Source organism: Anoplophora glabripennis, unplaced genomic scaffold (assembly GCF_000390285.2).
Source record: "Anoplophora glabripennis isolate ALB-LARVAE unplaced genomic scaffold, Agla_2.0 scaffold785, whole genome shotgun sequence".
NCBI lineage: Eukaryota > Metazoa > Arthropoda > Insecta > Coleoptera > Cerambycidae > Anoplophora > Anoplophora glabripennis.
In genome coordinates, this window is record NW_019416862.1 from 9,041 (window position 1) to 153,219 (window position 144,179).

Sequence of the window (144,179 nt, forward strand, 5' to 3'; positions counted from 1 at the left end):
AGTCAATATGTATAATGATGTGTAGGTTTATTTATTGTAATTATTTTAGTGTCCTGAAGAAGGCTTAAATATAGCCGAAACGTCGACTAACCAATAAACTGGTTTTCATTAAAAACTGACCCCATTCCCAAACAAATTACCTTCAATTTAATCACTGGGTCATGAAAATACTCTAAAACTGATAAGGTCGACACAGGTCTATATCTGGTGACTCTCCTGATGCATGATCTTAGCTATTTACTAGATAGATATTGGGGGAATAATTAAATACCAGTCCGTGAAGCCGTGAAGTACTTAGTTGTTTCCCAAAATATCATTATTTAAAACATTTAAAGACGACATGGTTATTAATTTTGTTGCCAATTTTGTTCATGTAAAATCGTACTATACTAATATATTTTACGACGTCAAACGTTTTTTCTAATATCCCATTTTTTATTATGAGTGGTGATTTTATATCTTTCTTTTTTTTTGTATGATATCAAATGTGAATTCAGCTGTCTTGGATCCAATTTAAGGAATGTACGAAAAATAACACACGTATAAATTATATTTGTCTTTTATTTCAAACAATACATTAATATATCACTTTATGCTTCTTCACATGTATCCACCAAGCAACGTGTTGCGATCACCTTCTTGAAGAATTCAACGGAACTCTTAGGTACTCTAGTACGATTTTGACTTTCGAAATCGACGTAGTATAGGCCAAACTTTTCTCTGAAAATGAATATGAACGCAGATATATGAGATATATGAAATTGATCTTATTAAGGAATTAAAATAAAATAATTTGGTATATATCCCAGTTGCAATACGTCAAACTGAAGCAGACGGTAGAGAATTTTACCTTAAAAAAAGTTTCGGTAGACAAAAATTCGGAGAAACTTAAGAAAAAGTTACAAGGCTTTCAAATTGATATTTCAATAGGGATTTTGGAGAAAAGAAAAATGATTTAAAATACAGACATACAGTACAGAAGTGAAAAGAGCTACAAAAATTAGTTCGTTTCTTCTTATCCTCAGTGGCGTGCGAAGTGATATATTCCTTTTTTTAATGTATTCTCCGGCATTATATTTTGATACTTTGTTGTTCGATTTTTGAAAGTAAAAGTTTTTTTGGAACTATATATGAATTTTAGGAAGAAAAATCTGTTATGAAGCTTTGGAATTAACAGGAAAACGTTGTTTTTAGATTTTTTACAGTTGCCAAACATTTTTGCCATTGAGTGAAGTTTAATAAAATTGATATTAAATTTTAAATGTTTGTCGTATGAAGCAAAGAATATTACAAATACGTATGTGTATACTCACGTATATCCACGCATCCATTCAAAGTTGTCCATCAAACTCCACGCTGTGTAGCCAATTACTTTGACACCATCATCCATGGCATCTCTGACATTGCTCAAATAATCCTATAGAAATATATGACAATATACAAACTAAGATACGAAAAAAATATTCAAAATACTGAATAAGTCATGCATAGATTAATCTGAGCATCAAATTTTCTCTTTGACAAAGAAAATTCATATGAAGCAAATTGGCCTTTTTGGTCATTCATTTAAATTTTATTACTCTGTTTAGTAACAACCAATATGTAATTTAGTAGAAATAAACAAAAGAAGTTTATATTACCCTATAATAGTTAATCCTTATTTCGTCCTCCAACGATGAACCGTCTTCTGAGACGCCATTTTCAGTAATGAAAATTTCTGGATCATTGTAAGTGGTTTTCACCCAGTTTAGTAATTTTCTCATTCCCCATGGTGTTACCTATGAAAACAAAATATGAATTCCTAAATATGTATAATCAGATATCGTACAGCTGGATCAGAATCATCGCAATTTATTCATATATTTAAATATATTCTTGTAAATAAAACTTCCACTAAATAACGACGAAATTTTTTTGCACAGAGGGTACTGTCCGTATGATATTTACTGAAATAGGATTCCAAGGAGACCCCTGCATTACATTCTTGGAATTAAACGCATTCAACACCCGAGGTAGAAAGACATTGGTGTAAAATTTCAGGGCACGCCCCTGTCGCAGTAAATTGCTATAGTAGTTCTTGGAATTTCTATCTCAACAAATACTGTACGGACTATACCTGCCCTACTCTACTAAGATCTTTTGTCTTTGTCACTCCTACTGACTTGATTTCACTTGAAATTAATATGTTTTAAGTACTTGAAAAATAGAACAGCTTTTCAGCGATTGTTTTTACAAAAGGAAACTGAATTTTTATCATAGTGAAATTTATTAAATGCCAACTCAAGATTGTTAGATTAAAAATAGCAAGAAAAATAAAAATTGTATTAAAGTATTGAACATTTTTCGATAGATTATTAGAGAAATAATATCAAAATTCGAAATTTTTGAGTGCTTGACATCAAATTGAATCGTCTCAAGTCAAGTAATAATGGTAAAAAAAAACTAATCAAGCAAAGAATTTTTAGAAAAACTTAACTATAAGTTAGTGAAGTAATTTCTAAAATCACCAAGCTCCTTGACTTGATAATATACCTATACCATAAAACAATTTCTTTTATTTAATTTCAGTTATATTCATCCTTACCTTCAACCAAGAAGAAGCAGAACCAGGCCAATCGTCTGGTACGTATTCTCCTACTCCGATATCTGAGTAGTAGCTTGGAGTTCCTATTTCTGGTTCTGGAATTGCTTTGATTATGGACGAAGTATACACATTGAGACCCAGGTAATCGTGAGTACCGAGAATGTATGATAGTTCTTCATCGGTGAACTTAGGCAGACGAGATTCACTAAGACCTTCAGCCGCACTTCTGTTTGCTATACGGGTCCTCATGACTTCTGGATAGTCACCGTTAAATATGGCGTTTGCGTACCAACCGAACTGTAATTAATAACGATATTTTAATTTTCCAATTAAATAAACAATATTATTCATCTTGCATTATGATTAGGGCATATGTAAGTGATATTTTGTGTTAATGAAATAAATAATATTTTTAATACGAATTATTTTATAATATTTTAATATTTATTTATTTTTAGATATTTAAGTTTTACTGGATATATTATGTTTTTTAAGCAGAAATCTTTATTTGTTCTGTTCTATTTTTCTGTATCTGAGTATTGTAATAAGTATATATCATTAAAATATTTTCTTATTCATTAAATATTTAGTACTTACAGTAAATTGACGTTTTGTTTCAGCAGCAGCTTCATTTTCAGCAGAATCATCATCAGGTTCAAACCAGTTAGTATCGATGGTGATAGAGATCCTTCCTATAAGAAAACCTTTTACTTTCCTAGTTTCTAATTAATTTCAACATTATTACCATTCTGTGTGGATCTAAATTCTTGGTCATAAATATGCCATGCCTTAGCATGGGACCGGATGACATTGTGGGTGCATTTGTAGTCCATCACACCAGACTCCTTTATTGCTGGTGCCATGGAACCGTCTCCGTAACCCTGCAGACATGTCTGTTTGGGTTCGTTGAAGGTCAGCCAATATTTGACGTCATCTCCGAAAAGTTCAAAGCAAACTCTTGCGTAGTCAGCAAAAGCTTCTACAATGAAGTCATCAGTCCATCCTCCTTGTTCTTGTAGGACCTGGGGTAGATCCCAATGATAGATTGTTACCAAAGGTATTATGTCATTATTTTTCAGTTCTTGAATGAGATTTTTGTAATAATTTACGCCGGCAACGTTAAGTTTGTCGGGAGTACCTAAAAAATATTGCTTTAGCTATAATATCAGCACCATTTTATATAGGCTGGTAGGTAGTCAAAGATCCCTACACTGGCTTTATGAAAACGTGTGCTCGATCAAATTGACTGAAATTGTGGTAAGTTGTTGGTTTTACGTTAATGACCAAAAGTCTCCACAGCACTTGGGTCCAAAAATCAGTTATTTCCTACTTATAGCGGTCTGAGTCACTTCTGTTGATGATGACGCAATAATTAATCTTATGGTTGTAAAATTGATTGTTCTCTCCCTCCTCCTTTCCCCATCGTTTGAGTGATGGGGCCTCGGGCTTGGTACCGGTTCAGCCGTCAGTTTGGTATTTGGTAATGTCAAAAATATTAATTAGCAACTTTTCGAAGTCATCCGAAAAATTTTTTCTATAAACATTTCACAAAAGCTACTGTCTTTATTGCAATATTTTACTCATACTACTTTGCAGCGATCATCAGCAAAACTAACTCAGATCACTATAAGTAGGGAAGTATTGATTTTGGGACATACTGTGGAGACTTTTGCTCAGTAGCACAAAACTAACAACTTACCACAATTTCAACCAATTTAACCAAGTCCACATTTTCATAAAACCAGTGCGGAGTCCTTTACAATTTTAGAATAAAAATTATAAATAGCTGTTAAGAAGTTGGAATTATTTGTTATTAGTGGTACAGCAAGTTCGCTAATAAAAAAATCAGTCCATTGTTACCTTCATCGTTTCTGAAATACGATGTCGATTAGCAATATAATGTGATCTATTTGTTTTCTGTCACCCTATATAATTTTAACCGACATTAAATTAACAGTTAATAAGTAGGTACTGTGTATTCTTATTTTAGATACAAAATTGTTATTACTTGGTGAATCCAGTGGCGTGCATAGATGTCTTCCAAAATTGCCAATATAAATTATTAAAATTTTGCCTCTCAAAACTGGCTGTAGCAGGCCTTGGATTTTGTATGAACGAGACGTTTTTTGTTCAAAAAATGCAGTTCATCAAGCTGTACACTTTAAAAAATTTAGTGAAAAAAATTAATCAAAAACTGAGTTTTACAGGGTGTCTCGAGAACAAATGAGTCACACTGTATATAGCTCTATCACACTTTAGGGCAATCATTACGAGTTTGACGGATTTTTTTTATTTTACATTAAACTTGCAACATACAGGGTGTCCCAAAAAAGACCCAAGTCATATCACTAAAAGGTTCAGATAAAAGATATCAAGAATCCAATGTGTTGGTGGTCTTGGATATAACCTTGACCTTAAATTTCAAGGTCAAACCAAAGTCAATTTGAAAGTATTAAATGAAACGTTCCATTGTTATGTCAGCAATCAATAGAGCGCCAAATTTTACATTCGAATCCTGTATATCTTTGCATCATTTAGAGGTGAAAATATGTTTTCTATGAATGTCGCAAGGAATTTTTTACTAAAATTATTTTAAATGTTTCCTTTTTTACTCTTCTATTCTAAGCCCTGTTTAACAAAATATCCTAAATTAGTATCATCCACATGAAGCAATTCTTTAAAGTTACTGTAAATAGAAGAAGTAAAAATAAAATATAATATATGTATATAACAATTATTTACCGTTAGGAAGAATTCTTGACCAGGATAACGAGAATCGATAATGATTGGCACCCAAGTCTTTGAGTAAGGCTACATCCTCCTTGTACTTGTGATAAGAGTCGCAAGCGATATCACCATTAGCCTTCCCATCAACTAAATCTGGCTGAGTGTGGGTAAGGTGGTCCCAGATGTTCTCCCCTTTGCCGTCTTCATTCCACGCACCTGTAAATAACGTCGAGAATACACAAATATGTAAATAAAATAATACCTACTTTATAATACTATTATTTTATTGCCTAATAATATATTTTGTTTTCTTTTATTTATCAAAATAGTATGTCAGTCTCTGCGAAATATTTCGGGTACAAAGAACAATTAAAAATCAAATTGTAAAACTAATTATCATAATATTATTTACGTTACTAATGTCAGTATATAAGGCCATATTAGCATGAGTTACTTCTTTTGAATCGAAATATAAATAGATATAAAGTATCGTCTGCATAAACCATGAAGTACTCCACATGAAACAACACCCCGAGATGACTCCCCTTTATTAGTTTCTACAAACTGAATTTTGTTATTGTGGTAACCATGCATAAGTTCAACTGCAGCCTCCGAAAATCCAATGAAATATAAAATGGACAGTAACAGCTTTATGATTAATTTTATCAAATGTATTAGAATAATCCAAAAGCGCAAGAGCAATGGTTTTCCCCTCATATGTAGCCCTAATAATGTCATCAACTATGTTAAGTAATGCAGTTGTACAACTATATCCAGGTACCTATGACAATGAATTCAGATTGCTGTTGTGGAAGAATATTATAGGTACTTATTTAAATGTATTTACAATGTTGGTATAAAGGCAAGTTCTCGAACAACTTAAAAGGATCATATTTAAATTAATGTGGTCAGGTCTGGTAGCAAATGATTTAATTTCAAAATATTTTTGCTTAACAATTTCTTCCGAAACTTTGCTAAACTCAAATAAAGAATTAAAATTAGTTTTAAAATTTTGGTTATAGTATTGTAAAAGATTATTATCTACAGACTTTACCTGAAAACTGTAGAAAAAATTGTTTATATCATTTGGCTCATTTAATAATCTGTCAGACTTTTAGCTGTTGCTTTCGAATAAATATTAAATTCATTTAAGTATCTATTTCCATATCATTCTATTATTGGGATTATTCACAGCCCCACAAAAAAAAGGATCGGATCTGGTATTCAGACCCATGCATTTCCATGTATTTTTTCCGCTGAATCCGAATCTGCCTTCAGATTTGGCTCAACGCAACGGGTCTGAGTTTTCGGGAAATTCACAGAAAAAGTCATTTACGATCAGCGAAAGTTATAAAAAATCAAATTACTCTACCAGCTCACTAGACGTATGATTTTTCACTCGTTTAATTCCAATTTAGCATCATAGAGTCAGGCAAGCTGGTCCAATTTCATTCAAAAACAGAAAATATATTAAAAAAACACCATTTTCATGGCATAATTCGTGTTGCAATTCTGGATCCATCTTTTTATCCACCCATCCATTTATGAATTCATACATCTTTCTATCCAGTAGTTCATGCATGAATACGCATATTTATTCATCCACCTGTACCACCTATAAAACCCACCCATCCACTCATCTATCCATCTACTTTTTGTACTGAGAGATGAGATAACAGCCTAGAAGATTGAGAATGCAATAAAACTTGCATAATAATCTACTTTCTAAATAAAAGACAACGATATCTACAAATCATTATTATTTTTGTTGCTATAAGGTGTTGTCTTTTCTTCAAAGGATCAATGCAAAAGGTTACGCTTTCGTTTAAACCCTCTATTTTTCGTTTCTCTTTTCAACAACCAACAAAAATCGGCCATCATGTTTTCATCCCGTCTTCCTGGATATCGCTGTTCTATAACCTTCATATCCTGATGAAATCGTTCGCCTTGTTCTTCGTAATAATAGTGATCAATGACTAATCTCATGTACTGTAACTTTAATTGCTGATACTAAAATTGATAAAACTGATGATGAGACTTGTAGCTACCCATTGTCAAAGAAAGTTTTCCGTAGTAACGCATGGAGAAGAATTGATAAAAGCGATATGCGAGGATTGGTAACCGAACATGCAAACATCGAGATGGATATATTTATTAGCGACTTACCTATTCTATGTTGTGTTTATTGTATTTTTATTCAAAATTTAAATAAACAATACTTTTTTGTATCAATATTTACTTATTACGTTCATTTGAATGTCGGTAATATGCAACATATTTTAAATTATCATTATCATTACCTATCAGTTTTGAAAAATAAATTGAATTTTACATTACCTACTATAATAGAAAGTAGTTCTAAATTGGTCATAAAAATAAAGAAGAAACAGCAGTGTCCAACAATACCCATTTTAACTTATTTGTTAAGAAAGAGAGAAATTTATCAAAAGACTTACCCTCAACTTGATAAGAAGCAGTGGCTGTTCCGAAAAGGAAATCGCCCGGAAAAGCTTTATTGTTTACCTCATCATCAGAAAAGCTGCAAAAAAATGTTCATTTATCTTTTAATTACAAAGGAATAATCCCTCAACCGTTATTGTTTTAAAATTTTTCATCGATTTAATTTCTTTTTCCATATATTTATTGCATTTCATACCTATACATAGTTTAATTTTTATTGTAATAGAATTTATTAACAAATATACAGGGTGTCCCTGAAAAGGATGGACAACGCTTGACCGCAGGTTCCTTAGATGAAAATAAGACTATTTAGCCTAACTTACCTATAACAAAAATGCACGCCTACTGAGATATAGCCTTCTAAATATAGAAGAGATAATCTAGTTTTTTTCAAATAATATGAAAAATATTTTTCTTAGAAACTTCAAATTTGGTACACTTATTTTTTTATGTAAGGGCAAGGTAAATATAGAATTTGGTGAGAATACATACACACGATGTTCTCTTTGTAGGGCCTGTGCGCCACTGGCTATCCCGTAACTTTTTTGTGTGTTCGCCAATGACGACAGAATTTATATTTTTAAAAATAAGCATTAATTTAGAAGATTTTTTTGCTCTTACAAAATTTTGATATCGTTTATGGAATTCGAGTAAAATTAGCATTTTTATACATTAAATATAGGCAAAAATTCCGATTTGTAAAAAATAATTTATAACTGCAGCCTCAAAGCAGGGAATAATAATGAAAAAATGTCACATTAAAAAAAATAACTACACATTTTTAGTATTAGTATCTATTATCAATCAATAAAATAAAAATCAACACTAATATTTTAAATAAACAATATCAACTAATAATGTAAGAAAGTCAACATCAGCATTTTAAATATACCCAAAATTGATACCTTTTAATTATTGCTATGAATTTGTTTCTTTGTTATATGCCACCTCGTACATTATTTCTCTTAAACTAATTTTATATTATTTAATGTGTAAAAAATTACAAATTTTTTTCGAAATCCATAACGGATATCAAAATTTTTTAAAAGGCAAAAAATCCTCTAAAGTGCTTATTTTTAAAAATATAAATTCTGTCGTCATTGACGTACATACAAAAAAGTTACGGGATAGCCAGTGGCGCACAGGCACTAGAAAGAGAACATCCTGTACATATATTATCACCAAATTCTATATTTACATTGCCCTTATATAAAAAAATATGTATACCAAATTTGAAGTTTCTAAGAAAAACAGTTTTCAAATTATTTGAAAAAAAAACTAGGTTATCTGTTCTATATTTAGAAGGCTATATCTCAGTAGGCGTGCATTTTTGTGTATAGGCAAGTTAGGCTAAATAATCTTATTTTCATCCAAGGAACCTGTGGTCAAACGTTATCCATCCTTTTCAGGGACACCCTGTATAAACAGAACGTAATAAATTTTATATTCAGCATCTATTCTTTTATAAAACACTTTTAGCAATTTATTTATTAAAATTTTGTACTCATTTCAATCAGAATATTTTCTCCAAAAAACCAAAACCAAATTTGGAAAAAGTGAAGCTCGGTTTTTATGTTCTATGCAACAATAAAATTTGCTATTCTAGCCACTCAAACATAAACCTCTAACGTTAATTTCTTATAAAACCTTATCAACTTACAGGAAATACTAACTATAACTATACTTATATACGGGTACACATCAATCAACTCACCCAGTTGCAAGTAAGCAACACAAGACCACAACTTTCAGACTCATGTTGACCAAGATTGAACAGTATATTTTGGGATTTTTATGTATATATATATAGATACAGATAAAATATATTGATTAGTGGTTTGTCTGTTTGAAGCACATACTATTAAATTATCTGTAAGTTAATCTCATTATTAATAAAAAAATTGGTTTCAAAATGTTTTTTTCTAAATTATACAAATAAAGTACCTACTGCACGTATTTTTAAAAGTATCTCTTATCTAATATTTCATAAATTAATATTAATCTCAAAAATCTGTTAGATTACGAAATCCTTCAGATAAATTTAATACTCCACGATTAAGGCATTGATTATGTAACTTGATATTTTGGAAAATTTTGTACGGATTATAATTAAGAGGTAACATAATTGATATATTTCTAATTTATTTTAAAGATATTAAACTATTTCAAATAAATCAAATTTTCTCTGTAAAATATTTTATCATTTCAGATGAAATAATGTTCTTCGAGACAAAATATCTAGTGATGCAAAATATAACCAACGTCATAGACAGCAGATAGATATCTGGGTAGCAGTTTGAAGAAAACGGAAAATAGGCTCAATTTCTTCCGAGAAGTAATAAACGGGATACCCTAACATTTTAGACCAGAAACTATAAGATAATTTCAAAAATTTTACGATTATAAATTGATTACTAGGAGTTTCTGACTTGCTCGAAGTTGTGATTCTTTATCAATTTGGTCATATCAAAAACAAGAGATTGAAAAATCCCCTTCACGTACTTGAAGAGCTACAAACAGCAATTGAAGATAAAATAAACATTATAATACCAAGTGAACAATTTTGAACAATTATTTTAAATTTCATTAATATAATAAATTTTTTATTAGCTGACTGTGAGTAAAAAACTTTGTGTTTATATTAGCATTATATTGTAAATTAATTAGCTTATAATTTATATTTAAATACTCAAAAAAAAACTGAAACATTTTGTATTTTATTAATAAAACTATTATCTCTAAATGAAAGTGGATTACAAAATAGCCTACATTTTGAAAAGGACAACCGTCAATCAAAAAATACTTTCTCATTATAGAATAGGATAAAAATTCAACATATTTTAGAGTATGATTATTTCGTAAGTAAATATGTAAAAAATTTTGCAGATTAAAGTTCAATGTTTATACCTACTCTACTGGCTATCCCCAATCTTTAGGAAATTATGTGTTAATCATTGCCTCTCCTATAAGTTTGATTGCCTAACAGACGCGGTCACATAGGACTCGGGCATTTATGAAGGTATTGTACCTATATTTAGTATTATATTGTATGAAATTTCCTTTTAGCACAATGAATAAATAACAGTTTATCTAATATGACTGACAGTTTGTAAACAATGTAACCTATTTCTTCAACCTGTTTTTTGTTCTTATTATTAAAACGCACTGTAATATAAAATTCAACTGAATATCAAAATCAAGTTGTTCAGTTATCCACCACGGGATTCTGTAACGGTACGTTTTAAATATCTTTCTATTTCAGTCAATCTGTTTATTGAAAACGATGTGTTTGCAAAACTTTGTGATTAGACTTGTTCAACATAAGTGTACCCACCAAGTCTTTGATAAAATTGGAGATACCGGTAAACACCCTGTTGATGCGTGTGCCAAAATTTGAGTTGGTATGGATTAGATTAGATATCAGTTATTGACTTAATATTTGAGATGTGCATTTGAAAACATTTGTGCAACAGAAATTAGGACTGTGGAACAAAAAAGAATAATTTTTGGTAAAGCCAAGGTGGATCGTCCAGTTGCTCCGGATGTCATAATGTTAAGATACAGTTTTTTTAATTACATCCCTCGGTTCATAATACTTCATAAGTAGAATTTGTTATTTACACTATAAAATTATCAAATGATTTCCCCAATTTTTTTCTATAAATAACATGGATATCAATTTAATAAGTATATAATAATAATGTTATAAAATAAATGACATCAATAATTACATATCTGCAACTAATTTTATCCTAAATGATAAACGAATCCATTTTTTAATCAGAGTGACTCAAAATTGACCCCTATGCTGACAATATGTTCGCTGTAAACTGGTTCTCCCAAATATCCCCAAAAAAAGGCATCAAATTCACATATAGTGATATAAGTGGAAATGATTCACCTCTCAACGTATCTTTTAGTAAGAAAATTTCTCTTATAATATTCTCGTTAGTAGTAGTGGTAGTGGTAGTGGTAGTGGTAGTGGTAGTGGTAGGCGTAGCCGTAGCAGTAGCAGTAGCAGTAGTAGTAGTAGTACTAGTAGTGTGCTGAAGAAAAGTTCCCTGAGAAATGGTGTGGAAGAGAGACTCAACCACGGTCTCCTAAATTTCTAGATCTGAATCCTTCTTTTTCTAAGTCTATTGGAAGAACCAGTTTAAAGCGTTGACAATCAAGAAGATGTCATAGAACGTATTCGCGCTGTTGTAACGTTAATGGGTGGAAATATGCTAAGATGATTTTCCATGATGTGTCCTGTTAATGTTTGCCTTGAAGAAAGATGATTTAAACACATTTTGTGACATGGGCATAATATCTTGTTGCCTTTGCTCCGATCGCATTATTTTAAATCTTCTATTTCAGAGAGATCATCCAATTCTGAAAGACATCAGAGTGCTCTCGAATGAGTACTGTATGTAACGACATACCATATTGTTGAAATGGAATATTCAAAAGACATTCATTCAGCTTAAAGGTACTGCCAAGTACCAAATAGTCAGCTCAATTTGCACATTTATCGTAATAATTATTGTTATTAATTCATATTTCGAAATGTTTTTACGACACTATAATTGATTAAATTTAAAAGCTCGAATTTTGAAGAAAGAAATTACTATTAAAAATATCAAGAGCTCAAAAACAGTTGAACATAAAATTTAACAAATTTCCCAAGTAAAATCTCCAAAAACAAAAATTGAGATACACTGGCATTTTTCGTAAAAAATATTCGTTTCTGTACTAACCAAATTTGGACAGGACATACCTAATTAATACAATGCGAAACATCACCTAACTTTTAAAAATGTTGTCACCACCGTTTCTGGTGGTGAAAATTCGAAATATATGGAATTATTCAATTTTCGTGGCTGAAAACATATGTATTGAATTTTCGCAACCGAGAGCAATGCATTAACCAAATTTGGACACGACATAGCTAGAACAATGCGTAACGTCACCTTACTATTCAAAATACTGTCACTGCCGTTACTGATGGTGAAAACTCTCTAGATTTGGAATTTTTAAAATGTGAAAAGTGTATTTTGCAAAAGTAGGTAACTACAAAAAGCCTTTTACAATTCATAAATTACACTTTTTACGAGCAAAACGTTTAAATTTTGCTAATGTGGTTATTTCCTCTCATGTAATATTATGTATTAGAAATTAGAGAGTACATTTAGGATCTATAGAGGAATCACGGAAGATTTTACCTTCTGCTGTATTTTTGGAGGGCTATAAATAGATAATATTATAAAAATGTGGTCCATATTAATGTTATAAAAATAAAACAAATAATAATATTTATTAGAAATTGTAAAAAATAAAATGTTTAAAGAGTCTTAGCTTCCCTGACCCCTCTGAAAAATCGCCACTGTCAAAAAGAAACTCACATGAATCAGTTCAAGTATTGTTTTTTAAATTTTTAATCTACGAGGATTACCTATATAATTAACCATGATTTAAAGAGAGAGACAGTGTACCTTTGACGTTTATAAATAAAGGAAGATAAGACACCTCAGTTGATGCCACATTTGACTGATATTATCAGATCATGCTACTATTGTTTCCCCTTTAATCGACGATAAGTATTGATCTAACTTTTAAGTGTAGGGTTCTTTAGATTTGTAAAAATATTATTATATAAAAAATAACTTCTAGTTAATCCTCTTCTATAAAGGTTTGTTAATCTATTTATCTAATATCCACGATATTTTTTTATACTCAAATTTCAATTTAAGTACTTCACTTCTAGGCATAATTTCTTATGTTATTTCTACTAAATAGTAACGAAATTAACCTTCCTGGCGTTGCATATTACAAAAATTTAATTAAACAACTAAAAAACAACATCAAACCCCTAATAACTCCATATCACTGGGATCTACCTCAACCGTTACAAGATATCGGTGGATGGCCTAGTGACTTCATAATAGATGCTTACGCGGACTATGCAAGGCTATGCTTCGAGCTATTCGGTGACGTATTAGTTGACTTTTAACGACGCCATGCAGTCTTGTTTAGCCAGGTATGGCACAGGTGGATATGTATGCTTATACCCGGCATTACTTTACGCCCATAATGCTCATGCCAAAGCCCGGCATATTAATAATGAAGAATTTAGATCCACCCAGCAAGGTATTGTATACAATACGTTTTAAAGTCCACATCAAGGATCTAAAAACGTTGGTTTTCGAGGTACGTCATGTTGAAGTTGCAAAATATCGCATCTCTGAAGATATTTAATACCTATACGTTGGAAGATGAAATTTGTGTTGGTAACTCAGACACACGAAAGAAGGTAACCTGTTCCGAGGATGAGACATATACCAACCTATATATTTTGACCCCCAAAAGTCAAAGCTGGAATGTGTTCAAACTTCTAGTTTTTTTAATTGCCAAAAATCACTCCTAAGAAACAACCAAAACTCTACATACAATAGGTGTCTCTTTCTGCTCAGTCCTGGAAGCGTCATATTCCCGGAACTCATTGCATATTTTGGATAGTCAAGGACTCTTACAACTTCAGGTTTTCGTAGGGGATACAGTTGTACTACTTGCTTAACATAACAGATGATATTTTTAGAGATATAGATATAGGTAAAACCACAATTCTTAAATTATTTTTAGATTACTCTAAGGCCTTTGATACAATTAGTCATGTGATTTTATTGTCTATATAACATTTTATTCGGTTTCAGCACAATGGAATACAGTTATTAAGTAGTTATTTAAATAGTAATAGGTCGCAGTATGTAGAAACATCAGGCGGTACGTCTGATATATTTTATATAACTTGCGGTGTGCCACAGAACTCTATACTCTACTTCTTTTTAGTATATACACTTGCCATATAATTTGTTGTTTACAACGTGTTAAATTTCATTCATATACTTATGATACTCAAATATACATTTCCTTCTTTACCTCTGAGTTTAATGATTATACTATGGCAATAGATAGTGAATTGGAAAAACTTATTCAATTATCTGGAAAACATAATCTAATTCAAGCAAGTCAACAGTTGTAGTGTTTGGCAAAAATCGTTGTTTTGTAGAAAAAAACATTAATATAAATATAGTTGCCATGAAATTATCATGTTCTAAAGTTGCAAAAAATCTTGGAGTTTTACATTGATACAAATTTACGTTTTAAAAATCGCAATTCAAAATGTTTGCAGAAGGCTTATTTAAATTTAAAGTTGTTGTACCCTCATCGAAACTTGTAATCTACTTCTCTTAAGTCAATATTAATTATTTTTCATAGTATTATTACTACTAAATGTCCTCTTTATCTATATAATAAAATAAAGTTTCGTACTGATATTCACACCTTAAATCTCAGATTCAAAGCAATAATTTCACCTCCAGCGCATAGGACAAGTATATTTCGTAGATCATTTTCGTACAATATACAGGGTGGCCAAATGAAAACGAAACAGAACTATTTTCAGGAACTGCATCAAGATTGTAGAAAAACGTTCAGACTCGTCGATTTTAGATTAAAGGGGGGCATTATTTGCTGGTATTTTTGACTCCGCCACTTGCACACCCAAGCAAGGGTAAGCATCACCCCAAAATATTTAAATGGCATTGGGTGTTGAGTAATATTTCTTTTGAAAGCTCTTACAATTCGCTTTACAACATACTTTAAATTTTATAATTCCGTCCAATGCTTATTAAGAATTTTGATTTTAAAGTTGAAACTTATGTACAAACAATTAGTAACGGAAAAAATGTCAGTCATTCGAGTTAAGTAGGCCAATGGTATAAATTTAGTATTTCTTGCGTTACATTGGTTTTTGATTTGTTATCACTTTCGTAAAAAAAACACAATTGTAAACAACAGAAATGAATGCTATACACACACAATGAACGTAANATTGGCAGTTTATTTAATTGTGTTTTTGAAAATTAAACACTATGGTTTATTCCATTGCGGAAAGGGTAGATATCATTTCGCTTTACTTTATGAACAATAAATGTGCGAATAGAACAGCTCAGCCATTTAATGAACATCAAGATCGACATGTCAGGAGTAAGTATGTTCTACAGTTAGTAAAAAAAATTTCAAGAGACAGGGAACGTAGCCAATAAAAAACGATAAATCGAAAAACCTATAGTTAATGAAGCTAGTGAAGTTGCAGTTTTGGGACAAGTTCATCTTGATCCTACATTAAGTATGAGGCAGCTGGCATCTGTGTCTGGGATTAATCGAACTAGCATACAAACCATTTTGAAGAAAAATAAATTCCATCCATACAAAATACATTTAGTCCAGAAACTTAATGAGAATGATTATGACCGCCGTTTTCAATTTCGCGAAATAATGAGTGAGCGAGCAGGGAACGATCCACTGTTCCTTTTTAACATCTGTTTTTCTGATGAATGCAGTTTTTTCTTGAACGGGACGGTAAATCGTCACAATTGCTATTGGTCCAATTCAAACCCAAGAGTTTTTCACGAGGTGCATACACAGCAACGGGAAAAATTAAAATGTATGGGCTGGAATTTTCGGTGACCGGCTGGTGGGTCCTTTTTTTACCTAGTAAATCATTCATTTTTCAACAGGACGGTGCTCCTCCGCATTATGCGTTAATTGTCCGTCATATTTGGACCAACGTTTTCTACGGAATTGGATTGGGAGAAGAGGCAACATTGAGTGGCCTCCATGATCACCGGATTTATCACCCCTTGATTTCTTTTTCCGGGAATACCTAAAATGTAAAATATATAAAACACAGCCAGCGTCGCTGGAAGATTTGCGTCAAAGAATCGGCGACGAATGCCGTCGAATCACTACGGAAATGCTTCGGAATGTGCGCGAACGTTTCGAACAAAATCTATATTCTTGTATGGAAGCGGGCGGTCATCAGTCTGAACATTTAATCAACTAAGTAGTAAGTAAGCAACTAAGCATAATTTAAATTTAGTATTGGGCGGAATTATAAAATTTAAAGTCTGTTGTAAAGAGAATTGTAAGAGCTTTCCAAAGAAATATTACTCTACCCCCAATGCCATTTAAATAATTTGGGGTGATGCTTACCCTTGCTTGGGGATGAAAGTGGCGGAGTCAAAAATACCAGCAAAGAATCCCTTTAATCTAAAATCGACGGGTCAAAGGATTTTCTACAATATTGACGCAGTTCCTGAAAATGGATCTGTTTCGTTTTCATTTGGCCACCCTGTATATTACCTTTATAACAGTTTGACTGCTGGTATTAAATCATTGCCAATTTCTCAATTTAAAGATAAAGTAAACAAAAGTTCTTTTATATTCTCCTATACTCTAACATAACTACTCTATACTCTCATATTTTCCTTATCTCTGATGCGGAGGAATGCTTAATATTAAGTTAATTGAAAATTTGTTTAATTTTTCTTTTTTTTTGTGTTTCTCTATTGAATTAGTTTTATTCTTAGTTAATAGTGATGTATGTAAGGCTGACAATTGTTCAGCAGGTAACTCTTCTGAAAATGTAGTTTTTCAGTCTTTTTTGCAGATTGTGAATTATTATAGATTTATATTAATACTTTCAAAATAATAATAATAAACTGAACGGTATGTATAATTTTCTATACAAAACTAATCAAGTGTTGATTAACACCTCTAGCATCTATTTAAATTTTATAAATTACGTGTTAGAACAAGCATTATTCTACATCACTTTGCTAAACTTGCTCTCTATTTATTGTCCTTACTCTATAATTCACTCGTTAGCCTATAGTTTTTTGATAATCAATTCAATTCGATCGATTTCAATACTTATAAAATATGTCATTTTGTACATAATTCAGACACTCCATATTTTTACGCTTTTAAGAATAATTTATCATTTCATGGATAAAAGCTACTTGAAACTAAAAGCACTTGTAAAATTGTATTTGTAACAAATTAATGTGAACACATATATATAAGCCACATTCTAAAACATTTAATAGCATCAGTCATGTCTCTCAGGGGTTTTATATTTTGCTGTTTGATTGCAATTAGGTGAGTTTAGAACAGTCTCCTTCTGAGGCACTACTGCTTGTTCGGTAAACAAACCACAACCGTCTGAATCCTAGAAGTTCAAAAATATAGCTGCTATATTTAAAATTCTCACATTGAAATATCATTTGCTTGGATAATTAAATGGAATAGTAATGAATATTCAAATATTTAAAGGTTGAATATTTTTAAAGTAGAATAATAATGTTGAGAATACGTTGCACGTATGTTTCATCCTGAAACTTTAGAGATAGCCAATAAAAATCGTCAGAAACTATTTCTAGAAGATATAGTTTAAAATGTTCTGGGAGCTCAAGTCATCGATAAATTTCATATTAATTTTTTAGCATAGCACAGGATGAGACTAATAATAAGTTTTTTCCTGAAGACTTCCTGTTTGGTGCAGCCACAGCTTCCTATCAAGTAGAGGGTAAGTTTTATTATTATAAGATTAGTTGGCTATGAGAAAAGAAATATGAAATAAATATTTTTAGATTTATATATCCTGTAACTACCGTCTGATAATTTTTATTTATGGTTATTACAAGCATTTAAATTTTGAGCTGATTTGATACTTATTAGTCACTAAGAAACTGCTTCTGGAAGTTAAGAAAAAAACATTGAGGCGATCAAATCTTTTTATTTTATCTATTTTTGAATATGAGACAAATGTGTACACACAAATTCATTTCATTTTAGAATGTTTGTATAATAGTCAAACGAAATAATTAAAATAGGATATGGACACTGAAACCTTACGAAAAGTGAAATAGAAGATTATATGAATATTTCCAAGTTTTTCTAGTTAAAAAACAAATCTCTTATTTTAGGTGCATGGGATGAAGATGGCAAAGGTGAAAATATTTGGGATCGCTTTACGCACTCTTATCCTGAATTAATTGCTAATAATGACACAGGTGATGTAGCTTGTGATTCTTATCACAAGTACAAAGAAGACGTGGCTATGTTGAAAGAATTAGGTGTTGATTTTTATCGATTTTCTCTATCCTGGTCAAGGATACTTCCTACAGGTATTTTATTTATTTTAACAGTTACGTTTATTTTTATTCATCGCCGTGCATAGATCAAATGAAAACTATCTTCATTTACTTTTCTATATTTTGTGTGGCTTTTGCGTTTATGTTTAATTAGGTAAGTATATACAGCGTGTTTCAGAAAGACCTCCCGTAAATTCGGGGGATGATAGTACGACAAAAAATAAGAATTTTTTGTCTTATGAACTATATGCCTATCTCCTCTTGTTTTCGAGATACAGAGCGACAAAATAAATTTTTTTATGAAATTTTATATTCCGGGGTTTTTAAGAACGCCAAATACGCTGGACTAATTATTTTTGTATTTTATAGAGGGCGCTAGTTATGCTACATTCGTATTACATTTTAATTTCTAATTTTTTTTGAGGTTAGGTTTTTCATTCAGTCTCCAATTTCTAATGTACAATTTTATTTTCTAAAAATAATGTTCTCTTGTTAAAACTTCCTAATGTGGACGGTTTTCGAGAAAAAAGGCTTTTAATTGAACTCTTACAATATTACGATGTATAAAATAAATACCTTTTCTCAAAGTAGGCTTATGTCAGAACTTATTGATGGAAGTCTCATAAACAACGCATACATTCCTAGTAATATTTTAAACTAATTAACCTTATATCAAAATTTTAGTGACTGTAATTAGTCATTACTAACTACAGTCACTAACAATCACTAAAATTTTGATAAGTTAATTAGAGTTTAAAATATTACTGAGAATGTATGCGTTGTTTATGAGACATCCATCAATAAGTTTTGACATAAGCCTACTTTGAGAAAAGTCACTTATTTTTATACACCTACTTTTTGTAAGAGTTCAATTAAAAGCCATTTTTCTCGAAAACCGTCCACATTAGGAAGTTCTAGCTAGAGTACATTATTTTTAGAAAATAAAATTGTACATTAGAAATTGGCGCCCGAATGGTAAAAAACCTAACCTTAAAAAAATTAGGACCTAAAATGTAAAAGATGTTTGACGTAGATGATGAAACTTGATTATGTACAAAAATCTACTGAATTAGTTTAGGTACAAACATGCCAATCAGTGAGGAAGATAGTGGAAACCCTAGGGTTTCGACACCATTGGCTATTTTGCTGCTAACAAAGGATATGTTCCATTTTTGATTTGAGTAATTATTTTTAAAATTTAGAATAAGTCTATGATAATCTCGCTATTCGGGTAGGAATTATTTAAATACTGATAGATCTAGCTTTAAGAGTAAGAAAGGTACACAGTGGAAAATAATAGTGTTTTAATGTTATTTATGAGTAAAATTGCTTTGGTGTTAAATTTTTATTGAATTTAAGATTTTGACAAATAAATGACCTTATTAACACAATTTTTAATTAAAAGAACTAAAATATGTGAAAATGAGAACATACTGTGTAAAAATCACTCCATTCCTTGTTAATATTACGCTTTCTAAGTAGGGGGCACAAAATTATGTACGAACAGATGCCGACTCGCAGTTTGGACCCTGTTGTCAAACAACGAAACTTAGTTGTAACCAAGAATGATTTACTATTAAGTATCTACAGGTATACCAATTTAGCAACACACAGTTTAGCAAGATAACTGAAAAGTTATTCAGTGTTACCAAATAGTTGACTGAACGTTACTCGACAAATAGTGTAATTTTTTCAACATAATTGGGCATTTTAACAACGGAATTCAATTCTAGATTCTGAGTGAAAATTTACTAATTTCTTTTTATTGTGTATGGCAAAATACACTTTCATTAATAGCACATTTTAATTATATTGTTTTTATTGTAAGAAAGATCCATCAACCTTTACACTATGAACATATTGAAAAACTATTCGAAATATTTGGACATAATATTGACATTCATAAATTAGATAAATCTAAGGTACACCGTTTAAGACTGCAAAAATTAATTCATTTTGTTAAAGATTATACATGGTTCTTGTTATTGAGAATTCAAATAAAAACTAATTAAATTGGGTTTATTAAAAGCTTCTTACCCAAATCAGGCATGTGCAAATTTTTATATTTAGGTTTCATATAGATAACCGGAAGTTTCACGATATGTTACAAAATATTCTAAATATATGTAAAGGCTTGAATAATTTTTATATCCATAAAAAACACGTTATAAGAAGCAATCTTCTTCATGCGAGTCACATTGTAACATGTTGTAAACATATTACACATACAAGATGCGTTTCAAAGTACAGAAATTTTTAAAAGTAGAACAAGAAATTTTTTTGACAAAACTGGTTTATTTTACTCAAAATAGTCCCCTTCCGACTCAATACAGCAATTTGCAAAATTATGTCGAAAGCGCATTCTAGATCGTCGTCCGAGATGTCCTTCAGGATGTCGCATGTCGATACAATCTTTTAGATGGCTTCTATACAAAACGCATTCCGACAAACGTATTTTTCCGAAAAGTGAAAGTCACACGGTGCCAAATCAGGCGAATACGGGGAGCGGATGACAGCTAAAATGCTATTTTTTGTCAAAAATTCGGTCACAAGTGTTGATCAATGAGATGGCGCATTATCGTGTAACAAACGCCAATTTCTGCGTAATATTCTCCGCTCGTCTGGCGTCTTCCACTCGGCACTTTGGCGCTTGGTTTCCTTCTCAATTTGAAAACACCACGTTTCATTACCAGTCACAATTTTTTGTCCTTTTGGGCCTCCTTGATGATGTCCTCCGAATGTTGAATTCTGAGAAAATTTTTGGTCCTCAGTCAACTTGTGCACACACATTTCGGTAGCAAAATGTGATAAATTGATGTTTTCGAGACGCTCAATTGCAGTTTCATGAATTTCAGTGAAGATTATTTTGGCTGATCTTTGATGAATTCGCGCACAGTTTTGAAGGAATATGCGGTGATCACGGATTTCGGTTGACTAACATGTTGCTCATCATTTATGTCCTCCCCATTGTTATCAAACATGACATATGCCATGGTCTCTGTCAAGGGAAAAACAATCACCACCGTAAACTTGGTTCATCAATTGAATCGTTTCGCTAAATGTTTTACCAAGTTTAAAATAAAACCTAATATTAGCTCTTTGTTTGATTCTCGTTTTTGTATCGATGACATATTGTCACATGAGACACAATAGGCTTTTTTTCGCGACTGAATATTGGTGAATATCTGACTTTTAGTTACTATTTCTATCTCTTTTGATCTTAATTGTCATATGGTAGTTTAAATCTCTTCTTTCACTTATACTACACATACGACTTCACTCGCGAAAAAAAGCCCAATAACTCCCATTTCTATTCGTCCAAATGTCATGAAATTTTGACAGTACATCAGTGAAGAATCTACCTTTCTGATGCATGTAGCTGCCAATAAATGGCCTCACTAGAAATACCCATTTTGGAAAAGACCTGTTTACTTTATAGAATTTAAGGGATTTATCTTTTTCATAACAGTATCTACTTCCTTTATGTTTTTATCATATCCTTTTAATATGCTGGACACATAATCCTAAAAAAATTCTCCTCATTTTCACACAACAAAATTTACAAAAAAATTTAAAATTTTTCCTTTTTTCTAGAGATAAAGAAAATTGGCTTATATACCATTTCACAAATTATAGGTTCTAATTTTTAATAACTTGCGAGAAGTACAAACTGTATTTTTATTAAAGCTTGCTCAACAAATATTATTACAACTTTCATTTCAATGACTTTATTAGAGATGTACCTAGTTACATTTGGTAGAGTTATCTTATTCTCATTAATGCTTGTTTGGATCAAATATACAAATAGTGTTGTAATTTCTAGGGTTTGTAAACAAAATTAATCTTCCCGGAGTGACGTACTACAAGAACCTAATCAAAGAACTAAAAGACAACGGCATCGAGCCCCTGATCACCATATACCACTGGGATCTGCCGCAACCCTTGCAGGACTTAGGAGGATGGACAAGCGAGGTCATGGTAGAAGCTTTCGCTGAATACGCTAGACTAAATTTCGAACTCTTTGGAGACAACGTAAAATACTGGTTGACATTTAACGAACCCATACAAACTTGCCTAGTAGGTTATGGTCAAGGGTATTTTCCCCCACGAATTGCATCGCCAGGAATAGGAGAATATATATGTACTCATCATGTACTCAAGGCTCATGCTAGAACTTGGCATATATATGACCAAGAATTCAGAGCTACACAGAATGGTACATATTATTTAATTGCATTGAGAAAGGACATCTAGTTTATTAGTTTTTTTCTCTCTAAGAAATAGTCGCTTCAAAAGTTATATGTAGATGAGTAATCATTAAGCAGGTAGTTTTTAAAATTCGAATTAACAAAACAAATATTATTTGAATTAACTGAAAAAACATAATACCATAGTAATGTAGACAAATAATAGAAGACAAACCAACCGTAATTATAAAACTATATATTTTGATGAGTACTTAAAATATTTAAATGGAATTCCATTATTCAATAGAAACGATGGGGAATTCTTATTTTATCTTCACTAAAATAAGTTTTAGTTTACCCTATCGTTTGTAATTACACTTTATTATTTCTTTTTTGTTATTAATTTTGGTATTTTTAAAATATCAGGGCAAGTATCAATCACTATTCCTGTTGGTTGGGAGGAACCCGCATCTGACAGTGAAGAAGATATAGCTGCTGCTGAAAGAGCATTACAATTCATTGTAAGTTCAAGCAATTATATGGCTATAGAAACAACAAATATAATATTTGTTTTTTTGGAGATAACCTTATCGTAAAGTCATATGATTCAAAAAAGCAAAAAGAAAAATAGCTTTGAAGAAATACTAACCATATTTACAAAAAAAAAGTAGAAACATAATGGCTACTGCTGCACATATTCCTTCTACCTTCACCTTATACCACATCCGTACCATCGCAATTATTAATTTTTATTAAGGGAAATTTTTAGCAATGACTTTCATCAAGACTTATCTTTCGTTAAAAATATATTTCTCAGTTTTTCCATATAAAGAAATTCAAAAGAATTTTATAAAAACTGTTAAAAATACGTTTCAAAATTTAGTTAATTTTCCGAAAATGGTCCATTTATTTGTAACTTATCCCGTGTTTCATAAGATTTATAAACAATTTATTTATGGCCAGCCACAAATCAAGTCACCAATGCAAAATGTAAGCCACGTAATTTTAAAGCAACTAGTCCTTAGAAGGACCAATTATTGGTAGATTATACCTCAGTTTTGAAGTAACTGGTTCATTTAAGCCAGTTCATCTGACCCTTTGAAAAGGTTTAAGAATTCGTTATTTTAAACAGTAATGTGTGCTTTACCAAGGAGGGGAAAAGGAGTAATTTCAACTGCAACAGTTGGAATGCAGTTGGTTGTCTATTTTCCTATAAGAAATGTATGTTTAGAATGGATTAAAAAAAATGAATACTAAGGAAGTAATTTTAGCCACATCGATTTATTCAAGGTATTGAGTATTAATGAACTCAAACATTTATAAAAAATGGAAGAATTTTTTTATTCATATTTGTTTTAATCTGTTTACAAAGGACTGTACTAATATTAATACTTTAGGGGTACTTGTGGAATGGGTCAAGTCCGCTTATTTAAGTAGTTGATAAAGATCGAATTGGACTTGATTTTCAACTAAAGCTTGTTCAAATGTTCACACGCAGTCAGCTTGCTAATTCACTTTTATCAAATTAAACATTTTAAATATCTGCAATATACATTAATTGATCAAATATCTTTTTAGTATGGATGGTACGCAAATGCTATTTACAACAGCGACTACCCAGAAATAATGAAGACCCGCATTGCAGAACGTAGTTTAGCTGAAGGCTTCAACCAGTCCCGTCTTCCAGCATTCACCGACGAAGAAATCGCCTACATTAGCGGCACTTTCGATTTCATGGGTATCAATATGTATACTTCGTCCATAGCAGAAGCTATGGACGAAGTACCAATCGGAGAACCAAATTACAATTACGATTTAGGTGTTAAAAACTACCAATCAGATGATTGGGAGTCATGCTCCGCTTCTTGGTTGAAGGTATTTTTTTTAATAATGGATTACAAAAATTAAACAATAAACCAATTACTTTTATACATGAGATAGGTAGATATAGTTAACAACCAATTCACTTTCTTATTACCATGCAGTATAAAAAAAGTAGATTTATCAATTAGAACTAAACGTAAATGTTAAACTCTTAATCATTGATAAATTCAAGAACAAACATTTTACTTTAAAAGTGCTCGAATCATCCACATCGTTAACCTTTGACAAAGGCTTGTACCAAAAGTTATCACAGCCATAAAATGCAATTTGTATGTAATATTATCAAACTTTAAACCATGTATGATGTAAATGCATACGATATTATTATTTATTAAAACTTTTATTAATATTTTTGTAATTCTAATAAGATACTTTTATTTATAAATCTAGGTTACCCCATGGGGAATGAGAAAAATTTTAAACTGGTTTAAGAAGACATACAACAATCCAAAAATTATAATCACAGAAAATGGTATCGCAGATGACGGTTCCACCTTAGAAGATGATCAGAGAGTCCGTTACTACAGGGTAATATATTTATTGTGTATGTCTTGCCTTTACTTAATAATACTAAATCGTTGAAAGTCGATATTTTGCCAAACTCTTCTTCTCTAAAATGTACTAAACAAAATATTTCTTTTTTTCTTTCTTTCTTTTCTTTTGAATTTATTTAATCGACACTGATCAATTGTAGGATTATCTCAGCAATGTAAGAAGTGCTATGGAAGATGGAGTGAATGTAATTGGCTACACTGCATGGAGTCTTATGGATAACTTCGAATGGCTTGGGGGTTATACGTAAGTTGCTTAAAACATGATAATGATGATGATAATGAACATGAACATGATAATGATAATGAACATGAAATACTTCAAAACCACACACTGTCTATAGTATATGAATATTACAGTTATAATAATAATTAAAAATGTTTTAAATCTACCTATTTCCGATTATTTCTGTCAGTGCACCCAAAACTATATTACATTTCTCAATATATTAAATTTAAATAATAAAATGCCATTTATTTTATAAAACATCTTTATAAAATTTAAATCCAATCATTTTTATTCTAATTTCCTAAATCAACAATGTGTAAATAATATTTTACCTAATATAACTCATTCTTTTTTTCAGGCAAAAATTCGGCCTCTTCCTTGTAGACTTCGACAACATTAATAGGACTAGAACGCCTAAATCATCTGCGGCTTACTACAAGAAAGTTGTTGAGACCCATTGTTTAGTAGACACCTGTGAGGCATAAGCAAATGTTTAAATATCTTGTTTTATAGTTATTTTCTAATGAAACGAAAGAAAATCACAATATTTTTTTAATTACAAAAATCCATCAGTTGTAAAATTTTAGAAAAATTATGAAAGTAGAATATAATACACAAAATTCCTGCAATTATTTTATTTATTTATTTACTTTACAGTTTAGGGATACTACAATATTATGAAAGCATTATAATAGATATACCTTTAAATGTGCTTAGCAACCTTTAACATATGAAGTCAAAGTAAAATTTCAAATTTAATTAATTTGATTAATATGTGCAAAAAATTTATAAATATTCAAAGTATCAATTTGACCTGGAAAGTATGTTTCTATTATAATATGCATAATAATTTTCACTAATAATATCACTAAATTGTATTCGGAAATTTTTTCGGGGACAAGAATATTTTAAAAATTAATCCAAATCGAAGAATCCTATATTCGAATGGCTACAAAATAGAGTTGAAAAATATGGGGATATTTTTTTCTGTCATGGTAATATTTTAAAATCATTTGATTGGCTACAAGTGTAAAATTTTCATAATACGTTTTGATTCTATTTTAAAGGAATTACGCTAATTCAAACAAATTCTAAAATTATTTGTCTTCATTTGATAAGATTTATTAAAAAAATAATTAAAATTGTTTAAATTAGCTACATAGCCACAAAATGGATTTTACTCCATTTTGTGGGCTGATAGTTACAGAAAGAAGTGTAGTATACAGGGCAGAATATTATAAAAACGAAAAATAAAATTTCCAATGATTACTTATATTTTTTGCAAATGAATTTGATAGTTAAAAAAATGTAATGTGCACGTGACAATAATTTAATATCAGAACCAAAGAGCAGAGATAAAAGTAAAGATTTTCGTTTCAAAATAAAATATCAGATTTATGTACAAAGATGATCCTTAGTATCATTGCAAGGAATCTGTCACCATGAAAAATGCCTACTATGTGAAACTGTTAAAAAAAAGTTACTGTTCTGAGCCGGACAATATTTAAAAAATTATTATTTCTAACTAAACTACACAGAATTTGAAAAAAAGTAGGGGCATTTTACTTAAAAAAAGTCTAATTCATTAAAAAGTAATATTATTTGCTTGATAGTTCAAAGGAATAAAAATAATTCGATAAATTTGTGTTAAGAATATTTAGAAAAGTATCCTTATTTATAACTGATTTTGATAAAATTTATGATAGTTAAAGACTCTTATGATATGATTATTACCTACAATTTTCCTTCCAGTATCTTAATCAGAAAGAAACTTATTTTAAAAAATATCCAGATGATAAGACTCCTTTGGAGGGCCATATCTCAGTAACGGAGCAACTTTTTTTATTATCTTTGGCTCTACTTTCACCTCCTTAAATTTTGTATAAACTTTTCCAAACACCTTGCCTTATGTATTTATTGTATTCTCTCTTCTTATAAATTATTTGCTTTTTAACTATAAATTAGGTATATCCATTTCCTTTAAACGTTTTTTTAATTGTCATTTATTTNTTATAAATACTCAAAGTATCAATTTGACCTGGAAAGTATGTTTCTATTATAATATGCCTAATAATTTTCACTAATAATATCACTAAATTGTATTCGGAAATTTTTTCGGGGACAAGAATATTTTAAAAATTAATCCAAATCGAAGAATCCTATATTCGAACGGCTACAAAATACAGTTGAAAATTTGCAGTGTAATTTTTGTCTAGGATAACCAACAACAGAAAAATATGGGGATATTTTTTTCTTTGTCATGGTAATATTTTAAATCATTTGATTGGCTACAAGTGTAAAATTTTCATAATACTTTTTGATTCTATTTTAAAGGAACTGCGCTAATTCAAACAAATTCTAAAATTATTTGGCTTCATTTGATAAGATTTATTAAAAATAGGATTAAAATTATTTAAATTAGCTACATGGCCACAAAATGGATTTTACTTCATTTTGTGGGCTAATAGTTACAGAAAGAAGTTTAGTATACAGGGCAGAATATTATAAAAACGAAAAATAAAATTTCTAAAGATTATTTATATTTTTGCAAATGAATTTGATAGTTAAAAAAATGTAATGTGCACGTGACAATAATTTAATATCAGAACCAAAGAGCAGAGATAAAAGATTTTCGTTTCAAAATAAAATATCAGATTTATGTACAAATATGGCAATTGAGAAACGTAAGAATTTAAAAGATAGCACGTGAAAGTGACAATCCTTAGTATCATTGCAAGGAAACTGTCACCATGAAAAATGCCTACTATGTGAAACTGTTAAAAAAAAGTTACTGTTCTGAGACATACATTATTTAAAAAATAATTATTTCCGACTAAACTACGCAGAATTCGAAAAAATAAAGTAGGGAAATTTTTGTTTCAAAAAAGTCAAATTCATTAAAAAATAATATTATTTGCTTGATAGTTCAAAGGAATAAAAATAATTCGAAAAATTTCTGTTAAGAATATTTAGGAAAGTATCCTTATTTATAACTGATTTTGATGAAATTTATGATAGTTAAAGACCCTTATGATATGATTATTACCTACAATTTTCCTTCCAGTATCTTAATCAGAAAGAAACTTATTTTAAAAAATATCCAGATGATAAGACTCCTTTGGAGGGCCATATCTCAGTAACGGAGCAACTTTTTTTATTATTTTTGGCTCTACTTTCACCTCCTTAAATTTTGTATAAACTTTTCCAAACACCTTGCCTTATGTATTTATTGTATTCTCTCTTCTTATAAATTATTTGCTTTTTAACTATAAATTAGGTATATCCATTTCCTTTAAACGTTTTTTTAATTGTCATTTATTTTTTCTTCTCCCGTCAAAAACCACCTATTTTTCTTTTTCCGTTTTCCGTAAAAAGATTTCTCCACTGCTTTAATTTGTACCTTATTTACTTATTATTACATAACAAAAATTGTAAAATCCTTTTACTTTAATAAAATTAACTATTTATTTAAAATTCATTATTTATTTTAATATCCATCATTCTATAGGTGTCATTATTTATAATCATACATTTACTCGTTTATTAAAAGTTTTTCTATTTGCCTACTAATTTTTGTATCCCTTTACATGATAAATTTCTATTTTATGCTTGTACTATTTCCATTCATTTCAATATACCTACAGGGAGAGTCGTTAATAATGACTAGGGAGCGCTAGTTATACTGACCTGTCAATGTAAAAATATGTCTAACTTTTTATATTTTACAATTTTGAATTTTTTAACTAGAAATTATTGAACTACGTTCAATTCTAAATAAAAAAAAGTATACTTGTTACAAATCGATAAATTCAACCGTTTTCGACTTACAGACATTTTAAGATTTTGAGATTCGGCGGGAATAGTTCAATAATTTCTAGTAAAAAAAATCCAAATTGTAAAATACAAAAAGTTAGACATATTTTTACACTGATAGGACAGTATAACTAGCGCCCCCTAGACGTAACCTCAACACTATTTACATATTCGTATTTACCACCCCAAAAAACGCAGAACTACAAATTTTCAAAACAATCGGTCCATACATACTTAAAATATATCAAAAAATCGAAAATATTTTTTCAACTTTAACACCCTGTAGAACGAACAGGAGCAACAATTGATTAAGACATGTTTGGCTCAATCGGTATATTTTGACGTTAACAATCTGCCATTAAGCATTATTAATGACTGAACCTGTATATAATATTTATACAGTGTGTCTCATAATTAGTGTCCAATAATTTACCACTTGATTCTATTGCCAAAAATAAGAATATTATTTCATATAAATATTGGTCGAGAAATGCTTCCTTAAGGGAGCTACGCTCCAATAATTGGGACCCCAAAAAATTATTTTTTTTTAATATTTCCGAAATAGATCATCATAAAATTTTTCAAAAATTTTGACCAGAGGCGTTTCAGTTGGGGGGGTCGTCGGTTAAAATTTGCACCAATTTTTAATTAGGTTTTCAATACTATTCTACAAGAAAAACAATTATAACCAACATTTCAATACTTAAAATCAGTGTTAATAGTACCACGACTTTCTACTGTACTTTTGCAGGTCCATAACGAAATATTTTTATTCATATCGAAAACGCTTTTTCCTGCATATTTGCACAAAACAGTTGCAAAACTTTTAGTGTAGATAGAATTTAAAATGTATTATTTCTACATCACTGCAGAATAGGGCATTTAAAGCTTTTTTCTCAGACGGAAAATAATTATTATAAGTTTTATATAATAAACTTTCATTAACAATTTTAGAATCAGATTAACTAAATAAATAACATTATAGGACATCTAATTTTAACATTTGGATCTATACTTTTTTAATTTTGTGTTAAAATTACACTAAGAAGTCATGATATTAGTAAAGACCGAAAATACAAAAAAAATACCTTCTACTGTTCTCATTGCCAAAACAGACAAAAAGAGAGAGTATGAATAAAAAATCAATTTGTCATTGATTCATATACTTTCAACATGTTATTTGAAATAGTAAATTATAAAAAAATGTGAAATATATAAGTTGCACGATTATGAATTTTTCAATAATGATAGTAGAAAAACAAATGAAGTCCAAACAAAATAGCCGCGGATGGTAACTTCGTTAAGTTAAATGGAACACTCTGTATATTTATACATATTTGGATAGCACGTTCCCTGTCGAGCATAGCCATATAGGGTTTGTTGGGTCCAATTGTAACAATAAGCAAGAAACTTTAAAAAAACGGAAAGAATATTTTTTATTAAGAAAATAATACATCTTGTAATTGTTAGACCTCTTTCAGACATTTCTGCCTCTTTTACAATTACGTAAGGATTTACAGATTTAGTTATAATATATTTTGATATATCGCACATTGATACGGTCCAAAATGCGTATACGTAATGTAACGAAATCTCACTAATTAGGCCGTGAGAGGTCTAATTACTCATGGACATTATATGGTAGGTCGTGACAGTGACAGGTAATAATGTCTTGACAACATTGTTATTGATTGATATTATGTATTATTATTTAATTAAAATAAGTTACACAGAAGTAGAAAATTATTTAGAATTAAAATAGAGTATGGAGAAGACCTTTGCTCTATTTTAATTCCTATAATATTTCTATTTTCTACTTCTGTGTAACCCATTTTAATTAAATAATAATACAAACTGTCAAACAATAACAATGTTGTCATGACATTACCTGTCATTGTCACGGCCTATTGTCCATGAGTAATTAGGCATCTCACGGCCCATTTAGTGAGATTTAGTTAAAATACCTATACGCATTTTGGACCATATCAATGTCTGATCTGTCAAAATATGATAATCCTTACGTAATTGGAAAAAGGCAGAAATGCCTGAAAAAGGTTTAACAAGATGTCTTATTTTCTTAATAAAAAACCTTCTTTTCGTTTTTTAATAGTATCTCGCTTATTGTTAGCGATGGACCCAACAAACCCTACATGACTATGCTCGACAGGGAACGTTCTATCCAAATATGTAAAAATATACAGGGCGCTCCATTTAAGTTAACAAAGTTAACATCCGTGCCCATTTTGTTTGGACTTCATTTGTTTTTTTATTATCATTTTCGAAAAATTCATAAAAACTCGTGCAACTTTTATATTTCACATTTTTTTATAACTCTCAAAACAAAAAAGTGCATAAATAAAACGAAACGAGAATTAATAGTTTAAATAAAATAATTAATCGTATTGTCAAAACTCCATCGAAATAAAAATTATTTAAACCCGCTGTTTCGTTTAACGAAAATTAAAAAGTTACCTATAGAGGAATCACAGAGGAGCATAGCCTCCGCCATAGACAACATTGATTTATTAATGAAGCATAGTCCATGTTGTTGATAGAAAAATAAAATACTTGGGTTTAAAAATTGAAAATAAAAAATAAGAACCATTTTTTAAAATGTTTTGAAGAGGCTTAGCTTCCTTGTCTCCCCTGAAAAACCGCCACTGGCAGAAAGAAGTCATATAAATCAGCTAATAAAGTTTTGTTTTTAAATTTTTAATCTATGAGGATTATCCTTTAAAATTAATCACGATCAAAATAAAGAGACCGTGTACCTTTCACGTTTATAAATAAACGAAGACAAAAGACATCAGCTGATCCACATACTGATTTATATTATCAGATCAAGCTACTATTGTTTCCCCTTTAACGGCGATAAGTATTAATCTAACTCTTAAGTGCAGGCTTCTTTAGATTTGTAAAATTCCTATTGAATAAAAAAAACATCTTCTAGTTGGTCCTTTTTATGAGGGTTTATTAACATTTTTGATATCAACATTTTTCAATACTAAAATTGCAGTTTACATCACTTCAGGCAGAAAATGTGGTCATTTCTTTTGTAATTTTTAATAATAATTAGTAACGAAACTACTGTTTCTAGGGTTCACAAACAAAGTTAATCTTCCTGGCGTTGCTTATTACAAAAACTTAATTAAAGAACTAAAAGACAACAATATCGAACCCCTAAGAACTATATATCACTGGGATCTACCTCAGCTGTTACAAGATATCGGCGATTAGCCTAATGACTTCATAATAGATGCTTACGCGGACTATGCAAGGCTATGCTTCGAGCTATTCGGTGACGTATTAGTTGACTTTTAACGAGCCCAAGCAGTATTGTTTAGCCGGGTATGGCACAGGTGGATCTGTACTGTGGATCTGGAATACCATAATATTCTTAAAGCTCATGCCNCCTTCTACTGTTCTCATTGCCAAAACAGACAAAAAGAGAGAGTATGAATAAAAAATCAATTTGTCAATGATTCATATACTTTCAACATGTTATTTGAAATAGTAAAGATAACTTTTCAAATGCAGAAAGTGAAAATTAATGTGTTCGTTAAAGCCTGGCCTTTTAATTTTGCAATGTGTAGAAAATTACAGTAAAACGGCGTGCTATTATTAATAAAAAATTGGAAAACAAAAAATGTTAGCTCAAATTATTCTCATACTCAAAAGCTGATTAAAAGTTTGTGAAGAAAAAAATAAGAAAATCTCATATAAAAATATATACGGTGAACTTTTCAGAGAAGATACAAAAATATAGAAATTTTCGCAGTATGGTCGTGAAATATAAAAATTTTGTCTACATAAGACTATTGGCATTCAACGCAAATATTTATCTTGTGGCATAATTTTCGTTTTATTTTTCTTTATTTTTCGGGTATTTTGTCATCTGTGACAAAAAATAGAGTAAATATTTATGATAATTAGAGAATCACCCTGTATATTCACAAATTTTGGTCCAGTATTTAAGCGGCCATTCCGTACTGACCCGTTGCCCTGTTCGTTACAGATGTATAGTGTATCATGAAATGCCCTGTATATTTCATATATTTAATAGAATTCTACTTTCATCCTGTTACTTGGTGGATCGAATGAAGATGGTATAGCATGCGTTTTTTACAATAAGTATAAGGAAGATGTAGCCTTGTCGAAGCACCTTGGTGTTAATCATTATCGGATTTCAATATCCTGGCCAAGAATTTTACCTACTGGTTAATATTTGGCATATGATGTCTGTAAAAATGTATTCTGCAAAAGTAGGTAACAGCAAAAAAGTAGTGACGGCCTGAAGTTGGTTTTTAGAGGGAGACTAAATATAGGTACTGACTTTTTTCAGTTAGCAAATATACTTTTTTACAAGCAGCTTAAAATATAGCTTTAGATAAAATCAATAAATAAGAAGGAATAAAAAATTTTTCATTATTAGGTACAGGGTGATTCACTATATTTTGACTCCCCTTTAACTTTTTTGTTTTAAGTTATAAAAAAATGTGAAATATAAAAGTTGCACGACTATGAATTTTTCAATAATGATAGTAGAAAAACAAATGAAGTCCAAACAAAATGGCCGCGTATGGNCACTGCTTTAATTTGTACCTTATTTACTTATTATTACATAACAAAAATTGTAAAATCCTTTTACTTTAATAAAATTAACTATTTATTTAAAATTCATTATTTATTTTAATATCCATCATTCTATAGGTGTCATTATTTATAATCATACATTTACTCGTTTATTAAAAGTTTTTCTATTTGCCTACTACTTTTTGTACTATTCCCATTCATTTCAATATACCTACAGGGTGAGTCGTTAATAATGACTAGCGGGCGTTAATTATACTGCCCTATCAATGTAAAAATATGTCTAACTTTTATATTCTACAATTTTGAATTTTTTAACTAGAAATTATTGAACTACGTTCAATTCTATATAAAAAAAGTATACTTGTTACAAATCGATAAATTCAACCATTTTCGAGTTACAGACATTTTAAGTTTTTGAGATTCGGCGGGAATAGATCATTAATTTCTAGTAAAAATATTCAAAATTGTAAAATACAAAAAGTTAGACATATTTTTACACTGATAGGACAGTATAACTAGCGCCCCCTAGACGTAACCTCAACACTATTTACATATTCGTATTTACCACCCCAAAAACGTACTAATTTTCAAAACAATCGGTCCATACATACTTAAAATATATCAAAAAATCGAAAATATTTTTTCAACTTTAACACCCTGTAGAACGAACAGGAGTAACAATTGATTAAGACATGTTTGGCTCAATCGGTATATTTTGACGTTAACAATCTGCCATTAAGCATTATTAATGACTGACCCTGTATATAATATTTATACAGTGTGACTCACAATTAGTGTCCAATAATTTACCACTTGATTCTATTGCCAAAAATAAGAATATTATTTCATATAAATATTGGTCGAGAAATGCTTCCTTAAGGGAGCTACGCTCCAATAATTGGGGCCCCAAAAAATTATTTTTTTTTAATATTTCCGAAATAGATCATCATAAAATTTTTCAAAAATTTTGACCAGAGGGGTCGTTTTTGGGGGGGTCGTCGGTTAAAATTTGCACCAATTTTTAATTAGGTTTTCAATACTATTCTACAAGAAAAACAATTATAACCAACATTTCAATACTTAAAATCAGTGTTAATAGTACCACGACTTTCTATTGTACTTTTGCAGGTCCATAACGAAATATTTTTATTCATATCGAAAACGCTTTTTCCTGCATATTTGCACAAAACAGTTGAAAAACTTTTAGTGTAGATAGAATTTAAAATGTATTATTTCTACATCACTGCAGAATAGGGCATTTAAAGCTTTTTTCTCAGACGGAAAATAATTATTTTAAGTTTTATATAATAAACTTTAATTAACAATTTTAGAATCAGATTAACTAAATAAATAACATTATAGGACATCTAATTTTAACATTTGGATCTATACTTTTTTAATTTTGTGTTAAAATTACACAAGAAGTCATGATATTAGTAAAGACCGAAAATACAAAAAAAATGCCTTCTACTGTTCTCATTGCCAAAACAGACAAAAAGAGAGAGTATGAATAAAAAATCAATTTGTCAATGATTCATATACTTTCAACATGTTATTTGAAATAGTAAAGATAACTTTTCAAATGCAGAAAGTGAAAATTAATGTGTTCGTTAAAGCCTGGCCTTTTAATTTTGCAATGTGTAGAAAATTACAGTAAAACGGCGTGCTATTATTAATAAAAAATTGGAAAACAAAAAATGTTAGCTCAAATTATTCTCATACTCAAAAGCTGATTAAAAGTTTGTGAAGAAAAAAATAAGAAAATCTCATATAAAAATATATACGGTGAACTTTTCAGAGAAGATACAAAAATATAGAAATTTTCGCAGTATGGTCGTGAAATATAAAAATTTTGTCTACATAAGACTATTGGCATTCAACGCAAATATTTATCTTGTGGCATAATTTTCGTTTTATTTTTCTTTATTTTTCGGGTATTTTGTCATCTGTGACAAAAAATAGAGTAAATATTTATGATAATTAGAGAATCACCCTGTATATTCACAAATTTTGGTCCAGTATTTAAGCGGCCATTCCGTACTGACCCGTTGCCCTGTTCGTTACAGATGTATAGTGTATCATGAAATGCCCTGTATATTTCATATATTTAATAGAATTCTACTTTCATCCTGTTACTTGGTGGATCGAATGAAGATGGTATAGCATGCGTTTTTTACAATAAGTATAAGGAAGATGTAGCCTTGTCGAAGCACCTTGGTGTTAATCATTATCGGATTTCAATATCCTGGCCAAGAATTTTACCTACTGGTTAATATTTGGCATATGATGTCTGTAAAAATGTATTCTGCAAAAGTAGGTAACAGCAAAAAAGTAGTGACGGCCTGAAGTTGGTTTTTAGAGGGAGACTAAATATAGGTACTGACTTTTTTCAGTTAGCAAATATACTTTTTTACAAGCAGCTTAAAATATAGCTTTAGATAAAATCAATAAATAAGAAGGAATAAAAAATTTTTCATTATTAGGTACAGGGTGATTCACTATATTTTGACTCCCCTTTAACTTTTTTGTTTTAAGTTATAAAAAAATGTGAAATATAAAAGTTGCACGACTATGAATTTTTCAATAATGATAGTAGAAAAACAAATGAAGTCCAAACAAAATGGCCGCGTATGGTAACTTCGTAAAGTTAAATGGAACACTCAGTATATTTTTACATATTTGGATAGCACGTTCCCTGTCGAGCATAGCCATATAGGGTTTGTTGGGTCCAATTGTAAGAATAAGCAAGAAACTTTAAAAAAACGGAAAGAATATTTTTTATTAAGAAAATAATACATCTTGTAATTGTTAGACCCCTTTCAGGCATTTCTGCCTTTTTTCCAATTACGTAAGGATTTACAGATTTAGTTATAATATATTTTGATATATCGCACATTGATACGGTCCAAAATGCGTATAGGTGATGTAACGAAATGTCAGTAATTAGGCCGTGAGAGGTCTAATTACTCATGGACATTATATGGTAGGTCGTGACAGTGACAGGTAATAATGTCTTGACAACATTGTTATTGATTGATAGTATGTATTATTATTTAATTAAAATAAGTTACACAGAAGTAGAAAATTATTTAGAATTAAAATAGAGTATGGAGAAGACCTTTGCTCTATTTTAATTCCTATAATATTTCTATTTTCTACTTCTGTGTAACCCATTTTAATTAAATAATAATACAAACTGTCAAACAATAACAATGTTGTCATGACATTACCTGTCATTGTCACGGCCTATTGTCCATGAGTAATTAGTCATCTCACGGCCTATTTAGTGAGATTTAGTTAAAATACCTATACGCATTTTGGACCATATCAATGTCTGATCTGTCAAAATATGATAATCCTTACGTAATTGGAAAAAGGCAGAAATGCCTGAAAAAGGTTTAACAAGATGTCTTATTTTCTTAATAAAAAACCTTCTTTTCGTTTTTTAATAGTATCTCGCTTATTGTTAGCGATGGACCCAACAAACCCTACATGACTATGCTCGACAGGGAACGTTCTATCCAAATATGTAAAAATATACAGGGCGCTCCATTTAAGTTAACAAAGTTAACATCCGCGGCCATTTTGTTTAGACTTAATTTTTTTTTGCTATCATTTTCGAAAAATTCATAAAAAATTCGTGCAACTTTTATATTTCACATTTTTTTATAACTCTCAAAACAAAAAAGTTAAAGAAGGGGTCAAAATATAGTGAATCACCCTGTACAAGATGAAATTTACTAAACTACAATAATGCATAAATAAAAGGAAACGAGAATTAATAGTTTAAATAAAATAATTAATCGTATTGTCAAAACTCCATCGAAATAAAAATTATTTAAACCCGCTGTTTCGTTTAACGAAAATTAAAAAGTTACCTATAGATAGAGCAGGGGTCGGCAAGTAATTTTAGGTGGGGTCCGGATACTTTTGAAATTTTTTAACGAGGTCCAGAAAAAAAATAATATTTCTTACTAATTTTTTATTTTCATTTGCATTAAGAACTCAAATCAGTCACAATTGTAAAATACTAGAAAAAATGATAGGGCGGCAGTCAAACGTAAAAAAATATTTTTTAAAATTATTTTTTAAATAATTTATTTGGATAATTTATATTTTCAAAAAATTTTTGGCGGTCCAGTATTTTACCTTCCGCGGTTTGGATCTGGACCGCGGTCCGCCAGTTGCCGACCCTTGCTATAGAGGATTCACAGAGGAGCATAGCCTCCGCCATACACAACATTGATTTATTAAAGAAGCATAGTCCATGTTGTTGACAGAAAAATAAAATACTTGGGTTTAAAAATTGAAAATAAAAAATAAGAACCATTTTTTAAAATGTTTTGAAGAGGCTTAGCTTCCTTGTCTCCCCTGAAAAACCGCCACTGGCAGAAAGAAGTCATATAAATCAGCTAATAAAGTTTTGTTTTTAAATTTTTAATCTATGAGGATTATCCTTTAAAATTAATCACGATCAAAATAAAGAGACCGTGTACCTTTCACGTTTATAAATAAACGAAGACAAAAGACATCAGCTGATCCACATACTGATTTATATTATCAGATCAAGCTACTATTGTTTCCCCTTTAACGGCGATAAGTATTAATCTAACTCTTAAGTGCAGGCTTCTTTAGATTTGTAAAATTCCTATTGAATAAAAAAAACATCTTCTAGTTGGTCCTTTTTATGAGGGTTTATTAACATTTTTGATATCAACATTTTTTAATACTAAAATTGCAGTTTACATCACTTCAGGCAGAAAATGTGGTCATTTCTTTTGTAATTTTTAATAATTTGCCACGTCTCTCAAGGTCGTATTGCTATAAAAAAAAGAGTGGTGGCAGGAAGGCTAGCTCAGTCTCCCAAAGGCTGCTTTATTATACAGAGTTAAAAAAAACACACACAAGACCTAGTGATCAAAAGTATTACTCTCACAATAATTACCGGATATTCCTTTAGGGCGCCACGTGATTTTAGGTAGGTCTTGTGAGATTATCCCTACAATAAGTAATAAAACCACGAAAATTATTTAACAATAGATATAATCTAAAAAGAATAATGGAAGAATATAATAAACAAAAAAAAACAACACAACTATCCCCTTTTATAGATCTATAATGGGTATTAATCACTATAGTGATGATTCTATAATAATATTACAAATATAACTACATAAATAACCAATTAATATGACTATATAGAGCACAAATAGGCACTGGCGGGTAAAACAGATTAAAACTTATAAAGTGAATGATCGAGTTGTCTTAATGTTGTTGCATCGAGTGGTAAGGAGTATGTATATCATAGTATATGTTTTGGACTGCACGGTAACATATAACTTAGCTGCAATCCACGCTGCAATCTGGATGAGTTGTGGTATCAGCAGGCATCCGCGGAGTCGCACCCAATTTTCCTGTACCCTGCACTAACGGAACACGGAGGCACGAGGCAGCCTCCCAGCAAGGAAACAAATCTAGGCTGTGGAAAGTCTACTGCTGACAACCCAAGAGCTCCACAGACCTCTGATGGAAAGTTTCCAGAATGCTCCAAGAGAGAGAGAGGAAGAGCAAGTCAAAAGTCGAGTGGGAAGAAAAAAAACCCTATAAGTACACCACATGCATTAGCTACTATCTTTTAAATGAAACAAAGAAAGGTATTTCAGATAGGTACAAACCTCTTACTAAGAGGGTTTTCCTTTGAAGCGTGGTGTATGTCCTCGTGGCAATTATCTAATCCAACGAAGCTGGACTTTTCCACAATATCCAAAAGCCAAAACAGAAAAGAACACACAATGGAAACACTAAATCCCCCACAGGGTATGTATTACTGCTATATAAAACAGTGTTTTCCACCGAAAATAAAATTCACGAGATACACCTCTAGCTGTTAACACGACTTTTTCCCTTTTTTTCTTTTTTGTCCAACCCCTCCCTCGTTCTTGACCTTCCGCGGAAACAAGCAGTAGTACTCACACAAATCGTCAAAATATCCCTAATTCCAGCAGGAAAGAAACCTATGCGAACTAACTCATCAGAACATTATCGTCCCATTGAGGTAGGAAAATGGGGCCTAGCAACGATTTAAATGCATTCAAGGAAAGAAACGAGTTTAATAATGACGAAAACAATTTTCCCAAACTCGGCTCCATTGTTTTGGATTTGAGCATTAGTTTACGATTCGGTATTTAATATTCAAAATTATCATTTAATAGGTACGCCTATATAAGCTGTCTTTGTTTTGCGGAATCGATAAATTCTATTTAGCCACACTGCCGGCAAGAAATAACTATAAAACCCGCGGTAAAACATCTGGGTTTGATTTGTAATTTTTAAGCAATAAAATGGATAGATAAGTGGCGGCCAAAAGAAACAGAGTTTTTTTTCTTTTTCTTTGAAGGAATTGATTTAAAATTACTGAAAGACTAAATTAATCATTAAAATTATAACACAACATATTCACAAGGCACACAATATCTCATTATTTATTTAGTTCTCCCAGTTAATCATAATTGAAACCGTTACAAATTAGTAACGAAACTACTGTTTCTAGGGTTCACAAACAAAGTTAATCTTCCTGGCGTTGCTTATTACAAAAACTTAATTAAAGAACTAAAAGACAACAATATCGAACCCCTAAGAACTCTATATCACTGGGATCTACCTCAGCCGTTACAAGATATCGGCGGTTAGCCTAGTGACTTCATAATAGATGCTTACGCGGACTATGCAAGGCTATGCTTCGAACTATTCGGTGACGTATTAGTTGACTTTTAACGAGCCCAAGCAGTATTGTTTAGCCAGGTATGGCACAGGTGGATCTGTACTGTGGATCTGGAATACCATAATATTCTTAAAGCTCATGCCAAAGTCTGGCATATTAATGATGAAGAATTTAGATCCTTCCAGCAAGGTATGTATGTATTGTATACAGGGTGTCCGGAAATGACGAGCAAAAAATTCAGGGGATAATTCTAGACCGAAAATAAATTATACATCTTTCTATAACATTTTTTCCAAAACTGATTATTAACGGAGTTACAGGGTGTTAAAGTTAAATTTTATTTGCAGTTTTTTTGCAATACCTTTGGGTTTTTCGGTATGAGCATTATAAATTTGCCCACCGTTTTTTCGCGTTTTGTAGAGGGCGCCACATACGAGCCTTTATTTTGATTTGAATGGTTCCAACTTTTTTGTGCTACACTTTATGCGACTTTTGACTGAATATTTTTGTTCTCCTAACCTTTTGACATAAAAAAGGTATACTTTATTTGTTTCGATAAATCTAACCGTTTTCGAGAAAAACGCTAAAATAACATTGCTTGCATGTGATGAATACGAAATCATTTTAATTTATTTTCTACATTAAACATAGCATGCTTTGGAAACAAGCGCTTAGTTGCCTTGGAAACAAGTTTGTGGATAATTAGTTTTGACAGATAGTAATTTTTGTGAAAATTTGTTGTTACGCTGATGGTGGTTAATGATAAATAATAAAAAATAACGTCTTCAACAAATAAAGAATTAGGCCAGTCATTATAGCTTTTTTCGGGAAAAAAATATTATTAGAAGTTTCTCTGCGGAATATTGTTCAGAAACGTGTTATAAACAAAATATCAAAAAATCTACTTGAGACTAGTTGGGAAACTTTGTTAAAACAATGGTCAAAATTATGGAAAAGTAGTTTTTTGACTCGCGTAAAAAATCTGTTATTCATAGAGAAAAAAAGGTTTATACAAAAAAGGTAGGTATTAAATAAACCTATAAAATAAGGCAAGTCCGATTAAATTCCGATAATTTGTTTATGCGCAAGAGCTCAACAATGGTCGAAATTGTCCGCTTTTTTCAATTGCTAATAATTAATGCAATTTTCATCGCAGACACTTGTAATTCAGGATTTTATAAGCTTTTTGCACCCTTAATAAGTGGTCAAAATTTCAGCCCAAAAGCTTAATTAGCTTGGCGTTGGCGGAATTTGTTATCTAAGAAGGTGCTATTTCCAATTCATTTTTCCCAAGCTCACAGGCGTTGTAGGGTTTCAATCATTAGTTGTTTTTGTACCTAAATAGTTGTATTGACATATACATTTACTAACAATTTAATTTTTCAAATTTAATTTCTTTAAAAATGACTGAAAAAATTTTAATATTTATTACATTGTTAAACAAGCATGCTAAGCCTCGCTCTCCCCACTCGTTTGCTAGACCAAGTAATAGAACGCATCGCCGCTATCTTCTTTTTCGAAATTAAATAGTTGAATTCGCCTTAATGTTAATATAGGACATGAAAATATAGCTCTTAATGTATACTCTCTCCAAATTTCGACTCTTAATATTAATAATTAAGGTCACTGCGATTAAATAAATAAAAAAAATATTATCAGCTTCTAATCAACTTACAACAACGATTTTTTTTAAATTCGAAGAAAACTAAAGTATAGAGGTTACTATTTTATTTTATAATAATTACCTATCTTAACAATTTAATAAATATTAACATTTTTTCAGTCATTTTTAAACAAATTAAATTTGAAAAACTATATTCTCAGTAAATGCAAATGTCAATACAACTATTTAGGTACAAAAACAACTAATGATCGAAACCCTACAGCGCCTGTGAGCTTGGGAAAAATGAATTGAAAATAGCATCTTCTTAAATAACAAATTCCGCCAACGCCAAACCAATTAAGCTTTCGGGTTGAAATTTTTACCACTTACCTATTAAGGGTGTAAAAAGTCACAAAAATCCTGAATTGCAAGTGTCTGCGATGAAAATTGTATTAATTATTAGCAATTGAAAAAAACGGCAATTTTCGACCATATTTGAGCTCTTGTGCATAAACAAATTATCGGAATTTAATCGGCGTTTTTTATTTTATAGGCTTATTTAATACCTACATTTTTTGTTTAAACATTTTTTCGCTATGAATAATAGTTATTTTTCAAAAAACCACTTTTCCATAACTTTGACCACTGTTAAAACAAAGTTTCACAACTACCCTCGAGTTGATTTTTTGATATTTTATTTATAACAGGTTTCTGAACAATATTCCGCAGAGAAACTTCTAATAGTATTTTTTTCCCGAAACAGGCTCTTTCATATCTATAATGACTGGGCTAAATGGTTTACTAACAAATTCATAAGGTTAAAATATATAAATTACTAGAACAATACAAATACAAATTAAACATTCAAATCAAAGGTTCAAAGTGACGTCCTCTTCCTCTTCAATGCATAAATTAATTCTTCTTAAAAAATTCCGACGAACTCTATGGAATATTCCTTCCTTTTGCTTAATTACCTCACAATTAGCAACAATTCTTTCTCTCAGTTCATCGACGCTATTCACAGGTGTCCTGTATACAACCGTCTTAAGATAGCCCCAAAAAAAAAAAGAAATCGATTGGGTTTAAGTCAGGGGATCTAGGGGCCCACTGTACAAAACCACCGCGTCCTANCTCGCCCTCTACAAAATGCGAAAAAACGGTGGGTAAATTTATAATCCTCATCCCGAAAAACCCCCATATACGAAATTTCGTCAAAATATTATGAGTGTGGCAAAAGGTATTGCAAAAAAACTGCAAATAAAATTTAACTTTAACACCCTGTAACTCTGCTAATAATCAGTTTTGGAGAAAATGTTATAGAAAGAGGTAGGATTTATTTTCGGTCTAGAATTATCCCCTGAATTTTTTTGCTCGTCATTTCCGGACACCCTGTATAATAAGTCCATATTCAAGAATCTAAAAGCATTGGTTTTCGGGGTACGTCATGTTGAAGTTGCAAAATATCGCATTTACCTAAAACATCTCTGAAGATATTTAATATACGTTGAAAGATGAAATTTGTGTTGGTAACTCAGACACACGAAAGAAGGTAACCTGTTCCGAGGATGATACCCATACCAACCTATATACTTTGACTCCCAAAAGCCAAAGCTGGAATGTATTCCAACTTCTAGTTTTTCTTAATTGCCAAAAATCACCCATAAAACCTAAAAAACAACCAAATCTCTACATACAATAAGTGTTTCTTTCTTATCAGTCTTGGAAACGAGTTGAAGCATCATATTCCCGGGACTCGTTGCATATTTTGAGTATTCAGGGATTCAATCAACACTTACAACCTAGAATTTCAGATAAATATCAGGAAATTACCACTAAAACCTAAAAATCAACAAATGTCTACCCATATTCAGCTGAATGAAGTGACTAATTCAAACCACAAATTTATAGCCTGCGGAATCTTCGCCTCGGCAAGTGAGTGACGCGAACATATGTATTTAATAAGCCGGCGAACTAAATTTCTCACCCACAGATACTGCATACAGTATAATCTACTCACACAATATGCAAAGGTAGAATCAGTCCTATAACCCTGTAATTCTTTATGGAAACTAGAAACACCCTACTTCCCGAAGTCTCAAAATCCACCACAAATTTGCATTTGGACGGTACTGTGCGAAGTACTGCAATTATGATATACCTGAAGGCAGCCATGAATGAGTCAAGAAAATCGTCTCGGTCATAAAACTACACCTAAAGACTCCATTAAATTAATACAATGATAGTAATTTTATTTCCTTTTGTATCGCTCTCTTCAATTTTCCAGCGACCTATGAAGAAAATTTCTCTTTTGTTGATTTTATACCTATCTCTTTTTAACATCCAGTAGTAATCTCCATCATGTTTTCATGATGGTAAGCTACGTCAATAGTACTAAAGAAATGTAAAGCTGTAGCAGATTTTAGGGTATCGGTTAATAAAAGTTTTTTGGTATTCTTCAAGAACTGCATGGTTATAGGACCAACCTTTTCTTTCGGGATATGCCTTGAGTTGAGTTGCAAGAGTTGATTAAGATCGGGATACATGCAACGAAACCCACGAAAATATGTCAACTCGCTTCCAGTGTTGTTCTCTAAGAGGAACCTACTAAATGCATAGTTTCGCTGCTTTTAATGCTAGATTTCGAGAATTTGCAAGGTAATAACGATTCGACTTCTGGATCTAAAAATACGTATATCGGCATGAGTCATATCCGTGCAAGAGACTACTTTTTGTGTGTCTGAGTCATTTACCCCATGAAAGACGAAAATTCACTGAATTGTAGCTGATTTCCGCATAGGGCACCTTTTCCAGAATGTGTTCCGACTACATTGTCAGCGGATAACGCAGCCAATGCCAAAGATGCCCACGGTCTGAGATAAATCAGACACAGAAATATTGAAAAAAAAACTATCATTCAGGAAGGCAGAAACGACCTTATCTGAAAAAAGGGCTATTCGCAATCAAAAGAATGATGACGCAGTTAAATAAATTTGAAATAACTTTAAACCATCCAAATCTATATTTTGAAATTTTTCAGTTAATAATAGGTAAATTGTAGTAAAAATTTTCCAAAACACAGTAAAACTTACTAAGGATATTAAATTATACATTTAATCTAACAACGTTTGAACAAAAATTTATCGAATGATTTACAATATTTCAACATATAATTTTTTCGGAATTTTAAGTACCAACTTGGTATTAGATAAAAATACGACAATCTATACAAGATAAATTTATCGTTACTATTAAGTATTACAGCACGAGCCTCTCACAAGCAATATGTTTTAATTTTAGATATTAGATAAGTATCTCAATTAAAAAATATTTTAGCTGCCACTTAGAAGAATAATAATATGTTTTGATGATTAGTTTGTAAACAAAGTTTAAAATGAATGTCAAGTCAGTCGTATTAAAAGTAAAACATATTTCAGAGTATTTTTCTATAATAAAAGATACCTATTTTATTATTTATTGTTATGATAAAATCCCATACCATTTTAGGCATATAATAAAATTAACAATCAAGATATTTTTTTCATATTATAAAATAATATCAAGCAATTTTAATTATTTTAAAATGAAGTAATATCAATAACAAAGCATATTTTAAAAGGCTTCTTTTGCAGATTTTTAATAAAATATGAACTAGAAATAGTATGTATTTGCATGAATCCCTTAATATATATGTATAATAAATTTCCATTTGATGTCGATTTAAGAAAATTACTTATAAAAATGAAACTGAAGGGTATGTATAATTTTCTATACAAATCAATTGTTGCTTAAAACAACACCTCTGAAGTTCTGGAGTTGTGGGGAGGGTAGCAAAGCACTTAGGCCCCATTGGGCCCTTTATACCCCCATTGGGCCCTTTATACTCCCATTAGGACATCAATCCACCTGAGCCGCTAACCAGCCTAATACAATGAAAAAGGTGGTGACATTGCTCAGGGGAATCTTTCTATTGCCATTGAAGACCAGCGTTCTCCCAACATGGACTCTCTTGTTGACGAGACGGCAGTGCATTCACATAGTACATGCAATAGCGTCTCGTCTTCCTGTTCACAACCCCTACAAAGAGGTGTTTCACATTTCCCCATATTGTAAAGGTGTTTCCTTAGCCAACAGTGTCCAGTTTGAATACTTGCCACCAGGCGAAGATTTGACCTAGACATGGCCAGGTATATTTTGGCTGTGTCTTTGCTAGGATACACTAAAAGCTCCTTAGCGAAATGATAGCTAATCGTTTTATCCCAGCGTTTCATGAATTCTTTGTGGGTGTTTTCCTTCGTGATTCCAGCAAGTGCCGACAACGGAAGCACACTGGAGGGACCGGGTCCAAAAATGATGAGGCCTGATGAGATAGCTTGTCAGCTTCTTTATTGCCATAGCACCTTTACCCAGCATACAGATATGCTGTTGGAGGCCAAGGCCACAACCAGTGCTTGATGGCATTCCCATACTGTCCTAGTCATTATCTTGTGATTACGCAAGGTCAATAGTGCCTGTCTACTATCTGTGTAGATTCTGATAGTTTGACCCGTATTATGCCCGCGGGCGATTTCTTTAGCGGCTATGGTTATGCCTGCTAATTCCGTTTGTACAACGGTAGCATGCCTATCTATTGCCCACTTGTGGATGTGCAAGGATCTAGAGTATATTCCACATCCTACACCCTCCTTCCTCTTTGATCCGTCTGTGAAGACGCTGATTGCATCTCCACGGGCGGTCTCCTCCTGTCTCTTTGTGAGTACGGTGTAGGGTTTGTCAAATGCAAACCGGGGAGAAATACTGTCAGTGTGGCAGTGTATATCCACATAACCACATTTGGTTTCATNTATCTCAATTAAAAAATATTTTAGCTGCCACTTATAATAATATGTTTTGATGATTAGTTTGTAAACAAAGTTTAAAATGAATGTCAAGTCAGTCGTATTAAAAGTAAAACATATTTCAGAGTATTTTTCTATAATAAAAGATACCTATTTTATTATTTATTGTTATGATAAAATCCCATACCATTTTAGGCATATAATAAAATTAACAATTAAGATATTTTTTTCATATTATAAAATACTATCAAGCAATTTTAATTCTTTTAAAATGAAGTAATATCAATAACAAAGCATTTTTTAAAAGGCTTCTTATGCAGATTTTTAATAAAATATGAACTAGAAATAGTATGTATTTGCATGAATCCCTTAATACATATGTATAATAAATTTCCATTTGATGTCGATTTAAGAAAATTACTTAAAAAAATTAAACTGAAGGGTATGTATAATTTTCTATACAAATCAATTGTTGCTTAAAACAACACCTCTGGAGTTCTGGAGTTGTGGGGAGGGTAGCAAAGCACTTAGGCCCCATTGGGCCCTTTATACCCCCATTGGGCCCTTTATACTCCCATTAGGACATCAATCCACCTGAGCCGCTAACCAGCCTATTACAATGAAAAAGGTGGTGACATTGCTCAGGGGAATCTTTCTATTGCCATTGAAGGCCAGCGTTCTCCCAACATGGACTCTCTTGTTGACGAGACGGCAGTGCATTCACATAGTACATGCAATAGCGTCTCGTCTTCCTGTTCACAACCCCTACAAAGAGGTGTTTCACATTTCCCCATATTGTAAAGGTGTTTCCTTAGCCAACAGTGTCCAGTTTGAATACCTGTCACTAGGCGAAGATTTGACCTAGACATGGCCAGGTATTTTTTGGCTGTGTCTTTGCTATGATACACTAAAAGCTCCTTAGCGAAATGATAGCTAATCGTTTTATCCCAGCGTTTCATGAATTCTTTGTGGGTGTTTTCCTTCGTGATTCCAGCAAGTGCCGACAACGGAAGCACACTGGAGGGACCGGGTCCAAAAATGATGAGGCCTGATGAGATAGCTTGTCAGCTTCTTTATTGCCATAGCACCTTTACCCAGCATACAGATATGCTGTTGGAGGCCAAGGCCACAACCAGTGCTTGATGGCATTCCCATACTGTCCTAGTCATTATCTTGTGATTACGCAAGGTCAATAGTGCCTGTCTACTATCTGTGTAGATTCTGATAGTTTGACCCGTATTATGCCCGCGGGCGATTTCTTTAGCGGCTATGGTTATGCCTGCTAACTCCGTTTGTACAACGGTAACATGCCTATCTATTGCCCACTTGTGGATGTGCAAGGATCTAGAGTATATTCCACATCCTACACCCTCCTTCCTCTTTGATCCGTCTGTGAAGACGCTGATTGCATCTCCACGGGCGGCCTCCTCCTGTCTCTTTGTAAGTACGGTGTAGGGTTTGTCAAATGCAAACCGGGGAGAAATACTGTCAGTGTGGCAGTGTATATCCACATAACCACATTTGGTTTCATGCCCCAGGTTTTGCCAAAGGTTCTGCGGCACTGCTTATAGGATATGTACGCCTTTTTTAATCTTCTTTCAACATGAAGATTCCATGTTAGCTTCGCATCGAGTGTAACCCCTAGGTATTTCACATCAGATGCAAAGCTTAGCGTAGTGTTTAGGAGAGTTGGTGCCTTTGTTGGCCCCAATTTTCTCTTCCTCGTGAAGAGGACCATTTCCGTCTTCCTGGGGTTCACTGACAGAGCATGGTCCTCACACCGCTTTTCAATAATTCTTAGGGCTGTTTGCATTCTTTGGCAAAGGATCCCTTCGAATTTTCCGCTAATCAGCATAATGAGGTCATCTGCATAGGCGATGGTATAGATGCCTTTCCAGTTGAGGTGGCATATGAGACTGTCTAGAACTAGGTTCCACAGCAGTAGTGATAAAACACCTCCCTGCGGACAGCCCCTTGCAGCAATTCCTCTCGCGAAGGCATCCCCCACACTGATTTGTATAGCTCTTTTTGTGAGCATATTCGATATCCATCTGCAGATGGTGGAAGAAACCCCTCTCTCCATGAGAGCCGAGTTGATTTTGGGAATGGATGTTTTGTCAAACGCCCCTTTTATATCAATGAATACCCCCAGGGTTGACTCTTTGTTGTCCAAAGATTTCTCGATCCTGCCCACCATCTGATGGAGAGCAGTACCGGTAGATCGCCCCGGAGTATATGCGTGTTGGTTAGGGTGTGGCTGTCTATCCATAAGCACACTATCCCTTATGTATCGCTCACACAGCTTTTCCATCATTTTCAATAGAAACGAGGTCAATCTAATAGGTCGATACGCCTTTGGGGAGGTATAATCCAACGTACCTGTTTTGAGANCAAGATACAGAAATCGCAAGGATTTAGATCTGGGGATCTTGCTGCCAAAGCAACTAAACCGCCTCTCCAAATCCAATGATTATGTAAGTATTATTGTATATGTCGGAGATACGAGGTGGACATGGGGATTGGTTTGCTCCATTGTTTTCATCACTACTTTTCTATCAAAATAATAATAACAATAATAATAGTAATAATAGCCGCACGGTTATTTCATCAATTGAATGACGCCGTTGCTTTCCGAGCTTCCAGTTTTGTTCCTTTCACGAGGGCGTTCCCTTATGCATTTCTCTATCCTATCAGTTTACTTTATACCAAACATGACATATAAGGAAGTGTTTACAAAAGTTAGATAATGATGGTCTTTCACGCACAGGCTACAACTAAACACCTGAAGAGATAACAATATTTTAGAAACATAAACAAAACAGCTCTCCAACATTCCATCGACGGTGACGGTTCCTCGAGTGGCTATGAATTCATAAGTGGTTACAAATGTGATGTCGACATATATTTGGAAAAAATTGAATGCAAGGCGTTATATTGAAAGGGTTCTAGCTGCCTTATGATTTTGCTCAAATCGGTATAAAAAAACATCAACTGAATTTGAGGTTATTTTTTGTCGGTAGAGTTTCGGGACGCTCTGTATAGTACCTACAGTAGGATCGTATTCGATGCAAAGTAGAGCAAAAAGTTGTCGGTCTTTTATCGTGTCATCATTTTTAGGAGGCGTAAGATGAACCATTTCAAATTTAAAATGAAATTGAATGTTAAATCTGAAATACCGCTGCATACGCACTGTGTTCTGGTAGTAGCTGTAGTCGCCCAGGTGCATCGAGTGGACGAAGTGGTCAGTTATACGTCAAATTCTAACCTGGCGAGCTTGACCGTAAATCAGAGAGCGCCTCCAAAAAACAAGTAAACAACAGTGTCGCGTACAGAGGTAAAATGTTGTACATATGTGGAATTTAAAAAACAAATTGGATTTATAATAAATTACATTTAAAATAAATAGTTTATGAGAATAAAGGAATTTTTGTAGCAACAAGGGTGCCAGACCTGAACTGATCCCCTCGNCAACACTTTTACTTGCAAGCTTTTTTTATGCTTTTTGGCATTTTTTGGAAGCTATGTTTAATCGGAACATAATAAATCTTTTAACAATATTATTTTTGATCTGATGACAATTTGGTAGATCTAAATTTAAACCAGACATTTCTTTTAAGAAAACTCTTTTAAATTTATGTTCTGTCAAGATACAATCGCAAAACATGTTGTAAAACACTTTCCATCTGCAAGAAGAAACAAAATACCACTTCATTGCAAAAAAGAGTGAATGTTCGCTAAATCTCCTAAGTACGCTAAATTTTGAAATTGTTTTATAAATCGGCGTTTTAGAACTAACAGCGTGTACAGATTTTGTACAAGTTTTTGATGTTTTAACGATACTTTGAGCAATATATCCGCACACATTATAAAGAGAATTTAATTAACTAAAACTAAGATTGTTTACAGGGTGGTTAATTAATTTTTACGTAAATTCACGTTTTTCGCTTATAGCTTTTTTTCGTTTATTTCCACGTGAAAACAGTAAAACACTTTTTTTTCGTCTTAGAAAGACCTACAAAACTAGCTCTCGAGCGTCAAAAAATATTGATTAGATCAAAAGTTATAAACAGAAGAAATTTATTTATGACTTGAATTAAACATTTATAAACTGCTTTATTATTACCAGAACGTTTTGGCATCGCATCCTCTCATTCCTTATCACTGTCTAATAATTCACATGAAAACTGGAATAGGTAAGTTGAATAGTTTACAAGTTATTGCCTTATAAACAAATTAACTAATTATAAGTCTTGGCGATCCCAAGGATCTTCCACAATCGCACTGATTTTTTTTAAGGCAGATTTGATCATAATACATTGAAATCTATCATTGTTTTTAATTTCAAATGTGCAACCTTGAAAATCTTTTTATTTTTTAGCCTTAGTTGCAAAATGAAATATACAACGCAGGAGCGTGATATATATTATTACATATTCGGAAAGCTCATGAAAAGAGCTTTAAGTTAAAAAAAATCGTCAAGATTCGTTGAAAAACAACGGAGTTACAGACTGTCAAATATATTATTTTCAAGTGAATTTCGCTTATTTAATGGCAGGACTATGAATATTTTCTTCGGACTCGCTGTCGTTCGCTTCCCCCACCATTCCGCCGCGCCACGGCTCGCCGAAAATCAAGCGACCCACTGACTTTTGACAATATTTCTTATGCACTTAACATACTTCCACAAATCAAATATTTTTATCTGGGAAAGTACTCGGGTTGCCGGTTATGACAGTATTTTTTTTCGCCGCCACCAAGCTAATTTGTTTAACAATAGGCCGTCAACTTTGACAGTCTGCAACTCCGTTGTTTTTCAACGTTTTTTATCTAAAAGCTCTCTTCATAAGCTTTCCGAATATGTAATAATATATAACCATATCACGCTCGTGCGTCGTATATTTCATTTTGCAACTAAGGCTAAAAAATAAAAAAAATTCCAGCTAGCAAATTTGGAATTAAAAAAGGAAATATAGATTTCAATGTATTATTATGAAATCTACCATGAAAAAAATCAATGCGATTGTGGAAGATCCTCGGGATCGTCTAGACTGATAAATTAGTTAATTTTTTTATAAGGCCACTTGTAAACTATTCAACTTACCGATTCCAGATTTCATGTGAGTTATTAGACAGTGATAAGGAATGAGATGATGCGATGCCAAAACGCAGTTTATAAATGATCTAATCAATATTTTTTGACGCTCGAGGGCTAGTTTTGTAGGTCTTTTGAAGACGAAAAAAAAAGTACTTTACTGTTTTCTCGTGGAAATGAACGGAAAAAAGTTTTAAGCGAAAAACGTGAATTTACGTAAAAATTATACAATTAACCACCCTGTAAACAATCTTCCCCCCATTATTATGACTGTGGAAACTAATATATTATTGTACATAATATTTAGCATCTATAGTGATAAATTCAGCTTGCAGAAACAAAAAGTCGCGAAATGGTAATTTCCCAGCTTATTTTCCTGGACTAATAAGTGGCAAATTTACGTGATTTTTTTCTTAAGCGTAGAAATAAACACTTCGAATTATACGAAATCCGGATTGGAACAACGTCTTAGTGTCGACACTAATCAAAATAAGTTTCAGCTCCATAATTCCTCGGAGAACGAGATGGACCTTCTTTTTCAAGGAGACCAATTTTCCAATTCGCCACGGACATCGCACCAGAACCTTCGCGGGTCCAGCCCAGCGTGCGTTCGTATGTTTACCCGAGTACCACGCAGTATAATAACCAGGATTGGAAACTGGCCAGTACATGTTGTACGCTGCAAATGTTTTACTTTTATCTGCTATATCATTCACATTTATTGTTAATTGAATAAAAAATTGCATTAAATCACACAAATTTTTACAAATAAGAACTATGTTCAGAATCTCTCCTAAAGAATTTCATGAGCTCTATTTTCCTATAACTTTCGCAGTTCATATCACCCAAGCATTGTCCAATCCTATGGTGAAGATCCTGAGGAATTCGAGCTCCTAAAGCTTCCATACACAGGCTCCTAATGTTTCCATACCACATATTCCACGTAGGCTAAAAAAAGCTCCTAAAGCTTCTATTCCAGGGCCCCGAGGGTCAGTCAATTCAGTTACTATAAAAGATTTACAGAAACTCAACTTGTCCAAGTGGAGAAAATTTCATTAAACAATTACGAAAAGTAAATCAAACTGAAGTTCTTGGGGGGCCATTAAAAACAATTTAAGAAGTCGAAATTTCGGCGGAGATATATAATCAGCGAAGAAGGCGATTAAAAAAGTAATTAAATATGGAGCAGATTACTCGACAAAAGCGGGGCGACAGATTTTTTAATTTCATTAAGGGCCATCCAAGAAAATGAAAAATTACCGATGCCGAGCAATCAGTCCTTAAATAATTTAGCACGAAAGGGTGGATTTACTACGGATTATAAAATACCGGTAATTAAAAAACTTGGGCCGATTGTTCGGCTGATCGGAAAACCCATTAATTCTAACTCTTTTTGTGCCGGAAAATGAGAAATTCTTACATCCCGAAGATTAAATATCGACTTCGTTACACTGAAAAAAGAGTGTGTTTTTAAATAACTGAACTCGCCAAATATTAACTTACTGTATGCAGACGATATACGTACCTTGGAAAAACTTTGATGATGATGAATTTTGTCTCACAGAGCAAAAAAGGGCGTTGACATTTATAAAGAAAATCACATATATTTAAATACCTCTTAAAATGCTCGACGTAGTTTAATTAAACTTGTAGTAATTATGGGCAAAAATTTGCCGAGTTCTTGCACAAATCTATCAATGTGGTGGAGGTATTGAAAAATTCGTTAGAACCTTAGAATTTCGAAGCCACTGAATATTTTTGAAATTTCATTTAATTTGGGTTAGTATTTCTGAGGAAAAGATATCTTTCATTTTACTCCAAAAACGAACCATTTCTCATAAAACATTCTTGAATAAATTGAAAATAACCAAATACTATTCATGTCACAAATAAAATGTATACAGGGTAATTAACAAACGGTGATCAAAAATGAAACTTCGTATTCTTTGGTAAAGCGAGTCTTTCGTATAAAGTTTTTATCTAGGACGCTTCTTTAAAAAGATACAGGGTGTTAAACTTGAAAAATATTTTTAATTTTTTTAAATAGTTTGAAAACTAGTAAGTGAAATAGTTTGAAATTGGGCAGATATATACAGTACGCGCCTAAAGTATGGAATAAATTCAGTAAAAACGAAACAAATTTTTTTTGGGTAAAATCCTGGAACAGGTCGACTTTTAATTTAAAAAATACATATTTTAGCATAAAAGGCGATTTTCAACCGTCATTTGTTTTCGAGTTATGACGTCATTGACATTTTTGTTCGAGATTTTCTGGACAATTGTTTTCCTAGGAGGTGGATCGGCAGATGAGGACCGATAGAATGGCCAGCGAGATCCCCAGATCTTACACCACATAATTTAGAAGAGCTCCAAAACTGTATTATAGATGAAATACACAGAGTTACCCCAGAAATAATTCATAATGTGCAAGAAGAATTTCTACACAGACTTGCATATTCTCAAGATATCGGTGGGTGGCAATTCGAACACTTAATTTAGGTAGAAAACTTAATGAATTGTATTTGTTTGACATAGGAATTGTTATTTTTTTAATGAATAAAATTTACGTTTTCTAACATTCAATCGCCATTTACTCGAAAACTTTCCTATGTAAGATTTTACATAGGACATTTACATTTTAATACTGTCGGATCGACAATGAAACGATATTTCAGAATCAAGAAAAAAAATAGGGGGTTGCTATTTAAAAAAATGTCGATGACGTCATAACTCGAAAACAAATGACGGTTGAAAATCGCCTTTTATGCTAAAATATGTATTTTTTAAATTAAAAATCGACCTATTCAAGGATTTTTGCCAAAAAAAATTGTTTCGTTTTTACTGAATTTATTCCATACTTTAGGCGCGTACTGTATATGTAGGCATTGTCTAAAATCTGAGGCAGTTTCCTAAAATTTAGATGCTCCAGTGGCGAAGATACAGGGTTTGGGTGGCATATTTTTCTAAATAAAATAGTACGTCACTGCTTTACGATAACAATCATGATATTTTCACATGGCTTTTAATTTTCTACAAATTGTAGAGTAAAACATGAAAACACACTTCGATATTCGAATAAAAAAAATAAAAACCTACAGCATGAAACTTTTTTTATTTTAGTGTATAGTTTTTTAGTAGTAGTTTTTGATGAAAAAATTCCGAAAATTTGTCGATTTTGTCACTTTTTTCACATTAAATTGTAAATATCTCGGAAACAAAGCATTTTTAGAATTTTTGTCAAAGAACAAAAAGTGTTTATTTTGGTCCATTTTACAAACATAAACTATTTTTAAAGCTATTCGGTGAGTAATTTTTTTTTACAACTTTTTTGTTTATGTAGTAAATCGCAAATCTAGTAGATATAGACATACTGTATAGTAGGTACCTAGTTAAGTTAAACCAAGGATTAGAGAAACAGGCGATGGTATAGTTCGCTGAGAAAGAAGCCGTTCCCACGGACTTGGATTAAAGGCGCGGCATCGTAAAGTAGTTCGGTGTGATTTAAAATAAACAAATCTCCAAAGTTACGGGNCAAATATACAAATAATGTTGTAATTTCTAGGGTTTGTAAACAAAGTTAATCTTCCCGGAGTGACGTATTACAAGAACCTAATCAAAGAACTAAAAGACAACGGCATCGAGCCTCTGATCACCATGTACCACTGGGATCTTCCGCAACCTTTGCAGGACTTAGGAGGATGGACAAGCGAGGTCGTAGTAGAAGCTTTCGCTGAATACGCTAGACTAAATTTCGAACTCTTTGGAGACAACGTAAAATACTGGCTGACATTTAACGAACCTAAACAAACTTGTCTATTAGGTTATGGTCAAGGCATGTTTGCCCCAGGAATTGCATCGCCAGGAATAGGAGAATATATATGTACTCATCATGTAATCGAGGCCCATGCTAGGGCTTGGCATATATATGACCAAGAATTTAGAACTACACAGAATGGTACATATTACTTAATTGCATTGAGATAGGACAATATAGTTAGTTTCATTTATTTCGATATTTTCAACACATTATATCTTGGGGCAAACGATTAGGAAATGTTTATTAGTTTTTTTCTCTGTAAGGAACAGTTTCAAAAGCTACATGTAGAAGAGTCATGAAAACAATGAATTTATAGGTTTTAATTTTTCATTATGTAGGTAGTTTTTAATTTTCATATTAACTGAAAAAATATAATATCATAATAATATAGACAAATAACAGAAGACAAAACAATTATAATGATACAACTATGTATTTAGATGAATGTAATAATTAAATGGAATTCTTTCATTCAATAGAAACGATGAGGAATTCTTATTCACTAAAAGAAGTTTTAATTTAGCCTATAGTTTGTAATTACGTAACTTTATTATTTCTTTTTTGTCATTAATAAATTTGGTATTTTTAAAATACAATAATTATTATTTTCAGGACAAGTATCAATCACTATTGATACTAGCTGGTTTGAACCTGCTACCGACAGTGAAGAAGATGCCGCTGCTGCTGAAAGATCATTACAATTCACAGTAAGTTCAAGTAATTACATGATTATACAAATTACAAATTTAATATTTGTTTTTTTTTTGGGATAACTTTATCATAAAAGCATATGATTCAAAAAATCAAAAAGAAAAATAGCTTTGAAGAAATACTAACCATATTTACAAAAAAAAAGTAGAAACATATTGCCTACTTGCTGGAATATAGAGGGAACGTACGTCGGATTCATATCCGGCACGTCACAGTAAATATTCGATGTTGTCATCTGCCACATTAACATGAAAGCGAGCTCACCGAATTGAAGAATTACGCACATTCACAAAAACGTGATGCAGTCGAGAGTAATAATTCTTCACCATTATTGACTTCACAGTCACAATTTTTTGAAATATCCCCAGGAATGGTCCAAATTATTGAAGTTAGGAAAACAACCTATTAGAAAATCCATTAATGCTTCGTTTAAATACAAATTTGTATACACCGAACAACTTTATTAGGTGTACATATCATCTTGTTTAATACACGTGCACTTAGTTGAATCAACTTCCATCAAATTCATAGTTTTCTCCTCGGCATACGTATCTTTGATGTTTTAAATCTTGTGAAACTTAGTGCAGAGGAAATGGAAAATTAAGGCAAATTTTTAGCAATGACTTATCTTCCGTTAAAAATAAATTTTCCAGTTTTTCCATATAGAGAAATTCAAAAAGCCCATGTTAAAAATACATTTCTTCAGTCGTTTTCAAAATTTAGTTGATTTTCCGAAAATGGCCCATTTATTTATAACTTATTCAGTGCTTCAGTGTTTATCCTAGATTTATAAAAAAATTAGTGTATGTCCAGCCACAAACAAGCGAAATTTTTTACTGAATTCAATCTGACAAATCGAGTCACCAATGAAAAAATAAGGCTCGTAATATTAAAGCAACTCATCCTTAGAAAAATCAGTTATTGGAAAATTATCCCTCAGTTTTGAAGTAACTGGTTCATTTGGCCCAGTTCCTCTGATCCTTTGGAAAAGGTTTAAGAATTCGTTATTTTAAACAGTAATGTATGCTTTACCAGGGAGGGGGAAAAGGAGTAATTGCAACTGTAACAGTTGGAATGCAATTGGTTATCTATTTTCATATAAGAAATGTCTGTTCAGAATGGATTTAAAGAAATTAATCTTTAGTGGAAGTAATTTTAGCCACATCGTTTTATTCAAGGAACTGAGTATTAATGAACTCAAAGATTTATAACAAATGGAACACTTTTTTAATTTGTATTTCTTTTAATCTGTTTACTAGGGACTGCACATAGTGTAGGTACTAATATTAATACTTCAGGGGTACTTGCGGAATGGATCAAGTCCGGTTATTTAAGTAGTTGATAAAGATCAAATTGAACTTGATTTTCAACTAAAGCTTGTTCAAATGTTCAGACGGCGTCAGCTTGTTCTGGGAGGATAAAAAACCTTTAAACAATCTGCATGGTCGCTCAGTGACTAATTCACTTTTATCAAATTAAAGATTTTAAATATCTGCAATATGCCTTAATCGATCAAATATCTTTTTAGTATGGATGGTACGCAAATGCCATTTACAATAGCGACTACCCAGAAATAATGAAGACCCGCATTGCAGAACGTAGTTTAGCTGAAGGCTTCAACCAGTCCCGTCTTCCAGCATTCACCGACGAAGAAATCTCCTATATTAGCGGCACTTTCGATTTCATGGGTGTCAATATATATACTTCGTTCATAGCAGAAGCTATGGACGAAGTACCAATCGGAGAACCAAATTACAATTACGATTTAGGTGTTAAAAGCTACCAATTAGATGATTGGGAGTCATGCGCAGCTTCTTGGTTGAAGGTATTTTTTTTAATAATGAATTACAAAAATTAATCAGTAAACCGATTACTTTTTTACATGAAATAGGTAGATATAGTTAACAACTAATTCACTTTCTTATTACAATGTAGTACAAAAAAGGTAGATTTATTAATTAGAACTAAATATAAATATTAATCACTTAATCATTGATAAATTCAACAACAAATATTTTAGTATAAAATTGCTCAAATCATCCACATCCTTATCCTTTGACTTATACCAATTCAAAAGTTCTCACAGCTATAAAATGCAATTTGTATGTAATATTATCAAACTTTATTATAACATTTATTAATATTTTTGTAATTCTAATAAAATATTTTTATTTATAAATCTAGGTTACCCCATGGGGAATGAGAAAAATTTTAAACTGGTTGAAGAAGACATACAACAATCCAAAAATTATAATCACAGAAAATGGTATCGCAGATGACGGTTCCACCTTAGAAGATGATCAGAGAGTCCGTTACTACAGGGTAATATATTTATTGTGTATGTCTTGCTTTTACTTAATAATACTAATTCGTTGAAAGTCGGTATTTTGCCAAACTCTTCTTCTCTAAAATGTACTAAACAAAATATTTCTTTTTTTCTTTCTTTCTTTTCTTTTGAATTTATTTAATCGACACTGATCAATTGTAGGATTATCTCAGCAATGTAAGAAGTGCTATGGAAGATGGAGTGAATGTAATTGGCTACACTGCATGGAGTCTTATGGATAACTTCGAATGGCTTGGGGGTTATACGTAAGTTGCTTGAAACATAACAAGTACAAATAATTCAAAACCGCACATAGTGTCTATAATATATAAACATTACAGACATAATAATCATTAAAAATGTTTTAAATCGACTAATGTTCGAATATTTCTATCAGTACACCCAAAACTATATTTTTATAATGCACTATTCTCTCCGAATATTACATTTCTCAATATATTAAATTTAAAAAATAAAATGCCATTTATTTTATAAAACGGTTGTATAAAATTTTAATCCAATATTTTTTATTCTAATTTCCTAAATCAACAATGTGTAAATAATATTTTACCTAATATAACTCATTCTTTGTTTCAGGCAAAAATTCGGTCTCTTCCAAGTAGACTTTGACAACATTAATAGGACTAGAACGCCTAAATCATCTGTGGCTTACTACAAGAAAGTTGTTGAGACCCATTGTTTAGTAGACACTTGTGAGGCATAAACAAATGTTTAAATATCTTGTTTTATAGTTATTTTCAAATGAAACGAAATAAATCACAATATTTTTTTAATTACAAAAATTCCTGCAATTATTTTATTTATTTATTTATTTTACAGTTTTGGGAATACTACAGCATTATAAAAGATATACCTTTAAATGTGCTTAGCAACCTTTCAACGTATGAAATCAAAGTAAAATTAAAATTTTAATTAATTTGATTAATATGTGCAAAAAATTTATAAATATTCAAAGTATAATTTGACCGCGGAAAATATGTTTCTATTATAATATATCTAATTATAATAAAATTTTCACTAATAATATCACTAGTGATTAAATTGTATCCGGAAATATTTTCGAGGACACAAATATTTTAAAAATTATCCCAAATCGAAGAATGCTATATTCTATTGGCTACAAAATAGAGTTGAGAAATTTGCAGTGTAATTTTGTCTAGGATACCCACCAAGAGAAAAATATGCGGGTATTGTTTTCTTTGTCATGGTAACGTTTTAAAATTATTATTTTAATCATATGATGTTTCATTTGATTGGCTATAAAATGTAGCGTAAAAGTTTCATAATACTTTTTGACTCTATTTTAAAGGAATTGCGTTAATTCAAACAAATTCTAAAATTATTTGGTTTAATTTGAATAGATTTATTAAAAAAAAATTAAAATTGTTTAAATTAGCTAAATACCCATAAAATATAGTAAAAGATACAAGAGCTAATAGTTACAGAAATAAGTTTAGTATACAGGGCAAAATATAATAAAAACGAAAAATAAAATTTCCAAAGATTTGCAAGGAGTACTTATATTTTTTGCAAATGAATTTGATAGTTAAAAAATTGTAATGTGCACGTGACAATTATTTAATATCAGAACCAAAGAGCAGAGATAAAAGTAAAGATTTTCGTTTCAAAATAAAATATCAGATAACATGAAGTAGCATAAACATTAAATGAAGTAAAGCACCAATTTGTTCTATCTATATAAAGATTCTGGAATATTTTAAAATAAAACTTAAACATTATGTAGTTAAAAGTTTTCATTTGTATTTGGATTCTAACACTGAGGTAAGTCGAAGCAAATATTTTTAAATGTGCTAAATTTGTAGTAAGAAATAACTGACATTCTTTACACATATATTTTGCATACTTACGTACCGAATAACGTACCTATAAGGAAATGCATACGTTGTGTAACAGAAATTAGGAATGATGACTGCGGAACAAAAATGAATCGTTTTGGTTAAAATGCCAAGATGGGTCGATTTTAATATACATAATTTTTTTTTTAATTTTTCGTTTTTAGTTGCTCCTGACGCCATAACGTTAGGATATAATTTTTTTAACGACAACCCTCCTTTCATGATATTTCGTTAGTGAAATGTAATACCTACATTTTAAAAATTATCAACTAATTTCTCCCATTTTTTTTCTATAATTAATAAGAATATGAGTTTAAAATGTATTTTATTTTTATTAACGATTATATTATAAATAAGGTGATAACAATAATTAACGTTTAAATTGAGCAACATTTATCCTAAATTATAAACAAATCCATTTTGTAAACAGAGTGCCTCGAACAATTTTGAGGCACTCTGTGTCAATACACCCATGCTGACGACATTTGCGCAGTAAATTGGTTATTCCAAAATGCCCCATGAAATGAAAATATGGGATTCAGTGATCTAAGAGGCCATGATAGCAGCCTCTCTCAATTCACCTTTCAGGGAATGATTCAATTAGAAATTTGCTCGTAGTATTCTGGTTATTACTAGTAGTAGTGTGCTGAACGGAAAGTTCCCTGAGAAACGGACTGGAAGAGATAGACCCATATCGTGACCTTGACATCTAGATTTGAATCCCGTGCCTTCATTTTCTAAGACTATTGGAAGAACCAGTTTAGAGCGTAGATAGTCAAGTAGATGCCAGATCGTATGCCACTGTTATAACGTTATTAGATGCAAATATGCTAAAGAGGATTTGTAGCTTATATGATCGGTTCTGTTAATGTTTACCTTTACATAAGGGAGACTTATTTAAACACACCTTGTGGCTTTGCGAACAGTATTTTTCCAAGATTATAGTTTTTTGTTAATAACCCACTAAGAAAGAACAAAGGAAAAATTTTACACTGTTTGTGGTATCTTAGCCTCCTGAATCAAGTTGTAAAAGCATGCGTGTCACTTTTGAAAAACCTTGCATTCCTAACAATTTTAGAAACAATTTGCCTTCGCTCTAATAACATTATTTTAAATATTGTTCATAGTCCAAAATGTATTCAAAAACTCTACCTTTAAAATATAATAAAACAAATCAATGGGCATTAAGTCGACCATCCGATTCTAAAAGACATCATTGTACCTATTCTCGAATAAACACTGTGTAATGTAACGATGTACCATCCTATTGAACCCGTAGATGTTCATTGGAATGTACACAGTGTTCAGCTTATAGGTACTGCCAAACAGCAAATCTTGCCTAATTTGAACATTTATTACCATTATTGTCTTCCTGAACACGAGATGTTTTCTTAGGAAAAATTGCATCAGTTTCTAAACAGGAAACTACATGCACCACTTACTGGATGTCACCGTACCCAGAAAACCTTTATCGAATTCTTAAGAAAAAATAGAGGATTACCATTAAAACAGTTATCAAGAACCCAAAAGCGTAAAATTTATCAAATATCTTTGTTCTACATTCAATATAAATATATAATATTTAATATTTATATAATTTTTGTTACATAGTAAATATTTCAATAAAAAGGTCTTTGTTCTCTACTTTACGATTTATTATAGTTTAGCTCAGGATGATGTAAATAACAAATCGTTTCCTGAAGGCTTCTTGTTTGGAGCAGCTACCTCCACATATCAAGTTGAAGGAAAATTTATTTTTTTCATATTTATCATCTAACTAACCAGGTTCGTTAAAATTTAATATATCATATATCAACTTTATTTGAATTAAGCATATTTGAAAAATTTAAATTCTTTATTTTTGTTACCAGACCTGGACAATATATACTTCACAAACAAACAATATTATTCGTTTCAAAATATAGAAACTTACCTTTATATCGGAGAGTGGCACAATCTAAGTACCATTAGAGGAAATTAATTTTTGGTATGCCCTATAAACCAATGAAAGACAGGATACTCCTGAAGTCAGAACAGTACCGGGAAAATTCACTCTGTATATTCTTCTACTATTTTCTATACTTCATACTGAATATATATGAACAAGTGAGGAAAAGGATGCATTTAATTTTTTTCACTATTTATAATTATTTTTCCACGTTTTTCAATCAGGTTTTCAATATTATTCTGCAAAAAAAAACAATTATAACCAACATTTCAATACTTAAAATCAGTATTAATAGTACCACAACTTTCTACTGTACTTTTGCTGGTCCATAAAGAAATTTTTTTATTCACCTTTCGTATCGAAAATGCTTTTCCTGCATATTTGCACAAAACAGTTGAAAAACTTGTACTTAGTGTAGATAAAATTTAAAATGTGTTATTTCTACGTCACTGCAGAATCAGGCATTTAAAACCTTTTCCTCAAAGACGGAAAATAATTACAAGTTTTATTTAATAAATTTTCAATAACAATTTTAGAATCAGATTTACTAAATATATTATTTATTTACATTATAGGACATCTAATTTTAACATTTGGATCTATACTTTTTTAATTTTGTGTTAAAATTACACTAAGAAGTCATGATATTAGTAAAGACCGAAAATACAAAAAAAAAATACCTTCAACTGTTCTCATTGCCAAAACAGACAATAAAGGAGAGTGAGTAAAAAATCAGTTTATCATTGGTTCATATACTTTCAACATGCTATTTGAAATAATAGAGATAACTTTTCAAATGCAGAAAGTGCTCGTTAAAGCAAGGTCTTATAATTTTACAATGTGTAGAAAATTGCAGTAAAAAAGCGTATAATTAATAAAGAATGGGAAAACGAAAATGTTAGCTCAAATTATTCTCATACTGAAAAGCTGATTAAAAGTTTGTGAAGAAAAAATAAGAAAATCTCATATAAAAAATATATACGGTGAACTTTTCGGAGAGCACACAAAAATATAGAAATTTTCATGAGACTATTGGCCTTCAAAGTAAATAATAAATATTTATCTTGTCTGAAGTTATTTATTTATGGTATAGTTTTCGTTTTATTGTTTTTATTTTTTGGGTATTTTGTCACATGTGGCAAAAAATAGAGTAAATATTTATGATAATTAGAGAATCACCCTGTATATTCACAAATATTGGTCCAATATTTAAGCGATCATACCGCACTGACGCGTTGCCCTGTTCGTTACAGATGTATAGTGTATCATGAAATGCCCTGTATATTTCATATATTTAATAAAATTCTACTTTCCTCCTGTTAGAGGTGGATGGAATGAAGATGGAAAAGGTGAAAGCATTTGGGACTATTTAATCCATACGCGTCCCATCTTCATAGCCAATAATGACACAGCTGATATAGCATGCGATTCTTACCATAAGTATAAGGAAGATGTAGCCTTGTTGAAGCACCTTGGTGTTAATCATTATCGGTTTTCAATCTCCTGGCCAAGAATTTTACCTACTGGTTAATATTTGGTATATAGATGTCTGTAAAAAATGTATTCTGCAAAAGTAGGTAACAGCAGAAAGTAGTGGCGGCTCGAGGTTGGTTTGTTGAGGGAGACTAAATATAGATACTGACTTTTTTTAGTTAGTAAATATACTTTTTTACAAGCAGCTTAAAATATAGCTTAAGATAAAATCAATAAATAAGAAAGAAAAAAAAATTTTCATTATTAGGTACAAGATGAAACTTACAAAATTACAATAATGCATAAATAAAACGAAACGAGAATTAATAGTTTAAATAAAATAATTAATCGAATTGACAAAACTCCATGGGAATAAAAATTATTTCAATTTTCCGATGTTTCGTTTATCGAAAATTAAAAAGTTACCTATAGAAGAATCACAGAGAAGCTTAGCCTCCGCCATATACAAAGTTGATTTATTAAAGAAGCATGGTCCATGTTGTTGATAGAAACATAAAATACTTAGGTTTAAAAAATAAGATCAATTTTTTAAATATTTTGAAGAGGCTTAGCTTCCTTGTTTCCCCTGAAAAACCGCCACTGGCAAAAAGAAGTCATATAAATCAGCTAATAAAGTTTTGTTTTTAAATTTTTAATCTATGAGGATTATCCTTTAAAATTAATCACGATCAAAATAAAGAGACCATGTACCTTTCACGTTTATAAATAAACGAAGATAAAAGACATCAGCTGATCCACATACTGATTTATATTATCAGATCATGCTACTATTGTTTTCCTTTTAACGACAATAAGTATTAATCTATCTCTTAAGTGTAGGCTTCTTTAGATTTGTAGATTTGCTATTGAGTTTACAAAAAACAACTTCTAGTTGGTCCTTTTTATGAGGGTTTATTAACATTTTTGATAGCAACCATATTTTTTAATACTAAAATTGCAGTTTACATCACTTCTAGGCAGAAAATTTGATAATTTATTTTGTAATATTTAGTAAATAGTAACGAAACTACAATTTCTAGGGTTCACAAACAAAATTAACCTTGCTGGCATCGCTTATTACAAAAACTTAATTAAAGAACTAAAAGACAACGACATCGAACCCCTAATAACTCTATATCACTGGGATCTACCTCAACCATTACAGGATATCGGCGGTTGGCCTAGTGACTTCATAATAGATGCTTACGCTGACTACGCGCCATTATTCCATGGCTAGAAATTGGCCTCAATGATTTGGTATCGAGGGGGATTATCCCTCTTTATCCTGCCTCATCTCGTGTAGGCCTGGACAGCCTTCGTAGATGGGCTCCATCCGTCGTCTACCCCGACCGCAAATGCGGCCGGTGTAGGCGCTTTGTGGGACCTCCTTTTGTCCTGGCTGGGCACGCTGACTATGCAAGGCTATGCTTCGAGCTATTCGGTTGACTTTTAACGAACCCAAGCAGTCTTGTTTAGCCGGGTATGGCACAGGTGGGGCTGCACCGGCTATTACCATGCCGGGAATAGCAGATTACTTGTGCGCCCATAATATCCTCAAAGCACATGCCAAAGCCTGGCATATTTATGATGAAGAATTTAGACCTACCCAGCAAGGTTTTAGCGCTGGTTTTTGAGGTACAAATTGTTAAAATTGCAAAAAAATATTACATTTATCCAAAACATCTCTAAATATATTTACTATACGTTGATAGACGAGATTTGTATTGGTAATACAGACACATGAAGAGGTGACCTGTTCCGAGGATGAGACCCTTACCAATCTATGTATTTTGATTCTTAGAAACCAAAACTGGGATTTGCTGTAGCTTCTAGTTTTTTTTAATTGCCAAAAATCACCCTAAACCTAACAAAACTATCAAACCTCTAGATACAGTAAGTTTATCTTTGGGCGCTAGAAACGATTTGACGCGTCTTATTCCCATCTTATACAGTACAATCTAGTCACACAATGTGCGAAGAATCAGTCCCATAACCCTGCATTTCTTGATAGACTCCAGAAAACCCCCCCTCAAAATTTGCTACAAATTTGCATTCAGAAGCTCTGTCTTTGGATGTTATCCTATAAAGGACTGTGAATGAGTCGAGAAAATTGTCTCAATTATAAAACTATACCTACAGTGGTTTTTAGTGATTCTTTTTTCTTCTGTAGCGCTCTCTTCAATCTTAGAACGAGCTATGTAGAAGATTTTTTCTTTTTTTGCTTTTGTACTATTTTTCCATCCAATAATCCAATAATACACAGCCCCACAAAAAAATTAAAGTTGTGATCTGGATGACTGACCATGGTATTCCCATGTATTTTGCGACGCTGAATCTGAATCCGAGGTCAAAAAAATTCGTATACCCCTTAAATTTTTGTGTAGAGCCGAAAACTTCCCTTAAAGGTAAAGTTATGAATATCAATATCATTGTGGAAAGGAGTACGAATGGGCACTTTGCCACCCTTGTGCTCTCATTTAGTATTGCCAAGGGCTCCTTCGAAGGGGGTTGGTACCCCCTCTACTTCTTCCGGACATAGATCTGCGCCATGAAAGCTGCTAGCTTACAAGCTCTTGAGAATGCAATGAAGACATAGTGGAGGGTTAACACAGCCAAACAAACCCCCTAGAGTTGTGAACTACCCTCTGCTGGATGAGGTGGAAGAAGATGTGGGAGAGCAAATTTTTCTTGTTTTTACTGAGAAATTGTTGCAGTGCACTGAACAGAACAGCCTTAACTGCTTTTAATACCAGAAATATGTACTCTGGAGTTTTTCAATCTGAGATACTTAAGGGAAATCTGCCAACAGTATTGAGTTTGCACAACAAAACCTATCCTTAAAGCAGGTAAAGAACATCCCTCGGTGAGTGGGAAACAGGAAGGAGCAGAAGGATCTGGGAAGATCAATTTTTTTCAGTGCGAAATTTGTTGAACATACACCTTCTGCTATCCCTTCTTCAACCCTCGAATTTTTGCTCCGCCTTGTCTGTCTTAACCTTATACCCAACCTCTGCGTTCTATAATTTAGTTGAACACACACTTTTTCTAACACTTACCTTCAAAATTCAACGTAAGAAATAACTACAAAGAGTTGACAAAACAGACAAAAATAGTGTAACGTAAGAAATAACAACAAAGAGTCAACAAAATAAAAGAAGAACAAAACAGGTAGTTTCCACCCCTTAGACGGGTACGGGCAAAGCAGTTGAAGGCTGTTCTACTCGGTGCACTTCGACCATTGCGCAGTAAAAACAAGAATAATTTGATCTCTCACATCTTCCTCCACTCCGTCCAGCAGAAGGTGGTTTTCCCCCTCTAGGGGGTTGGTTCTTTGTCTGCGTTCACACTTCACCATGTCTCCTTTGCATTCTCAAGAGCTTATAAGATACAATCTTTCATTACGCAGATCTATGTCCGGAAGTTTATAGAAGTAGAAGGGGTGTAGAAGGCATACCAACCCCTTCCAGGAAAGTCCTTGGCGATAGATGAGCGCAGGAGGGTTGCAAAGTGCCCATTCGTAGTAGTAGTAGTAAAGGGGCGATCTCAGCCTGGCAATTAGGCCACAAGTGGGCCCTTTTTGCCTACCCCACCGTCCCATCACCTAACCACTCTCTGCCTCTGACCCTCCTCGAACCTACCCGACGCCCTAATGAACGCCAGGATTTTGGTCCATGGAAGGTCTCTCACCTCAACCCCTTGCAGCTCTGCAGCACCAAAGACTTTATGTCTTATTCTCCCAAAGGCTGCACACTGTCCCAGAAGGTGGACAGGGGTGTCCTCCCCTTCGCCACATTTCGGGCATAGAGGGTCCTCCTCAATTCCTATTAAGCTTAAATGCCTCCTAAGTCTGCAGTGGCCTGTCAGAATCCCCACCATTTGGTTTAGGGCTCTTCGACTGAGGCTCAGCAGCCATCTTGTCTTGGATTTGCTAGGTCCATGTATAAAACTATGGGCCTGCCTGCATCCTCTATTTCTCCTCCAATCCAGACTTAAAGTTTGATAGGCCCACTTATTGAGGGCCCCATTAATGCTGCCTCGAGTGATACCTAAGATTGGTTCAGGTCCCTGTCCAGGTCCCCTGGACCCAAGACGAGCTAATTGATCCGCCCTCTCGTTACCAGGGATGCCCCTATGGCCTGGGACCCAAACCAACTCTACTTCTTTTGGTCTGGCCAATGACTCTAGAGCGTCTCCACATACTTGGACAAGAGCAGACCTAGTCCTTGGGGAGCTAACCGCTCTGAGCGCGGCCTGACTGTCGGAGCAGATAAAAATCTTCTCCTCTGCACAATTCCTCCTCCTTGCTTGCTACCATCAAAATAGCAAAAACCTCAGCCTGGAAGACTGTAGCATACATAACCAGTGAAAAGCTTTCCTGGATGTCGCTGCCTTCCAGATAAATTCCTGCTCCTGAAAACTCGTCTTCTACCCGAGATCCATCAGTATAGCACACTAGGGATCCCGGGGAATTCATACTAATTTCCGTAATAATATTGATATTCATAACTTACCCCTATTTAAGGGATGTTTTTGGCTCTACAAAAAAATTTAAGGGGTATACGAATTTTTTGACCTCGGATTCGAATTCAGCTTCGAAAAATACATAGGAATACCATGGTCAGTCAACCATATCACGACTTTTATTTCTTTTGTGGGGCTGTGCAATCTACCATCATGTTTTCATGATTGTAGATGGTTGATAGTAATCGATTTTCTCGAGCAGTGTTAGAAGACCTGATCAGAGGTATTTGAATATATGCGATATTTTTTAAACTCCAATATTATTTAACCAGTGGGTTTAGACCTTTGATTAATTAAGGTTTTTCGCCTAAAATAATCTAAGAAACACTTTGCTGAAGTTGTGACTGAACGAACAGCCCGTATGTGTTTTTATTTAAAAGTTCTCTTTTGGTTTCAAAATTATCATCATTAAATTCAACGTACCTATTAATTTCTATCAACTTCATTTTATTCTTCGTTGTAGAACTAGAATCCAGAACATTCTTAGCCACAGTGTCATTTTATCTATATTCCTATTATTACAGTATCTAATCAACTCGGAAATATTGTCCGACTGCATTCGGTAACTCTGAAATTATATGTACTTTTCCCGCTACCAATCTAAACCAAAAGGTTTTTGGAGAAATCTTCAATGATAGGGAAATGTTAATGTTTTAGGAAGAATTAGTATTACATTAGACACAGCATGGTATGAACCTGAATCAAATAATACTGAAGACGAAATTGCTGCTGAAAGAAAAATTCAGTTTGAGGTAACTGTGAAAAAATAGTAGAAACATGTTTGTACAGTAAATAAACACAAGAAAATCTAAAAAATCTTTAGCCTATGCAGAAAAACGTTGGAGCGAAACCAAAAATATATTTTTCCTTTTCTATAGTTGGTAAATGCCATAAAACTTTTTATTTTATGTTTCTCTTACAATTAGACATTCTGAAGATTATTAAAATCTGTAAATACTCCACATTTAAATCAGAAGATCGTGCTAAACAGATAACTAAATATTTTGTAGTTTGGTAGGTTTGCTAATGCAATATTCAACGGCGACTACCCTGAGGAAATGAGAACACGTATAGCGGAACGCAGTGCAAAGCAAGGTTTTGCAGAAACCCGTCTTCTTCCTTTTACAGATGAGGAGGTAGCGTACATTTATGGAACTCATGATTTCTTAGGCCTCAATAATTACACTGCAGTTATGGTTCAATCTATTCCAGATGTTAACATCGGAGAACCAAGTTTTTATAACGACATAGGAGTCCATGAGTACCAGCCGGATGACTGGGAAGGGTGTTCCGTTAACTGGCTTAAGGTATTTTTTGAATTTCATCATTTTTTTTCATTTATTCATATACCTACGTATAATGTGAATAAAAAATTGAATAACAAGTAAAAGTAGAGAAATTATTACTTTATTTGGTATTGTGAATTATTATTTATTTGTGGTTCACTATAAGACATGACAAGTCGTTTTAAATTTTAGGAGTAAAAGTAGACTTAATTATAAAACTGAAAAAGAGGAAATGATAGATCGATTTTTGTTTGCGCTGAATAGTACTCTGAAATTTTGAAATGTAAATAAATATCTATATCTATTTAAATCGTGAACCAAATAAAAACATATCTTTATAAATGTGTAAATACTGTAAATAATAATATTCAATAATAATTCAAAATTTTAATTCATTTATTACATAATTTATTTATTATTTCATAGACCTATTATTTGGTAACAAATACAAATCAACCTACCACTTTTGCGATGTATAGTTTCAGAATTAAGTATACTTTATGCTCCAAAATTTCAACATAACTATGCGAAACATTTTGCATACTGCATTTTATGATAGAATTATAGAAGGTATTAAAACTAGTTTTAAAAAACTATAAAAATATTAAAAATATTTTACTTATTTTAATGTCCTGTATCTGATAACTGATTAATTTATTTAAAACATTTAAAGGATATGTTCAAGATGTTTTTTAAATAAAATTTTCATTATGGAAATACTTATAATTAGAATCTGTTTTAATAAAAAAATTCACATTTTCAGTCTCATAATCTCCACTTAATATTAAATTTAATACAAATATTGCTCTATCGCCTTCCCTACAAAAATTGGGTGATTTTTTTTTGATGTGCCTGATCTAAAATAATAATGAATTAAAGCATTTTGTAACTACTAGTAGTTATAATTCAAACAGAAAAATATAATTTTCATATTTTTATTGTGAAGATTACGCCATGGGGTATAAGAAAGCTGTTAAACTGGTTAAAGCAAGCTTACCATAATCCAGAAATGGTGTCGCAGAAAATGGCTCTTCCTTGAATGATACTATTAGAAGTAACTATTATAGGGTAAGTTTTGCAATATCGAGAATAGTTATTAGCTAAAATTTCGTTAAAATATGATAAATATGAAAATGAACAATTTCCTGTTTACCATTCCTGTTACGAAAATAATCTTACAGATATTTTTCAACAAAACTGCATAAACCTACCTTTTCTTTCAGAACGTTTTAATTATTTGTAATTAAAAATTAAGTTAAGTTTTTACGTTGTTGATTATTTTATTAAATACCTGTTTTGATTATATGCTCACTGCAATCCATAAAATTTATGCGTTATTTTGGGAGCGCATTATAGAATCATAGGTATAGAATGCTGAACAGTTGTATTAAAAACTTCTATATTGCTCGTTTTTCCTTACGTACCTATGTGAGGGCATCTGCAGATCTTTTACTGATTTTATTACAATCTTCTTTTTTTTATCTTTGAAAGAACAACTTTTTCCAAAATTTATCATTCACTGTATTTTGACCTGCGCCTTCGCCATTACTTTAAATATAGGTACTTATTTTTTATTTTTTACGTTATCTTATTTCTGACTTGAATGTAAAAAAATCAGTATATATATTTACACTCACATACACCTACACGATAACTTTCTAATTAAAAAGTATGTAATCTGAAGTAATTTAAGAAAATTAATTATATTTATAGAAAATTGATCTATGCGATAGAAATGATTAGTAGGTACAAAAAGAAATTGTTTATATTAAACAGTTCAAAGACAACAGGCTAACCATAAAAATGTGTTTCATAGTATCCCAAACATACATAAATATACATACATACATTAATGCCCTTAATTTTAGGATTATCTCAGCAACATAAGAAGTGCCATGGAAGACGGGGTCAAAATAATTGGCTACACGGATTGGAGCCTTTTGGATAACTTCGAATTTTCGGAAGGATATAAGTAAGAATACACATTTTTAAGTTAAATACAGCGAACAGAGGCGTCTGCACAGCAGAATTTATGTCTTCGAAAAGAGTTATCCACTGGTTCCAGTTTCGCTGCACTCCTGTGGCAGATTTATTTTTCAATAGCAGATGAGAGACATGGTTGTCATAAAATACGTGACCAATGAAAGATCAAAGATGGATCAAAATAAAAAAGCTAACGCATGCTGGATTATAGTCCGCGATACAATATTATCTCATATCCTTTGAAATGGCATGAGTTAAAGACTTCTTAGCTGGTATACATTTTGATTTATTTGATTGTAATGTATTACCAGAATAGTAAGAAAATGACTCGCTTGTATTTTTGAGTCTCCAACCATTGACCAATCCATAACTTTTTTATACAGGATGTGAAGTAGCAAAAATGATACCAGTGAATGTAGAGCCAAAAATAAGAGGATTAAAGTAAAAATACCTGATATGAAAGTTGCACCCCTGAGGCGATATATCCTCTTAAAGGAGGGGATTGAAATTCACATTTTAATTTTTTCCTTTAACATGAGGAATGCTAGAGACACGAAACTTGGTATAAGCATCCTACTAATAAAGAGACAGCTTTTCAATATTTATTCGATCATTGGCGTATTTGTGAAACAGTTAACCCCATTGCAATATTTTATTAGAAATATTTTTTTTATGAAGCAAATTATTTATTTAAAAATATTTTAGGAAGACTGATTTATTGCGCAACATTTCTACCTCTTACTATTTTTCGATAAAACCGATAGTTTTCTACTAAAAAAATTAGATGCGTCATCCTTCACTAAAAGGGGTAATTGCGAAAATTTGTGATAATAAAGTAGGCAGATGTCATAACAAATAAACTGTTATTTATCATATTACCAACCTTTCTTATTTTATGTATAGAATGACTTCTTCAAATATAAAAAGAAAATTCTCGAACCCCCTGGATTTCAGTATATTTATCTGTATACCCGAAATCCATAGTCGATATCACAAAAGACAAAAATATTTTGAAATCTAAATCTACGGAAAAATACGCAAATGTAAATCTACGGAAAAGTACGCATGTCATATTTTTACATTATTCTACTGGTGGATTGCACTAAAAGTTTATATATAGCACAAACCGTTTTAATGTTATATGAAATACATTGTTTCATGATGAAAATTGTTGTACGTGTATTTTAAAAACAAACTGTATATAATGCTACACTGAATAGATTTTAAATTCTATCTATTGTTCATTTAAAAGTCTTTACAATTACTTTGAATACATATAGAAGGTGCCTCTAAAAGGTCTGAACAAAATTTGATAGTGTCTAAGAAGTATTGAAGTTACAAGTCAATATTAGTTTTTCTTCAATAGCTTTATTATTAATCGTAGTAGATAGAGAAAACTTCGTATAAGGGAGTTTCCTGGCATGAAATTTGGTCTCAAATTTGCTGTAAATTACTAAAGGGCACCGCCTACTGTACTTTACGTACAAATTTTTATTTTACACTCTGGTGTATGTTTTTGATCAAAAATTCTTATTCTCCGATGTTTTTCTAAAAAAAAAGGTATACTTGGTAAATGTTATTTTGGACAACCGTTGTTTGGATATCTGGATATAAAAATTTCATTTCAAATACTCGCCATTGCCTTCCTTTCCACTTAACCAGCGGGTCAACAACGACAGTAATATGGAAGCCAACGACCTAAAAACAATGAGGATTCCAAAAAAATTTTACAAAGCCTGGATAAAAATGGATATGAAGGCAATGACGTAGTTAATGAAATGAAACTTTTAAATCTAGATATCCAAAAAAACGATTCTTCAAAACTACATTTACCAAGTATGCCTTCTTTTAGAAAAAATGTCGGAGAATGAGAATATTAAGAAATTAAAAATTCAGTCGCTACATCAGGGCATAAAAAGTTACAACAATTTAAATGCATCTAACGGTGGTACCTATAATTCGATACCAGATTTCAGTTTCTCGTGTCAGAAAACTCCTGTATACGAAGTTTTCTGTATTGTTATTGTAATAAAAGCTAAAATAAAATTGTAACTTCAACACCCTGTATTTCGGACACTGACTAACTTGGATTAGATCAACATATTTTTGCCTTAGGCACATAGGTGCCAACTTCTCGGGTGCTCCGGGGCAAATACTTTTGTCGGGTGCGGAGCACCCGCAAGAATTATTATCAGTTTTGTTAGAATAGTATATTTCTGTGCTACCTACTTTTACGTCTACATAGTACATATATTTATATTTTCACTTGTTATTCCATAGAAGTTTATTTTTTGTTAAGATTATTAAGATTGTTCAATTTTTGAAATTTGTATCGAAACAGTAATAAAGTTTATTTATTTTGACGTTTAATTAATTTCGATATATTTTTTAAAAAGTTTTTCGTAAAATCTAATTCGGAGAAATACGTATTTAAAATCTTTTACCTCATGCTATTTCAAATGACTCATTTCTCTTGCTTTTTAATGTAATCTGGCAAAAAAAAATGCTTATAAGACAACCGAGCACCCGACAAAAGTTTTAAAAGTCGACGCCTATGCTCAGGCATATGTTGTTCAGACCTTTAGAAACATCCTACATAAATTGTTAACTAAACCACATAAATTTAAATACTTTAACTTGTAGTCAAAAATTCGGCATCTACCATGTGGACTTCAGCAACCCCAATCGCACAAGAGTACCAAAGGATTCTGTTGCTTACTATAAGAAAGTTGTCGAAACACATTGCTTAGTGGAGTCTTGTCAAGAATAATAACCTGATCGATATTTGTCTTATACAAGGTGAATACCTTGCATGTAGCAATAATCTTTTATTGTTATATCCTAAATTTTTTTAAATTTAACAGTTAAATAAACTTTTTCACAACAATTTAACCTGCTTTTACATTTACCGTCACCATCCAATTTATATTTCCCAGATAATATCTAATAAGGTTTGAACAAATATTTATGGAATGATTTCGACAAGTAATTTTTCGCAATTTTAATTGAAATACCAACGTGGTATTAGATAATATTATGGAAAACATTGATGATTTTCTAAACAAGATAACGTTATCGTTATTACTACATTACGAGCCCCTCACAAGTAAAATGTTTTCATTTTAGATATTAGATATATCTCAATTACAAAATATTTTAGCTATCACTTAGAAGAATATGTTTTGTGATTACGTTTGTAAAGAAAACTTGAAATTAACGTCAAGTTGTATTAAAAATATTACATATTTTAGAGCATCTTTGTATACGTAGTTATTAATATGTTAAAGAACAATGTTAAAAAATGGGCATTTTCCGCCCATCTGGAGGAAAGTGTGCTATGCTTCTTTTTTACTCATTTTGGGGTGCAGAATACGAATCCGATATTCTTACCGGCCAAAAATGTCGGGAACACAGTGAAAACTCCCCCTTTTGAGGGTGTATTAGGAGTGGTATTATAGGCGGTTAATTTTTGTACGTCTTTAACAATGTACTTTGACAGCTAAGCAGAAAAATTACACAAAAACACCAATCCACAAAACCCCTAAGAAGGAATTATTTCAATATAATTGCTACGCAGTTATTTTTTGGGTTATCCAGGGGAAAGTATGCAATGTGAATTTTATTTGATTAATTTTTATGTTCTGAGTGCGAATCCGTCGCCCTTATTGCGTAATACTGCCGGGAATACAGTAAAAACACCCCTTTTTGGGGGTGGTTTTCATTCAGGTCATTTTTCTGCTTAGCTATCAAAGTATAGTGTTCGTAAAGTATAAAGTCGTACAAAAATTAACCGCTCCTAGAACCACTTGTAGTTGCAAATTACAATGTCAACTCCAATACACCCCCAAAAAGGGGAGTTTTCACTATATTCCCGATTTTTTTGGCCGATAAGAATGACGGATTTGTATTCAGCACCCCGAAATTAGTAAAAAAAGAAACACTGCACACTTTCCCCCGGATATGCAGAAAATGCCCATTTTTTAACATTGTTCTTTAGCCAATACCATTTGAAAGATGTCCATTAAAGTTTTCCAATAAAATTAGCAATTAAGATATTTTTTTATAACATACCTAAAATAATATCACCAACAAAGCATTTCTAATTCTCTTTAAAATAGAGTAATATCAATAACAATGCATTTATTCAAGAAGATTAAAACCGAAATATGAACTAGAAATAGTGTTTGCTTTATTGTATGTAATAAATTTTATTATATATTCGATTACCTTTAGAGATATTACTCAAAAACCACTTATAAAAATGAAACTGAACGGTATGTATAATTTTCTGTATAATACAAAAATTTTTTTGCTTAAAACAACACCTCGTCAGCTATTTAAATTTTATAAATTAAGTGTTAGAACAAACATTATTTTCCATCACTTTGCTAAACTTACTCTCCATTTATTGTCCTTACTCTATAATTAACTCGTTAGCCTAGTGTTTTGATAATGAATTCAATTCAATTGATTTCAGTACTTATAAATATGTCACAAATACAATAATCCTATTTTGTCAATGCTATTGTAAATAATTCAGATACTTACATTTTTACACTTTTAAGGAATTAAGAATAATTTATCATTTTATGTATGAAAGCTACTTGAAACTGAGAGCACTTGTAAAATTTTATTTGTAATAAATTAATATGAACACACATATATATAGACCACAATCTGAAACATTTAATAGCATCAAACATGTCTCTCAGAGGTTTTATATTTTGCTGTTTGTTTGCTATTAGGTGAGTTCGCAAAATACATCCTCTTACATAGTAAACTTTTAATTATTTCAATAAAAAATTATCTGTTAAACCAGTCTCATAACAGACATCATTTTAAAGCCCTACTGCTTTGTCAGTAAATAAACCACAACCAGCTGAATTAAAAATATAATTCGTGTATCTAAAATTCTCACATTGAAACACCGTCTGCTTACAAGTAGAGTAATTAAAAACTATTCAAAAAGTGGAGTAGTAATGAATATTCAAACGTGGTTTGGGAGCCCAAGCCAGTGATAATCACCGATCAATTTGATTTGTGAACATTTTTTTTTAGCATAGCACAAGATGAGACTAATAATAAGCTTTTTCCTGAAGACTTCCTGTTTGGTGCAGCCACAGCTTCCTATCAAGTAGAGGGTAAGTTTTATTGTTATAAGATTAGTTAACTACAAAAAATGAAAAATAATACAAATGTATTTAGAATTATATATCTTCTAACTATCTCCTGATGAACAATTTTTATTTAAATTATAGTTCTTACAAGCATTAAAATGTTATTATACACTATGCTTATCAGGGCTCCTTTAAAAATTCAATACCATGAGATTCAAATATATTTTGAACTAAAATCTTTAAAACGTTTAAATATATAAAAAGAGAAAATTACTGGAAATTAAACATGTTCTACATAAATATTAATAGTAATTTTACAATTTTGGTATAATAGCAAAACGAAATAATTAAAAATAATACATGGCTATTTAGACCTTATGGAAAGTGAAATAAAACATTTGATGATTACACAGGCCAACAAGGAAAAAATTCCAGAGATCAGACACTACGTTTCCGATGGCATTTGGCGCGCTGAATCCGAATCTGGCCTCAGAATTGATCCATCACCCTAGGTTTCCGAGATATTCTAACCTAAAAGTGCAAAAAGCACGTATTTTTGCTTTTTTCAAGGTTATGTAACTTGGCGAAAAAATGTTTTTNGGATAAAAACAATTTCTGTGTGTAGGACATGTAGTTGGTAAACACTTATCAGAAGAGATAAACGTGTTTATTTTGTTTCCAATCATTTTTTGAGTTATCTTTAATAAAAATTGGCTTTTGGTGTCAACAAGATAACATTACGTTTTCTGACTAAAATTACTCCAGAGCCAAAACGGCTCATTTCCGACTAGTGGTTTATATGCAAAAATTTTCTACCCCAGTGTCCTCTATATCCTCCTCAATTTTAGCAACACCTATTTTGAAACACCGTGTTGGAAACATATCTGAAACAATTTTATTTAATTGCCAAGCTGTTTTATTTCAAACCCTTATTGAAACTAAAAAAAGATTACAAATTAGGTGGTCAGGACGCTCTCATTAAAAAATTTTGGATAGTATTCACAATGGATGCTCAAGTATACACACACTTTCAGTGCTTTCTAGCGTGAATCGTATCCAGAAGTAAACATTGGAGGCGTTTAAACATTAATGAAAATTGATTAAATTGTAAGGAAAGTTTTATTAAGAGTAAATTGGCAATTGATTACTTACTTTGTCATAATATAATTTTTTACGACTTTCTAAAAGGTAAATAAAAACAAACTGTTAAGAGAGATGTTAACAGATTATTGTCTATTTTTATATGAAAATGGAGAAAGAACATCCCAATAATCTTTTCAGGTATTTATCTACTTACAAAATTGAATCCGTTATTCTAGGTGCATGGGATGAAGATGGCAAAGGGGAAAATATTTGGGATCGTTATACGCACTCTCACCCTGAATTAGTTGTTAATAATGACACTGGTGATGTAGCTTGTGATTCCTATCACAAGTACAAAGAAGACGTGGCTATGTTGAAAGAATTAGGCGTTGATTTTTATCGATTTTCTCTATCCTGGTCAAGGATACTTCCTACAGGTATGTTTTATACTTTAGCAATTACGTTAGTTTATTACAGATCAAATGAAATACCGTCCTCATTTATTTTTCTATATCTTCTGTGGTTGCTGTCTAGTATATATATATATATATATATGTCCCACTAAGGTCAGTTCTTTGATAAACGCATTTTGTTTTGATAATTAATTGTCTTTAGCGTCGTTTTCCTCAATTAATTTATCATTATTTATTTTAACATTTTAGTAATAAAACTATATGATTGTGAGAAGTAGAAGTTATTAACTTATAACTATTAAAGGTTGCTCTACAAATTTTATTATTACAACTTTCGTTTCAAAAATGGAGGGTATGACCTTATTAGAGACTTAATTTTATTTGGTATAAGTATCTTATTCTCATTTAATAATGTAATTTTTAGGGTTTGTAAATAAAATTAATCTTCCCGGAGTGACGTACTACAAGAACCTAATCAAAGAACTAAAAGACAACGACATCGAGCCCCTGATCACCTTATATCACTGGGACCTGCCGCAACCCTTACAGGACTTAGGGGGATGGACAAGTGAGTTCATAGTGGAAGCTTTCGCAGAATACGCGAAGCTATGTTTCGAACTCTTAGGAGACGATGTGAAATACTGGCTAACATTTAACGAACCCAAGCAAACTTGTCTAGGAGGTTATGGTCAAGGATCTGCTGCTCCAAGAATTGCATCGCCAGGATTAGGAGAATATATATGTACTCATCATGTACTCAAGGCCCATGCTAGGGCTTGGCATATATATGACCAAGAATTTAGAGCTACACAGAATGGTATATAATACTTAATTACATTAAGATAGAATATTTAATTTATTTCAATATTTTTTTATATTGGAGCATTCAAATATTTATATATTTATTAGTTTGTTCTCTGAAGGAAATTGTAGTTGTTTCAAAAGGTATGGACGAGTCATGAAAACAATGAATTTATAGGCTTTAATTTTCCTTCAGTAGTTTTTACATTACCTTATCTTATCTTACTTTACCTTACCTTACCTTACCTTACCTTACCTTACCTTACCTTACTTTACCTTATCTTATATTATTTCTTTTTGTTATTAATAGATTCATTATTTTTAAAATAAAATAATTATTTTCAGGACAAGTATCAATCACTATTGATACTAGCTGGTTTGAACCTGCTACCGACAGTGAAGAAGACGCCGCTGCTGCTGAGAGAGCATTACAATTCACTGTAAGTACAAGTAATTACATGAATATACAAATTAGAAATTTTATAATTCCTTTTTTGAGGACAATTTTATCATTAAGTCATGACTTAAAAAAAAAACAATATTATATTCATCAAAAACAGTACAAACACATTGGATGGAATCTGGATGGAATACACCGAATTGAAGAATTATACACATTTACAAAAACGTCCTGGCGTTGTTCGTAATGCAGTCGAGAGTAATAATTCTTCACCATTATTGACATCTCAGCCCAGGATCTTTTTTTAAATATTTTCTAAAAAAAGACTCTGAAATTTTTAAGTTGGGAAAACAACCCATTAATTAATTAAAATTATATAAATAATCCTGTACAGTACCAGAATAATGAGGTTGAACCCCATCTTGTAAAAATGTCATTTCCCCATCAAAAGGAACTAAAAAGTTCAAATACGAGTTTGATAACACAAAAGGTCGTATTAAAAAATTATTCACAATGCCAGTCAAAACATTAATGGGGAGAATCGACGATGAAAATTTGTACAACCCACAATATGAGAATACACCAATTTTGGAAATAAAAAATTCCACTGTGGATAAAAATGGCTTCGTGTTACTATAAACTTGTAGCAGGTCTTGGTGTTTTTGCTGGCAACCAGTTGCAAAAGTCTACATGCAATTGTTGATCTTGTTGTAGCAGAGAATGGACTATTTGTTTATGATACAGGTACATATGTTCTTCTCCAGGTGCATACCAAACAACCGTGTTACGCAATTGTCTAGCATTTACCTACACCGGTACTTAAATATATCAAATTCCATCTAATTTATAATTTTTTCCTCGGCATACGTAAAGGACAATTGCAATTTCCATCACGTCCTTGAAGGGATTCGAGTGTTTTAAATCCTGAAGCACTTGGTGCGTGGCGAAATGGAAAACGATTCGGATATATTCTTTCCACCTTCATCGTATACCATATCCGAACCATGTCATAATAATTACTAATTTTTATTAAGGTATATTAAAAATGAATCTCTAAATTATTATGTTTTTGATTGTTAGGGGATCTTAATTTACTTGAACTACGTTTGTCCAAAGAGTTTTATAAAAACAAAGGTTTTCAGTGTTTCAGCCCAGCATTTTAGCCCAGACTTATAAAAAGTAGATGGCCACACAAGCGAAACTTTTTATTGGATTTAATCTGCCAAATCGAGTCAATGCAAATATAAAGCAAATAATTTTAATCATTAGATCTATCTTAGATTAGATCTATTGGCAGATTATCCCGCTGTTTTGAAGAAAGTAGTTCATTTGAGGAAGTTCCTCCAACCCTTTGAAAAGTTTTAAGAATTCACTATTTTATTTATTTTAAACCGTAAAGTATGCTTGTACTTAGGTGTATAATGAGGAGAAAAAGGAGTAATTATGATTGCAATTTTTGGAACGCAGTTGGTCGTCTGACCATTTTATCTACAAAAAATGCATGTTCAAAATGGATTTAAAAAAATGAGTTTTAATAGAAATAAGTTTAGCCACATAGTTTTATTCAAAGAATTGAATATTAGTGATCTCAAATAATGAAAAATTGTATATCCAATGTAAACATTTTTTTATTTCTATTTATTTTAATTGGCTACTGTTCATAGTTATGTACTAATTTTAATACCTCAAGTGTACTTGCGGAATGGGTCAAGTCCTCTTATTTAAGTCAACAATCCTTTAAATAATCTGCATGGTCGCTCAGTGGCTAATTCCCTTTTATCAAAATAAACGTTTTAAATATCTGCCGTATATATTAATCGATATATCTTTTTAGTATGGATGGTACGCAAATGCTATTTACAACAGCGACTACCCAGAAATAATGAAGACTCGCATTGCAGAACGTAGTTTAGCTGAAGGCTTTAACCAGTCCCGTCTTCCAGCATTCACCGACAAAGAAATCACTTACATTAGCGGCACTTTCGATTTCATGGGTGTCAATATGTATACTTCGGGTCTAGTAGAAGCTGTGGATGAAGTACCAATCGGAGAACCAAATTACGATTATGATTTGGGTGTTAAAAGCTACCAGTCAGATGATTGGGAGTCGTGCTCCATTTCTTGGTTGAAGGTATTTCTTTCTTTAATAATAATGGTTCACAAAAATTAAACAGTAAACTAATTATTTTGGTACATTATGTCGGAGTGGATATAATTAACAGCCAATTCATTTTGTTATTACAATGCACTGTATAGTAGGTAGATTTCTCATTTGAAGCATAAATAATAATTACTTAACTTTTATTAATATTTTCTTTTATCTAACGTAATTCTAATCAGATATTTTTCTTTATAAATCTAGGTTACCCCATGGGGAATACGAAAACTTCTAAACTGGTTAAAGGAGACATATAACAATCCAGCAATTATAATTACAGAAAACGGTATCGCAGATGACGGTTCCACCTTAGAAGATGATCAGAGAGTTCGTTACTACAGGGTAATATATTTACTTACATACAATACTAAATCGTTGAAAATCGGTATTTTGCCTGATTTTCATACATTTTACGATATTAGACTGATCCCTTCCAAACTAACTTCAAAAATGTAACATTTGCATCGGATTCTCTAAAGTGTATCAAACCAAATATTTCATGTTTGTTTGGAAAGGAGCGGTATAATTTTATCTTATTTCAATGATCGCTTTGAATTTATTTTATCGACATTAATCAATTGCAGGATTATCTCAGCAATGTAAGAAGTGCTATGGAAGATGGAGTGAATGTAATTGGCTACACTGCATGGAGTCTTATGGATAACTTCGAATGGGGACAGGGTTACACGTAAGTTGCTTGAAACATAACAATTACAAAATAATACATACTTCAAAATTACATAGTGTCTACTACATGTGAATATTACAGAGATAATTTGTAGTTAAAAACACCCTAAATTTACCTACCTTCGAATATTTTTATCAATACACTCAAAACTGTAATGTTTATAATTTGGTATTATTGATTTATTTAAAATTTTACATTTCTCAGTATTTATGTCAAATTTTTAGAACAAAATACCACTTTTTTATAAAACAACTGTATAAAATTAAAATTTATTAATTTAAACTATTTTAATTTCTGAAATAAGCAATAAGTATATAAATAATTTTACGCAATATAACTCATTTCTCTTTTTTCAGGCAAAAATTCGGGCTCTTCCATGTAGATTTTGACGACATTAATAGGACTAGGACGCCCAAAACTTCTGTGGCTTACTATAAAAAAGTGGTCGAGACCCATTGCTTAGTAGATACCTGCGAGCAATAAACAAATGTTAAGATATGTTGTTTTGTAGTTACTTTCAAATAAAACTAAAAAAGCAATATATATTTTTAATTAAAAAGAAAATTCATCAATTGTAAAATTTTATAAATATTTTGATAGTCGAATAATACATTATACTCCAGCATTAAAGAAGATATACCTTTAAATGTTTAAAAATTCTTAGCTTTCAAAGCATGAAAACAAAGTAAAATTAAAAATCTAATTAATTGAAGTAAATATTGTGTAAATAAAATATCAGACAAGATAATAACATTTAAAACATATAATTAATGTGAATTAAATTTTCTTAATTACGTTTGTTGTTATAGATATTTAGTCCATACTGTACATATTTAAAAGAAAATATTAAATATTAGAAACATATACAGTCAAAACATCAATTTAGCAGATTTAGTGTAAATCAGATTCGAAGCATTTTTGAAAGGTAAACTCTAACAGAAAGTAATATTTTCTGAGGAGGCATATTTTCTGATTAACACACTTCTTATGTCTTTCTGAATGTCGATCTAATAGTATATATTAGACCTATGATTTTACCATTGTTCATAGATTCTAACATATGACATAAGTATGGGCCGATCATAAGTAAAATATCCACCAGTACAGTAAGTAAAAATGCAACATCAAATATTTGACGTCATCTTGAATGAAGTCTTTTAATCTTTTGCCAAACGACTGTCAATTACTTTAGCTAAGCATTACCGACTGTGACATAAAAATCGTGTTCTATAGCTGTGCAGATATTTTTAAAAAGTTGCATTTCAGTTCTACATTTAACGCATAACTGAAATAAAAGTCAGATGATATTAGAAAATCTTTTTTTTTAGTATGACTCAAAAAGATCTGCAAGAAGATGAATAAAGAAAAATTAATAAATTACACATACATACACCTTTTGACTAATAGAAAATTAAATTCATTACGATTTTTTCCGTCAATACTTGTGTTTCATGCATTTATAAAATGAGGCATAAAGAATAGTCATCTTAGCTGCACATATTTGGATGAGACTGCATACCGTTAATTTTTTTAGCTATATAAGCTGTTGGGATGTAATTCAATGCAGATTAGTTGCTTCCCACAATATCAAGAAATAAAAAATTTACATATTACAACGAGGTATATAATTTTGTCTTGGATATTGCATTGTCTTCTTAATTTTTCTAATATTGTTTATACTTGGGGGTCGCCCGTCTCATTTTTCCTACGTTAGAAAAAAAATTCTACAGCATTCAATTCCCATTTTAGAAAAAAACTTTATTAACATTTTTTATGTAAAATTTCCTGTTCTTTCGAATGGCGCAGTTATTTTTTTTAATTATATTTTTTTATATATTTTGCAAAAACTGTAATTTTGCAATTAATTTGTTAAATAAATAATTTTTCTGACAACTTTACAAAGAGAAAAACAAAAAGTTCTCTCTTCCAGTAATTTTCGCGAAGTCAAAATCTATCTTGACTCCACTATTAGAAATTGTGTCACTATGAGTACAACAATCAGAGAAAAAGCTGTAAATTTATTTTTAAAATACATAGAAAGAAATTCTAATATACAGGGTGATTCAGAACTTATCCAAAAAAAAATTCTGGATGTACAGGGGACCCTTACAAATACAATTTTGTAAAGAAAAAATCAAAAAGGTCAGTTCGAAATTGATTTAAATATACACTTCTGCACGGCACTGGAAACTGGTCCACTGTAAAACCTGACCACGCACAATGCGACCGGTATGGCGGCGTCATAAAAACGGACAAAAACTTTCGCAAGGAAAGAAATATGTATATAGAATTTTATCGCACCTATTTTATATCGGCAAATTCAAATGCTTTTGCCTTTATTAATTATTAATAAAATTAATTTGTGTTTTTAAATAATAAAATCATTTGACATACCCGATGCTGCAACAGCAATTGTTCAAAATTTTATCCACTCACTCACATTTGGGTCCGTCTTACTCACTTTCTACGAACTAACACAAATGATGTCTTGCTTCACCATAACACAAATACTTCACCATAATACAAATGTTGTCTTGCTTCACCATAAATTAAAACGATATCCATCAACTCTGAGTTGCTATACACGCAAGCAATTTTTGACACTAACTACTAAAAAACTGATGTAAATACCACAGATAACAGGTAAAAACTACCTAAACGACGGAGACTACAGTTGTCCAGCTATGTAGTGGTTTAATGTTCTGTAACTTCAATAATTTTTTTTCTCAGAAACTATAAAGATTTTACAAAATATTTTTTTACAATATTGACTCCATTTCTCATGCCGCATCTATTCCCAAATTTTTTTGGATAAGTTGTGATTTACCCTGTATTTTCATAATATTTTATACTTATTGCATACAAACCTGTATTTATGAAAAGGAATGGCTTCCTTAAACGAAATTCAAAGAATTCGTTTTTATAGGATGATATATTTCCAACTTGCTATTTATTTTCTCACTAATACTAAGAGAAAGTTGAAATGGGTCCTTATTATAATAATTGTTTATTAAATAGGATATCCTAATATACACAAATCAATTTAAATTTAAATATAAATACAAGCACACAGTAAGAGGATAGACATACTAAGGATCAATTAACAAATATTATTTACTTTTATATATTTAACAAGCTCTCTTTTAAATGCAACAAGTGACTGGCATCTTTTTAACTTTACTGGTAATCTATTGAAATTAACAATCCCTTCATTAAATATACAATTCATTGTATGACAATAATTTGTTCTCCAAACATGGAAGATATTGGCACCTCTAGTAAAGTAGTCATGAATTTCATGATTCCTTATAATATACTGGTTAAAATAATCAGGTAACAAATTATTTATAAGCTTATATATAAAAACCATTGTACAGTAGTATAATCGATTTTTAACAGAAAACCACTGAAGAGCAGATAGCATAAAATCAATGGGAGTATATTTATTACATCTTAATATAATTCTCATGGCTCGGTTCTGTAACTTCTGCAACTGTGATATCTTATTCAATTTAAACATACTAAGTACTGATGGACAGTACTCAAAATGTGGTCTAATTATAGTATTGTATACTGTAACTCTAGATTGCATAGTTAAATGACTACAAATTCTTGAAAAGAAAAATAGTTTCTTAGATATTTTATTATCTTTTAAACGCAAGAATAAATTTCCTTCTTGGTACACCACTGAGATAAAAAACAATATCATGTTGAAAAATAAATATCGATTAAAATGTAAAAAGGAAAAGAATGTAAACTTTTTGTTTGAGTTTAAACGGCTGAGGTCTCTGATAAAAAGACAAATAAATATTGCTTACAAGAACCATATCAACAGCATACAAAATGCAGTAGTAAGTGACCCTACCAAATTCTGGTCTTATATTCAACACAAAAAGGGCACATCTAGAATACCTAGCTCAGTTACCTATGACTTAAATATTTTCGACTCACCTAAATCTATTGTTAACGCTTTCGCCGATTATTTCAGTGGTGTTTATTCTGGGACAAATAGTAACGTGGATTATCCTTTTCAGCAATTATGTAGCCATGATGTAATGCCTTTGTATATAACGAGCTTAACTGATGAAGAAATATTAGAGGCAATAAATAGTTTAAAAGACAAAATGACATCGGGTCACGATAAGATACCGGCTTTTCTTGTGAAAGATTGTGCAAGAGCTCTCTTACAGCCACTTTCTATTATTTACAATTTAATATTAAAATCATCTACGTTTCCTGAAATATGGAAATTGTCGAGAGTATGTCCGATCTTTAAGAGTGGTAATAACACCGAAGTTAAGAATTATCGACCGGTTTCAATTCTTTGCAATTTCTCAAAAATATTCGAGATAGCGATTTATAATCGCATCTATCCTGCTACAAAAACTCTAATATCATGGGATCAGCATGGCTTCATGCGTGGACGATCTACAGTGTCTAACTTATGTCAACTTACACAATTCATATCCAATGAACTTGATATACGAGGGCAAGTAGATGTGATTTACACTGACATTGCAAAGGCGTTTGATCGTGTCGATCATAAAATTCTTTTACAAAAATTGAGTGCACTCGGTTTCAGTTATAATTTATGCAACCTTTTCGAGTCATATCTTATGAATAGAAAGCAATACGTTACGTATTTTGGACACAATTCTAGTATTTTCACAGCCACTTCTGGAGTTCCTCAAGGGTCTAATTTAGGACCCCTACTTTTTTTATATTTTATTAACGATTTAACATCTCAAATATGCTGTGAAAAACTTTTATTTGCTGATGACTTAAAGTTGTTTGGCAAAGTGTCGGATATTGCGGATTGTCAAAAGTTACAAGACCAATTAGATTTATTAAACGACTGGTGCACTAGTAATTGTCTGGAATTAAATATAATGAAATGCAAGGTCGTAACTTACACTCGTAAATTGCATCCAGTAACATATCATTACAAAATTAATTCTGAGGTACTTAACAGGGTGGACTCCATAAAAGACTTGGGTGTCTTGTTTGACTCACAACTTACTTTCTCTAAACATATAAATGATATTACTTCATCTGCTTTAAAAATGTTAGGCTGTATCGTGCGCAACTGTCAGTTATTTTCAAATGAAATTGCATTTAAGTCTCTGTATAACTCATACGTAAGATCTAAGCTTGAATATTGTTCATTGGTATGGTACCCACGTTACAACTATCTGAAGCTGTCATTGGAAAATGTACAAAGGAAATTTTTGAAATTTATGTCACTCAAAATAGATGGCTTTTATCCGGAGAGAGGCTATAACCAATCTACTCTACTTAACAGATTCAATATTCCTTCTCTGGAGTTTCGTAGAGTTCTAGCAAGTATAAAAGTTTTATATAATTTATTTCACAATAATCTAGAATGTCCATCCCTATTGTGCCAGTTTTGTTTTTGTATTCCTCGTATAAACTCTCGTCAGAACTATACCTTTATTTGTGCTAGAGCAAGGTCGCAGTGTCTCATGATGTCCCCAGTACATATTATGTGCCGAAATTTCAATAAAATATCAGATTTGTGTGATCTTAATTTTAGCAGCCTCAATCAGATAGTTGAAACTGTTGGTATAAGATATGGTGATTTGATTTAGGTTTAATTCTATATAAGAATATTATATGTTCTTTTTTTGGGTATTGTATGCACATACAATATTACTAGCCTTCTGCGTACTTCATTCGATGTGTCTTATATATATACGTGTTAAGCATTGTAACTTTTCTGTAAACAATTTGTCCTATAAATGGATGTTATCTGTTGGGCAATAAAGATTATTATTATTATTATTATTAAAATTATTATAAACATATTTAAAATGAGTATTAAAACAAAGTGTATTGTCAAGTAAGAAACCAAGATATTTAATTTCAGTAACAAATTCAATATTTTCATTATCGATAGTTAAATGACAACCATTAATGTCAATATTATTATACCTATATTTGGTTGTGATTATCATAGCTTTTGCTTTATTAACATTTAATTTTAATTTGTTAACTTGCAGGTATTTATTAACACACTTCAAGGTTTCGTTCATAGTATTTATACACTGAATTAAACTATGGCCACTACATGCTAAAAGAGTATCATCTGCAAATAAATTATAAATTCAGAATTAACAAATAGTGTAATATCGCTTATGTAGATAAGAAATAATAAAGGCCCAAGCACACTGCCTTGAGGAACACCAATATCATTAATACATCTGTCAGATACTGATCCACCAATTCTTACTCGCTGTGCTCTGTCAGTCAAATATTCTGTTAACCAATCAAGAACAGTATCATCAACTCCATAACCTTGCAACTTTTTAAGTAGGATATTCCTGTCAATGGTCTCAAATGCTCTCTTTAAATCGAGAAATACAGCTACCGTAAATTTGTTATTATCAATGTTGTATTTAAATTTCGTTAATGAAAGTTGCAAAGCCGTTTCACATGAATATTTTTTACGAAAACCTGATTGGTTACTAAATAAAATATGATTCATTTCAAAGTACTCTAATAGCTGATTGTAAACTGCTAATTCCAAAACTTTTTCAAGAGATGGTAAAGTATTTATTGGTCTAAACTCACATGCTTTTGTTGTGTTAGGAACTTTTGGTATTGGAATAACAGTACTTGTTTTTAATTTGTTAGGAAATTTCCCATATTCTAGGGATACGTTAATAAAATTTAAAATTACATGACCTACAGAATTCACAATATGTTTTAATAATCTAGAATTTATAATATCATTAACACTACACTTATTTTCTAAACCTTTAACAAGAATATTTAATTCAGACATAGTAAGCAATTTAAATTTACAAATACCAGGATACAAATTGTAGTTTATGTTCTGCCATGTAGTACCTCTATTCCCAATACTCAAAGCTATATCTTCAATACTATTTATAAAATATACATTAAAGTTTTTAGCTAAACTAACTTCATTATTACATGTAATAGTATGGTCTCCAAACTCAAATTGTACATAATCAATTTTAACCTTTTCATTACTATTGACTAATTCTTTAATAGTCTTCCACATAAGTTTAGGATTACTGATATGTCTGTCAATTTTTTCAAAATAGTACCTCTTTTTCTTTACTTTTAACAAATTAACCACATTATTTCTTAACATCTTATAATTATTCCAGAAAAAGTTTTAATTTGCCTCATTAGATTTTTTAAAATCTTTATATGCAGAATCACGCTTCTTTGTTTCATTTATAAGTTCATTATCAAACCATGGTAAATTATTCTTACATTTATAATATTGTATTGGTGAAACCCTGTCAACAATTTCTGTACATTTATAAAGAATCTCATCATACAAATGATTTATGTCAACACAGTTTAATGACCACCTACACATTTCTAATTAGGTTTGAATATTAGTTAAATGAACTTCATCAAAATTTCTGAAAGATTTATGTACAGTTTCATTAAGTTTTTCATTCACAGAGTGGTTGATATCTATAGATATTATGAAATGGTCAGTAATTTTAGGGTAATAATGAACTGTTGCTTTGACATGACTTTGTTTAGTGAGTACATATCAATCAAAGAAGAACTAATATTAGTAACACGTGTAGATTCAGTGACTAATTGGGATATACCATATGTACTAAAAAGGTTACTAATCTTACTGCTATAAAAACTATTATCTAATAAATCTAAATTAAAATCACCAATCAGTAAACTATTATTCCCACTGTAAAACATACTATCAAATACATTTTCCAAATCCTCAATCAATGTAGCATGCAAAGCAGAAGGAGAATGATACAAACATCCAATCAACCACTTTGAAAAGGGGAATACAACTCTTATAGTTTTACACCAATAGTTACCATCAAGCACAATTGTCTTGAAAACTGTAGTTTGTAAATTGTTTTTCACATAGATCACACCTCCACCGGTATGCCTGCTCGAAGAATCACATCGTATAACTTGCCATATTTAGTTCAACATTTAATACATCACTTGTTGTTCGACTTTCACTAAGTAATATTATCTTCGGATTACTGGATGCAATGCTGCTAATTACTTGATCACGGTTATTTACTAGACTTTGGATGTTAACGTATATAATGTCAGAATTATAATGAATGTTACAATTATTATTCAGTTTTTTGAATGGGTTGCATCTTTTTTAGTGACAATTGTTGGTTTATTATTTATGTATTTTATTGTTTTAGAATTATCGCCATTAGAAATAATTTCTTCTAGTTTTTTCTTAATATGGATGTAATACTCTTTCTGCGCCTTCGTCTGATCACCATATATTTTAATCCCAGGAACTTTAATATTTTTCTTAGCCTTTAGAACATCTATTGCAGCCTCAGCGGAGCTAAAAATAACTTTAAGTGGACGATTTTTATGTGAGTCGTACTTTCTCAAACGAAATACTTTTATATTATTCTTGTTCACATCAACATCCCTAAGAATATCGTTTACCACTTTAGTATTTTCATTATTTCTTTCCATACGAGTTCTTTGTTGTGATTCCATTATATATAATTATATTAGAACTACGATTTTGTCTGTCCAACATACATTTCATACATACAAAGAAAATTTCGCAGTACGTGCAGTTCTATTTCTATATATAATTTTATTGTCTGAAAAATTATGATTAAAATTTACCAAACAAAATAAAAGATATTTTGGAGATAGCTAATAATAATAATAATAGAATAATTGAAAATTCGATAAAGTCTCATAAACAAATGAATATGGGAATAGTTGTAATTGTTTTTACGAAACCCACAAAAAGTTATGTATCATTTAACTTAATATTTATGACATTATTCCGCTGAATTCTTGTACTTGTGGATACCTTTGTTTGTTTCTTTAAAACAAAAGGTACTGTGTAGACGTCGAGAGATTTCAAAAGACTAGAACACCCAGAATTTCTCATTATTACTACAAGAAAGTTATCGAGACCAATTTTTTGATAGACACTTGGGAAGTGTAAATATTGGTTGTTTAACAACTATTCTATCTCCTTTGTGAAGCAAGATAAAGATAAAAAGTAAAATTTTGTATATTATTTTCTTTTATAATATTTTGTATACATAGATATACCCATACCTAATGGTATTGTATTACTACTGTGTAGTATTTAATCTACGTTGTACCTACTTAAAAGATAATATTAATTATTGCTATACATATGTTAATCAATTGAATTGTTTTTCTCGTTTAATGTAAAAACATTAAATCATCTTAGAAAGATAACAGTAATAGAAGATACGCTTTTAATTTTATGTACGTATATATTTAGTTGCTATATACCTACATACCTAAATACAGGATGATTCAGAACTTATGCAAAAAAAATTGTATGTTCAGGGGACTCTTACAAATAGAATTTTGTAAAAAAAATCAAAAAGAACTGTCCGAAAATGATTTGAAAATACACTTCTGCACGGCACTGGAAACTGGTCAACTATAAAACCTGATCTTGCGCAAGGCAAAGCATGCAGTCGGCCACAGGCACGGCGGCAGTGTAATAAAAAATGAACTGTTAAAAAATTGAAAGAATTTCTTTCCTAAGGAAGGAAATAAATAAAATTTTATAACACCTATTTTATAGTCAGCAAATTCAACTGTTTTTGCCACTATTGTTATTATTAATTAATAAAATTAATTTGTGTTTTTAATTAATACAATAATTTGACATATCTGATGTTAGAACAACTGTTCAAAATTTTGTCCACCAACGTGTAAAGACATTTGGGCCCGTTTTACACAGTTTCTTTGAACTAACACAAATGTTGTCTTGCTTCACCATAAAATAAAACAATATAATCTCCGAGTTGCTATACACGTAACCCATTTTTGACACTTGAAAAACTAATGTAAACCCTATCGCAAAAACGTTAATACTATAATCGAATATCAGTATTCGGAATTGCCTGGAGCCACGTGTAGAGAGAAGGCACTGTGTACAGCGCACAACGCGAAAAACGCTGGAGACTACATTAAATTTTTTCTCGGAAACTAAAAGAATTTTACGAAATTTTTTTACGATTTTGACTCCATTTTTCATGACACATCTATTCCCAATTTTTTTTTTAATAAGTTGTGAATCACTCAGTATAATTTGATCAGACATATTTTTTATTTGAAATGGAAGGGTGAAGAAGTAATAATGTATACCTGATGTATGTTATAAAAAGTTACTATAAAACAAGTCTAAAATGGGTTTCCCCTAAGTTAACAAACACTTCCTTGCTGAATGTTTTCTGTATAAATCATTTCAGTTTAGCAGATTAGAACCTAACCTTTTCAATGCCCTTACTCTATAATTTACTTGTTAACCTATGTTTTGATAATATCAATTTCAGTACTTCAAACATACCACAAACAAACTAATTATGTATCATTTTATATTATTGTAAATCATAATTAAAAAATTGCCAAAAATAGTTTATCATTTTATGTACCTACGCACGCTACTTCAAACAGAGAAGTACTTCAACGTAAAATGCTATTTGTTATGAACGCTTATATATAGGGTACATTTTAAGTGAATTTATCGCAAAAGTAGCCATGTCTCTGAGAGGTGTTATACTTTGCTGCTTGCTTGCTATTAGGTGAGTTTCCAAAACACGTTCGTAGGCTCTGTGTTAAAAAATATCTATTAAAACATTTATTATTTCATTATATAAACAAATTGAATTTTGAAATGGGACTGTTTATGTTTAGGATACTCATATTAAAACAAATAGTAGAGTATGTAATGGATCTTGCAAAGTATGATTAATAAATATTTATAGGTCTTTCCTTCTAAAGCCGAATAAATATCGTAGAGAATGTGCTGTACATATGTTTCAAAAAGTGAGAATATTGAGAACATACAATGTTGTAGAAAACAACTATTCTGCAAATTACAGACCGTCCAGTATTATTAATTCTCATATATCTCACCCGAAGTCAACAACTAATAAAAATATGGTAGATTTTAAAATACGTAAAAGCTCAACTTAATGGTGTCAATGGTTGATCAATAGGTACATACATAATGGTTATTTTTTTAGTATAGCAGAAGATGAAACTAATAATAAACTTTTTCCCGAAGATTTTATGTTTGGTGCAGCCACAGCCTCTTATCAAGTAGAAGGTAATTTTCTCTGTTCATGACATAGATAACAATTTCTAAACATGATTTGATTAAATTGTTTGTAGTAATTGACATGACACTTGATATTATAGTAAAGAATCATATCTAAAATATTTTTTATTTGACTGCTAAGCTTTTTTATTTCGAAACATTAATGAAACTATAAGAGTCAAATAACTGCTTTACCATGCTTCTCAAATAATATTTAATAGTGTCAGGCAAGTTGCCATTTTTTTTAATTTGTAAAGGAAGTTTTACTAAGACCATGTTGGCAATAAGCACAAATGTTAAGTAAGTAAATGTTATTTACTTTGTCAGTTTACACTTTATGTACTACTTTTTAAAAAGAACGTGGATCAAAATAATTATGGTTACCTATTTTTATACGAAAATAGAAAGAGAACATCCCAACAATATTTGCAAATTTTGCTCTAGTTACAAAAATAAATTCGTTATTTTAGGTGCATGGGATGAAGATGGCAAAGGTGAAAATATTTGGGATCGTTATACACACTCTCATCCTGAATTAATTGTTAATAACGACACTGGTGATGTGGCTTGTGATTCCTACCACAAGTACAAAGAAGACGTAGCTATGCTGAAAGAATTAGGAGTTGATTTTTATCGATTTTCACTATCCTGGTCAAGAATCCTCCCTACAGGTAATTTTCAAATTTTAGGAATTACATTTCTTTCCATTTATCATAATACCTACTTTAAAAAAATGGATGCATAATTTCTCTAATAGTCGCAAAAGTATGCTATAAGGATAATATTAGACAAAAACTTATGCTAGTGGCACATTCTCTTGATTTCTTGGTTGTATCTGTTTTACTGTTCGGGATTTATTAATATTTATATGACGATATTATTTATTTTTTATGAGAATCCAACTTTAACAACTGGTTATTGGCATTCATATATTAAACGTTATTCCAGTAATGGTTATTTATATTAAAATACACTAAAAATATATTCTGCGATTTCTAGGATTCGTAAATAAAGTTAACCTTCCCGGAGTGACGTATTACAAGAACCTAATCAAAGATCTAAAAGATAATGGCATCGAACCCTTGATCACCATGTATCACTGGGATTTACCACAACCCTTACAGGACCTCGGGGGATGGACAAGCGAGTTCATAGTAGAAGCTTTCGCGGAATACGCGAAGCTATGCTTTGAACTCTTTGGAGACGACGTGAAATACTGGTTAACGTTTAACGAACCCAAGCACACATGTCAAGGCGGTTATGATGAAGGACGTGCTGCTCCAGGGATTGAAGCGCCAGGGATAGGAGGATACATATGTGCCCACCACGTACTCAAAGCTCATGCTAGGGCTTGGCATATCTATGACGAAGAATTTCGGTTTGCACAACAAGGTACTGTATTAATTGCATTAAAGAGAGATTATATAATATTATCGGGATTTACAATACAGAAACATTCCAATATTTTGGGATCGAAACGTTTTGATGTTGGGACTTTCAGACGCATTGAAACAATCTCTTCTACAACAAAACTAGTGGTTTCAAAAGAGTAAACTCGAGTTTTTAAAAATGTGTTTTCTTTAATACTCAAATATCAGCTGATTAAACTGAAAAGATAAAATATGTATATATTTTTAAAACAATCATGTTATTGCTTAATCTCGTTAACTGAATGAGTAGGAAATATTTAAAAAATATACTCAAGGAACTCGATACTCAAGTGAATAGAACCTTATTTTAACTTCACAAAATTTTTAGATTACTTTAATGTTTGAAGTTAGATAAATGGTCATGTGTTTTTTGGTTTTTTCTTTTCTTTGAAAATTTCCAACTTTACGACTATAGTTTAAATGTTTGTCAAAGCTATTCGACTTAAAGGAAAAATTATATCAGTACAGTTAATGAAATAGTACATGCCCATGACACGAGCAGGTCAGTAAGTGTACTTCCGCCTTCATAAACTGGTTTTTACGAAAATGGAAGTGACAGTGATCTTCCTAAGTGCTATGTAAACATACTATTTTATAAACTGTAGGGGAAACGTGTACAAAACGATCCCTCTAAGGAAAAACTACCACAAAATTTAAATTTTTTGCACTTACATCAAAAACCATTAATTTTCCAATAGTAATATTCATTAGCTTCTATTTTATGAGATGATATTTATTTCTCTGTAAATGACAAAGTTCTTAAAATAAAAATTTCCAGCCCTACCAAAAGGTCATTTTGTACAGCGGGATGTACAAAATGATCTCATGAGTGTGGACAAATTGATCCCCAAAAAGCTTTTTGACCCTGGTTTTTAAATGAATAAAAAAAACATGTACAAATATAAATTTATTTAAGGCCTTAACAAAAACAAAATATATAAATATTTTTAACGAAATCAACATTCAAAATAAGTATTCATAATAATACTAGATTTTCAAAAATCTGTTAATTTTCTGCGCACTTGAACAAAATGTTCTTCTAGGCAAAATTCACAAGTATAATCATCATCGTCGTCATCGCTATCAATTCCTGCACACTCTTCATGTCCCCATTTGTTGTACACTTTGCAACGGATCCATCCCTCGCCACGTCGATCACTAAAAGTCGATCATTAGAACCCGAAGTCATAGCGTCGGGGTCCCAGCTTTGTCTATTAGTTTTGCGCACATAATGCTTGGCATTATAGAAAATTTTGAAAGAAACAAAACACTAGAGCAAATCAATTTCGTGATAAAAAACTTGAGGGCAAAATGATCCCGGGATCATTTTGTACAAAGACGGGGAGATCATTTTGCTCCACGCGGTGTTCCGAAACTTGAAACGTCATACCTAACATAAACAAGTGTGGACTTTCTTAACTAATATACCTAAATTAACCTTGATATTAAAATTTGTGTACTTACCGGTGCCAAAACAATAAAAAAACCATTCGGCATTGGAAAAACACATTACTATATTGAAGCTTACCTTAGATCACAGGATACAAACTTTTAATATCTCTCGCCACCCACGTAAAAGTTAACTGACGCTGCAGATAGAACAACACCGTACTAAAGACGTGTCGATAATTAAATTTACGTTATTAGTGGTGATTTAAAACTAATGGCGCCAATGAACACATCCGGGATCATTTTACCCCTAGGGATCATTTTGTACATCTTTCCCCTTATAACAAGATTCTTTTTTGTAGTTTCCTATATAGTCTTGAAAAGAATTTAATACAATGTGATCAGGAAAATGCATTAGATGTTAGAAAACACTGTTTTAAGCAAAAAAATTCGTACGAACGTGAGTCGAAGTTCGCTTCGTTTTTGGGATACAAGGTACCGAAATTAGAAAAAATACATACAATGTTTGAAATATTTCTGACAAAAACTGATGCAACTTGGGCTAATGCGTCTTATCTAGTTAGAAGTAAAAATAGACTTAAATAACGTCAACCAAGGTCGAATATTCAATTAGAATTTTTCAATGCCAATTGAGTAATTCTAAAATAATTCGATCCACGGAATCAGTTTACGGAATTTCTAAAAAATAGATGTACATATAAATACATTCTTTTCAAAATTTCGATATTGTTTTAGGAGTTATGTAGAGTTTCAACGTAAGTCTTTTTTATACTTTTGAAGTATCTCGACTCTCCGATGAAAACTAATAAACTTTTGTAATTTTTTTCTTCTATATCGACAAGTATTCTCCTAAGAAGTGACTCAAAGAAATGAAGCGCAGTACTCTACTACCAGGTAACTCTAAATATGTACTGTAAAAGTTTGTAAAATTAATAACTTTCGACTTTATCTAAAAGTGAAACTCACGAAGTCGAAGTTGCGCAGGTAAACCACAAAGTATAAAATAAGTATATGTAATATAAAGTCCAGACATTAATTTAACAAATTTTTACAGTGGAGACAACCTCGTTAATGTACTGTTACGGGTTTATTTTGTCACCCTGTAAAATGCCGAATTTATTTTATTGCGGCAATAAATATTATTATATCAATAATTTCGCTCCAGCTAGAAATGAACGGCTTTATAATTCTATCACCGCCGAATACGGGCAAAAAGACAATAAGTTTTTGCGGCTTGAAATAAAATTAAAGACGGACTTGGTATTTAGGCATGAAAGAAAGCAGTCAAAACGCAAAATTGCGGATCTACCCCAGTTGATTAATTAATTAATCCGTTGCACTGCGACCACTGGTTATTGTCGTTGTAGCTAGAACGCAGATTAGTGTCTGGATTTTTGGTGTGAAGTGCAACAGGACTTAATAAGAAAGGCGGCACAACATTTCAGGTAAAGCTAATTGTCACATTTTGGTTTTAATGAGAGCCGTTTATACAAATTTGAGGAGGTGAATCTATTCACCCTCACTGCCTTTATTGCCCGCAATAACTCCGTTCATTTCTAGGCCTTTTCTTTGTGATTCTCTATGGTCGTCCATTCTGGGACCGACTTACATAATACATCGTGGAGCTAGCAGCCCCAATAATTTGATAACACCCAGTTAGAACATCGGAGATCGAGGAAACGAAACACCAGCCGCAACCAACCTCAAAATTAGCACGTGGTCACTCCGTGGAGGACTACTTATCACCCAGGATCCTTATACCACCGGACGATAAGGTCATATTTATAATTTATATCATTTTACGTTACCCGTTAGTCGTTCCAAGATTCACCCGACGGAGCCACGCCCTTAAATGGTTTACCATTTTATTGAAAGAAGCCCTCAAATAATTTATTGCCATTTAATATTACATTATATTTAACGCTTATAAGCCTGTAAACCACATAGTATATACTACGGGAGGCCTTCTTATTCCTCATATTAATTGTACTAAAATATATACCATTGATTTGTAACACAAACGGGGACGTACTGGTACGATTCTGTAACCGTTTTGGGTCTAGTGCCACCCCCTATGGCCTATTCTTATTATGATCATAGCTTGACCAATCAAAGCAGTTATTAGTCATAGTTAATTGATTTATTTTCCTTTTCATTACCATAAATCTTAAAGTTACTATACTCTTTCGTTATTTTATAATTTTCGTTTAGTTATCGTAGCCTTGATGCACCAGCAGAGATAGAGACTGCACCTCCGCGCCCTATCTCACTGAGCTGCCGGACTCCCTGCTAACTTTGCTATATATAACTAGCAGTCTCGCCCCTTTTAGTTTTTTTAGTATGCTACCATGTCCATGAGTGGGCAATCGTAGCAGTGCCTACATATTTAGGTTATCTGGTAGTACACTACCGTGCTTCATTTCTTTGTGTCACTTCTCAGGGAAACGCTTACATTCGGAAGGCATTTTGGGGTGGGAAACGATGTAGAAAAAAAAATTATTTACAAGTTTTTCAGTTTTCGGCGCAGAATCGAGATCAATAAGAAAAAGTATGCCATTCCATTTAAAAAAACTGACAGTCCATTCACTATTAGGAGGCATTGTATTTTTCATTTTATTAGATACCTACCCTACATTTCAGAAGAGGTGGACGGGTGGCCTGAAACACCCTGTATAAGCCACGCTAACAGATAAGGGAAAGTAATGGCTGATACATCTACAAACTTTGACATTTGTAAGCGGTCAGGATTACCATATTATAAAAAGTTTAAATAACAAATTGTCAAAGTGTTGACTGCATTGCCCTTGGACGCGAATGGCCTAAGTTCTTCTAAAAGTATTGTCAATATCAATCTTAAATCTCCTTGTATAAAGTGAAAAAAAAGTTAATAATTTTTGTTATCTACCCTAATACCATCAACTCATACTTAGATATGAAAAAATTAATAAACATTTTTAATTTTTTAGTAAAATAGATATAATAGATAAAACCTAAGTATTTACTTGGCAGTACCAATACCTATTCATAACAATATTAATTACATTACTATCCTCTAGATTAATAGTTACTTTTTATACGATCAAGACGATCAAATTCTATTTTATGGACTAGCGCAAAGTGTTATACTCCAGTATAGTACGGTATAGTCCGGTAGTCATCATCATACTCTGTTATTTCAAATGAAACATTCTGTACATTTTTACATTTTTTTGCAGGGATGCAAATGATTTTTGAAACCAGAATAACTCCGACATTTAACTTTGTTTATTAAGGAAATTTGGCATAGATAATTTAAAAGCAATGGAATTCGACCAGTTTATGTCAAATTTGCAAAAATTCATACAGTGTTTAAGAACGTGTGACCAATATTGTGACATTAAAATTGAATTTACTCAAATATTTGAAATGGTACACCCTGTATATTATAACATTAATGGATGCACAGTTAAATTTACTTTAAAATGATACCCCTATACCCAAAGTTAACAGTTCTTGTGTAAATTAATTTCAACACAGAAAAATGTATGGTGGATTTGATGGCTAAAGAATTGATTAATAAACGGTGTCTGATTAATGAACTGTAATTTTTATTATTATACCTTCATAAAAAACAATAATTCAGTATATTAAATTAAAAAGGACGATGCTTTAAATAAACCCTCCATACCCGTTAGATTTTTCTGTGTTGAAATCAATAATTTTCAATTTACACAAGAACTGTTAACTTTGGGTATAGGGAACTATTTATAAAGTAAATTTAATTCTGCATCCATTAATATAATGCTATACAACGTGCACCATTTGAAAATTTTAAGTAAATTCAACTTCAAAGTCACAATATTGGCCACACGTTTTTAAACACTCTGTATGAATTTTTGACATAAACTGGTTGAATTCCATTGCTTTTAAATTATCCATGTCTTTCATTAATAAATAAAGCAAAATGTCAGAAGTTATTCTATTTTCAAAAATGACTTACATCCCTCAATTTTTTTCGAAACTGTCACATTTTGGCCTATATAGTACCTTATATGAAAATACAATTTGCCGTAGAATTAAAAAATGCATAAATATACATAATATTCCATTTGAAAGAACAGAGCTGATGATGACTCCCGGTATAAGAGGAAGTACGAGAAAGTTGATAGTATTTTCATTGAATAGATCTTTTTGATAAACCCCAGTCAGAAAATTTTAATTACACGTACAACGAATTAAAAGCAAAAAAAAAACTAAATCTATGTCCATTGTCAAACTTAAACTAATAATTAAGATGTGTAAAAAAAAACATATTATCTGATATTAAGCTCGTGTTTTTATTTGGCAACATCGATTTCCAAGTAGCTAACTCAGAATGTAAGCTTGTACCAGTTGGATACCGGCTTCCGGAACCTTAATTTTGTTTTTGTTTAGACCAATTTCCAGCGTCTAACACGCGGTCTGTTTCGTCTGTACTGTGGGTTACCTGATACTTGAACTCCCATCTCATTCTACATAAAGTGCACAATCTCGTTTGATATGCTCTTTTCAAGGATCAAACGAAGTTTTTTTAGTTATACCAGCTCATTTCAAAATTTAAAAAAATCCGATCCCTTTGAACATAATGGATAAAAAAAATTTGAAAAGCATTGTTTAAATTTGTACAATACTCAATGCCGATGAAATTCTGAGGTTTCTACTGATTTCAACACGTAAATATATAAATAAATAAAAGCTACCATATTCGAGGGTACAGCCAGTACAATGTCAAGATTTACAAAACAATAATAATGATTTTCAGGGCAAGTGTCAATCACTATTGATACTAGTTGGTATGAACCTGCTACTGACAGTGAAGAAGATGTAGCTGCTGCTGAAAGAGGAATACAATTCGACGTAAGTAGCAAGTAATTACATGTTTACCTATTTGTATGATTTATTTTAACTTAGCCTAATGTGAGATCGCAATATACATATTCAAATATAAAAATATTCATAAGCGAAATTCAAAAGTATTTGCGATTTTTTTTAGTATGGATGGTATGCAAATCATATCTATAACAGCGACTACCCAGAGATAATGAAGACTCGCATTGCAGAACGTAGTTTAGCTGAAGGCTTCAACCAGTCCCGTCTTCCAGCATTCACTGACGAAGAAATTGCATACATCAGCGGCACTTTCGATTACATGGGTCTCAATTCGTATTCTACAAATACAGTAGCAGCCATGGATGAAGTACCAATTGGGGAACCAAATTACAGTTACGACATGGGAGTTAATACGCACTGGAACTCGTCCTCGGTACCTGGGTTTAAGGTATCTTTTTGCTTTAATAAAGAGCTACAGAATTGAATCAAAACGGAATATTTACACTTTGTCAACCAACTTGATTACTATAAATGCTCCCAACAACTAGATACCAATTTATAATGGGTCCTTGATAAAAAATTGGTACATAACACGGTTTAAAAGTATCTAAAATCACCCACAGTATTTATTAAACATTTTATATCAGATTAAAATATTTTCAGAGCTATAGAATAATCTCTGCATTAATATTATCCAACTAACATCTCATAAAAATGGCCAACATCTCATATTTTGTTAATATATATTACTTATTATTATTATCATTATTATAAAATAATGTAGTAAGATTTTCTTTTGACATTTAGTCAGTTCCATGGGGCATGAGAAAACTACTAAATTGGTTGAAGAAGACCTACAACAATCCAGAAATTATAATTACAGAAAATGGCACCCCTGATGATGGTTCCACCTTAGATGATGTTGAGAGAGTTACTTTTTACAGGGTAATATATTTATGTCATATACCTACTTGGTAATCCCAAAAAACCGTCAAACTCTTATGTACATTTTAATCTGTTTTTATCTCCCATAATCTAAGACATTTTTTGATGTATTTAAAAATATAAAATATACTAGCCATCTTTCTCCATCGACTGTGACAACTAATACACTAACTGGGGTAAATTGTCTCAAATGTCACGAAAAAAACAATGTTTTTGATTTAAATATTTCAATTATTTTTGTCGAATATATTAGAAAAATGTTGTCTTAAGTTAATAATTGAAGGAATATTAATTGCAAATAGTGTAAACAGCTAGTAACGATGATGTAAGATTTATGACAACTAGACCCCCTTCCCCTAAGTATCACGATTCTTTTACATTGGTACATTAAACTAATCCACTCCAATATAATTGCACAAATTGTAAGTAACGAAATTTCAAATAATCGCTTTTGATTTAAAAATATTTTATAAGCACTGAACAATTGCAGGATTATCTCAGCAATGTAAGAAGTGCTTTGGAGGATGGAGTGAATGTATTTGGCTACACTGCATGGAGTCTTATGGATAATTTCGAATGGTCACAGGGTTATACGTAAGTTAATAAAAAAAAGTAAACATTTTTTAAAAACATGATATGTCTTAAGTAACCTAATTAACCTGTTTTTGAATACGTCTTTAGCATGTCAGGACATTTTTATATGCATTACTTAATTTATTGTAAATATATGTTTTAGTTATTTTATTTAATTTATTTTAATTTTGCAAAATAAAATACCACTTATTTATCTTAATTAAATAAAAACTAGGAAAAAATTTAATATATTATGCAAATAACTATTTTCATGCTACAAAAATTATATGAAAAGGAAATCAATCGGTGATCTGAACTGTTTTAATTGCTTTCTCTTTTCAGAGTAAAATTCGGACTCTACCATGTAGACTTCGACAGTGCTAATAGAACCAGAACGCCAAAAACATCCGTTTCTTACTACAAGAAAGTTGTCGAGACCCATTGTTTAGTGGACACTTGTGAGGCATAAACAAATGATTACATATGTTGCCCCTATTTTCAAATAAAACTAAAATAAAATTACTATTTTCTTTTATTTAAAAAAAAAAACGTCAATTTCTTACTACAAGAAAGTTGTCGAGACCCATTGTTTAGTGGACACTTGTGAGGCATAAACAAATGATTACATATGTTGCCCCTATTTTCAAATAAAACTAAAATAAAATTACTATTTTCTTTTATTTAAAAAAAAAACGTCAATTCTAATATTTTTTATAATAATTTTTTAAAGAATCCCTTCATTATAATAGATATACCTAAATGTTTAAAAATTCTTAGGAAGTTCTAAAAAGAGTACATTATTTTTAGAAAATAAAATTGTACATTAGAAATTGGAGCCCGAAAAACCTAACCTCAAAAAAATTAGAACTTAAAATGTAATACAAATGTAGCATAACTAGCGCCCTCTATGAAATATACAAATAATAATTAGACCAACGTATTTGGCATCCTTAAATACCCCGGAATACCAAATTTCATAAAAATATTTCTCACCGTTTGGAAATTTTCGTAAAAATTCTACTTAAAAAATTTTATTTTGTCGCTCTGTATATCGAAAACAAGAGGAGATAGATATATAGTTCATAAGACAAAAAATTCTTATTTTTTGTCGCACTATCACCCCCTGTACTTACGGTAGGTTTTTCTGAAACACCCTGTATATATTCCAACAAAAACAAATATTGGAGATGTCGTCAATAAATTGAAAGAAAACTCTTTTTAACTATGAGCCAAGCTTTCCAAAATCATTTATTATTATCGTTCTCAAGGTTAAAAATGGCTAAACTAAAAACAGTGAGATAAAATTTAAATTTTCATTATTCTGAACAACTACTGTCTAGTCAAAACTGAATAAAATTTTAAACGTAAAATAAGTCTATTAATTATTAATGTTATCTCATGGAGAAAAAACTGGAATAAAATTTTTCTATCATTATATTTTTTTTTCAATGCACTAAATATTATGAACAAATATATACAATAAATATCATGCAATTTTATTTCAACAATGTCAATAAATATTAGTAATTCATAACTAGGAGTAGGTAGATTTTGAGTATCTCTTTTTTATTTAATTAATTATATTATTATTAAAGGCTGTTTCAAAAGCTTCCAAAAAAAATATTTTATTGAAATTATTATCTATGCAAATTACCTTTGTTTCACTAAAATTTGGTTTATGTTCGGTTTCAATACTATACTCCGGCAAAGCACACGATTGTTTTTTACCTAATATTACTTATTTTATGTTAATCGATCCTTTAATACCCTAGACGTTTGACCTATATAAATTTTATCAGAATTGTTACAAGGAATATCATACACCACCCCTGACTTTTTGATCATCAGCATCATTTAATTTACTATGTATATTTCCAATTTTTTTTTTACATTTTTGTGTTAATTTAATATGATTTTTATTTTTAAATATATTTAATAAATTAGGGGTAACATTTTGAATAAAAGAAATAGAAGCACCAATTTCTTTGATTGCTCACAATTATAATTATTTATTATTTATAGGACCACCTATAGAATTTATTACATTATACTGATTACCTGTATTAAAAGATAACCTTTTAAAAAAACCGTGGGTAAGAATTTTTTTAAATGTTATAAAGATTTTTTAAATTTTTGTCAACAGGGCAAGGATAGCTGATTCTTTGTATCCTTGTTTTCATTTTTACGTACCAAATTAATTTCCATATTCTTAGTAGATATGTTTCATAAATTGTTGGTTACCAATTGGTTCTATGTACCAATCTACATAGTATAATTCTGTTATTTAGTGTCCAAATTAGTCTAGTATCGAGGAAAGGTACACTATTATACAGGGTGTGGCGTGAATAATCTATAAAAATTAAACTACAGCTTCCTCATGATATTTGTAATAGAAAATTCTTATACGATAAAATTCTATCTTCGCGTTTTTTTTGTAAGTTAAAGTTAATTTATTCAACGAAAATGAGGGCCGACCCTATGTTATTTATTAAAAATTTTGGAAATGTTTTTATTCGACCCGAGATACAACCTTATAATTTAAGTCGATATAATCTAATACTAGTAATACTAAAAGAAGGTTAAGTTACACTGTCAAAAAATTTGTGCAGTCAACTGATTTTGTATTTGTATTAATTTCATTATTCACTTAATTATTAAATATTAAGCATCATCCATCGACCCATCAGTGTTAAAAAATGAAAGATTCCAGACAAAAGTTTTTATTTTGTAATTCCACGACAGCGACAGTGTAATTTTTATAAAGAAATAAAAACTAAGAATAGCGTGGGATTACATTAAAAATGAGATTATTATTTATTTTACTTATTTTTTTAGTTTATAACTAGTTTTACAATGAACCGAGAAAACAATGCATTTACTATTTCCGAACATGTCCATGTGGTGTTAATGTATTGTGTAGCCGGAGAAAATGCGCTCGTGGCGACTAGGTTTTATCGGGAACGATGGCCGCAACGTCACCCTCCATGTGCAAATACAATCCTACAGTGCGTTCAGCGGCTGTGAGATACGGGAAGTGTTATTCCTCGAGGAGAAGGACGTGGTCAGCAAGTGAACCTTCATGTTGAAGATGCAGTGTTGGAAAATCTTGACGAAGACCCCACAATTAATACTTGACGACTCGCACAGCAAGTAGGAACGTCATCTCGTACCGTACATGGCATCTTCAGGCGCCAGCTGTTGCACCCTTATCATCTGCAATCAGTTCAACAGATTTTACCCCCGGATTGTGATCAACGAATTCGTTTTTGCAGATGGTTTTACGGCAATGTGCCAATCAAGTAGACTTTCCTGCTTATGTTTTGTGGAACAAATGAAGCGACAGTTACCCGTGATGAAGTGGATTTCCATAACATGCATATGGGCCGATGAAAATCCTCACGCGATTAGGGAAACTCATTTTCAACATCGGTTCTCGGTAAATGTTTGGGATGGCATAATAGGCGATGTACTTGTGGGTACCTATTTCTTTGAAGGACTACTAAATTGACCAACATATGCTGACTTTTTGAAGAACCGGTTGCCTGAATTATTGGACGATATGGCATTACAAGTTCAGACACGCATGTTTTATCTTCAAGATGGGACTCCTTCAGACAGTACTCGAGAAGTAACGACACTTTTGAACGAAATGTTTCCTCAACAATGGATTGGACGCTTTGGTCCTGTGCCGTGGCAACCTCGGTCACTCGATCTAACTCCATTGAACTTTTATCTTTGGAGTCACTTGAAGTCATTGGTTTACAATACTCCAATTGCTACGGTGGAAGAATTGCGAAACCGTATACTTGAAGCTGCTGACACAATTAGGGGAATACCTGGAATTTGGGAAAATATTCGCCAAAATTGGTGCATCGGTGCCATGCCTGTATCCGCGCTAATGGGGAACAATTTCAACATTTTCTCTAGAAATGGTAAGTTTTATTTCATTTTGTTCCATATTTTAATGGAGTTTGTTTAGTGCATGGAGTTGGCAACTACAGATGCTTACGGATGTGACTTTATTTGCAAACTCTTGCAGTAACAACAATGCAATTAAAATAGTAATTACTATTAATTATTAAAATATGAAAATATAAGTTTTTTTTTAAATATCTATTTTTCTTAGTTTGTACTTTTACATTGAAAAATTCCCCAAAAATTGAGAAGTATCTATCACGTAACTCATCGTACAGCACACGGACAGGACCGTTCCAGAGAAAATATTTTGGTCCATAACTGAACTTTAATTTACGGAAAAAAAAATCGCAAAAATAGAACTTTTTCGTATAAGACCTTTCTATTACAAATATCGTTAGGAAGCTGTAGTTTAATTTTTATAGATTATACACGCTACACCCTGTATGTTTCTCTTTTAATAGTAAACTAAATATGCATATCATATTCATTAAAATTATATAAAATGTGCTGTTTTCCATCTTGTGTACAGGTTATGTCATCCACGTATTTCTTTAAAAAAGGCGAATGAAAATTTAAAATTAAATGCACAATTGAACTCAATATACGCTCGCATTGGTGTGCCACGGATTTGTTTATAAAATTCCTGATTAAAATAAATATCAGTGTCAAAAATAAATTTACTATAATTAATTATTTAAAAAAATTCTACTATTATTTTTGACTCAACTTTTTTTTATTTTTACCTGGGAATTTTATAAACAAGTACGTGGTACATCCATAGGAGCTTTTATCGGTACAATTTTGGCTCAATGTAATGAATGATCAATTAAATATACCATCATTTTCTGACACCAAAGAGGCCTTAATCTAAATTGACTCATTTTGGTTTAGGGAATCCTTTGTCTTACGTTGTACAGGTATTTTTAAAACATCCTGTATGTAATATTACACTGAATAGATATAAATATTATCTATTTTGCTTTTTAAAAAGTATTTACAGTTGCTTTTTTAAATTGTATATAGGTACTATATAAATTGTTCTGTAACAAAAACCAGATCCGCGTAATTTATGGGACGGTTTTCAAGAAAACAAGGGCTCAATAGTTCTAAGAATGACCCGGTTAAGTATTATGGGCACCAATATTCAGAGGGTAGTCTGAAGAACTTTTGTCACAGGAACTAATAAATTTAAAAACCGATAATGAGAACAAGCTCAAAACACTTCGGGTAAAGTAATTTCTTAAAAACGTATCGCCATGTGTTAAGCGTCTGGGAGGCACCGCGTAGACCCCATCTTTTTAATAACGCGCGAAACCGCGAGAAAGAGCGTAAAGATTCCACATTAGAATTAAATTATATTGTAAAATTGTTAATAATTCGAAAAGAGAGTATACCTAAGCAGCTGGGTTTTTTTGACGGATTTTTCCTAGCTATAAGAGTAGATTAAATGAGATCGACTAATCCGTCCCGTAATTGCTACGCGGAGTCGTAGGGGAGGGCTAGGGTTACTAATAAGTCATATAATTATTCTTATATAAATGTAAGTCAAGTTAATTAAATAATTATTAACCTAATTATTAAGGCATGCCGACATTCAGTGTTCTCGCCAATAAGATAAGAACCGAAACTTCTGGACCCAAGATATGGGCGTGTCAAAGCGAAGTGTGGAATTCGGGTGAGATCTCGAAAAAGGAGATCGTTCTTAAGTTTCACATTGAGCAGACTAATTATTAACTTTAAAATCTCGGGCTAATTAATTAATTTTGATAGTTTTTCTAAATTTGTATAAGCGCGCATTCCCTGAATCTCGGTACGCTGTCGCGGTTGAATCAATTCATTAATAATGCTGTTCGAGTCGTTGTGTTGTTATTTTGTTTGTTTTGTTTATTGTTAAAAAAACCCTTCCTGGAAGTTTTGTATTTCCTTTGTTTCTGCAACTACAGTGCTACCCTGTATAGTCAGCCACTGGATTACATCCCACGAAAGCAATGAAAGGGTAAGCGCTTGGAATTAATTTTCTGAACATACAACATTTCTAAGTTCCCACGTGTTAATTAAAGTATAACGATAACTAAATAAACTCCCTTTCGAGAATTAAGTAGTCACTCTTTCGAAAATTGAATAGTAACTCTTTCGAGCATCAAATAGATAATTAATTAAAGTTAGATAATTAAGGAAATAACCCCTCAGGTTACAGTTCACTAAACCACCTAAAATTAAATATTTAATTTTTAATAAGAAAGTTGGCGGAACACATTGCTTATGGGAGTCTTGCCTAGAATAATTGCCTATTAGATCTTATGTAGGCTATTCATAATATAAATTAATATTTTTGTCATCTCCTAAAATTCTTTAAATATGACTGTTAAATAAAGTCTTTCCCAACAATTTAACCTGCTTTTGCATCTGCCATCATCATCCAATTTAATACAATTTTTCTCCATAAATGTAATATAGGTAAAGCATAGGTATATTTTTTCTAAAAATACCTATTGATATACCTAGAGATACCTATTGATAGTGCAATAAAAAAATTTAATTTATATTTCGCAGCTAATCTCTAAGGTATTTTTTTCCAATGATCTAAAATATTTCAACATGTAATTTTTCTCAATCTTAATTGAAATAACCATTTAGATAGTAATATGGAAAACACCTGTGATTTTTTATTCAAGATAACGTTATCGTTACTATTATTAAAGCCAGAGCCCCTCACAGGCAAAATGTTTTCATTTTAGATATTCGATATCTCAATTACAAAATATTTTCGCTATCACTTAGAAGAATATGTTTTGTTGATTATGTTTGTAAACATAATTTGAAATTAACGTCAAGTTTTGTTAGTCGTATTTTTGTATACGAAATAATATATTATTATACTATTTTAGGAATATCCATTATAGTTTTCCAATAAAATTAACAATTAAGATATTTTTTTCTAATTTATATAAAATAATATCAACAAGTATGTATTTTTGAAAGATTTTTTTTTACAGAAAACCTCGGTATGAACTAGAAATGGTGTTTGCATTAAGGGCGCCATATTCTTGAAATAGTGTTTTACACAAAGACAAATAATTTAAGTAATTTAATAACTGAATAATTTGAAGCTTATCAAATAACGGGAATGTTATGTCATAACATCTGTGTATTTTCAAAGACGCCGCAGTAAAACGAATAAACAGGTGCAAAAAACGATCAAACCATCAAGGTTTTAGGTACTGAAATTTACGAAAATACTAACTTTTTTATATATAATTCCACATGTAAATATTCTTATAACATTTACTTGCTTAGTCCTACATATAAAATTGTTTACTTTTATTTATAAGTACGTGAAAATAATTCTTAAAATGTGGGGTTAGGATAACAGCAAACGCATGTTTTACAAACGCTTTTTTAAGTTATTATTTTATTTGAGTAACAATGAATAAACAGAACATCAATGATTTTATTTTTGGGCTTCCTTTTGTTCTACACGTTTTATTTTTCAAGATTTCGGTACGTAAAAAGGCCAGAAATTTGACTATTTCTCGGCCAGGGATATGGCCACCCCTAAATGTATGTAACAAATTTTAATTGGATCGATTACCGTTTCGGAAATATTACTCAAAAACCACTTATAATAGTGAACGGTATGGTATGTATAATTTTCTGTGCATTAAAAAAAAATATTTAAAACAATTCCTCTGTCTCATATTTAAATTTTATAAATGAAGTGTTAGAATAAGCACTATTTTCTGTGCATGTATTGTTCTTACTCTATAATTCAGTCATTAGTCTAATATTTTGATAATCAATTCAATTTAATCCATTTCAGTACTTACAGAATGCCATAAAAAAAATAATCCTATTTTGTCAATGCTATTGTGAATAATTCAGATACTCAATATTTGGAAATTTATGATTTACGTAAAATAGAATAATTAAATGAACTAGGTATTTCTTACTGACATGCTCTATAAAAATTGTTCAAAGTTGTTTCCATGTGCTAATAAACATGCTTCCAAACGACGGTCAAAATTCTGTCAAACACCACACCACACATTCACTGAAAACCGATACTGGATCCGAGATCTCTGTACAACGTAAGGATTTGCATCACACCAATACTGAATGTTGTGAAAATTTAGTATGTCGTCTCTAGTAAAACAAAAAAAAATTTGTAAAAAGCACCTTGCTTGTCAAAATCCGGATCTTGTGCTGTTGATGTCGAAACCACTGACAGAATTCCACACGGGGCTGAAAATCATTGTCATTTTGTTCTCGTAGTACACGCCACACGATACTGTTAGATACACCCACCTCTCGGCCAATGTCGCGAGTACTGCGCCTCGGGTTTTCCTCAGCGAGGTTTATGATGTTTTCTTCGTTGTAGCTTTCATATGTCACGTGGACATTTTCGGCATCTCGTAACCTTTGAACTGCCTTTTGCACTGTTCTACTGTCAGGTTGTCGTCTGTTACTAATAAAAATTTCAAGTCTCATTTAAATTGTACTAACATTCTCTGTACATTAACACCTACTTCTTGATCAGAAAACATCTTATACGCCGGCTAAGTAATTCACAATGCACGTGCACACGATGCACAAGGTCGGCTTACATTTATTGTTAATTTTCTGAATAAATTTTCTTGAAAACAGAAGCATTTAGGCCATCAGTTGTTTAATAAAAGTTCCTCATTTTCGTGCCTTCTATCACCATTTTCAAGGAACGCACTTATTTCAAAAACATATAAATGATCGTACTGATGCGCGGAGAAGTTCTTTTGACCATAAGTTAGTATTTGTTCATCACTTGTCATTTCCAGATAACGATAAAATCTACACAGATTTTATTTACGCTATAGCTCTATAGGCTACGTCCAAACTATTATTGGTTTAGTCCGAAGGCTTTAAAAAATTTTAAAGCTCTTTATTATTATTTATATTCTCATTTTTTCTTCCGGGCACATAACTTATACGGCTATATAGTAAAGGGTTATTATAAAGTTAAAAGACTTACAGTTTGGGAGATATTAATTTTTCTCGGTTTTTCCTCAAGCCCACGGCTTATAGATAAAGGAGTTATTAGTTTAGAGGGCCCACGATTTGGAATATATATTTATTTCTCTCTTCCTCTCTTCCTTCTTCCTGTAGGTACACTGTTTATAGGGATATAGGTCAAAATAATAAAATTTGTGTTATTTTTTGATCTGGGAAAATCTCATTCCTACAAATGATTCAATTTTCATTTTTACGTTCTTCTTTTTTCTTTTCAATTTACAGTGGCTATATCTCAAGAATTTACAAAAAATTTTCTTATAGTTTTGGCGCCTCATTAGTCGTTTGGGGGCCTATCTTCCAAAATAAGTCGGGTTTTGCCGACTGCCCGACCTGGCCAGACCGGGCCTGAAAAAGATAAGAGAGGTAAAATATCTATTATGTAAATCATCCTGTATATATTTAGTTGATATATACTTAAATACAATCATAAAACATTTTTTTTATTTGAAATCGAATCTTGAACTTTCAATCTTTTACTTTTAACTGCTATAAAATATGTTTCAAAAAGATTTGTACCACAGATTACTAAGAACTTACTAAATTCTCTCTGAATCAACTATTTCACTTTATTAATGTCCTTTATAATTCGCTTGTTACTATAGTCACTAGATCCTAGCGTTTTGATAATAATAATTTCAGTACTTCAAACATATCACAAATAAACTAATTCTATGTTGTCTTTAATACTATTGTAAATAATACTTAATTATTTTAAGTAATTTTTCCTTTTAAAACATTTCCAAAAATAGTTTTATCATTTTATGTACATACCTACCTACGAAAGCTACTTCAAGCTGAGGAGTACTTGTAAAATATTATTTCTAATAAGTTATGAATATAAGGCTTAAATATGTTTCATAACTTATCAATAACAATAACAATACAATATTTTACAAGTACCCCTCTTCCTCAAGTAGGTAGCTTTCATAAGTACATAATATAAGGCACATTTTAAGAGAATTAATCGCATCAGCCATGTCTCTAAGAGGTTTTATATTTTGTTGCTTACTAGCTATTAGGTGAGTTCCCAAACACTTCACTTACATAGGCACGTGTAAGAAATTTTTCACTTTTTTTGTTGAGAAATATCTGTTATAACGTTTATTACTTCATTTTATAAATTGTATTTTAAAATGATGTTATATGCTTCTTTATAAAAAAAAATGATACTGTGTGGTTCTTCATAAAAAAACACAATTTGAATCAAAAACATATTAAAAAATATTTTTTGTTGTGTTTAAAGGGTAACCCTTTATGTTTTTTTGGGATAATAGTTTCCCACCTATTAAAATATAACCCTCGTATGCTTCACTGGAAAACTACTATCCCAGAAACTCAACATTAGATATAATATATGTGCTGCCATCTTTAGAATTATTCTAAAGTTCTGCAGTTACTGACATCAGGATTTGGCCTAGCGGGGTTGTGTTGAATAGGTTTTTTCCCTCAAAAGGTTCAAGGAGTAATGGAGGAAGCATGTCCACTACAGCATCTCAAAATGTCTAATATTGACCTGGATTGTAAGTACTCTGTGCTACATATCAATGCTCAAAGTTTATCTAACAAAATTGATGAACTTCAGATATTTTTAGCTAGTAATCATTTCGATATTCTATGTATATCAGAGCACTGGCTNGTTTTTATACAAAACAAAGGAAATTATTGAAAATTTGTGGAACAACGGATAAGTACAATCACCAATATACCCTTTATTTCTAGTGTAGTGTGTAAGAATTTAAAATTTGACTGCAGTTTTTATTATATTCTAGAAAACTTTGTAAGCTTATGTTTCCACTTCTACTTTATTTATATTTTTTATTATGAAAATATTGAGGAACAAAGTTAATATCCGGTATCTGGCTACAATAATATCTGTACTTTCCATAGAAACTGCAAAAATAGGTCATAAGCTAATAGCCGGGTTGAAATTACTCAAAATAATGATTTTAGGATTATTTTCTTATATAAAGTTGTAACAAATTTTCAATCCCTCTAGAATTGAAAATAAAAAGAAATATAAATATTAGAGATAATGACTTCAATACCATACACCATATCTACACCACCAATGGAGGGGGGTTGGGCGGTGTGGTAAATTTGTTTTTTTTTTAATTTCAAACTTTTCTACAGTTTTAGCTATACTTATATGGTAGGAGAAAGCTATGGCCTCTAAATTTTTTTTCGACAAATTCAAATACGGACAGAAATATAAAATTTTGTAACATTGTCTAACTTGTAACGTAAGTAGTTTAGGTAAAAACTGTTTTACTCCGTTTCATAAATCTTAATTATATGTTTGTATAATTACTGTTAGGCTATAAATAGTGTAATGGTAAGAGATCCTTTATTTTATTGTAGGTGGGAAATACATCACCCAGAAAATTAATGAGTATAGTCTGTTTACTAAAACGTCTTTGGGAATATAATTTCCCACCGGAAAAAAAATATACCAGTAGTAAAAAAAAAAATAAGGAAAATATGGTTTTATAGTAAAATATATTAGACAAATTAAAATCACATTTAAAATATTTGTTAAAAAGGGTCCCAGTCTTCTACCAAGGGTTTTAAGTGTAGAATATGTTGCACTGTTGAACTGTTGCAAAATATGAAATAACAATAATAACCCAAAAGTTATGCCTCTTGTTTCATAAGTTGAATGAATACTGTAGCTAATATTCTGTACATATACTCGTATTTCAAAAAAGTATACAATAAGAACACATCATACAGTGGAAATACAACTACTCTGCAAATTACAGCCATTACAGCTCCGTCTAGTATTAATTGCCATACATTTCATCCAACGCCGACATCAAATAAATATATGGTATATTTTAAAATATGTAGGAGTTAGTGGTGTAAATAGTTGATCAATAATATATAATGTTTATATACGTTTTTAGCACAGCACAGGATGAAACTAATAATAAACTTTTCCCCGAAGGTTTTATGTTTGGTGCAGCCACATCTTCTTATCAAATAGAAGGTAAGTCTCTTTATTGTAACATAAATAACTATTTATAATATTAGTTATGATTGGATTAGATTGTTTATAGTAATTGATGTTAGATTTGATTTATACAGGATATTTCAAGAAAGTATTGCGAAACTTGAGGACATTGCGGAAGAAAATTTTTGTATATAATCCCCAAGTCGGAAATGTTATTATGTTCACTTCAAAAAGCTTCGATATTTAAATAATTTTTATTAAGGATAACGCAAAAATAATATAATACTTGTTCAAAGTGGCTTCTGGTAGGATGTTCGAAAATGTTATTCGGCAAGGATGTCGACGATTCGGAAAGCGCTCAGCTTCTCCAGCGTTGCTTCGCCATAAATAAGATGCATATCTGCATACTCTTGGAACGTTAATTGGTCCATTTCAACAACTTACAAGCAAAATTTCGTCGCAAACAAAACAAATCTGAAACACTCAATTAGATCATATCATCTATTACGTGACAGCTCTGTTTATTTGTTTCACTATTCCTTATATATAGGGTGGCCAAATGAAAACGAAACAGAGCCATTTTCAGGAACTGCGTCAAGATTGTAGAAAAACGCTCAGACCCGTCGATTTTAGATTAAAGGGGGACATTCTTTGTTGGTACTTTTGACTCCGCCGCTTTAACCCCCATGCAAGGGTAAGCATCACCCCAAAATGTTTAAATGGCATTGGGGGTTGAGTAATATTTCTTTTGAAAGCTCTTACAATTCTCTTTACAACAGACTTTAAATTTTATAATTCCGCCCAATACTTATTAATAATTTTGATTTTAAAGTTGAAACTTATGTACAAACAATTAGTAACGGTAAAAATGCCAGTCATTCGAGTTAAGTACGCCAATGGTATAAATTTAGTATTTCTTGCGTTACATTGGTTTTTGGCGATTTGTTATCACTTTCGTAAAAAAAAACAATTGTAAAAAACAGAAATGAATGCTATACACACACAATGAACGTAAAATTAGTGGATTCCAAATTATTTTCTAGTATTATTTGGAAGCGTTGGTTGGTAGTTTATTTAATTGTGTTTTTGAAAATTAAACACTATGGTTTATTCCATTGCGGAAAGGGTAGATATCATTTCGCTTTACTTTATGAACAATAAATGTGCGAATAGAACAGCTCAGCTATTTAATGAACAACATCAAGATCGACATGTCAGGAGGAAGTATGTTCTAGAGTTAGTAAAAAAATTTCAAGAGACAGGGAACGTAGCCAATAAAAAACGAGAAATTGAAAAACCTATAGTTAATGAAGCTAGTGAAGTTGCAGTTTTGGGACAAGTTCATCTTGATCCTACATTAAGTACGAGGCAGCTGGCATCTGTGTCTGGGATCAATCGAACTAGCATACAAACCATTTTGAAGAAGAATAAATTCCATCCATACAAAATACATTTAGTCCAGGAACTTCATGAGGATGATTATGACCGCCGTTTGCAATTTTGCGAAATAATGAGTGAGCGAGCAGGGAACGATCCACAGTTCCTTTTTAACATCTGTTTTTCTGATGAATGCAGTTTTTTCTTGAACGGGACGGTAAATCGTCACAATTGCCGCTATTGATCCGATTCAAACCCAAGAGCTTTTCACGAGGTGCATACACAGCAACCGGAAAAATTAATTGTATGGGCTGGAATTTTCGGTGACTGGCTGGTGGGTTCTTTTTTCTGCCTGGTAATTTGACTGGCCAAATGTATTTGCAATTACTGAAAGACGCTATTGGCCCTGCCTTGACTGATATTATTGAAAATGTTCCAGAGTATGATGAAGATCATTTGATTTTTTAACAGGACGGTGCTCCTCCGCATTATGCGTTAATTGTCCTTCAGTATTTGGACCGACGTTTTCTACGGAATTGGATTGGGAGAAGAGGCATCATTGAGTGACCTCCACGATCACCGGATTTATCGCCCCTTGATTTCTTTTTGTGGGGATACCTAAACCAGCGTCGCTGGAAGATTTGCGTCAAAGAATCGTCGATGAATGCCGTCGAATCAAGCTGGAAATGCTTCGGAATGTGAGCGAACGTTTCGAACAAAATCTTTATTCTTGTATGGAAGCGGGCGGTCATCAGTTTGAACATTTAAGTAGTAAGTAAGCAACTAAACATAATTTAACCCTTGCTTGGGGGTGAAAGTGGCGGAGTCAAAAATTCCAGCAGAGAATGTCCACCTTTAATATAAAATCGACGGGTCTAAGCGTTTTTCTTGACGCAGTTCCTAAAAATGGCTCTGTTTCGTTTTCATTTGGCCACACTGTATATTACAGCGTGACACAGATGACATTGAATTGATAGATTAGATACGTGCAATAGAGCCTTTATCACATAGTTGTGGATAAAAACAATTTCTGTGTGTAGGATATGTAGTTGGTAAACACTTATCAGAAGAGATAAACGTGTTTATTTTGTTTCCAATCATTTTTTGAGTTATCTTTAATAAAAATTGGCTTTTGGTGTCAACGAGATAACATTACGTTTTCTGACTAAAATTACTCCAGAGCCAAAACGGCTCATTTCCGACTAGTGGTTTATATGCAAAAATTTTCTACCCCAGTGTCCTCTATATCCTCCTCAATTTTAGCAACACCTATTTTGAAACACCGTGTTGGAAACATATCTGAAACAATTTTATTTAATTGCCAAGCTATTTTATTTCAAACCCTTATTGAAACTAAAAAAAGATTACAAATTAGGTGGTCAGGACGCTCTCATTAAAAAATTTTGGATAGTATTCACAATGGATGCTCAAGTATACACACACTTTCAGTGCTTTCTAGCGTGAATCGTATCCAGAAGTAAACATTGGAGGCGTTTAAACATTAATGAAAATTGATTAAATTGTAAGGAAAGTTTTATTAAGAGTAAATTGGCAATTGATTACTTACTTTGTCATAATATAATTTTTTACGACTTTCTAAAAGGTAAATAAAAACAAACTGTTAAGAGAGATGTTAACAGATTATTGTCTATTTGTATATGAAAATGGAGAAAGAACATCCCAATAATCTTTTCAGGTATTTATCTACTTACAAAATTGAATCCGTTATTCTAGGTGCATGGGATGAAGATGGCAAAGGGGAAAATATTTGGGATCGTTATACGCACTCTCACCCTGAATTAGTTGTTAATAACGACACTGGTGATGTAGCTTGTGATTCCTATCACAAGTACAAAGAAGACGTAGCTATGTTGAAAGAATTAGGCGTTGATTTTTATCGATTCTCATTATCCTGGTCAAGAATTCTTCCTACAGGTACTTTTATACTTTAGTAATTACATTTCTTTCAATCATTATCATTATATCTGTAAATCATTTGTCACGATTTAGAAACTGTCGAATATATCTCCAATAGTCAAGGAGATATAGTTGTAAAGTATACTATAGAGATAATACCACACAAAAAGTTATCATCTAAATTCTCACTTTTAGACCACGATAAAAGTGTAGATCCCTAGATATGAGCGAGATCAGGAACATTTTTAAAATTGCAAAAATGTTTAAAACATTTTTTAAAATACCAATTTTATCTGTTTTTTATATTTTGGAACCTATGCAATTTGGAAGAACATTGGAGCGCAAATAAGTTTTAAAATTGAATTTTGCACAATATACTGTAAGTTAAAATGTTTAAATTTATTACCGATGTTGCACAATAGTAATAATTGATGAAAAAAGGCAAAATAATCAAATGTTTTGGATAATTTTTTTAAAATATTATAATTCCGCCGAGGGCATTTTGCCTTTTTTCATTAATTATTGCTATTGTGCAACAACGGTAATAAATTTAAACATTTTTTACTTCCAGTATATTGTGCACAATTCAATTCTAAAACTTTTTTCCTCTTCAATATTCTTTCAAAATACATAGATTCCAAGATATAAGTAAAAAACTCAGATGAAATAGGTATTTTTAAATTTTTTAAACATTTTTGCAATTTTGAAAATGTTCCGGACCTCGCCCAGATTTAGAGATCTACACTTTTATTATGTGAGTTGTACTGAAGGTAATCCAAAAAAAATTTGCTTGCCCCCTCTCAGATCCACCTCAAAACAGATCGCCCTGGTCTATTTGCTAAATGCACATTCTCTTGAATGCTTGGTGATATCTGCTTTACTGTTCATTTAGTATTTATATCATGATACTATTTATGCGAGTTTAAGTATTTACAAACAGCATTTTGGCATTCATATATTAAATGTTATTCCATTAATGGTTGTTTATATACACTAAAAATCTATTCTGTGATTTCTAGGATTCGTAAACAAAGTTAACCTTCCCGGGGTGACATACTACAAGAACCTAATCAAAGAACTGAAAGATAATGGCATCGAACCCCTGATCACCATGTACCACTGGGACTTGCCACAACCCTTGCAGGACATCGGAGGATGGCCGAGCGAGTTCATAATAGAAGCTTTCGCAGAATACGCGAGGCTATGCTTCGAACTCTTTGGAGACGACGTGAAATATTGGCTGACATTTAACGAACCCAAGCAAACTTGCTTAGGAGGTTATGGCCAGGGATATTCTGCCCCAGGAATTACATTGTCAGGATTAGCAGACTATGTGTGTACTCATCACTTAATCAAAGCTCATGCTAGGGCTTGGCACATCTATGACCAAGAATTTAGAGCTACACAACAAGGTACTGTATTAATCACATTAAAGATTGGATGATATTGTATAAAAATTTAAAATATAGAAATCTTCCAACATTTTAGAATCGAAACAGTTTGAATTTGGGACCTTCAAACACCTGAAAATAATCTTTTATACAACAGAAACAATGACTTCAAAAGAGTAAAATCGAGTTTTGCAAAGTTTGTATTCTTTAACACGCAAATATCACCTGATTAAACTGAAAAGATAAAATAATACATATGACACATGTTTATTCTCTTCATCAAATTGATTGAGCAGACATTATTTAAAAATAAACTCCAGGAATTCAATGCATAAGTGAAGGGATTCTTACTTTATTTTCACGAAAATAATTGTTAATGTTTCAAGTAAGGTAAATTTGCATTTCTTTGTTAATTTAGCACTTTATTATTTGGAGGTGGACGGACATAGGACCATTTAGATTTATATATAAGTTAAATCTTTGTCAAGAGTAGTCCACTACAAAACAGAATTGTGTCAGGACAGTTAATAAAATAGTATGTTCCCATAAAACATGAACAGGTCTCTCAGTATACCTCAACCTTCATAAAAATCGTGATACAAAATGTTGAAATTAGTAAAAAAATATTACATTTTCTGAAATATATCTAAAGATGTTTGAGGAAGACGTCGACACTGTTTAGCTAATTTATCTAATTAAATATAAGAATTCGCTAAGTTGACTTGTATAACGTCAACTAACGATGACGAGTCAATTAAGAATTTTTCATTATCAATACAAATTCTAAGTAAAAAAGGGCTCCTCACTATTCTCGAAGAACGGGCTATTGCAGAGGCAGAGGCTGAATAAAAAAATTGGAAGTTCAAAACAACTCTTGATTTTGACGAAATTGGACATTTTATTTTCTTCGAAATGAATTAATTGAATTTGCGCAATACTCAATGGCATCAAAATTCTGAGGCTTCGACTGATTTCCGTAACCTTTATCCTAAAAATAAATGACTCAAGATCACTTCACACTTTTTGCTCTTCTACCGCCTGGTAAAGTTTCCCGATTACACCCTAGTTCACCATGTATAATCGAAACGCAGGAAATTTTTCAGAGAAACTAAGTTTTTATTAAATATCCTAACATCGCTATTAAAAAAATTAAAGGTACCATATTTGAGGACATAATCAATACAATGTGAAGATATGATGTTATTACAAAACAATAATCATTGTTTTCAGGTCTCGTATCAATCACTATTGATACTATGTGGCATGAACCTGCTAGTGACAGTGAAGAAGATGTAGTTGCTGCTGAAACAGCACTACAATTCGAAGTAAGTAGTAATATTATAATATATATATTGATAAAGGGAAATTGAAGAAAAGTATTTACCGATAATTTTTTTAGTTCGGATGGTATGCAAATCCAATCTATAACAGCGACTACCCAGAAATAATGAAGACTCGCATTGCAGAACGTAGTTTAGCTGAAGGCTTCAACAAGTCCCGTCTTCCATCATTCACCGACGAAGAAATCGCCTACATTAGCGGCACTTTCGATTTCATGGCTGTCAATATGTATACTTCAATGCTAACAGCGGCCACGGATGAAGTACCAGTTGGGGAACCAAGTTACACTTACGACATAGGAGTTAATAGCTACCAGCCTGATGAATGGGAGTCATCATCCATACTATATTTCAAGGTACCTATTTTTTGCTTTAATAAGAAGCTAGAAAAATAAAATTACAAACAGTTAGGTATTTTTGTATATGAAGTAGGGGTACCTACATTTAGATAAGCTACTACAAATGCTTTAAAAAAGAACTAAATATCCTAAACCACCCAAAGTATTTATTGAAAATTTTACATGAGATTAAGGAAAATTCTGAGCTAGTATAATCTCTGCAGTGCTGTAATCCAGTGGACAATTCATACTTTCTTATTTCTATTGCCAACTCTTGATATTTTTCTTTCTCTTTTGAGTACGTATTGAGTCTTTTCTATAAAGTTTTTATCGAGAACGCTTCGTTGCAAAGATATAGGGTGTTAAACTTAAACAAATATTTTCAATTTTTTTTAATAATTTAAAATAATTTGAAATTGATCACATGTATTTATGTAAGCATTGTCCAAAATCTCAGGCCTTTTTCTAAAATTTAGATGCTTCAGTGGCAGAGATACAGGGAATCGGTGGCATATTTTTCTAAATAAAATAGTACTCCACTGCTTTACTATAACAATCATTATATTTTTGGATTCGTCTTTCAATTTTCTTTAAATTACTACCCTCTTATGTTTTTCGAAAAAGAGCCTAATTTTCGAGTAAAACTTAAAAAACGAATTGAAAACACATGACCTCAACCTACTAGATTTCTTTTTGTGGGGTGCTGTTAAACGGCTGGTATACAGTGAACAAATTAATACACCTGAGAAGTCAGAATAAAGAATAAATCAGATTCAAGCAACAATAAATTTCGAACAAATTACATTTTCGTTACTAAAAATACAGGGTGATTAATTAACAATGAGAAAATCGAAAGCTGAAGATACTACACGTGAAATGGTGACCATTAGCGCAAGCATGCATTATCCGAAAGTTGATAGTTTCGGAAATTCAGGGTGTTGAAAGTTAAAATTTTAAATCGTTTTTTTGAGATTATTCTGAAAATATGTAGGTTAGGAACTTGAAAAGTTGTGAAACTATATTTTTTAAGAGACGAATAAGATGCGTATTGTAATTTCAGCATTGCTCATAGAGGGCGCCACTTACGACCAATTTTACCGAAAATTTAATTAATAACTTTTTACCCTGTATATCTAACATGAAACTTGATTCAAAACCTGAACGAGCAATCATTTTTCCATTAATTATGTATTCTTGTTCATTTCGGTATCTCGATCCGTTTTCGAGAAAAACCGATTTAACGAACACTATGTTTTGATAATACGAGAAATTAAAAGCGAAACAAACAAAGTATTTCTTCGTGTTATTATAATTAACAATTAACAATAAAACAAATGAAATCGTAATAATGATTTAAAGCCAGTGTTCGAAGAACATTTACACACTTTACACAACGTTTTCTGAGAGAACTTCGAGTTTGAAACAACATATTGGGATTGCGTTTGACTTCGTTGGCAGCGATTTGTATTCTTTGCCACAATTCTTCACACGAAGTAATAAATTCTTCCAAATAGAAAAATGAAGAGGATTTAAGTCCGGACTTCTGGGTGGCCAAGTAAAAATGCTTCCACGGCTTGAAGAAGTTCCACTTTATTTAAGAAGAGACATGTGGTTCATGCACGACGGAGCTCCACCGCATTTTTCTTGGCCAGTGCGTGCATATTTAGATGCAGTTTTTCCAAATCGCTGGATTGGCCATCTTAGCATTTTTGCTTGGCCATCCAGAAGTCCGGACTTCAATCCTCTTGATTTTTCTATTTGGTCTCGAATGAAAGATATAGTTTACAAAGAATCTATTGGCTCGTGTGAAGAGTTGTGGCAAAGAATACAAATCGCTGCCAACGAAGTCAGACGCAATCCCAATATGTTGTTTCAAACTCGAAGATCTCTCAGAAAACGTGTAAAGTGTATCAGTGTCAACGGTGGATTCTTCGAACAATTACTTTAAATCATAATTACATATTTTATTTGTTTTATTGTTAATTGTTGTAATAACACGAAGAAACTCTTGGCTTGTTTCGCTTTTAATTTCTCGTATTATCAAAACATAGTGTTCGTTAAATCGATTTTTCTCGAAAACGGATCGAGATACCGAAATGAAACAAGAATACATAATTAATGGAAAAATGATTGCTCTTTCAGGTTTTGAATCAAGTTTCATGTTAGACATACAGGGTAAAAAGTTATTAACTAAATTTTCGGTAAAATTGGTCGTAAGTGGCGCCCTCTATGAGCAATGCTGAAATTACAACACGCATCTTATTCGTCGCCTAAAAAAATATAGTTTCACAAATTTTCAAGTTCCTAACCTACATATTTTCAGAATAATCGCAAAAAAACGATTTAAAATTTTAACTTTCAACACCCTGTATTTCCGAAACTATCAACTTTCGGATAAGGCATGTTTGCGCCAATGGTCACCATTTCACGTGTAGTATCTTCAGCTTTCGACTTTCCCATTGTTAATGAATCACCCTGTATGTCGCGCTAATGTTCGTGGAAATGGAGATATTTTTGAGCATTACTCAAATAAAATCATTAAAATGATTACTAATGCTATTAATTCCTTTATTCTTTATAACCGCATGATTAGTGTTTGCATGTTAAGTAAAAGTGTTTTCATATCATATATTTTCCTATGCAATTTAGATAACTCCATGGGGCATAAGAAAACTTTTAAATTGGTTGAAAGAAACTTACAACGATCCAGCAATTATAATTACAGAAAATGGTACCCCTGATGATGGCTCCTTAGATGATGTTAAGAGAGTTCGTGTTTACAGGGTAATATATTTATGTTTTATATATATTTGTTAATACCATAAACCTGTGCAAATGTATCCCAATTCTCATATACTGGAGCATTAGATTAATTCTTTTTAATATAATTGCACAAAATATCGCGCACGCTGCTAATTTTGCTTTACTAAAAAAAGTAATGAAACCAAAAGAATGTTATGTCTATTGTAAAAACAATATGCTTATTTTATTATTCTAAATGTTCTTACAGAATGACGACTAAAACTTAACAAACTAATTAACAATGTTTTTTAGAAAATTAGGACAATTTCAAATAATAATTTTTGATTTATATGTAGGATTATCTTAGTAATGTAAGAAGTGCTATAGAGGATGGAGTAAATGTATTTGGCTACACTGCATGGAGTCTTATGGATAACTTCGAATGGTTACAGGGTTATGCGTAAGTTTCTCGAAAAGTAACAAGTAAAAATGTTTGAAAAATACAGTATCTGAATCTCGTTTTTGCCTTAAGTAATCTAATTTACCTGCTTTTGGATATTTCTTTAGCATGTCAAAGTATTTTTATATGTACTACTTTATAATTTATTTTAAATATTACGTGTCTTAGTTGTACGTTAATTTTGCAAAATAAAATACCACTTATTTGTTTTATAAAATAATTATATTAATTAAATCATAAGTAGGCAGAAATACGTTTTTTTGTGAATATAACTAGTTTCGTGCTAAAAGAAAAATATGAGAAGGAATCCAATGATTTATACTGTTTTAATTGTTTTATCTTTTCAGAGGAAAATTCGGGCTCTACCATGTAGATTTCGACAGCATTAACAGGACGAGGACACCCAAAACATCTGCGGCTTACTACAAGAAAGTTACCAAGACTCGTTGTTTGGTAGACACTTGTGAGGAATAAACAAAAGTTTATATGTTCAATCAAACCTAACAATCGCCATTGCATTTTTTATTAAATAATCCAAAATTTCAAAAATGTTGAGAAAGGAAAGGACACAATAAATAAAATTTCATTTAATGGAATTTAAAACGTGAAATTAATATATTTCCAAAATAATACTAACTTAGGTACCTAATAAAATGGCACGTGGTTTTGTTTAATTTTTTTATAATTAACAGTGTTTAAACAATAAAACTTTTATTTTATTATTCAATTGTTTGGTTATTTTCTTGCATATATGTTTTTAAGTATTTAATGGGGATATTTCACTAATTATCGTGCGAAAGGAAGTTTTGACAAAATTCCAAACACAATGTTTATCAAAATATACGGGATGGGTAAAACTTTTAAGTGTTTCTAACCAAATAAAAGCTATATATACCCTAATCCAAAATCCTTCCTTAAAAAAATATAATAATACTGTATTAAAAATTTTCTGTGATGTATTGTTTGACCAATATGAAATACTTCAAAATACTTATTCAAAATGCTGATCTTTTGATGTTTTTCTCAAGACAGTTTCTAACAAAAATATTTTTAAAATTTCAATAAAATTGTCCATCTAAAACTACAAACAAAATGATTTTGGAATAAAAACTATTCAGAGAACTTCACACAATTTTTTAACAATATATTTCTAAACAAACGTTTTATTTCTGAGGTATATTCGGCTAATTGCTTTTGTTTTATCCAGATGAATTTCCAGTTCAAATATTTTTTCTTCTCTAATTATGACCTTGTATGTGAGAAAAATAATGCACCTAACCACCTGTGACTTAATTGAAAAACCTAGTACTGAAGTACTTATAATTATCAGTTACTGACCGATATCAGTTACATATTGATTCGATAACTTAAAATCATTCATCAAAAACTATTGTGAAGACATTCTATTCGTGCATATTTAGAACCGATTTTATTTGGATGATTAAGCTTGTTACTTTTTAAAATTATGTCTTCTAGGCAGCATTAACCAATTCCAGAATTGATTTGCACTATACAATCAAGTCGTGCAAAATGTAGGAATACTAATGTAATTTCAAAGATAGAAAATTTGGGTACTATAAAAATAATAGTGATCCTGGTTTGTATTTAATTTCAACTTAAATGTCAACAATTAATTCACCATAGCTATAGGAAACCAAAAATAAAGCAAATGAATAAAATATTTGTCTAAATTCATCCTTTGCATGTATTTCATCAAATAGTAGGTATCACTTGTTTTATTTGTTCATCGTTGTCTGTTGCACTTGAAAATAGCTAGGCGTCACACAATAGAGAAACATTTTTAAACGTATGAGTTGTATGAACACTCAAAATATCAAATTAAACAGATGAACATCGCAAATTTATCTAAATAAACCAACCTCTGTTTTTACTAATCCTGTTTAGTTTTACATATTTCAATAAAACCTCCCGACGATTAAAACGATATAAAGTTGGATATGTGACGATCTTTTATCGTAAGGGAGATATATGGCCAAAAGAGTCAATATCAACATAACACAATTATTGGCATAGAGATACTCTTTTCAAACCTTATATCACTGTAATCGTAAGAATTACATTAATAAAAGAGCATTAAGAACATTATGCAAAAACATACATAAGTTACATTTTAAAGAAATGTTGTTGCCGCAGTTAACCTACACAATTATTTATATGTAAATAAATATATTTGCATATAAATTTTTGTTGTAGTCATAATCTATAAAATATAAATAATAAAATGTTATCTTTAACTACAGTATATAAGTAATATAACACCTATAACACCTTGCATTAATAAAATTTGTTATGAAAAATAAAGATCTTGATTTTAAAGCAAATCCCTGATAACTGAATGCCACTTCAAAATGAAACAAACACTTCTGAAACACATAAGGATTAAATAATATTATCTAAATTTATATATAGCAGGTACTCTCGCAGGTTTTTCACCATTTAATCAGAGTAAACATGGAGCCCAAAATATTTTTAATTTATTCCTTTCTTATTTTCGGGTGAGTGCTGGGTATTTTATAATTATTCCTATTATTTCACCAATATTCTTCAAGGTCAAATTATTTCTTTATTATTAAAATCTTATAAGTTTGACTCTATTCAAAAAATGTTATGATCATTCATGTCTCGTAAAAACGAAAGAAAAATATAAATTAGGTAAATTAATTAATATTAATGTCAATAAAAAAATTGAACCTACTTGAAGAAATGTTTTGAAATTAATAGTACACGCACGATATAATGCAACATAATATATTTTATACAGTTACATCCAAGCAGAAGACGATGTAAACAACAAAGCTTTTCCTGACGATTTCTTGTTCGGTACAGCTACTGCTTCCTACCAAGTGGAAGGTAAGTCAAATGTTTGTTTTATAAAAAATGGTATCTACACAAATTAATACTAAAATTTTCTTCAGATAGTTTGTAATATGATTCTTTTAACTATACAATGAATTTAATTTTATTGTTATTTATAGTTCAAAATTGATGAAAAGATTTCTCTTCACCAGAAACTTTTTATACATATACTATTTGGATTATTCCAGTATAGTATACAATAAAACTACAGGGTGGCTGCCGAGGTATCCGAAATACTTCGTGTATGATTTATATGACTAATTATAAGCAAAAATTGTTCTATTCACTTTTCCCGAATTCCCAACGGTTCTTGAAATATCGGGGTTTGATGTTGCTAGATCGTATGGGTAGCTGCTAGAGCGTAAATTACATTGTTGCCACCAGAGGGCTATAGTCCAGTCATTCTATCCAAAAATAAGGCAAATTTGAGATCAAGATTTCCTATGTGCATTTTCCGCCATCTTGAGAAAAGGGGTGAATTTTTGTTTATTGTTTTTTGTTTCTCTTTCAACGATCTACAATTTAGGTTCTATAAACTTTTCACCTATTATTGTTAGTTGTTAAGTTATCGAACAAAATAGATAAAAATTCAAAGATTCGAACTGGTTTTTTTGGTTTTTCTCTTTTTCCTTAGTTATCGAAAACATGTCTATTATAAAACTTGTAGTAGGTGTTTGTACGAACAACTTGGTGTCTTTGTTTTTTCTGTAGGGTGATAATTGCGTGTTCTTTCGCGTCTCGAAGTCGGCAAGTCCGTGCAAAGGTTTTATTTTATAGCTCGCGCGATTTTATAGGTACGTTGTAATGGATTCGAAATGAAGAACTAACACAGTGAGATTATGTTTCACACGTATGGAATTTAATATACAAGAATGTTTTCGTGTTGAAGAAGTATCTACGTCTTCCTTCTCCTCGACGGCCCTAGTTCACAGTCCCTCTGTTGAGGATACTTTTCGATGCGTGGAGATTCCTCGACCATATTTTCTCCGATTGTTGAATCATATTCGGAATCTAATTCGTTGTCACAGATCAGGACTTCGATTTTGGCAACGTTTTTGCATATTTGTCCACTGCGTTTCAGGCAAATGATTGAACATGCAATGCCAGCTCTTCTGCACCCACAAGCAGTACCGCATTTTTCCTTGCATTTGCAAGACATTAGCTTCAAAAGCTCGGGCGGCGCAGGTTCAGCCGTATTAATAATAGGCTCTAGATCATGGTCCGTTCGTCGCCAACCCCATTCCTCCGGATCCTTGTAAAACCCAAGCCAAATTTGTACCTGATGATACGTGCGGAATGTGTGTTGTCGTGCTGCGCTTCTTGTTGGTTGAATCTATTTCTGGTGATAGATTTTGCGTAGCGTTGATATCGTAGCACATTGATGTTTTTGATGTGCTTCTCACCGCCAGATAGAGCAAAGAGAACTCGTTCTCCCGTGGATGTCAGAACAGAATATACATTTATTCAATAAGTATTAAGGAAAAAGAGAAAAACCCGAAAAGCCAGACCGAATCTTTGAATTTTTATCCATTTTGTTCGATATCTCAACAACTAACAAAAATAGCTGAAATGTTTATAGGACCTAAATTGTAGCTCGTTGAAGGAGGAATAAAAATTAAGGAACAACAACAATTCTGTATCTCGACGGGGAACCGAGTTATAGCAAAAACAAAAATTCACCCCTTTTTCCAAGATGACGAAAAATGCACATTGGAAATCTTGGTATCAAATCTCAAGTTAAGCTTTTCTGAGCACCCACCACAACATATAAAAAATTTGGCGTTCCCGGTTCACTTTATTTTCCAAATGTACAAAATGACAGGACTACTAGGTAATTTAATAATTAGCAACTTAGCTGGGATTAGAAATAAAATTTTATTTTGTCTTCATTTGTGTTAAAATCATGTCTTAAATTTATACAAATGAAGAATGTGGACATTGCAACGGTAGTACACCGCCTCATGAAATGTAAACGAAGATATCCAAACCGCCGTCTTCCAAACGAACAAACGTCCAATAGAATCTTCAGAATCCTTCGATTAACAGGTACGTTCCCTAAACCGTCTTGTGAAAGATAAGTTATGCGAAGAAACAATGCTGCAGAAATGTTTGTTCAAAATGATCATACTAGTACGACAAGAATTTCTGTACTTACTGGACAAAGTAGGACAACTTGCGAGAAAATGGACTGCATGCCTATCATTATCAACCGGTACAAGAACTTCTCGCCACGGATCTTTCTCAAAATCTTTCAAGAATCTTTTTCTATGACGAAACTATATTTACAAGAGATGGAATCAACAATTTCCACAACGATCATGTGTGGGCAATAGAAAACCCTCATGCTATTTGAGAAACCCATATTCAGAGAAGATTCTCCGTAACCGTTTGGGCGGGAATAATTAATAATGAAGTTATTAGTCCACATTTATTCAACCGAAGAACGATCTACCTCTGCTACTTCAGAATTTTCTTCTTCAAATCAGAAGGACGATGTTTTTTTTTATATGATGGTGCTCCATCCCATTATGGAAGAGGTGTCACTAATTTCCTCAATAAAGAGTATCCAAATCGATTGATAGGTCGTGGTGGTTCCATTACTTGACTATCATGATCCCCAGAACTCAACCCGTTGGACTCTTTCATGTGGCTACACATGAAGACACTTACCTATTCAATTATTGGAATTAATTCACTGAGAATATTCATACAGCGTTTGATGAGGTGAAAAACAGTATGGAGAACGGAAACGAGAGCTTCGACAGAGGATTGAGTTATGCATTACACAAGGCGGTGCGTGGTCACATTGAGCAGCTTTAATAATGTCATTACGCTTTTATTAAAATATACCACATTTTCTAAACCCTATAGTTGCAACAATGTAATTTTCGCTTTAGCAACTACTGATACAACCTGGCAACTTCAAACTCCTATATTGAAGCATTGGAAATTGAGGAAAAGTGAATAGTTCATTTTTTGCTTAAAAGTAGTCATAGAATTCATATACAAAGTGGTGGCCACCCTGTATATTATATCATTACAATAAAACGGATCACATCATGTTATGAATGTCAAAACATGACTGTGGATTGGAAACCCCTGATGCATGAATCTATGTTCACACAGACTTTCTCGGTTCTACACTCTCGCACACTCCGTTTTATGGGGTTACAGAGTTATGAGGTTATGGTGTAATGAGATCATGAATTCCAATGTTTTTCCAATCACTGACTACTCAAATCAGTTTGAAATCTCGAAAACTATTTTCCAAGGAAGTGTCTTGATGTCAGGGTCAAAACTTGAACTAATTCTGGCTTTAGATTCGGATTCACTGGGTCAAATTACTACTACTATGAGACACTAGTTTAACCCACTTTTCTGTTGCGCTGTGTAATTAAATAAAATTTTATATGATAGAACATGACCAAAAAATAATAAATATCAAATTACGTTTTACTGATGTGTATATCTGAAAAAAACGAGCTTCACTTCTTTCACTCATTTGTCCGTTAGATAATCATCGCCTTTTTCGCGTAATTGCATACAGAGTTAATCATTGATGGACTCTTCTGATTGTAGCCAATTATTAATATATTTTTTTAAATTGCAGGTGCATGGAATGAAGATGGGAAAGGAGAAAATATTTGGGATCGTCTAACTCATACCCGCTCTTCGTTAATATCAGATGGGTCAACTGGTGACGTTGCTTGTGATTCTTATCACAAGTACAAAGAGGACGTCGCCTTGGTAAAAGAATTAGGTTCTCAGCATTACCGGTTCTCATTGTCCTGGTCAAGGATACTACCCAATGGTAAGTTTACTCCACGAGATCAAATGTTTAGATAGAGATAGACATCTCGGCAATAATCTATTGTGAAATAATGAATCTATTGGAAACACTATTCATGATACATCTTTTAATGTTGATAAAACTTAATATTTAATCTTAATTGGCTAGAACCATGAAATATTATATGTAAAAAAATAATCATTAATAAAATAATCGACAATCAATCTTATTTGGATTTAAATTGAAAATGGATATAAATATATTAAATATAGACTGACAAATATTTGTGGGTACTGATTATTATAATATACAGGGTGTCCGGTAAGTACCTCCTAATCTCTCGGGAGTGTATAGGGGAGGTCAAAATAAAACTAGTCCTTTCTATAATTTTTTTTCCTAATGTGCCCCCTAACGGAGTTATGGGGGGTCAAAGGGGTACCTAGAAATTAACGTTTAGGGTTATAACTTTGAAACCACCCTGTATATTTTAATAAAATTTTCGTACGTTGTATTACACATGGAGCTCTACGATTTGATGCTAAAATCAACTTTTTGCTATTATCAGGTGTCCAGAAACGGACTGGCCCTATCACAATTTTTCTCAAAATTTTGACAGAAGTAATTTTATCAAACTGAAAATATTATTATTAGATACTCTGAAGGTTTTTCTTTAAAAATGGTACTCTTTATTTATTTCGAAAAAATGAACGGTTTGCGAGATAAATCGGTTTTGAAAAAAATTGGTAACAAATACAACAACAATTAAAATTTATTTTTTTACAATAAAATCATTCCCGCTAGTGCCAGCCTACAGATTCACCATAAACATTTACTGGTGGTGAATTAAGGGAATGAATAATGCCGTTTCTTGTAAAATCAACATCTATGACCAAAATACATCTACAAATTATTATTGCTCTTGTCTCCATGGAGTTCTTTTCTATTGTTTTCGTTGTTAGACCCTGTTGATTTTAAAGTACTTGTCAAAGGCGCGTGACAGAATAAAAATTCAATTTTATTGTGGTATTCGTTTTAAGCCGTTAGAAATAACATTTAAAAATGGAAGAATATTCCTGTGCAGAATATGCTGATATGCACCTAATTTATGGGGAAGCATTATGCAACTCCGTGGAGGCAAGAAGACTTTATGAGGAAAGGTTTCCGGGTCGACATTTGCCGAGTCCAAAAACTTTTGAAAGAGTTGATCGTAGTTTAAGAGAAACAGGTAAAAAAAAATAGTGAAAAACGTTAGTGAAACTAATTTCTTCCGAATCCTTTATTTAGGAAGCTTTTTGCCACGCCGTGGTGGAGCAGGAGCCCCGAGGAGAGTACGAGACCCTCATGTAGAGGAACAAATATTGGAAGACGTTGCTAATAATCCTTCAAATAGCATAAGGAAGCTTGCGGCGCAAAACAATGTTACAAAATGGGCTGTACATGAAACTCTGAAAGAACAATTGCTTTACCCGTACCACATCCAAAAAGTACATGCTATGTCTCCAGATGATTATCCAAAAAGACTTCAATACGCCAATTGGTTTTTACAGCATCATATTCGGAATCATAATTTTGGTACATCTATTTTGTTCACCGATGAAGCAGGTTTTACAAGAGACGGCATAATTAATTCGCATAATCTACATGTCTGGGATGAAGAAAACCCTCACGCTTTAGTTCAAACTCGCTACCAACAAAGGTTTATGGTGAATGTGTGGGCTGGCATTATCGGGAATCATTTGATTGGTCCATTTATTCTGGAGCAAAGACTTAATGGTGCTCTTTATTTGCAATTTTTAGAGGAAAATCTAAATATTTTGTTAGAAGAAGTGCCCCTTCAAATAAGAACTGAAATGTGGTACATGCATGACGGTGCACCACCCCACTTTGATCGTTTAGTACGTCAACATCTGACGAATGTTTTTGGTGATCGATGGATAGGTCGAGGCGGACCTGTATTATGGCCACCTAGGTCGCCCGACCTAAACCCATTAGACTTTTTTCTGTGGGGTCATTTAAAAAATAACGTTTATTCAACACCCGTAAATAGTAGAGAGGAACTTCTGCTGAGGCTAACACAGAACTGTGACCATCTCCGCAATAATCACGGAATATTATTTCAAGTGCACCGGGAAAACATTCGTAGGATTAGAAAGTGCATTGAAGTACGGGGTGCTCATTTTGAACATCTACCGAAGTAACATTTAGGTACCTTTGTTCATTGTTGAATGTTCTTTGTTGCATGTCTTGTAAGTAAGTTATTTTTCAAATGTTATTTTTAATTGGTCACTACTTGCTCATAAAGTATAGCCAACCCGTTCAAAGATTTCTGGACTTGATAAAGTTAAAGAAATTAAATGCATGAAATAATATGTAAAAAAAATAAATTTTAATTGTTGTATTTGTTACCAATTTTTTTCAAAACCGATTTATCTCGCAAACCGTTCATTTTTTCGAAATAAATAAAGAGTACCATTTTTAAAGAAAAACCTTCAGAGTATCTAATAATAATATTTTCAGTTTGATAAAATTACTTCTGTCAAAATTTTGAGAAAAATTGTGATAGGGCCAGTCCGTTTCTGGACACCTGATAATAGCAAAAAGTTGATTTTAGCATCAAATCGTAGAGCTCCATGTGTAATACAACGTACGAAAATTTTATTAAAATATACAGGGTGGTTTCAAAGTTATAACCCTAAACGTTAATTTCTAGGTACCCCTTTGACCCCCCATAACTCCGTTAGGGGGCACATTAGGAAAAAAAATTATAGGAAGGACTAGTTTTATTTTGACCTCCCCTATACACTCCCGAGAGATTAGGAGGTACTTACCGGACACCCTGTATAGATCTCGAATTAGGTTAATACGAATATTTACTGTATCTCACGATTTAAGATACACCCATTTATTCAAATTATATTAATTTAAATATAATATATTAAACAAATGACTCAATTTGTTTTTTAGTTAAGTAATTAAAATCAAAATTTTCTTTTGATAATTTTAAATGAAAATAATTACCTATAATGGTTTATTATAAGCCTCTGATCCAAGTAGTCAATGCAAATGTTTGTATTTTAAATTTAAAACAAGTTTCAAAACTATACAGGGTGTGGCGTGTATAGTCTATAAAAATTAAACTGATGGTATTTGTAATAGAAAACCAAAAAGTTCTATCTTCGCGTTTTTTTATAAATGAGTTTATTTATTCAACGAAAATGAAGGCCGACCCTGTTTTATTTATTAGTAACTTTGGAAATATTTTTATGCGACCCGAGATGCAACCTTATATTTGCAAATCGGTATAATCTAATACTAGTAATACTAAATGAAGGTTAGGTTACATTGTCAAAAAATTTGTGCAGTCAACTTATTTTGTATTTGTATTGAATTCATTATTCACTTATTCGATATTAAGCATCGTCCATCGACCTATCAGTGTTAAAAAATGAATGATTCCAGACAAAAGTTTTTATTTTGTAATTCCAGGAGTGACAGTGTAATTTTTATAAAGAAGTAAAAAAAAAATAAGAATAGCGTGCCGGTTACATTAAATACGATATTCTTATTTCTTACTTTGCTTAATTTTTTAGATTGTGCACGAACTAGTTTTACAATGAACCGAGAAAACAATGCATTTACTATTTCCTAACGTGTCGATATGGTGTTAGTGTATGGTGCAGCCAGAGAAAATGCGCTCGGGGCGACTAAGTTGTACCGGCAACGATGGCCGCAACGTCACCCCTCATGTGCAAATACAATCCTACAGTGCGTTCAGCGGCTGCGAGATATGGGAAGTGTTATTCCTCAAGGAGAAGGACGTGGTCAGCAAGTGAACGTTAATGTTGAAGATGCAGTGTTGGAAAATCTTGACGAAGACCCCACAATTAGTACTCGACGACTCGCACAGCAAGTAGGAACCTCATCTCGTACCGTACATCGCATCTTAAGGCGCCAGCTGTTGCACCCCTATCATCTTCAAACAGTTCAACAGATTTTACCCCCGGATTGTGATCAACGAATGCAATTTTGCAGATGGTTTTTATGGCAATGTGCCAATCAAGTAGACTTTCGAGCTTATGTTTGTGTAACAGATGAGGCGACATTTATCCGTGATGAAGTGAATTTCCATAATAGGCACATATGGGACGATGAAAATGCTCACGGGAAACTCATTTTCAACATCGGTTCTCGGTAAATGTCTGGGCTGGCGTAATAGGCGATGTACTTGTGGGTCACTATTTCTTTGAAGGACGACTAATTGAACCAACATATGCTGACTATTTGGAGAACCGCTTGCTTGAATTATTGGACGATGTGGCATTACAAGTTCGGACACGCTTGTTTTATCTTCAAGATGGGGCTCCTCCACACGGTTCTCGAGAAGTAACGACACTTTTGAATGAAATATTTCCTCAGCGCATTGGTCCAGTGCCGTGGCCACCTCGGTCCTCCGATGTAACTCCAATAGACTTTTATCTTTGGAGTCACTTGAAGTCATTGGTTTACAATACTCCAATTGCTACGGAAGAAGAAATGCGAAACCGTATACTTGAAGCTGCTGACACAATTAAGGGAATACCTGGAATTTGTGGAAAATATTCGCCAAAATTGGGTGCGTCGGTGACATGCCTGTATCCACGCTAATGAAGATCAATTTCAATATTTTCTTTAGAAATGGTAAGCTTTATATCATTTTGTTCCACATTTTAGTGGAGTTTCTTTAGTGCACGCAGTTGGCAACTACAGATGCTTACGGATGTGGTTTTGTTTGGGAACTCTTGCAGTAACAACAATGCATTTAAAATAGTATTTACTATTAATTATTATAATAAGAAAATATCATTTTTTTTAAATATCTTATTTTTCTTAGTTTGTACTTTTGCATTGAAAAATTCCCCAAAAATTGAGAAGTATCCTCCTATCTTTCAACGACGATTTATTTACGCGGCTGGTCTACAGCACGTAACTCATCGTACAGCACAGGGACAGGACCATTCCAGAGAAAATATTTTGATCCATAATTGAACTTAAATTTACGAAAAAGAAACGCAAAAATAGAACTTTATCGTATAAAACTTTTGTATTACAAATATCGTTAGGAAGCTGAAGTTTAATTTTTATAGATTATACACGCCACACCCTGTATATTACCAAATATTATAACTCTACCTAAAATCAATAGATACCAACCTCATATCAAACAAGTTTTAATCTTCCTTGTATTGTAAATTTATTTAGAAAATCTCATAAAATAATAATAACTAGCTGGCAGCGAACAGTTATCAGTAACATTTATTTATGTAAAAAAAAATTAAAAAAAATTGGGAAGGTGTATTTTCTTATCCTTTATTGCATCCGCCACAAATTCAGTTCTTGCAGAAGATGCGACAAACCCATGTGTGTTCGATATATTTTGATATCTTCTTATGGCACATTTTTCATTCTTTTTTTCCGAAAGCACTTGATTTTGAAGATAGTTGGGATCCAGTTTTTGGAATGTTATCAGAGGAGGAATTTAAACCGTTACCGTGGAGTTCTTGAAAAAGTGACACTCAATCGTTCTCTGGTCGCTTCAAAGACGATAGAAACAAATTGTATTAACCAGTATATTTCTCTCAAAAAAGTTGTCAAGTAATACCCAAATAAGATGGACTGTTCATGATCCGAACTTTGAGATGGTGAATGTTCTAAATGTTTTTTAATATTCAGGTACCGCCGACGTAGTGAACTTAGCAGGAGTGACATACTATCGTAATCTTATAAAAGAATTAAAAGACAACAACATTGAACCACTAGTAACTTTGTACCATTGGGACTTGCCTCAAGTCTTCCAGGACCAAGGAGGCTGGCCTGATGAATTCATAGTAGACAAATTTGCTGACTATGCTAGGGTCTGCTTCGAGTTGTTCGGAAGTGATGTGAAATACTGGTTGACATTCAATGAACCGAAACAGACATGTCTAGGAGGATACGCCGATGGAAGCAAAGCTCCGGCCTTGCAAAATCCCGGAGTTGCGGAATATAAGTGTACGCATAACGTTCTAAAGTCGCATGCGAAGGCCTGGCACATTTACGATCAGGAATTTAGAGCCACTCAAAACGGTAAGTCAAGTCGGTCTGTTTAGATGTTTTCATGACAGGTCCTTTTTAGGCAAGGTTTCCATTACCATCGATACGAGTTGGTATGAACCCGACAGTAACAGTGCTCAAGATGAAGAAGCCACCGAAAGAAAGCGAATGTTTGAGGTACATATAAAATTATATGAAATATTATAAGGGCAAGATTGTGTGTTCAATTTTTTCGATACAATGTCAAAACTTCAAAACTGTACAGACTTATTTGTAGACTAATGTTGGAAAAGGATGGTGTATCCACTCCATATGTTTTCATTCTACAATCTGATATTTATTTTTAATTATAGATGTATATCGTTTTAGTTTTAATCAACAATACTTTAATTTCAGTTTGGCTGGTACATTCACCCCATTTTCATCGGAGACTATCCAGAAGTTATGAAAACTCGCATAGCCGCACGCAGTACCGCTGAAGGTTTGAGTGAATCTCGCCTCCCCACCTTCACATCGGAAGAGGTAGCTTACATCCGCGGTACTCATGATTTCCTTGGTTTAAACACTTACTCTACATCTATGGTAAAAGCCATCGACGATCTTCCAATCGGCCAAACTAGTTTTTATAATGACGTAAGTGTGAATGAGTATCAGCGCAGCGACTGGGAAACAGCTGCTTCTGGTTGGCTTAAGGTAAGTTGTTAATAGTATGTAATTCTAAATCTAATCTAATAATACAGACACGTTAAAATTAAGACCACAATTTAACGGAAGATTTCTGGGGACAAACTTAGTTGAGCTAAACGTCAATCAAGTTAAAAGATCTTCATTAATACAACCGTGTTCTATGATTTTACCTTCTGTTCTGTGTTCAATTTGAAATTGAATAAAAATTAAATTAAATTAATTAAACTGTTCTCTAATGTCTAAATAAGTTTTCTTGTAGGTCTAGTTCATCATCATCCTCACCTATACCTAAAAAAATGCATAATTTTATTCATAACATAAAACAATTTAAAAATATATGAAATGTAACTTTTGTAGTTAGATAAAGAAATAAGTTAGAGATTGTAGAAAATATCAAATTTATTATTATACCTTGTAGAGTTTCACAGCCATGTTGTAGTGAGAATAGCTATTGCAATTAGCTGAATTAATTTGAAAATTATTATATGCAGTTCATTTTTCGAATATCCATTTTTCATTTAATATAAAACAATATTTATTATATTGATAAACTTTATCGTCCCAAAGTACCACTAAAATGTTTACAAATAGGTAATATTAAGAACTACTAATATTGATAGTACTTTATGAGCACTAATATTCTACTAACAAATAATAGCACTACTAAAATTTAGTATATCCACATACAATATAGCTTATCGCTCCAGACCGCGTGTTAAGTGCTGGAAATTGGCAACCCAAAGAGGATGCAGGGTCTCCTTAGCTGGCATCCAGTAATATAATTTAGCGTGGTAACTCTTCTGCTCGGAAATAGGAGGCAGATCTTGCGGTGGCTTTGTTGCCAAGTATTAACTGAGCATACAAATATATTTAATGCATTTAACTATGTAATTGGAGAGTTATATGGAACATATCTTTTATTTGAAAACGACATTTGTATTAAATGCTAAATATAATATAATACCTATGTTTATAAGAATTATGACATCATCAAATATTAAAAGAATTATATTACTAGCTGTTTAAAATATGATTATGAATTTTGTTTATATTTTCTGCAGTATTTCAATACCAAAAAATTAAAATAGTAGCTAATTAACAAAATTATGATTAAATAACCTAACTGTGACACTACTGCAGAATATCCGATCATCTGAAGTTGACTACATAAGTAGGTATTCGTTGATTCTCTAAAACATTTTTGTTAATACCTACATCATACATTTAAGTAAATACAGTAACGTAAAAAACAGGCATTGATAAATAAGTGTACAAAATAAATACGAGCGTACGCGTGACAACATTGCCAAACTGTTGTTTATGCGTTGCTACGATAGTAAGGATACGCGTAGGAATGTCGGCTGCTGCATTTGTTTCTTCCTAAAATTCTGTTGGTGATGTCCTCTATCGGCAATTCGGAAATTTAAAACTGCTGTCCTATTCCAGTAGCGGTCTGGAAGCTTTATTATCTGTGGTATGTATTTATGAGCACCGCCCTATGTTTCTTCTTTCATTTTTACTCATTGGTAAAGGCTACTTTTTTTTGTCATCTTCCTCAAACATTTTTCGCAATGAGTTTCTTTTTAAAAACCGTATATTCTATTGTTAGAACTCGTATTTTTACTCTAATGTAAAATGTGTCAAACTAATTCGAACAAAATAAAAAATTCCCTTCTAAAAAGTCTTGTCAAGTAAAATCAACAATGTTCTTCGATAGCAAAAATCTAGGCATGCAAAAGATATTCAGCCCAACAGCCAACTGCTGATATCGCAGGAACAACTATTCTATGAGACATGCCCCAACTAGCATTGAATTGCACCATCAAAAACCTAAAAATTATACCTAAATATAATTAATAGAAAAACACATACCTGATATATTGAAATCGTTAAATATTGTAATCATTCAAAGAAATATCTTGCATATTTTGTTACACTTCACACTTGACAAAGGCCAGTCTCGTAAAAAACAGTTACTACAAAGAGATCTTTTCTGTTTTCACATTTTACTGAGGATTGTTTCATCAAGTAGCCTCCTTGATAATGGAATTAATTAACATTAACATAGCAAAACTAGGTATATATAAAAAAAAAACAAAATTTTTAGAGAATATTACATTCGAAACGTCAGAAATGTTGAATATGATAGATTCTGTGAATTGTTTTTTCTTTTCTACCAATACCAGCCCCTTTTTCTAATTTTTTTTTCAAAAAACATATAATTTATTATTATTTTTACTCTGTTGTAAAGCTAATTCAAACATTCGACAATTCCCAAAGAGTAGTTGCTTCCCCCTTTATCAGCAGTTAGGATTCTTATTTCATTCCTGAATTTGAAGAACATTGTTTGACATCATTTGACAAGATTATTTTAGAAGAAAATTTTTTAATATATTTGAATTGACTTAATACCTTTATAATAGAGTATAAATTCCACAATGAATCATAACCAAGGATAACATTTTCGTGTAATTTTAAATTTGTATTTTTCAAACTAGTTTATTTAACGTAAAATGCCTTGGGCATTAAACGTTTATATTCAAGTTCTCTAATCTAATCTTACATTGTATTTTTTATTTCATTCTTCATCATTATTTTCCAGATAGTACCATGGGGCATGAGAAAATTATTGAACTGGATATCGAAAACCTTCAATGATCCACCCATTTTAATAACCGAAAACGGTGTATCTGATTATGGTGATGTAGATGATACAGTCAGAGTTAACTACTATAGGGTAAATGATTGAATGCTATTTTTATAGTAGCATGTTTTTTATATGAATCTCTCTTTCCAGGATTATCTTAGTAATGTAAGAAGTGCCATGGAAGACGGAGCCAATGTAATTGGCTACACAGCGTGGAGTTTGATGGATAACTTCGAATGGTACGCGGGATATACGTAAGTATATTGAATTGTATGAGTTTAAAGTCAAATTTCTATATGAAGATATAATTTTTATATGCGATTTTTATCGTGGTCATTTGAAGGTACAGATTTCCACATAATACGGATTCTTTTTTATATTTTTTGCCGTTATTTTCCCTTTAAAACTGTTGCAATCAAAATAAGAAAAATAATTACGTTTCCACTATTTAGCGATCTTGATTAGTTATCCCAATCAAGGTTTTAGTGGGATAATGATCAATATGTAAGTAAAAGCACAGTATATTTCTTCTATCTTTCTGAGATATACCTAAAATGTCAATAGTGTTGTAGTATAACAACCCTGGGTTCGATCGAAAAAAATAATATAAACGTAGTTGTGGCCAGAAATATGTGATCGTCATAAGGAATACCTACGTTGTATACATCTATTTTTAATTGACCGGAAGGCGCTGGTTACTAACTTTGAAGAGGGGAAGTATGGTTTAATTTTTTTATAAAACAAAAGCAGAGTAAATACACCTAACTTTATTATTTACGTACAACAGTCTTCAAATTAAACAAGTGACAAATAGAAAGAACAACAAAAACATTAACAACCATTTAACATAAAATGAGAGTGCCAGGCTCACCTAGAGTTCCTGTGGGGAAAGAGCATGGCAGAGAAACTAACGATTGTTGCTCTAACTACCCAAATATAAATACAAAACAACCGACAATAAAAGGCATAAATTAGGATCCTTTGCTAATGATAATTAACGTCCGACTCATTTAATGTCTCACTAAATATCACCTCATTCGAATTAGACATACACACTTCCAAGTAAAACTGAAGAGGTTTGGTGTTAGTCGGCAGGACCGGAAGGTAATAATAACAACAATAATAACAACAATCCAGAGCAATTCTTTTTTTGTATTCAATTATTCTTTTTACAGATTCATTCCTCACGGGCGAAAATGTTAGTAAATTCAACAGGGCTCTTATATGCGTATGACATAAAGTGAGCACAAGAAATGCTTTATTTTTGTTTTTCGAACAACGTAATCATGATAAAATAAGTTAAATGTGAAACAAAGGAGTTGTTATTGCAATATCCGGGTAGTCACGACAATATATATATATATATATATATATATATATGTACATATTTTAACATGTAATAAATAATGAGCAATCTTTAATAATAATTGTAACAATTTTACGTTAGAAAAATATACGCCCCTGAGCATAAGACAATGAAGGCTAAACATATACAGAATTATTATCATGAAACGTCTATAATCATCACAATAATAAGATTACATAGAACAATTAACAACAAAGTACTTAGAGAATAATTACCTGCTAACTAATACCGGTTAAACAATTTAATTTTTCACTACTCATATATTTTCACCATACACCGATCGTCTTACTTTTCACTCTGCGCTGTTCTCACCTCAACTATCTAGGCTTCCTTTCAGAATTCTCCACCTAAGCGCTTGTTTTTGTGCTTCCTTCTACCAACTGTCAATATTACGTTTTCATTATTATACAACACTAATGTAACAGGTGACGTCGAAGTTCATACGATAAGTATGGTTTTGCACAGTGTTCACCAAAAGTGTACGAAACATATTTGACATGTGTTGAGCAAAACAATACACATTTGGAACAATTTGCGTCCTTTCTTTTTATTAATTGTTTTAAAATTGGTTAATATGGTCATAAAAAATCAAAATATCTTAGACAAGGACTTAGAACTTCTGAAATGCGTAACAACTATTTCTCTATTTGGAATATACAGTGTTGACCATTTTGGTGATGCGTGTATCGATATCTTGGAAACTATAAGAGATAGGAAAATGGTTAAATGGGGAGAGTTTTAGACAGTTCTGTTGCTAACTTAATGGAGCTTGCAGACTGGTCCTAGCTCTTCAGGTTTTTGAGTAATTTTGAAATAAAGTTAATGTATCGTTTTCGAAAATCGTGTGTAATTTTTTTATTTGGAGGAATTTTTAAAATCTGAAAATACTTTTTCACAACAGGTTTTCTCGAGGAATTTCAGATTTATAAAAAATATTTGTTGGCTACAAACCCGTCTTGTGGGCTCTTGCAGCTTGGGATTGATTGTATGTTGAATTAAAGATATTGTATTCTGTTTAGTGGACTGTATTTTTACTATTTTGATTACAATAATGATTATGATCAATTTGTTATGACATCTATCAACATTATTTTTTTTACTACTTTTCTTAAGTACCAAAACCTACTGTGATGCGTAATGTTTAACGCTTTGGGCAACAATATTAAAATATTGATTTTTGAAGTTGTTTTTATAATTTTTTCTTACTTATATTATACCATTGAAAAGCCAAAAAAATGCTCTATTTGCTCAGTTTAAAATTCAATACGGCGCGGCGCCCAGAAAAAAAAACAGAGAGTTGATGATGGTTTCTCGCAACAGAAACGTCGCAATGAAAAACTAGATATATAGTGAAATTCCTCGAAAAAAACTTGCTGTAAAAGAGTGTTTTCAGATTTTAAAAATTCCTCTAAATAAAAAAGTTACAGACAATTTTCGATAACGCCGCTTTTACTTTTTTTTCAAAATAACTCAAAAACCTGAAGCTTGGACCGGCCTGCAAGTGCCATTAAGATAAGTTTATGCATGCTTGAGCGAATGATGATAACAGTATTTTCTGATCAAGAAGTTTTGGATATACATATTTAATATCTTCGAGGATATTGTAAATGTCATTTACTAAACCTCAAATTCAAAAATGCAGTAATATACCCAGAAGAAATCGAGTACAGTTTAAAATCGAAAATTATTTTAAAATATAAAAAAATTAATTTACTGCAATTTGTATTGGAAAGTTTTTTGTATTATTAATATAATTTAACCATAGAAAAAGTTGTCTTAAGTTCTAAATAGGATACTTTGTATACTTAATATTTTGAATGTGACTCCAGAGAAATCAGTAAATTAGTGTCATTAAATATCCTAAAATTATGTCATTTATTATTTTGTTAATATCCACTTTTTTTCAACGTTAGAAACCGAGAAAATGTATAGCAATTTTAGCAGATAGCATATTATGATATATTTTCTGTAAAATATAGTAGAAAATGTATACCTACCTATACCTGTTTTAACGAAAATTTAAATATTAAATTCCTACATAAAAAATTTCATTTCGTCGGTTCCATAATGTCACCA

General features: G+C 31.7%; 5 protein-coding genes and 1 pseudogene across 7 annotated transcripts in view; 5 read left to right on the forward strand and 1 right to left on the reverse strand.

Moving 5' to 3' along the window:
- Positions 1–543: 543 nt before the first annotated feature.
- On the reverse strand, positions 544–9,624 carry LOC108912461 (myrosinase 1). Its single transcript, XM_018717690.1, has 9 exons — positions 9,486–9,624; positions 7,768–7,850; positions 5,327–5,527; positions 3,330–3,722; positions 3,182–3,276; positions 2,585–2,881; positions 1,641–1,778; positions 1,314–1,417; positions 544–720 (listed from the first exon to the last, which is right to left on the reverse strand). Exons 1-9 carry the CDS (start codon positions 9,527–9,529, stop codon positions 591–593), a joined length of 1,485 nt encoding a protein of 494 aa, XP_018573206.1. The 5' UTR covers positions 9,530–9,624; the 3' UTR covers positions 544–590.
- An 8,061-nt stretch (positions 9,625–17,685) lies between these two features.
- LOC108912462 (myrosinase 1-like) lies at positions 17,686–59,906 on the forward strand. Of its 3 annotated transcripts, none has more exons than XM_018717692.1 (9): positions 17,686–17,755; positions 18,100–18,182; positions 18,583–18,783; positions 22,574–22,966; positions 23,364–23,458; positions 24,516–24,812; positions 58,971–59,108; positions 59,275–59,378; positions 59,710–59,906. In XM_018717692.1, exons 1-9 carry the CDS (start codon positions 17,712–17,714, stop codon positions 59,834–59,836), a joined length of 1,482 nt encoding a protein of 493 aa, XP_018573208.1. In that variant the 5' UTR covers positions 17,686–17,711; the 3' UTR covers positions 59,837–59,906. The 3 variants fall into 3 exon arrangements, with proteins under 3 accessions (XP_018573208.1, XP_018573207.1, XP_023311342.1); XM_018717691.1 differs by lacking the exons at positions 22,574–22,966; positions 23,364–23,458; positions 24,516–24,812 and adding exons at positions 55,821–56,213; positions 56,688–56,782; positions 58,315–58,611; XM_023455574.1 differs by lacking the exons at positions 58,971–59,108; positions 59,275–59,378; positions 59,710–59,906 and adding exons at positions 25,212–25,349; positions 25,516–25,619; positions 25,960–26,233.
- A 2,740-nt stretch (positions 59,907–62,646) lies between these two features.
- LOC108912458 lies at positions 62,647–75,092 on the forward strand (annotated as a pseudogene).
- A 1,785-nt stretch (positions 75,093–76,877) lies between these two features.
- Positions 76,878–103,711, forward strand: LOC108912463 (lactase-phlorizin hydrolase-like). Its single transcript, XM_023455576.1, has 18 exons — positions 76,878–76,945; positions 77,259–77,341; positions 78,637–78,837; positions 79,238–79,630; positions 79,960–80,054; positions 81,849–82,145; positions 82,377–82,514; positions 82,757–82,860; positions 83,217–83,341; positions 93,386–93,464; positions 93,909–93,991; positions 94,453–94,653; positions 94,982–95,374; positions 101,603–101,697; positions 101,834–102,118; positions 102,478–102,615; positions 103,106–103,209; positions 103,531–103,711. Exons 1-18 carry the CDS (start codon positions 76,902–76,904, stop codon positions 103,655–103,657), a joined length of 2,985 nt encoding a protein of 994 aa, XP_023311344.1. The 5' UTR covers positions 76,878–76,901; the 3' UTR covers positions 103,658–103,711.
- Positions 103,712–113,088: 9,377 nt separating this feature from the next.
- LOC108912460 (myrosinase 1) lies at positions 113,089–125,389 on the forward strand. The gene is made up of 9 exons (XM_023455573.1): positions 113,089–113,171; positions 115,056–115,138; positions 118,214–118,414; positions 119,416–119,808; positions 121,018–121,112; positions 121,187–121,483; positions 124,115–124,249; positions 124,564–124,667; positions 125,015–125,389. Exons 1-9 carry the CDS (start codon positions 113,128–113,130, stop codon positions 125,139–125,141), a joined length of 1,479 nt encoding a protein of 492 aa, XP_023311341.1. The 5' UTR covers positions 113,089–113,127; the 3' UTR covers positions 125,142–125,389.
- A 1,713-nt stretch (positions 125,390–127,102) lies between these two features.
- LOC108912467 (myrosinase 1) overlaps positions 127,103–144,179 on the forward strand; it is a 17,410-nt gene continuing 333 nt past the window's right edge. Inside the window, exons 1-8 of the mRNA XM_018717698.1 lie at positions 127,103–127,183; positions 127,450–127,538; positions 131,155–131,355; positions 137,044–137,436; positions 137,486–137,580; positions 137,800–138,096; positions 140,693–140,827; positions 140,888–140,991. Of these exons, the coding sequence (XP_018573214.1) occupies positions 127,140–127,183; positions 127,450–127,538; positions 131,155–131,355; positions 137,044–137,436; positions 137,486–137,580; positions 137,800–138,096; positions 140,693–140,827; positions 140,888–140,991 (1,358 nt within the window). The 5' untranslated portion in view covers positions 127,103–127,139. The remainder of the gene's footprint in view (positions 127,184–127,449; positions 127,539–131,154; positions 131,356–137,043; positions 137,437–137,485; positions 137,581–137,799; positions 138,097–140,692; positions 140,828–140,887; positions 140,992–144,179) is intronic.

Excerpts from the sequence above, each read along its gene's own strand:
- LOC108912461 (XM_018717690.1), bottom strand. The coding sequence starts at position 9,529 with ATGAGTCTGAAAGTTGTGGTCTTGTGTTGCTTACTTGCAACTGG. Across the intron at positions 5,528-7,767 it reads TGCTTCTTATCAAGTTGAGG|GTGCGTGGAATGAAGACGGC; the intron begins GTAAGTCTTTTG and ends CGTTATTTACAG. Across the intron at positions 3,277-3,329 it reads ATTTAGATCCACACAGAATG|GAAGGATCTCTATCACCATC; the intron begins GTAATAATGTTG and ends GTTTTCTTATAG.
- LOC108912462 (XM_018717692.1), top strand. The coding sequence starts at position 17,712 with ATGTCTCTCAGGGGTTTTATATTTTGCTGTTTGATTGCAATTAG. Across the intron at positions 23,459-24,515 it reads AAAGAGCATTACAATTCATT|TATGGATGGTACGCAAATGC; the intron begins GTAAGTTCAAGC and ends ATATCTTTTTAG. Across the intron at positions 59,109-59,274 it reads AGAGAGTCCGTTACTACAGG|GATTATCTCAGCAATGTAAG; the intron begins GTAATATATTTA and ends GATCAATTGTAG.
- LOC108912463 (XM_023455576.1), top strand. The coding sequence starts at position 76,902 with ATGTCTCTCAGAGGTTTTATATTTTGCTGTTTGTTTGCTATTAG. Across the intron at positions 78,838-79,237 it reads GTCAAGGATACTTCCTACAG|GGTTTGTAAATAAAATTAAT; the intron begins GTATGTTTTATA and ends TGTAATTTTTAG. Across the intron at positions 94,654-94,981 it reads GTCAAGAATCCTCCCTACAG|GATTCGTAAATAAAGTTAAC; the intron begins GTAATTTTCAAA and ends TGCGATTTCTAG.
- LOC108912460 (XM_023455573.1), top strand. The coding sequence starts at position 113,128 with ATGTCTCTAAGAGGTTTTATATTTTGTTGCTTACTAGCTATTAG. Across the intron at positions 121,113-121,186 it reads AAACAGCACTACAATTCGAA|TTCGGATGGTATGCAAATCC; the intron begins GTAAGTAGTAAT and ends TAATTTTTTTAG. Across the intron at positions 121,484-124,114 it reads CATCCATACTATATTTCAAG|ATAACTCCATGGGGCATAAG; the intron begins GTACCTATTTTT and ends TATGCAATTTAG.